The following is a 144,179-nucleotide window of genomic DNA, read 5'->3' as shown; positions in this document are numbered from 1 at the left end:
AAAAAATTAAATATTAAAAACTAAATTTATCATAACCTTTCCTTTTTTAAGTCAACTAATGTATGTAATGTTAAGTTACTTACTTTTATAAGCCTAAAGATTATGAAAAAAAACAAGTACTTTTCATAAACCTAACTTCCACAATAGCCATTCCTAACACTAGAAAATAAAAGGCAACAAAAAGTAAATACCATTCATTACTGTTGGCCCTCGCAACCATAGTTCCCCTCTCTGCCCAGGAGGCAAGGCTTCTCCGGTCAATGGATTAACTATCTTGGCTTCCGTATTTTTAGAAAGGCGACCGACTGTCCCGTACCGAGCTGTCTCCTCGGGCCCTATCACCCTGGCAACTCCTCCTCCTGTCTCTGTCAGCCCATAAGCCTTAAGCACAAACAAAAACGAATCAAAATAAGAATTTAAACCCCTAAACTTGTGCCTGAACTAAACTCAGGGCTGGTATTAACAATCACCTTTAGTGCATCACCAGAGGGTTGGGTATGAATTAATTGATTGTAAACGAAATTAAAAGCACAAGTTTCATGTAACATTTTCGTAGGTCTTATATAATGCAAGATTATGATTGGATAATTACTACATAAAGCATCACCTAATTATGGGGAAATTTACATAAAATCCACCGCTTAAAAGCACAAATTTCAACCAATATTATAAGTCACGTTGCACTGGAAGCTCAAATTTCAACCTTGAAAATGAAGTCACTTGGAGAGACAATCACGAGTGAATGTATAAGAAGGAGGAGTTATATTGCATTTTCTCAAAGAACAAATTCGTTAGATGAAAGGGAAAATTTCATTTTTAATTTCATCTATTTTCACTATTAATTTAATAAAATTATCAAGTGGTTGTTGTTTCCTTACTGTTATGAATGGTGAATGTGCATATGATGTTATTAAGTAGTTGCAGTTTCCTTACTTGAACAAAGCTCCACGGTAGGAAATTTCTCCTTGAACCGCTCAGCAACCTCCTTGCCAAGCGGAGCGCCGCCGCTTCCGAGCATCAGAAGTGAGCTGATGTCATACTTGTTAGTCAAATCTGATTTAGTTAACGCCAGGACGAGCGGCGGCGAAACTGGCATGTACGTTACCTTGTACTTCTCCATCGCTCTCAACATTCCCTCAAATTCAAATCTCTCTGTGAAAATCGTCGTTTCTCCCATCGAAAACGCCCTCGCTAGCATAAAAAACCCGAACACATAGAACAAAGGCACCGTGAAAAACGATACCGGGTGCGGTGGATCTGGACCCTTTTGGGGGTGTCGTATGTGGTAAAACCCGGCGATCAACGCGATTAGATTCCGGTGACTCAGAATCACGCCTTTGACTCGGCCGGTGGTCCCCGAAGAATAAAGGACCGCCGCTGTGTCATGCTAGCTCACCTGGACTCGGTTAATGACGTCAGGATCCACATTTGGTTCGGATAATAACGAAATGAACTCGGACGAGTCGAGGAGGATTGTTCCGTGTTTGAGAGACAGAAGCTTGGTAGAGGTCGTTGAGGTGGCGAAGGCAATAATCGATTTACTGAGTTGAACCTGGTGAGCTATCTCCGAGTCGGAACTGAGTGGATTGGCGGGAGAAATAACGATTCCTAATGACATAAGAGCGAAATAAATCAAAGGGACATGAAGAGAAGGCGGGGAGAGGATCAAAGCGACGTCGTTTCTGGAAAAGAAATAGTTTTTTCGCAGCAGTGAGCGAGGGAGTGGAACTGAGCAGTAAATTCGGAGTACGAAAGGCTGTCGCCTTTAGTAGCATTGATGACGAAGTAGTGTCGCCGCCGGCGGTGGTGGCGGTGGAGGAGCGGAGGAGGGAAAGAGTATATTGTGGGAGGAGAGAGGCTGATAAGGTGGTGGAAGAGGTACTTTCGGTCTGAGACTGTGAAAGGTTCTCGTTTGAGAACAAAAGCCTGTGGCCGGATCAATCGACTGGCAGTGGTTGGTTGATTCCGCCATGGGATATGACAATTATGTTAGCTCTTTCAGCTTTGCCTTTTAAGCATATGTGGTTAGCATGTTTCAGTGCTGACAATAGTCGCATCAAAAGGACGACGATAAGATGATTGGGGTATACAAATTGTTCAAATAAATTTTTTTCTTTTTTTATATTGCTTTTGTCATTTGTTAACATGAAGTAGGGTTTGCTGGGCTAAATTTTATATTGATTAGTGATTACGGTATCCTGTATTTAGGTATTTGATTAACAGTAAGAAAAGAAATTAAAACATATGAATCTGAAATATATAAAGTAATTTTTCTTTCTTTGTTCTCTTTGCTCTTAGTTTATTAAACCACTAAATATAGAAATAACTTAAATTAAAGAAGAAGAAGAAGAAGAGAAGCCAACCAAGAACAGTCTCACAAAATTTTTGTTAACCTGTCTTCGAAATTCTCCTACTTCGATTATAAATGCATCGTCATCATATCTAGACAGCATAGGCCATATATTATTTTCATTTTTTTAATGATGAAATGGTGGGTTTCTAAAGCAATATATGGCACATAGACAAATGGTAGAAATATTAGCCTAAAGATCACAGCAGAAAGAATAAATCTTAGGCCCATGTAATTAAGGCCACATTTTAAACACGAGATCCAGCGAAGAAAAAAATCTTCGAAAATCAAGTCAACTTACCTAAAAACGAAAATTATAGGAAAATATCAAAGAAAGAAAATGAAAAAAAAAGAGAAAGAGATGGTAATTTTATTTTAAAATTTAGATTCTGTCCAGATTAGTCAAAGAGGAAGTTGTAATGTAATATCGAATGGTTCGAATGTTGAAATCTAAATATCCTGATCTCATTTCGGAATATATCATTATGTGGCGAACTAAACGTCTCCGAAAAGTTATTTTTTACATATATGAAGAAGAAGAAAAAAGATAGAAGTTACTTAATAATTGAATTTAGAGATTGTGTTAATTGAAGATTTAATATAAATTTTTTATGCCAACAATTTTTTAGTTGAGTGACAAAAAAATTATATTGTAGATATAAGAGTTTCGGTTTAATCTCAAGCAACCTCAATCTTTTTCACCAATTATAAAAAAATAATATTTTAATTTAATAATTTTAAGGAGTTTGTGATTTTTTTTCGTAAAATGTTTTTAATTATTTATTTTTTAAATTTTAAAAATATAGATATGCGTTGAAGCCAATAGCCAAGCTCTCGGGTTCGGGCACATATAAATGTAGAAATAGTATTTTAAATTTAAAAAGGAGAAATTAGAAGATAATATTGGATCTAAGTAAAAGATACGGGTAAAAGTGAAAATATTGAAAGATAAGGTACCGAGACAAAGAGTAAAGGACACGTCTCGATTTTTTCATATTAAATTTTATTTTATGATTTTTGAATATTATTTGACAATTTATTTTTTATAAATATCTCTAAAATATTTATTTTTATATCGCAAAATAAATAATAAATAAAAATCGAATGAAGGATATAACTCCAAAAAGAAGAGGTAAGTTTGAGTCAGACTCGGTTCATATATCATAGAATAAGATAGGGTCAATGAATTTCGTTATCAATAGTTCAATTAGACCTGTCCATGGGCCGGGCTGGGCAGGGTTCGGACCGGGCCCGAAAAAATTTTTGGCCCAACTATTATGCCCGGGCCCAGCCCAGCCCGAAATATGGGTCTAAAATTTTGCCCAGGCCCGGCCCGAGAAAAAATAATAAGCCCAAGCCCGACCTGGCCCAATTTTTAATAAACACAAAAAATATTTTAAAAATAAAAAATATTTTAAAATTATTTTAAAATTAAAAAATAAAAATAAAAAATATTTATTATATTCGGGCCGGGCCAGCTCGGGCCAAAAAAGTTGAGCCCGAGCCTGACCCATTTTTTAAATGGGCCTCATTTTTTTGCCCAAACCCATATTTCGGGCCTATATTTTTACCCGAACCCTCCCATATTTCGGGCAGGCCGTCGGGCCGGGCCAAGCCGCCCGGCCCATGGACAAGTCTAATTTCAATGCTCTAAAAGGGTAAAAAGAAAATCTACGGTTAGAATTCAATTGCTTCCGCAAGTGGATGGATGATGTTGATGGATGCTTTTAATGTCTGTTACATGTAACCATTGTTTCACATTTGTTGTAAGGAAATCTATTTTACTTGCCCGAAAAGAAAACAAAGGAGATTAAAACTAGATGAAATGCATTCTTTTAGAAAAATATGAAACTCGGCTTCATAATATGAGCCAAGCTTGAGTTGAAATGATCAAAACGGCTGTGTTTGAACATTCAAATACACTCAAATGGCTTATGCACCTAATCCTTTTTAATCAGCACTAAAAATATCAATTTAACTAAAAAACAAATTATGAAAAAGGCACCTCAGATATAAATAAGGAAATTAAGCACATTTTCTACAAACCAAACACGTAAAGTAACTGAGCATAATTCAGGGTTTTTATCTTAAAACAGACTGAAACTATAGAAATATAACTCAATTGAATACCTTGACAAGCTTATTACATAAACATACATGCATATATTATCGATCTCTCTCTACACCCAATGAACTCTCTATATATTATCCGTATTGCAATCTTTAATTGAAGGACCAATCAGTTTACCCTTACAGGTTTCCTTCATGTTGCTGTTGCCATTATCATAATCGATCACACGGAAGTGGTATGAGATCATGCTTCTGGAAATCTAAAGCCTTTATCTCAACCTAAAAGATAAAAAAGAAGAAAGCATCGAGTAGAAACAAGGTAAGAGCTGAGTTTTTTAAGTATACCAGCAGCACAAAGCCATGCATGACCGGAGTATCTAAGATAGTCTTTGTACTATAGGCAAAAGTACAATTTAACATTGCATTATAGAACCAAGTAATTTAATCCCTGTACATCTGGTATTGGCGCAAATGAATTTCTATTAAAGATTAAATTACTCAGTTTTATGCTACTTTTGACTATAGTATAAGGACTGCCTAAATACTTCAATCTGTAAATATCGATATGAATTGATTTAGAAAGGCATTCTTACCGGTAGTAGAAACTGCTTTGATCCAAGTACTGCAGATCCCATAATTCTTCACACTACAAAATTTAAAAGCCATGTACATAAGAATAAGATGGGTGAATTTAATTTTCACTGTTTATGAGGTAAAAGTACCATAGAGGCCCCTGTATTAGGAGTCATATTGCATTTTACCCTCTAATAAAAAATGGGCAAATTAGTCCGAATACGTTAGATCAAAGAGAAAACTGATCCTTTCTAATAAAAATTTAATCCATTTCAACTCTTAAAAACTGGAGTGGCTGATAAAATAACCACATGTACCTCATGCTGATGTACTAGGACTAGTTTTTAACAGTAAAAATGGATGGATTTTTTAACAGAAGAACCAGTTTACTCTTTAACCTAATGTATAATGACTAATTTGCCCTTTTCTTTAGTAGAGAGGGCAAAATGCAATTCGACTCCTAGTACAAGAACCTCCATGGTACTTTTACCATGTTTATGACAAAAAGTAAAAAACATTTTTTAGTAAAAAACACCAATTCTGATATAAATATGGGAATTACATACAGTAAAGGGAGGTCTTTAAATTAATTAGAAGCATAAGACTTACAAATACATATTACATGGGTCAATTTCAGGAAACAGGTTAATATAAAACCGAAAGCCATCGGGGCTTATATCCCTGCATAGCAAACCTGCCAATACACAAGTAAATAATAAATATTTGCAACTTAGACATATTTAAAGAGAAAGCAAAGCAGATTGTACCTTTGATCTCTGCAGTTAGAAGATGCTCCTTGGCCATGGCCGGAGCAATCCCTAATGTCATTGCAGCATCAGTTGGGCTTATACCAGTTAGAAGCGCTTCAGGCTTAGTCACAAGGCTTTTGATTCTAGCAAAAACCTACGGATGAACAGGCAAGTTATGTTTCAGGTTAAAGTTAAAGTAGTGAACAAAATACGCTTCTACCTTTTTCCAGCAAAGTATATCAATCATGCATATATGTGTTTAACTTAAAATCTATTTGCAAATGACAGAATGGCCCAACATCAATATGATAGACCTCTCCCATCCCATCAACTGTGACTCCTACAGATTTCAACCTTACACCTTCAAGTTGAAAGTTTAAACTTCTAATAATTGGCGTGTCTTGTTGGAGACAAACACAGCAGTAATCTATCACCTTTCAGGCTATCATATTTTTACAATAAAGTGATTTAGCATTGTTCAAGTTCCATACAAGATTCTCCCCTTCAGAAAGATTCAAGGAAACTACTACGAAAAAGACAGGTAAGTTCTTTCTTTAGCAAACAGCTTTCAAAAGCATTGAATTCGTTTCAATTAGGGAAAAGAGGGCTAATAGAAAAAAGGAAAGGAAAATTCTTTAATATAAAACTGAAAAAGAATATTATCAAAGACAGAAATTGAAATGGATTACCTCCTCATCACTATGGGACTTGTTTTGGATCACCATAACTCCGCTATCAAACTTCCTAAGCATCACTGGACTGTTAAACAATGCATAATATGATCAAAGAGTTCGAACGCCAAGTATGATTTCTTAATATCATTATGTAAACTTAAGAAAATGATAATAGTATCATACATACACATTAAACTTAAGAAAATGATAATAGTATCATACATACACATCAAATTTCTCCCACAAAGAACACGCTTGCAACATATCATCTGGAGAGATCAATTCTGAGAACAAAAAGAGGTACAAAGAAGCCAGAAGCCAGTTATTTTCATAAAGCTTTCAAAATACTGAAAGTACATGAAACAATGGCATACTCCGGAAATTTAAGCGAATTAGAAAAAAGAAAAGAACGGGTTCTGAGTGGGATGAAATACATTCAGGGACAGAAACATTTAAATTATTTTACACAGAATAAAAACTTCATTAATTTGAATGTCCTCTTTGCTTACAAAAAGCATAAAAAAATCATAATAAAGAAAAATCAATGTTACAGAACTCAAAAGAACAGGCTTTAGCCAGTTCTAGAAAGGAATGTTTAGCATCAACCACAAGATAAGATTGTGAGGTCAAAGAAATCTTCACAATTGAGTTATGCGTGCAACATGAATTTAGAACAACAAAAGGAAGGCTTAATTAAGCAAAGTTGAAAATGCCCGCAGTTATTAAAAATATATTGATGGAGATATGCCACAATCTGGGACTGATGATGAAGAAGAAGAATATGTTAATGGAGATAATACATCTTCTCTTTACCGCAACTTCGAAAGAATTAAACATTGTTGGCCGCTGGAAATCCAAAGTTTCGGTCTGATTTTTTTGGAAAAGATCTAAAAAAAATTTAGCATCCGTGAAATATAAAGAGAACTTCAAACTACTTTCAAGCCTCCATTAAATGTTGTAGCTTTAGATGTTAATTACATAAAGATCTACTACTACAATGTTTTTGAAAGTTTCCTTCTTCCTTTGAAAAAGAAAGGAGAACTACGTTGGCCAAAACACTTATTTTGTAGGTCATAATATTTTCAACAACAAAAATTAGATTAAGAAATTTCAAGTTCACAACGTAACTAAACAAACCTAAATACAATGACCACAAGAGATGAAGTTAGCGTTAAACCAAACCTGTGCCACGAGCACGATTGAAGAGACAATAGGCATCTATAAGGTTGATCATTCCACCTGCTCTCTCCAGTGGAATTCTCACAAAATCTGCCAGCTGAGGTGCCAAGAAATAAAATCAAAACTAGCTCTAAAAAGAAAGTCAAGTAAAAGCCAAAAGCCAATGTACTATACATAGCAAGTCATTTACCAACTCAATAATAAAATTTTGGATGACTAATTTTATATTTTCATTGAAGAATCCCTGGGATATGCAAGCATAAAGCAAAATAAAAAGTAAAATATCTTCTGGGAGTATTTTGTCGTCGAAGTCTTGAATCACAAAACTGTAATCAACTAATCCCGAACTACAAAACCGTCTTACTCTAAGGATTTCTTTAGAGCCAAATAAACCATAAAAGAATTCCTGAATTCTATGAACATTGATTGTATTAACAGAATGATAAACTAAACTCTATTGAGAAAAATTATTAAGCGAATAAATTAAAACTAACAAGGGGGAAAAGAGGAGAGATGAGAACCTGACGGGACAATTGTTGATGGTACAGGGCACCTGCAGACTCTTTAGTGACTGGGGATATTATGCCAACACTCAACAACCAATCTTGCATCTCTTCCTTTGAACCCATATCCTCATCATTTGTTCCACTTGTTTGAGAACTCGTTCCGGACAAAAGCTTTTGTCTCATTTTTTCTGCTAGCATCACCATCTCTTTAGCTTTACTCTGAAAACCCGAAAGCATTCTAAAACTTGAATGATTGGAATGTAAGAAAACAAGCAAAAGAGAGACTACTAACATCATATTCATTAACTACAGCTCCGAACCTATCTTTGCGATAAAACGACAGAACTAAACTAAGCCTAATCAAATCATTTTATACATGGCATTGACACAAAAGTTTAATTTTCTTATATCCTAAATCATGATATGGTCCACTAGCATTCACCAATGTCAATCATAGCAGGGACTAAACCAAGTAGCTGCTATATTCTTCAATGCAATTTGTTAACTACTAGGAAATTAAAAGTATTTATAATACAAAATTTACATAAAAACTAAATCCAAATCGTCAGAATGGAACAAATTATCTGCATTACCATGAGAGCATTTAAGTCCTGAAAAGCATCCTGCAAACTCTTATCAGTACTCTCCCACATTTCTTGCTCCTTCCTTAAAATACCCGCCACCCCAACCATCCTCACCGACCCATCACTCGAGTACAACCCTCCACCGGTTCCTGTGGCTGCCCCTGAACCCGAAGCCGAAGCTGAGCCGGAATCTGAAGTCTCAGTAGCCTCCCAAGATCTCGCCCGCCAACTGTCCCAAAACTTCACCAAAAACCCATCACAGTCCCCCTTCCCTCTAATCACTGCCGTGACTACGACTGATCTCGAGCCCGAACCTGAACTGGAACCAGACTCGGATCCTGGATCGAAGACCCGACCATCGGACGAGACGAGGACTTGGAAGCGGATCCTAGGGGAGTGGAAGACTGACTTTAGAGATTTTTTGGAAGAGAAGATGTGGGAAATGGCAGCAAGAGGGATGGCTGAGGCGGAAGTAGGGGTGGAGGCGGACGAAGAAGGTAGCCAGATGAGGCGGTGGGTGGTGAGGATGAGGAGACCCGATTTTAAGAGGGAGAAGTGACGGTGGTCTTCAGGTTCGAGGTCGACGGCGGAGAGAAGGTGGCATTCGACTTCGTTGCGTAGGAGGACAGGGCGGCCGCTGCTTGTCACCTCCGCCTTGGAGAAAAAGTTGGACATCCCAGCGGCGTTGATCGATTAATTTTGGATACTTTTTTCTACTGATCGAAAATGACTTTTTTTGATCCAAATTCTGTAACATACTTAAATAACTCCCCTAAAACAAGAATAGTACATATCTAGAGGTGATCATGAATCGAGCTCAGAAAAAATTTTAGTCCCATATTTTAGGTCCGGCCTAATATATAGGCCTGAAAATTTGTCCAATCCCGAGCTCGGCTCAGCCTGTTAATTTAAAAGTTATAAAAAAACAAAGCAAAAACAAAAAAGATGAGATTTAAAACCTAAGTTAATTTAAAATTCTTTTATAATTTTTGAACTAGATAACTTGTTTCTGCAATAAAACAAAGCAAAAACAAAAAAGATGAGATTAAATGAAGAAACGAAGCTTGTGATCTCAGCCCTGCAAATTACATGCTGTATAAAACATAAATCAATTCTCATCCAATAATAATTGAATAACACAATTTTGCTCTCAGCTACCCTTAATCCTATGACCCTAACAGAAACTCTACCATGCAAAGGACTATGACCAAGAAGAGACGTCGTTGCAATTGACACCATCACTGCCATTTTCAACCAAAACTATAACTTTTACAAATTCCTCTATTAAAACCCGGTCCTTCTAAATTATTTGCAGAAAAGTCCACACAAATCCAATCAAATGAACACCAAAGGAAAATTAAAGAACCGAAAAGAAAATTCAACTTTCCTCGAATTTGCACCACAATTCACACATCAACATCCAAAAAAAACACCCAAAAATTGAAGTAAAAAAAGATGCAAAAACCAAGTTCTCAAATGATTCTCTTTGACCATAAAAGGGTAAATAATAAAACAATTTGTCTCACAATAAATAAATAAATAATCCAACTTTATCATCAAGCAAACTGCCTCTAAACATACCCTTCAAGTCAAACTAAGCATAACCCAAAAAACCCAAATTCACAAAGTAAAACAGGAAGAACAATTATAGAAAGCAATAAACGCAAAAAAAAAAACCCCAGAAATTAAAAAGTTGAATAAAAATACATAAATGGAAAAAATATGCAATTATTATAATTAAAACAAATCAAAGGAGGAAAGGAATAATGAAGAAGAACCTGGAAACCAAAGAAATGAAGACCCAAAATGTGATAAACTTAGCTTCTTCAATTAAAAATCTGTGAATCCGCCATTTTAATTGTTTCTTGAACTAAATGTCTAATGAGAATTGGTGGAAGTGAAGGTTGATTTTGGAGTTGGGAAAAAAAGGGAGGAGGGCATGGCCTTAGGAATTTTGATCGGTGGAAGAGGGAAATTGAAACAAAAGATAAATGCAGTGTATTTTGAAAATAAAAATTTATATTTATTATATTCGGGCCGGACGGGGCCGGCCCTGAGCTAAAAAAGTTTTGCCCGAGTCCTGGCCCATTTTTAAAACAAGTCTCGTTTTTTGTCCATACTCATATTTCGAGCCTATATTTTTACTTGAACCCTCTTATATTTAGGGCGGGCCGTCGAGCTGGCCGAGCCGCCCAACCCATGATCACCTCTATACATAACTCAACTCCCGGTAAATTTATTTTGTAATTTTGAAATTTAATTAATATTGTGAAAAATAAATTTAAACGTATTCTATTAAAAAGTTTTTTTAAATTATTTTTAATTTTTAAATAATTTTTTTACATATATAAATATAATTCTAATAATGTGCATTTTAAAATTTTTAAAATATTATACGAATAAAGTATAATTTTTTAAAAAGTTTAAAGCCTTAACCTTATTTTAAGATAATTTTTATTTATTTATTATGTTTTAAAAAAGTTAATAATTTTTAAAATATTTTTAATTATGTTATTAAATTTAACCTAGTTATTTTAGGGCTCTCGTTTTTAAACTTATAATTCTTTAAATTGATTTAAAATTCATTTTAATTTTTTGAAACAAATTATACAGTTTTAATAAATTTTAAAATCTAACTTGTGGTGCATTTGATATTAGACCTTTAATTAAATATTGTATTTTTATTTGCAATAGTTTTTATAAATTTTATAATTTTAGACCTTTAATTAAAATTCATTCTAATTTTTTATTTTAAATAATTTTTATAAATTTTATTTTAATTTTGATATTAACGATTATAAGTTTTTTTTAACTAACTGAAAACAATTGTAATTTTTTAAGGTTTAATCCCATTTTAACCCTTATATCATAAGAAATTTTTCACTTTGGCCTTTTTTTACTATTTTTTTCGATCATTCCAGTTACTAAGTTAGCCCTTAATCGTTTCCGTTCAAAAAAACCCAATGTAGCTATTTAAACCAATTAAATCCATACGCGTGAACAATTAATCCAAGTCATTTGCCAATGTGAATTTTAAAATCCAACTTTTCTAGCCAAAGTGAAATTTTAGGTGCTGCACCAACGTTGTTGACGTTGCCGTTCACCACTGTCATTGTATGGCCAAGCTCACAACATCATCTTTCTCCCTTTTCTTATTCTTTATCAACTTATCTCAAATCCCAAGTAAAACCCTAGCCACCTCACTTTGTTCTTACTCTCACCATCATATTCGGGTGTTGAAGCTCCAATCAAAGGTCACATGGGCTCCCTTTTTTTCCTCATTCAATTTGTCAACTTTGTTTTCCCGGAAAACGTTGAAGGTTCATTGAAAGCCTGACACTAAAATTGATACGAGCCAAGGAGGTGACACTCAAGGGGTTGTTTTTCCTAGTGGTCCAATTACTCGAAGCAAGACACGACAATTAAAATTAAAGATGAATGCTTTTGTCCAAGACTTTGTTGCTACAAATTTAATCATGTTCGTGACATTGACAAATACGAGAATGCAATTAACTGGACCAATCTTGGAATAGTAAAAGCCCATAAATTGGTGGATTAATTTTTTATGTATCTTATTATTATTATTATTTACTTAATTCTCATTGGTTGGGACACATCATTTATGAGTTAAGTAATTTTATTGGTTAGGTTATTATTTATTTATTTTCTTAGATAATTTTAAAGAGTTTTATTAGGATTCAATTACCCTTTAAAGAGTTTTTATTAGGATTCAATTACTCTTGAAAGAGTTTTATTAGGATTCAATTACTCTTGTAATTTGCCTATAAATAGGCTTGTTTTCTACACATTGGGGGAATAAAAAAGAGAGTATTTGTTTTCTTCCAAATTTGTGTGAGGCAAATTTTTGAGAGTAGAGTGATTCTTCTCTTGCTATTTAGTTTGGAGTTTGTTACTTTTCGAGGGTATTTCGGAGTTGCAAATATTCAAATTTCTTTCCCGTTCATTGGTGTTTCTAGAGGTTCTTCTTCTAGGGGTTTCGTAGGGAGCCGCTCAATCATTGGCGTTTTTGGTTACAAGTTAACCAAGGGTTCCATAGGGCAAATTTATCCTTTTTATTTATTTATTCATTTATTTATTATTTAACTAATTTTATTTATTCTCGTTTTATTTCTAATTTGTGTTTCTCTTATGTCTAGATCCGGGTTTCCGCATTAGTTGGTATCAGTTCCAGGCCATTCGGTGTTATTTTCGAAGCTAAAATCAAATCTGAAACGAGTCAAAATACCAAAAACACTTTTCATCGGTTTCGTCGATTTTTTTTTAAAAAAAAGTTTGTGTTTATTATCCTCTTATTCTTTAAATAAAAGCAAAAACAGCAAAAAAACAAAAAAAGAGCAAAAAAACGCAAAAAAAGAGAGTAAAAAGCGCAAAAAAAAAGCAAAAAGCAAAAAAGCGCAAAAAAAAAAGTTGCCTACCTTTCATACGTAGGTTTCTTCTTTTCCTATTATTGTTATTATTTTTATTTTATTTTTTCCCAAAATTGAAAATTTTTTTCCCCTTCTTTCTTGACTCAAATATAATTAAAGCTTCAATTTTTGAAAATCTTAACACACCAAACGTTTCCGATTTTTTGTTTTCCTTTAAATTGGGTAGAGTTTTCTTAAGTTTTCTTCTTATTAAAGCTTTTCTTTGACTCTAGAGTTAGGGATCGTTGCAAGTCTACGTTTTTTTTTGTTTCTCTTACGTTTTCTAACACTTTGTTTCTTCTTGTGTTAGCAGATATTAAAGGCACGCACAATTCCTTCATCCGTGTAGCCTCCATTACAAATTGCTTCGTCAAGTTTATTGGCCTCTTAAAGCAATTAGGATCTTCATTGTTTCTTTGAAGTTTGCACCTCCATTATTTGATCTTGATTAGTAACCCTCTCCAAACATATTTACAAGTTTTGAATCATTCAGAGAGTTATTCTTTTGAGAGCTAACGAGTGAGATTATTATTATTTTTTCTTGTTCCTGTTTGTGTGATTTTTTCACAGATACCATGCCGATCACTAGATCCCAAACTAGTAAAAATGAAGAGGATGAGCAAAAAAGAGATAACGATCCTTTGGTCGAGTTGTTACAAAAAGAGATGAAAAAGTTGCAAACTCAAGTCGAACATCGCATGACCCAGATGATACAAGAGCAAAGGGAGTATCTTGATACAAAACTTACAACTCAAGAGAGATACATTGCCGATAATTACAAGAAGTTGAACGAAGCCTTTATAAGTCGATCAAATTCGCGCGATCGAACTTTTAAACGAAGGGAGGACCATGTTTTTAATGATGACTTTGAGTCCGAGTATGTACCTAGAGAAAGGGTGGAACGAAACAATGACACCCCAAACCAAAATTTCCTTCTTTCTCAGGGAAGAACGATCCTGATGCTTACCTTGATTGGGAGGAAAAGATGGAAGCAATCTTTGCTTGTTACAATTACTCTGATGAGAAAAAGTTAACATACGCTGTCGCTGAGTTCATTAATTATGCACTAACATGGTGGAATCAATTATGTAAAAGCAGGATTCTTTATAGAGAGCAACCTGTTACTACTTGGGTTGAAATGAAGCGCATCTTACGAAAACGGTTTGTTCCACCATACTATTATCGAGAACTCCATCAAAGACTCCAACATCTTGTTCAAGGAGATAGATCTGTGGATGACTACTACAAAGAGATGGAGACTATTCAGATTAGAGCCAATCTTGTTGAAGAGGCTGAGGTAACTATGGCTAGATTCCTTGCCAGCCTAAAGCCTGAGATTGCAAATCGAGTTGAGTTACAACACTACATGGATGTTGAAGAGATGCTTCAAACCGCAGTCACCATTGAAAAGCAATTACGAAAGCATGGGACATCGAGGGGTGCTAGTTCAGTTTCTAATCCTGCTTGGAGAGGAAATTGGCAAAAACAAGATGATAGATTGTGGAATGGGAGAGATGCACGGTTCAAGCCAAATGAGCCTAAAACTTACTCCAAAGATAGAGGTATGCCTAATTCATTTAAAGGTTCTACTTCTACTAATCAAGCTCCATCTTCTTCTTCTACTTCTCCTAGTGCCATTAAGCAGCCAAAAGATATTACCTGCTTCAAATGCCAAGGAAGGGGTCACTATGCTCGAGAATGCCCTAATAAAAAGTCATTGGTGATTCGAGAAGATGGCGAGGTTGATTTTGAGTCTGATAACAAAAATGAGATGCCTCCTTTGGAAGATGCTGATGATGTGCATACTCATGATAAGTACGAAGAATACTTGGAGTATGGTGAGAAAGCACTTGTTGCTCGAAGGGCTTTAAATGTCCAGTTTAAAGAGGAAGGGTGTGAACAAAGAGATAACATTTTTCACACGAGATGTTTGATTGGTGGACAGCCTAGTTCATTGATCATCGATAGTGGAAGTTATACCAATGTGGTGAGTTCTTCCCTTGTTAAGAAACTTGGCCTACCTTGTGTGAAGCATCCAAGGCCATACCGCTTGCAATGGCTGAATGATAGTGGGGAGGTAAAAGTATCTAAACAATGCTTAGTTTCATTTTCCATTGGTAGATACTCTGATAAAGTTTTGTGTGATGTTGTTCCAATGCAAGCTGGGCACATATTACTTGGACGGCCATGGCAGTTTGATCGACGAGTAAATCATGATGGGTTCCTTAATCAATATACCTTTGTGTTACTTGGAAAGAAGTTTACTTTGGCTCCACTTCCTCCTCAAGAAGTCTACAATGATCAACTCAAACTTGCTAGTGAGATGGGTAAGGGAAGTGAGGTAAAATCATTGAAAAAGGCTGAGAGTAAAGAGGCCCTTAGTGTTAAAAGCCAACTTAAAGGCCCAACATTGGTGAGTGATTGCACACACAAGTCACGAGATGAGAAAGTGAGTTTATTCGCTAGGTTTCGAGATATCAAATTTGCTCCTTGTACAAAACCAACATTTGTAATTATTAGGTTTAGGGAAAACTTTGTTTTGACTAACCCTAATACACATTTGCCTAGTTGTTTTGTTGATATTTTGCAGGATTTTGAGGATGTATTTCCTTCTAAGAGAAAGAATAAACTTGATGCACGAGGAGATGGACCATTCCAAGTACTCGAGAAAATAAATGACAATGCTTATCGCATTGATCTTCCTGGTGAGTATAGTGTTAGTGCTACTTTCAATGTTTCTGATCTTTCTCCTTTTGAATTTGATGCAGGTTCAGATTCGAGGACGAATCTTCTTGAAGAGGGGGAGAATGATACGAGCCAAGGAGGTAACACTCAAGGGGTTGTTTTTCCTAGTGGTCCAATTACTCGAAGCAAGACACGACAATTAAAATTAAAGATGAATGCTTTTGTCCAAGGCTTTGTTGCTACAAATTTAATTCATCATGTTCGTGACATTGACAAATACGAGAATGCAATTAACTGGACCAATCTTGGAGTAGTAAAAGCCCATAAATTGGTGGATTAATTTTTATGTATCTTATTATTATTATTATTTACTTAATTCTCATTGGTTGGGACACATCATTTATGAGTTAAGTAATTTTATTGGTTAGGTTATTATTTATTTATTTTCTTAGATAATTTTAAAGAGTTTTATTAGGATTCAATTACCCTTTAAAGAGTTTTTATTAAGATTCAATTACTCTTGAAAGAGTTTTATTAGGATTCAATTACTCTTGTAATTTGCCTATAAATAGGCTTGTTTTCTACACATTGGGGGAATAAAAAAGAGAGTATTTGTTTTCTTCCAAATTTGTGTGAGGCAAATTTTTGAGAGTAGAGTGATTCTTCTCTTGCTATTTAGTTTGGAGTTTGTTACTTTTCGAGGGTATTTCGGAGTTGCAAATATTCAAATTTCTTTCCCGTTCATTGGTGTTTCTAGAGGTTCTTCTTCTAGGGGTTTCGTAGGGAGCCACTCAATCATTGGCGTTTTTGGTTACAAGTTAACCAAGGGTTCCATAGGGCAAATCTATCCTTTTTATTTATTTATTCATTTATTTATTATTTAACTAATTTTATTTATTCTCGTTTTATTTCTAATTTGTGTTTCTCTTGTGTCTAGATCCGGGTTTCCGCATCAAAAATCTCTAATTCGTTGTTGTTCGTTGCTCTGGCACCGTTAATGCCACATTTCGGTCACCATAATCTTCATCACCAGCATTTTTCTTGTGCTCTACTTTAAGAATCTTAGACCAGTCCAAGATGTTAACTATAAGTGAAGTTAGAGCAATTTTCGATTTTAATCAAAAAATAAAAAAAGTCGACCCATTCAATAATTTCAATTTCGGTTTAGTCAAGTGAGGTAAATTGATTAGTTTTGACCTTAGTATAATTGGGTAATTCAGTCAGTTTATCGATTTTTGAATCTTAGAACCAATACGATGAAAAATTTATATTAATATTAAATTGTTTAAAATATATTTATATTTATTCACCAACATATATATATTTGTATTTTATAATATATCATAAATATATAACCATATAAGCCCAACCCAATAACTCAATATTAGTTAATTGAAAAATGACAGAAACTGAACTAAAGTCGATTTGATTTAGTCGATTTTCTCAATTAAATCGGTCAGATCAATTTTCTCATTTAAAATTGATTAAATCGATTTAAAAAAACAACTGGATTAACTGGTTAAACCGATTGTTGTCCCCTAAATGGAGTAGCCAATTTTTTGGGGTCTTAAGAACTTCTATCTCTCTCGAAAGTTTCTCAAAAATCTATGTTATTTTCAAATTAGTGATGAACAATACATTGCTAGATGCTCAATATTTCCAAATCTGGATATTCATTACCATCTCTAGAAATGTTTTGACGACATTGTGGGATTGGTTCGAGGAACGTCGACGGGGTGAGCGGCGAAAAGCCGTTCTTGCAACGCCTAAGTTTTCACTCTGGTCGAAAAAAGCAAAAATTGTTAGAGTTAATTGCACCAAACAATGATTCTCATTCTTAATTGTTCCTTAAACTTCAAATCATTCTAATCATATCCCAAAACTATCGAGACCATATCAATTAGGCCATTTCATTACTAAAATTGTTAATTTAAATGTCCAATGATACATCGGATCTTATGTGAAATGATTTAAAGTGAATATTGTAAAAATAGATATTTTAAAAATATTTTTTTGAGCAAAACTTTTACAAAACTTTTTTTATTTTTACTTTTAAAACTACGCAATAACATTCTATTTCTTTAATTTTTTTTTCATTTTAAATTTACCTATAGCGATTTGACTAGTCATTTAATGATTAAATTAACGATTTTAATAGTAAAAGGACCTGATTGATATAGTATTAATAGTATGAGAATGTAATTAGAATATTTTAAAGTTTGAAACCAATTTAAAATGAAGGACATAGTTGGGAATGTCCAATACTATTAACTATTTTTTATGGAAAAGAAGAGAAACGAATAAAGAAAAAAAAAGAGGAAGTGCTTTATTTTCAAGAAAAAGAAAAGGAAATTCCACAAAATCAAACGAATTGGATTAATTATTCACGTGTACGGATTTAATGGTTTAAATGGCCACACTGGATTTCCCCTAACTTGAGTAACATAATGAAAATAGAGGAGGTAAAGTGAAAAAAAAGAAGTAAAATGGTCGAAGTGAGAAAAATTCAATAGTATAGGACTAAAAATAGTATTAAGCCCAAAAAACAAAAATATTGTCATAAACCTGTTTAAGGGTTTTTCTCTGTCACCGTGACTCTCACAAAGTCTCTCAGCTGTACAAGGAGAAAACAATGCCTTGCACGACCACCGTCGACTGCCCTGGCTGTCCTCCACGTCGAGCCTTGACTTTTGATGCGCTTGGACTCATCAAAGGTTTCTCTTTTCTTGATATAATCTTTATCCAACTTCAATAAATTCATTCGAAAGATTGAACACTAATTCTGTCATTAATTGAATAGTAATCGAAGCTCGAGAGAAAGGAGCAGGAGTTGCCAAAGTGGTGGAGAGATGGGGAGATCCTGATGCTTCCAAATGTGTGCTTGCCGCTTCCATGAATGACCGCAAAATCGACCCCGTGAGTTTCTATATTTTTTTTAAAGAACCATAGGTATTGAGAAGATTTTTTTCTTTATGCTGAAATTTTGTTTTTTTCCCCTCTTTTGCCGTTATTAGCTGTTGCAAGAAAAAATGGTGTGGTGAGTAGCCTTTTTCTTCTTCCCTTGTTTGTTGAACACTGGCTTTAGTAGGATTTCTGTTGAATATTTCTTTGTTCAATATCTATGTACTGCAGATTGAGATATTTAATCCCCTTAATGGTGAACTTTACCGTACGGTTTCCGATGTTAGTAATGCTGGTGTTAGGCCAGAAGATGATGCTGCATTTGTTCAGAAGACAGAGAGTGGAGTTAACCCCGAGGTATAATCATATTGTTATTTTTTTGGACATGGGCATGGGGATATAACCCTTAAAGGATCATTCGAATATATGGAAAAACTTAGAAAAATTGATTATATTCATGCTGGATGCATATGAGTCTTGGTAACATAGAAAATTAATAGAATTCCTCCGCTTTCTTCTTTATGTAATTTAGCATGGATAATAGATGGTTCTTGGTGGTTACAATTCCTTTACTGACATAACCATGTTGATCTCTATAAATTGATTATTGTCAGGTCATGCACTTTGCTCACATGTAAAACAAAAGGAAATGCAAGCATAAAAACTGTTGATCTCGCTGATACACAAGGCTCAAGCTGATTCTGGTGCCCCAAAAACATGGAATGTATGTGGCTCGGGTAATATCTTGTTTTCCGAAGTGGATGGGAGTGAAAGCTATGCCTTATTTGGAGGGTGAGCGTGTTTGTGTTGTATGACTCTTTAAATAACCTTTGTACTCAGTTTTATCTGCATTTGCTGATAGGATATTTTCATGCTCAACTGGAATGTTATTAGTTCGGTAAATAAGATTTGAGTCTTTTCTCATTCAGGAAGGGTGTTGAAGTTAACATGTGGGATCTTGAAAACTGTACTAAGATTTGGACTGCAAAGCCTGTGAGCGTTTTCAACCTCTCTGATTTATTAAAAAAAATTATTTTTTAGTATCTTCTCTGTTTTCATTTATTAAAGAAAAGAGTTGGGTTGGATAATTTCCGGAAGTTTTTGATTTGTCCTTAAGACTATTAGATGAAAACGTATTGCTGTACTTAGTATTGTTGTAGATATTATTATTATTTTGAATGCCATTCTCATATATGTCATATATGCAGAAGTTAAACATGTTGCAGCCGATTTGGCAGTGCATGAAGCACAGAGCATAGGTGAAATTGAAACCGAAGATGAAACTGAAAAACGGGCTATGAAAAGGAAGAAGTCATCATCTAAAGAAAATAAAGAGGGCAAAAAGAAAAAGAAGTCATCTAAAGAAAAGGAGGGAATAAAGAAGTTGAAATCCAAGAAAAGACGCAAAAATCAGGAACATGACATTGCTGCAGCTGATGATGCATAGATAAAATTATTTACTTGCACTGAAATGCCGAGGTTTCAGAACTCAAATATATACACCATGATACGGATGGCATGGTCAAGGAGCATGGGGAAGATGGTTTAAAACTTTAGCAAAGGATGTGTTGGTCTATGGCTGTTTTGATAGAAAATATACCAATGATGAAAAAACTGGACCAGACATGCCTGTTCGATCGGGATCCAATAGGTGTGATGTTTCAATTGTATGAATGTAACTGAAAATTTTAAGAACCAGTGACAACTGTTAACTTCATAAAAACTTGGTGTATTGAAATTTTGTTTACTTCTTTTTTTAGGTCTGATTTACTGCCAGTTTCTTTGCAATTTACTAATTAAAAATTTAGAAATGTCACTTAGGGGTCGGAATAAAGGTGGTGTATGGATAAAAAAAATGAAAAATGGAAACAACATAGCTGCTAAGTACTCAAAAGAGATGGACAAAGTTAAAAATTATACATTCTGTGATCTGCTAAATCGATTCAAAGTTTATTAAAAACATGACTTGATGCCCAAATCAACAGTGATCGTAACTCTAAGCTAATTTTACCTTTTTAACAGGTAAAATCAAGATTCAGAACACATTATAGGGTCAATCAAGATGCACTCCAACAATCATTATTGGTTTAGCAGTCAAAATGAATGTTTTAATAGTAAGTTCAGAATACTACAATCTTCACAGATCACAGTAAAACTCACAGACACTTGGAATGGAAAGAAACGAAAAGCAGCTAGCTCCAACTGAAGCTGCTTTACTGCAATGTAGCTTTGTCTTTCTTATCCGACAAATACCTAAACAACATTAGGATGATAGTATCTTAGTTAGATCAAGCGGAAAAACGAGACAACCAAATATGTAACTGAAAGCAACTCCAAATATTGAAAATTTAATTATCCGATCTATGAACTCACCATGCTTTAATAAATTCCTACACCTAACAAGGCAACAACCAAATGTTCTTTATGAAATCAAGAATATAATATCCAAGTTTTTCTTTCCTCGATAATTGCAAATTTACATGTAACAAAGCAGATGCATCCATTCTTATCCCAAGTATTTGATCATTGCAAAATTTTAAGAGAACGTGGTCATGAACATCATTTCATATTGAAATTTAACTTCGACAGTACCAATCTGAATCAATTCTAGTCACTAGGTTACCTGAAAGTACAACTTTTCTATGATTAAGGGGCGAATCCAGAAATCTTTTTAGTGTAGGTCAGAATTGGTCAAAATATAATGTATTAATTTATAATTTAAACAATTTTTAAGGGGCCAACATAGCAATTCTTCCATTTGTTTTTTTTTTGGGGGGTGGGGGGGAGGGGCTGCCTGCCCCCTTTAAATTTGCCCCTGGATTCAGTCATGACATTAAATATTTGTTCAAATTACACATGAGATCTCTATACCAGAACGAGATCGAAAGATTGTAAGCATAAGTCAGCATTAAACAGGGAAAGGGTAATAATGCATAGGTGGAAACAAGGATCGCAAACTAAATCATAATTGCATAGAAATTGGCTCAATGCTATATTGTTCCCACTGGAGTATATCTGTGTCCGACATATACCCATATCTAACACTCACCCTTGAGTCCAATTAACATATGCTAAATATAAACCAGAAAGATCATGCTTACCCTTGAGCTCTTGCCCAACGGGAGAGTTGGTAGAGCTGTACTGTCTCATTTGAAGCATGGCACGCCAACAGTAGATAGTTTCGTGGTTGTACCATCCATGCAAACCTCATGAATAATGCAGAATAGACACACATCGCTGCACACCAGAATAGAGGAGAATAATTAGAAACTGGGGCAGGCAATAAATACCAAAAAAATCCAAAGCTTCTTTGAACTGTATTTTTTTTACCTGATGTCATGTTGCCAGAAATCATTTCTGGGGGCTTATTCATGTCCACCAATCCCTGACATGTTCATAAACAGTGTTCAGATACAAGTGATAAAGCAAAAGTTGTACGTTTCTCAGATCTGGGATGACTTTTTTCTAGGATGAACAGCTGAATATGTTAAAATGCTATCTTAAAATGATGGTAGTTGTACATACAGCGAGAACAAAACCCCAATTTGCAACAGGCCCCCAAAAGTGAGTTGTTTTTGGGCCAACTGGACTGTTTAGGAATGCTCGGAAGGAAGAAGCCATCTGTTACAAATATTGCTGAATGTTGCTCTGCGGTTGTTGAATACAAAATATTATTATAAATCATCAAATTTCAAATACTAAAACAAATTCAGCTACGGAAATAGAAAGCTATATAGATCATCTGAAAGTACTGCCAATGTATAGGTATAGGAGCTAGGCCAAAATTTCAAACTATTCTCGGGCAAAAACCAAAAATCATGCCCAAGTTCTAATTCAAGCAGCGGTCTTTTTCCAGCTTGTTCTAAGCTTTAACTTTGCTTTTTGGACCCTTGGTCTTTTACAATACTTCCCAAATATTCCCCAGCTTTTATTAGGGTTTACAAATCGATTCATTTTGAGGCGTTTATTTGAAAAATCGCCATTTCATTAATAATCACGCTCCAACTTTAAGATTATTTTCCCCCAATCTTTATTATTGCTTTAAAAAGAATGAGATCATATATTTCCTTTTCGCCTAAAAAACTCATTGTATTTCTTTTGCATCATTTTAGGAATTATATCATCCTTTAAATGATATTTCATAATTTCTATTAATTACCTACTCCATTTGATGAATTTATAAATAGTTTTACTTATATGATCCACCTCCAAATTTTTAATTCCATTAGTACAAATTTATAAAAAGATTTTAAATAATCAGAGTAAAAGATTTAACTCGACAGTTAAAAATTAGTGTAATAAAAATTTTAACTCTCAACTTTTATATATTATATCAATTTACAAATAATCTCAATTTGATCTTAATTCCAAAAAATTCAAAAATTATAAAAAAAAAACATAAATATTTTCAAAAAAATATAATAATAGATTTAAATAATATTAAAAAATAAAAACTCATTGTTGACAAAAATGTTCGCTTTCATATGAAAATATAGATTTAAATATTACAAGACCTTGATATTCAACATTTTAAACCTACGTTAAATTAAAAATACATGTATAATATTAGAAAATTTCAATAACCCAAATAATTGACCCAAAAACACCCAATTTAACTGAAAATATATTTTTACAAAATTATAAATAAATAAATAAATAAGACGTTGAAAGAATACAAAGAATTACTTATTCAAAACAGATTTCAAGCTTAAGTTTGAATATTTAAAAAAATGGATAAAAATAAGAATACATATATGGAAGTTAATCAGGTTTACGAGCTACTTTAGTATTCCAAGCAAAATCACCATACAACCAAGAATCTCCATAAACAAACTTTGAGTCTTAAACGCCTCATTGTGAAGGAAACAAAAATGTTCTCATTACAGAGACAACTAAAGAAAAATGTAATAGTTTCCGAGTTAAAATCCACCGCTCAGCAAATTAATTAAGATGAAGCACCCTTCAATTTCCTCAGAGCCAACTGAGTCTCAGGCTGCAAAAACAATCGAATATTATGCAATGCAATGCCTCATTACGCTAATCGAGATTTTCTTGAGATACTACTGATCTTGAGAATGAATATTACTTTGATCTTAATAATATTTAGTCAAAACTCCAAGAGTGTTTCGAAATACGTTGAACTCGTGAATGTCTAAATTACTTTTTACGCATTTAAATATTGTAGAATTAAATTTGGATATTCATCAGTTTAACGAATTAAGAATACGAGTTTTTAACGAATTAAGAATACGAGTTTAAGGCATTATGTATGGTATTTATAGAATTGTTAAACGTAAAAGTTCAAATATACGTTACATTAGTCTTTTGAGTTCAATGCATAAATTTAACCTCTCAACTTGGTTATTATTAGCTAATGAAGTATAATGGCTTATAAATAAGAGTGTCAAAACGTGGTGAGATTATATTATTTTGAAATGTCTCAATTTTTATAGATATACTTTAGTAATTTTGTGGATAATACCATTATCCTATTTATAATTTAAAACTTTTTTGCTAAAGTAATTTACTAAATTCAAATATTTGATCGATTCGAATTCTAACTGTAATAATCGAATATAATGTAGATAATAAATTGATTTAAATTGAAAGCAATTTATATATTCCAAAAAGGATATTGAGTTATTACGATCCCATATCTATGGTGTTTGCGTTGCCCAACTAAGTCTATAGATTGCAATTAGCAAGATGTATTGCTAAATTTATTCAAGCTTTTTTAGTGTAATAAACTTCAATTGCATAACACAGTTTCTTAGAAAGATTAAGCATTGATTCTGTGGTTTGAAGAGTTCTTTATTTACGATAGCACAATTAAGCTTCTATACAAAAAGTTGACAAGTCTATTTCATGATTTGCAATATGAGTCTAATGTATCCATACTTTTAGTTAAAATGAAGAGATTTTTTGTAATATAGTTTATCCGAGATATGGAATGTAGGCTGAAGGAGTTCTCGAAAGCTTTACTCTTTAAAATAAAAATTGATATTGCACATCGCTACTAAATGAGATGGATTCATAAAAATGATATTTCTCTTAAATTTATTGGTTTTTATATGTCAAAGCTTTCCTTTCTCTATTTGAAATAGGTAGACACATGTAAAGTAAAATGTATGTACGTGGATTACAACGCATAAGTGCATCTATGGTTATATTTCAATTAATATTAATAAATCGATACATCTAAGTCCAATACAATCTAACCTTGTTCATTCTTCACCATGCTGTCTAAAGAAAACTTAATATACTAGTGCTTTCCTTCGTCGTTTCCCCTATTAAACTTAATCGATACATCTAAGTCCAATACAATCTAACCTTGTTCATTCTTCACCATGCTGTCTAAAGAAAACTTAATATACTAGTGCTTTCCTTCGTCGTTTCCCCTATTAAACTTCAATTGCATAATAAAGAGTTTTTTAGAATGATGGATGTGAAGTATTAATTTTGTGATTTGAAGAGCCCTTTATTTATGGTAGTATAGGAGTTCCTTGAAAATTATTAATTATGTGTATTTTATGTACGTGTTTTCTATTTGAAAGATTCTTCGAAAATTAAGGATTGCATACATGTTATGCATGTGTTATCCATTTACAAATGCCAAATATGGCTGCACATTATGTGAATGTCCAATGTTAGTTAACAGATGCATCCTAATCTAAAACTTATAAATTCAACTAACTCCATTCATTGTTTTCTGTGTGTATTTCACATGTGCGACACACATGCATAAAGCTTTCTAATTTGGCGAATTAGGCCAATTCCAATTTTGATTTACCAATAACTTGTGTCATAACTTTAATTTGAACTAAAAGTCCCACTCTGGAGACGCAATTCCCCACATTAATAGCAGGTTTGATTCCAGCATTGAATAGATCGCCGAATAAGAATATTTGTCTATCTGTAATGAAAATCACATTAGTAGAAAGATATGCCGAAACGTCTCCTAATTGGGCCTGAACTATTGGTAAAGCAGTCATGTTTCATTCACCTAGCTAAGAACTTGATTTAACGGCTCTTTCTAAAAAGGGTGAATGCAAATAAAAAAATCTTTGGGATAACTTCACATCTTGTTTGTTTTGGTAAGTGCAACTAATTAGGAAGTTTATATTTGTTATTAAATAGGGAATCTGGTGGAAACATAGAAATTTACTGTAAAAGGAAAGAAATCCAAGGTAGTAAAGGAGATATTAATATTTTTAAGGTGAATAATCAATGAGTGCATTTGGAAAGTTGTATTGCATTAAGGCAACGACAATTATATAAGTAGCGGTAATAAGTTTCAGCCATAACCTACATTAAGTTTAAGCAGCATCTTTATTCAATGAGAAAAACCTTATCTCTTTGATTAAGAGATGGAAAGGCAATGGCAAATGGTTCATGTCATTAATCCTTTATTCTAGGATTTAATCTAGTTGTGATGTTCATTAATATCGAATTCTCCATTAGAAAAGCTTTGAATCATCATATTTCGTCTTTCTATCTATTTTGTGGGGATGGTAATTGAGATATTCGAGTTTGAAGAGTGCAAGAGACTTCAATTGTGAGATTGAAGCTGATGGAAAAGTGGTAATAAAGGGATCCTAACAACTCGAGAGAAAATAGTATGCAAGGACTTTGAAATTTTTCTTCACAATTGCTTCAAGCATTCCGTTTTCCAAATAAGTGGTTGGTTCTTGGTTATTGACGGGACCAAGTAGCTTGAATGAGAAGAAGGGTGTCGATGGGCATAGATTTTGTGTGAGCATAAGAAAATTTTCAAAGCCCCTGAATAGTATTTGCTCCCCCATTGTTAGTATCCCCCTTATTACCATTTCTTCATCAACTTTAATCTCACAATTGAAGTCTCTTGCACTAGATAACAAATTTGTTTGGTGGTTGATGATGCGCAAATCCAGCCAAATTTCAGTTGCAGTTTTTCATGCATCTTCTCAAAATGTGATCAATTGAGGATCCGAAACCATGCCTTTATTGACCCTTAATTGGTTCATGTTAAACTTGTTTAGTGTCTTTGACCATATAAAAAATCGAAACCCAGTCCAAATGTAGCATGTTATTATTATATGCTCCCTATTAAAGTTTACAAATTGTGAATTAGTGGAGCAGAATGAAAATTTTCCATTCCTTTCAACCCCCCAAAGTTATGATATGAACACTAATCTTATCGATTTGTTTCATTTTGATGACTAAATTATTAGTTATAGTCAATAGTGTAATAATTTAATTCCGATTAGTCTAGTCTTAGTGGGATCTGACCTTACTTTCTTATCGATATATTTTAATTTGATTTTGGGGGTAAGAAATTTAATTTTGGTAGTACCCATTAATTTTTATTTTTTTATAAATTTCTAAATTTGGGCTTTTTAGGATAAAAATTTTTTTTTTAAAGAAATTATTTATGAGAGTTTAAGGTATTCTCTATTAGCTTTTTTTTTATGATTAGATGTTCTTGAGTTTGATTTTCTTTCTAAGTTTTGTATATATTTATGTTATTTTGAAATTTTAAATGTTATTAGATTTTTTTTCATTTTTATATTCTTAGAATTTTCCAAACTATAAGTATTGAGAATGAGTCAAGTCTAAGGAATAAACATGTATTTAAGCTAAAAAATATGAAAATTTCTCAAAAAGAAAATTTTAGGGATTAGCTATAAAATTTGATTTAAAACTTTTGTCAAAAATGTTGATATAAAGTGTTAAGTCAATTTGTCGTTGCATCATTAATAATAAGAAACAGCTCAAAAGTCAAAATGTAACAAATTAATAACGTTAATCATACCGTAAATTTTTTTTAAAAATGTGGCGACTAAAATATAATTTAAACCAAATATAAATGGCTAAATCTATAATTTATCCAAAAAAATCATTGTGAGTTGATCCAACTAAAATAAACATGGTCAAAATTGAAAAAAAAAAGAATAAAAAAAGTGGATCAGCTATAAAATAGTCAAAATGTTACTTACCTAAACTCATAAATCCATTTGACATACGAGAGAAAGAGAGAGTTTGAACAAAAATATAGAGTCAATAGGCAAAGGTGGAGGTCCTAAGTTTTGAGTACCCAAGTTCGAGATTTATCATGTCGAATTATATGCATAAGTTTTGGAGTCTCATCATGTGTGGGAGTTTTAGTCCAGTTAATCCTAGTTTGTTGGTTTTAGTTTGGATTGTATTAGTTCTTAATCCGTTCGTGTTGTAATAGTTTGATTCTACTTAGTGATTATTCGGACAAGTCCATGTATAATAGTTTGATACTTGTAGTTATTTAGACTTCTATTTATAATTGCAGTATACTTGTTCTTGTATACAATTGCAATAAGAAAACATAATTGTTCTTGTATAGAAAAAGGGAGAGAATAATGTTTAAATACAAATAGTAACAGTGGTAAAACATAAAACTATAAAGATACATGCAATAGATTAGCGTAACGTTAAAGCAGTCCACTCAAAACCATTCATGTCTACTTCTGGAAATGCCAAAGAACCAGAAATACTCCCATCTTCAAAGCCAAAAGCATAAACATTTTTCATAATCCGGAAAAGAAGCGATAAAGTATATACAGTTTCCTTTTCCTTTCTCCATACATCAGTTTACAATGCAGCAACTATGACCATAATAAAAGAAAGCAGTGTTCTCGATGAGGCACCTCACCTTTTTCCATATTTTTCTTCTAAAATTTAACTTGGAAACTTACACTTCTGTAATTTTGCTTGCATTTTTAGTATCCTCACCACAGAAATGTGTCCAAACCACGAAAAGTTCTTCACATAATTCAACCATGTAAATAACTACTGTTCCAAGAGAGGCCGCCAAGGGTAACTCAACTTTGTCCCATTCGTCTTTTTTCACAAGCTTCACTTGAAAAATTGGATCAAAATCTATTTTCACCAATGTTGACCTACATAGCCCATTAATCTTACCTTGCTAGCCAATTACATTTGTGATTCTAGCTTTAGTTAGGACCATCAGTTCTACTTCCTCTTCCTCATAATCATAATTCAAATTTATTGAATTTTCGAATTCATCCAAGTTAGAATTTACCTCTTCCGAAACTGTTACAATTGTCCATTCACTCTCACCAGGCCTACAGTAAATAAAATTGATCCTCTTAGCATGTTCAAAAGAATAATAATGAATAAGTTTGATGATTATTTTAGGTAGTCGAGGTAGGTGGATCTTCTCCATGGTTTGCGGATTAAGCAACAAACAATCCGAACAATCCCAATCAACCTGAAATAAACCGAAAGCACATGTTTCGGTGTGCATTTGACGAACTTTATTAAGTATCCCCTCAGCATTGTGAGGGGTACTGAACATGTTAAAGAATAGTTGATTGTTCAAGTCCTCAAGATCTGTGAGGACAAACGAGGGACATGTGTGAGTTGCCCTCGTGAGGCTCACTCTTCTGCTCGAAGGAATAAAATTCTCACGATTCAGAAACCATCTAAGCTCATATTCCGTATAAACTTCCAATGCAGTTGGCGTAATCCAAGCACAATGTAACATCCGTTTCGTATTATACAAATCTTTTCTAGGTAATGCTACCCCAAGTGAGTGAAATTTATGTGAGGCAAGAGAATAAAACAGCCCATTACCTCCATTGTCGAAGCTCAAAAAATATATAGTATTCCCCATAGCATGAGTTTGCAAGCACATACTACCTGTTCGACTAGCAAAAATCATCTCATCTCCCAAGTTGTGAACATCTTCCCACCTAATATCATAGTCATAATTAAGTCAAAAAATCCTGACATACTCTCCAATATGGCCCATAAGATCGAAATCCGTTCTCCATTGGACTCAACTAATAAGTTCTCTTGGATTGAGTCGCAAGGAAGTTTTAGCTTGTCAATTATCTTCCAACAACGGCTTCCCCTTTTGTTGGGATCGAAGATGCCTAATTTCCCATCTATGCCCAAACAATAGAAAGCACCCTTGTAGAAAACATGATTACCATGAGATGTATAGAACCTTACATTATTTGTCTTGTAACAGATGTTTGTCCATGAACTTTCTCCTCGATGAATGATTGTTACGTCACTTGTTATTGGATAATCATTTAGAATACCGAAAACCAAGCAATTAGTGTTGTTCCAATAGGGTCGGAAGCGTGTAAATTATTGTACTAAAAAATCACACAAAGTTCAATTCCCAGGGAAGAGAGGTGGATCACATGGATCTCTTAAATACCAAGTCTTTCCTTAGACAGAATATCCCTTCTATAGTAATTTAATAGCACAATTAAATACTACTATTATACCCTCAAATATTGAAAGAAAAATAGGACAAGAAAGAACACAAGAGATTTAACGAGGTTCGGTAAATTATACCTACGTCTTCGGGCACTAACACCAGATGATAACTTTACTATCTCCAAAGTATTACAAACAAATAGAATTCCTTAAGAATTCTCAAATGGGAGAAGAGAGAAAACTAAGAGAGAAAGATTGGTTGGGATGAATTGAAATGAGAAATGAGAAGGCCTATTTATAGTTGAGGTTCAAGGACCAAACAATAAATAGCCCATTATCTCAAGGACCAAAAAAAATTATTCCTTGCCACTTTTCCAAAGTTGGTGGTTGTCATTATTGATTGTCTCCCATTAATGTTAATGGCAACCATTATTAATTGTCTTCCATTAATGTTAACAATCTCCACCTTGAAGATTTGATTAGAATAATCACATCTTCACACACTTCCTTCAACTCCCCAAATTCGATAAAGCTATCTTTTGTAGTGCCTACAAATGCGCTCTCGAGCGCCATACACCTGAAGGTGCTCAAATTCTCAAAATGTTAATCAAGTTCAAACAATGATTAAACTTGATTGTTGTTACCACCTTGGTCATCATATCTGCGGGATTATCTGCTGTTGGAATCTTCTGAAGTAGAATTTTTCCTTTTTTCAAAGACTTCCCGCACAAAGTGATATCTTACGTCGATATGTTTGGTTCTTGAATGATAGACTTGATTTTTCGCTAAATGAATAGTGCTCTGACTGTCACAATATAAACTTATGTGACTTTGAACAACTCCTAAGTCTTTCAACAATCCATTAAGTCAAATAGCCTCCTTAACAGCTTCTGTAACTGCCATATATTCTACCTCTGTAGTAGACACAGCTACTGTAGACTGTAAGGTAGACTTCCAACTCACTGGGGCTTTCGCAAGAGTAAACAGATACCCCGTAGTTGAACGACGTTTATCTAAATCACCAGCAAAGTCGAAATCAACATATCCAACTACAAACTGACCAAGTGCTTCATCATGTTCAAAAATTAAACCAACATCTACAGTTTTTCGAAGATACCGTAGAATCCATTTCACAGCTTGCCAATGTCCTTTTCCAGGATCATGCATATACCTGCTCACAACTCCAACAACTTGTGAAATGTCAGGCCGCGTACACACCATCGCATACATCAAACTCCCAATTGCATTAGCATATGGGACTTTTGCCATATATTCTCTTTCTTCTTCAGTTTTCGGAGATAATTGAGCACTAAGTTTCAAATGAGAAGCAAGTGGGGTACTTACATGTTTTGTGTTTTCATTTACACCAAAACATTGTAATACCTTTTTCAGATATTGCTTCTGATTCAAACAAAGCTTGCCTCTCTGTCTATCTCTACTTATCTCCATGCCGAGAATCTTCTTGGCCTCACCTAGATCTTTCATCTCGAACTCTTGATTCAACTGAGCCTTCAGCTTATCTATCTCATTTTGGCTCTTCGAAGCGATTAACATATCATCAACATACAAGAGTAGATAAATGAAAGATCCGTCATGCAGCTTCTGTAAATATACACAATTGTCATATTTGCTTCTTGTGTACTTCTGCCTTCTCATAAAGCTATCAAATCGCTTGTACCACTGCCTCGGGGATTGCTTCAATCCATATAGCGATTTGTTCAGCTTACAAACCCAATTTCTACCACCAGCATCTGTGTATCCTTCGGGCTGAGTCATATAGATCTCCTCTTCTAACTCACCATGCAAGAAAGTCGTCTTAACATCAAGTTGAGCTAGCTCCAAATTCAACTGTGCTACCAAGGCCAACAAAATTCTAATGGAGGAATGCTTCACAACAGGGGAAAATACATCATTGTAGTCAATTTCCTCCTTCTGAGCGTAGCCTTTAGCTACCAATCTTGCCTTGTAGCGAATATCCTTCTTGCTAGGAGATCCATCTTTCTTTGCGAATACCCACTTGCATCTGATTGCCCTTTTACCTTTCGGTAATTGCGCCAACTCCCAAGTATTGTTCTTCATGAGAGACTGCATTTCTTCATCCATGGCGCTTTTCCATTTATCACTTTCTAAGCTTTGCATTGCTTCTTGATAAGTGATAGGAATATCATCAACAACGGGAAGGGCATAGGCCACCATATCAGTAAATCGAGCAGGTTTACGAATTTCTCTCCGTGGCCTTGCAACTGCAACTGGTTCTGGTGTACTTAGTGGTTCTTGGGTCAGAACCTCTTCAACCTCTAATTCCTCCATTGTGGCTGGAGAATTAGACTTATTAACTGGGCAAATCCCCATCTGCTCAAACTCCACCTGTTTTGGAGTACACTCCACCTGCTGTGGAGTATTGCTCGTCTGAATATCTTTATCTGCTACCTTTTTCAATATGGCAGATTCATCAAAGGTAACATCTCTGCTACAGATCATTTTCTTTGTGCTTAAACACCAAAGACGAAATCCCTTCACTCCAGAAGTGATTCCCATAAAGAGAGCTTTCTTTGCCCTCGGATCTAACTTTGACTCCTTCACATGGTAATATGCAGTGGATCCAAACACATGTAAGGAATCATAATCTGTAGCCGGTTTTCCAGACCATACCTCCATAGGAGTTTTTCTTTCTAATGCAGATGATGGCAAATGATTAACAAGATGGCCAGCGTATGTCACAGCCTCAGCCCAAAATTGCTTGCCCAACCCAGCATTGGACAACATACATCGAACTTTCTCCAGCAATGTTCGATTCATACGCTCTGCCAATCCATTCTGCTGTGGTGTATCCCTAACTGAGTGTCGAACAATACCATACTCTTGGCACACATCGAAGAACGGATCACTTTTATATTCCCCTCCATTGTCCGTCCTAAGCCGCTTGATTTTCTTGCCAGTCTGGTTTTCGATCATAGTTTTCCATTTAAGAAAAACTCTAAGCACTTCATCCTTAGTTCTATGGTATACACCCAAAATCTTCTGGAAAAGTCATCAACAAAAGTAACAAAGTAGTGTTTTCCTCCCAATGAAGGTGTCTTGGAAGGCCCTCACACATCTGAGTGAACATATTCCAAAATACCTTTTGTATTATGGATAGTAGTACCGAATTTCACTCTCTTTTGCTTTCCCAGAACACAATGCTCGTAAAATTTTAATTTGCAAGCCTTTGCACCTTTCAACAATCCTTGCTTTGCCAGAATTTGCAAGGATTTTTTGCTGGCATGTCCCAACTTCATATGCCACAACTGTATTGAGTCCAATTCTTTGTTGCCGGAAGCTGCAGCGACTGCTCCAATAACTGTATTACCTTGGTAGTAATACAAGTTATTTTTCCTGATGCCCTTCAATATCACAAGTGCACCAGATGTCACTTTCAAAACCCCATCTCTCATAGTAACAACTGAACCATTGGATTCCAAGGCTCCCAATGAGATGAGATTTTTCTTCAAACTGGGCACGTACCGAACATCAGTCAGAACTCTGGTTGATCCATCTTTATTCTTTAATTGGATTGAACCTATCCCAACAGTTTTACAGGCATTGTCATTGCCCATATAAACAACTCCTCCATTTAGTTCTACTAAATCAGAGAACCACTCCCGGTTAGGGGACATATGATAGGTACAACCCGAATCCAATATCCACTCATCTGAATGGAACGACGATGATGATGCAACCAGTGATAGTTCAGAGTCACTAGTATCATGCTTAGCAACACAAGCATCTACAGCAGCTTTTCCCTTATTCTTCAGCTTTGGACAATTTTTCTTCCAGTGGCCTTTCTCATGACAAAAAGCACATTCATCTTTCCCGAGTCTGGACTTTGACTTTGATCTCCCCTTTTGAGTTTTCTTCCGAGTGTATGAACGACCTCGGACTACTAAAGCTTCTGTATCTCTGATTGAGTTTTTCTGTTTGTCCTTCTTTCTCTGTTCATAACTGTATAAGGCCGCACAGACTTCGCTCAGAGATATATCACTCCTGCCATGAAGTAGAGTAGTTTCTAGGAACTCAAACTCCTCAGGAAGTGACCCCAACAGCATCAAAGCCAAATCTTCATCTTTGAATGTCTCATCCATATTCAGCAAATCAGTGACTAACTGATTAAATTTGGTGATGTGATCATTCATTGTGGTACTTGGGACGTATGTGAAGCGAAACAGTCTTTTCTTCAAGTGGAGCTTATTTTGACTGTTTTTCTTCAAAAAATTTTCTTCAAGTGCCACCCACAACTTATTTGCAGAAGTCTCCTTTGAAAAAGCATACCTCTGCTCTCGAGAAAGGCATGATCGAATTGTGCCACATGCCAACCGATTGATCACCTTCCAATCTTTCTCCTGTACATCATCTGGTTTCTCTTCATCAATGGCAATGTCTAGACCCTGCTGAAAAAGGGCATCTAGAACCTCACTTTGCCACATACCAAAATGGCCCGTGCCATCAAAGATCTCCACGGCCAGTCTTGCATTTGCAATTGTCGGTCTTGTCCACATGGACGATGTTGAAGCTCCTACACCGACCGTTTTCTCCATAATCTTTCAATATACCTAAGGAAATCTTTTCTGATGTGGAAGATCAGTTCAAACTGCAACCACAGAGCATACTACGATTAACCTTCGGCTCTTGATACCACTTGTTGTTCCAATAGGGTCGGAAGCGTGTAAATTATTGTACTAAAAAATCACACAAAGTTCAATTCCCAGGGAAGAGAGGTGGATCACATGGATCTCTTAAATACCAAGTCTTTCCTTAGACAGAATATCCCTTCTATAGTAATTTAATAGCACAATAAAATACTACTATTATACCCTCAAATATTGAAAGAAAAATAGGACAAGAAAGAACACAAGAGATTTAACGAGGTTCGGTAAATTATACCTACGTCCTCGGGCACTAACACCAGATGATAACTTTACTATCTCCAAAGTATTACAAACAAATAGAATTCCTTAAGAATTCTCAAATGGGAGAAGAGAGAAAACTAAGAGAGAAAGATTGGTTGGGATGAACTGAAATGAGAAATGAGAAGGCCTATTTATAGTTGAGGTTCAAGGACCAAACAATAAATAGCCCATTATCTCAAGGACCAAAAAAAATTATCCCTTGCCACTTTTCCAAAGTTGGTGGTTGTCATTATTGATTGTCTCCCATTAATGTTAATGGCAACCATTATTAATTGTCTTCCATTAATGTTAACAATTAGGTGAAGTGGGTGGAGTGGAGAAGCACATTCTGCCATACTCTTCTAAGTTGTGACGTTCTATGCTTGGTAAGTCAATCCTTTGATTGGTGAATGGATGGAAGAAAAAGAGTTGAGTATCTTGACACATGAGCAACCAACCGTAGTTGGAGAAGAAAATTCTTGCATCAATCAATTCATCAGGAATCTGAGCAACATATGTGCCATTGTAAAAAGGGTCATAGAATTTGCACTTGGAATTGTTACCAGAGAAGTGGAAAAGAGACGGATATGGACTTGCAGAAGGATTGGGGACGGATCTCAGTGGAGGTGGAGCTGACCTCCATGAACAACAAACAGCTAGCAAATTGACATAATCTTTACCAAAAAGATGAGAAAGGATGATAGTTAAAACATCATCAGGGAAGTTAGATCATTGTCCCACCTGTTCAGCTGTTAAGAATTTACACTTGGCCATGGAACCCCTAATACCTTCTTCTTTCTAAAAACAAACACCGTAAACCACACAAAAATTCTATTAATTTTCACACTTTATCGATAATAATAAAGAGGGAAAGATGAGAGCAAGAGTCGATTTTTATAGCTACTCCAACTTTTCACACTTTTTCCCGACTTCAATGACTTGTTGGATACCTAGCCAGACACTAACAAGGATGCTTGTTTGAGTTAAAACTTAAAGTTTCTTTTTTACCCAAAAATAAATACTAAATAAAAAGCTTTTACTAATGATTTGACTGAGCCATTTGCGCAGATTTAAAACAATTCCTGATTCTACTTTCACTTTGTGATTCAATGGACTAAACATGGGAACCAAAAGCAAAGAGTTGCGTCACAAGTCTGTTTAGGACTTTCGGTGAATGGAAATTATATAAAGTAATTTTTATCATTTGGTTTTCTTTAAAATTACTTTTGTGAGAGAAACCCAACATAAATTATGTTGGCAACAAAGTATTATTAAAGTATTGTACTTTTAAAATTGAAATTTACCTTATAATAATTAGATTATTTCACCTCGATTGAGTTTTAACTTAATTGATATAGACATGGGACATGGATTTGAGTGTATTGAAGTGCATTATCCTCCTATTTATGGGTTGGAGGGAGGTTATGATTAGTTCTAAATATTGTATCAAAAAAGAGCAAATATGATTAGAATATATAATGATATTATTAAAAAAAGTCGATTTAAGTTAATTTTTATATAGAAATTAAGGTAAATTATATCCATAGTCACTCTAAAATGAGGTTTCTCTTACTTTAATTATTCTATTTTTTTTCAATTTAATTACTTCAAATAAAAAAATTATTTAAATTAATAACTCGTATTAAAACCATCTCATGATTGTTGACGTGAAATATTAGTTGAATAAATATTCACAAGTGATTTCTTTTTGTTAACTTTTCCAAACTCCAATCTTCCTTCCCTCCGATTAAAATCTTCCCTGTTTCTGTTTCTGGTTTTTGTTTTTTTTGTTTTTCTCTTATTCAATGAACAGCATCAATAAACCACCACCACCATCTTTGAATATGAAATAACCTTCGTACCCTTCTTCACTATTTAACAATATGTAACATAAACAATAAAATATAAATTGAAGGGAATATATTTCCGCGCATGCTTCACTATTTACTAAGGATTCTAATTCGGCCCAATTGGCCCTAAACCTAGTGAAGTATTTATGGAAAATTAGGACTACCTTGGTAAATATAGAAAATAATTTTATAATTTGTAATTTAATATTATTTGATTTTTTTTTAATTTTAAAGGATTGTCAATCCTCTAAGAATCTCATTGTAGATAGATTTTAATCTCGATCGTCAATGTAACTCAATCTGTACCGTTAGTTTTAGGGAGCTCAATTATAAATAGAGGCATTCCCACTCATTTGTAATTATCTCGTTCTTTGTATTCTTTTTAAAGTAATAGAATATTCAGAGAGCATTGACTCAAACACTTGGTATGCGTTACTTTCTTGTGGCATTTTATGTTTTTTCATTGTCCTTTCATTTTTAGTTGCTTCCACTTTATTTTCAGTGCATTGGAGAATTTTTAGCAAGAATTTTCATTTTACGAGAATTAGGTTGACTTAAGCGGATTTGAACCCAATAAATTGTTTAAGGCCGCACGGATTGCAAGACTAAATATCTAGCCCCATAACACGTGCACTTTCTTTATGGCCTTTACTAATGTTGTGGTCATAGATTTTTTCCTCAAACAACTGTGGGAAACTTTTACAGAAGCATTCATTGCCTGCAAAATTTATGAAGTATAAAAGTGGGTGTACAATATCGCTAATACCATTGTTACAAAACCAATTAAATAAAGAAGAAATATCAATTCATATAGATTGGAGGAGTTTCATGGAATAAAAATTCAAAATTCAAAAACCAAAAGTTAGAAAACCAAGAAAAAGAACGGTTCAAACAAAAACAATGTGTTAATTTTTTTTTGATAGGAGAGTTTAAAAAGAAAATAAAAGGAGAACCAAACCTTACAATAAATACCACTAAAAATTTGATTTTATAGAAGAGTTTAACAAATACCAATAAGGAATCCTTTTATTTTCGGTGGCCTAAAATAAGAATGAAAACCAATTAAACTCAAAATTCAAGCAAAACAATACTAATATTTAAAAGTCACAAAACCTTTTAAGAGAAATTTTTAGAATTTCTAACACCTCTTTTAGAGGAGATTTCTTCTTTTACTTCTCCTCCTTGTTCTCATTCTGTTTCTATTTCTTTGCTCTTTTTTTTTTTGCATTTCTTTAGCTAGATTTCCATTCTTTTTTTCACGTTTCCTCTGCTTCTTCTGAGCCTCCTCTTTTCTTATCAATTCAGCGACCCGATTCTTTTCCATCATACACATATCTACCCTTTAATTCCATTATCTTATTTATATTTTAAAACTATTTGTTAAAGTAACTTACTAAATTCGAATACTTAGTGGATTCATATTTTTAATAGTAATAATCGAATTTAATGTAAATAATAAATTAATTTAAATTTAAAGCAGTTTATATATTCCAAAAAGTACACTGAGCCGTTATGATCCTATATCTATGGTGTTTGCTCTACCAAGCTAAGTCCATAGATAGCAATTAGCAAGATATATTCCTAAATTTATTCAAGCTTCTAGTTTCAATGTTCATTCTAATAAACTTTAAATGCATAATAAAGTTTCTTAGAAAGATGAAGCGTTAATTTTGTAGTTTGAAGAGTTCTTTATTTACGGTAACACAATTAAACTTTTATATAGAAAGCTGACAAGTTTATTTCTTAATTTCCAATATGGATCTAATGTATACATATTTTTAGTTAAAATGAAAAGGCTTCTTTTAATATAGTTTATGTGAGATATGAAATGTAGGTTGAAGGACTTCTCAAAAGTTGTATTTTTTGAAGTAAAAATTGATATTGCAAATCACTAATAAATTAGAAGGATTCCCACAAAATGATATTTCTCTTAAATTTATAGGTAATTATGTGTCCGAGCATGCCTCTCTCTCTAAAATAGGTAGACTCATGTGTGAAATAAAAAATATGTACAACGCATAAGTGCATCTATGGTTACATTATCTTTGAATTAGCATTAATAAATCGATACATCTAAATCATACAATCTAACCTTGTTCATTCTTCACCATGTTGTCTAAAGAAAACTTAATATGCTAGTGCTTTCCTTCATCAGTTCCCCAATTAAACTTCAAATGCATAAAGAGTTTCTTAGAATGATGGATGTGAAGCATTGATTGTGTGGTTTGAAGAGTTCTTTATTTATGGTAGCATAAGAGTTCCTTGAAAATTATTAATTATGTGTATGTTATGTACGTGTTTTCTTTTTGAAAGATTCTTTGAAAATTAAGAATCACGTGCATATGCTATGCATGCGTTATCCATTTGCAATGCCATGTATGGCTGCACATTATGTGAATGTCTAATGTTAGCTAATAGATGCATCCTATTCCAAAACTTACAAATTCAACTAACTCCATTCATTGTTTTATGCGTGTATTACACACATGTGACGCACATGCGCAAAGGCGTCTAATTCAGCGAATTGGGCCAATTCCAATTCTGATTTAACAGTAACTTGTTTCATAGCTTTAATTTGATATGTGAGTCCCATTCTGGAGACGAGAATCCTCACATTAATAGTAAGTTTGATTCCAGCATTGAATAGATCGACGGATAAGTATATTTGTCCATCTGTAATAGAAATTACATTAGTAAGAATATATGCCAAAACGTCTCCCGATTGGGTCTCAACTATTGGTAAAGAAGCCATACTTCTTTCACCTAGTTGAGAACTTGATTTAGCGTCTCTTTCTAAAAAGTATGAATGCAAATAAAAAACATCTCCTAGATAAGCTTCACATCTTGTTTGTTTTGGTAAGTGCAACTAATTAGCTTTTATTACTTGAAGTTTATATATGTTTTTAAATAGGGAATCTAGTGGAAATTATAGAAATTGAGATATTCAAGTTTAAAGCGTGCAGGAAACTTCAATTGTGAAATTGAAGCCGATGGAAAAGTGGTAATAAGGGGATACCAACAACTAGTGAGAAAATAGCGGACTTTGAAATTTTTCTTCACAATGGCTTCAAGCATTCTGTTTGCCAAATAAGTGGTCACGTCTTGGTTATTGACCAGATCAGGTAGCTGGGATGAGATGAAGGGTGTCGGTGAGCATAGATTTTGTGTGAGCTTAACAAAAATTTTAAAGTCCTTGCATACTATTTTCTCACTAGTTGTTAATATCCCCCTTATTACCACTTTTCCATCAACTTCAATCTCATAATTGAAGTCTGTTGCACTCTTTCAACTTAAACATCTCAATTTTCATCCTGGCAAAATAGATAGATAACAAATTTGATTGGTGGTTGATGATGCATAGATCCAACGTATTTCAGTAGCAGTCTTGCATGCAACTTCTCAAAATGTGATCAATTGAGGATTTGAAACCATGCCTTTCTTTAACCTTAATTGGTTCGTATTAAACTTGTTATATAAAAACTCGAAACCCAGTCCAAATGTAGCATGCTATTATTTTATGCTCCCTATCAAAGTTTACAAGTTGTGAATTAATAGAGTAGAATGAAAATTTTTCCATTCCTTTCAAGTCTCCCCAAAGTACCTCTACCTTCAATTTCACCGATTGGTATACCGACTAACCTAATTTTAACTATCTTCTAATCTACAAAAACAATATTGATTTAATAACAACCACCTTTTAAAAAAAACGACATAATGATGTATTTTTCCCTCCAACTTTCCAAAATAAAGTTATTTTAGTTCTTTATTTAATTTTTATTTTTTTAGCCCTTAAACTTTCTTTGTCAAATTACCTCAAAATAGATGGAATAGTTAACATATTTTAACTTTACTGATGTGACATCCATGTGGCAGTCCATGTGCGTTAACAATTAATTAATTTTTTAAATTAAAAATATTTTTAAAAATATTTTTTTATAATTTTTATACTTTTTAAATAAATTTTTTATTTTTTTAATTTAATTTTTTAAAAAAATTTTAAATTTTAATTAATTGTTGACGTGGAGATCACTAGATTAAATGAGGCTTATTCGACTCACTTGAACTGGCCTAATTTGTGGAACATCTTGGTGGCCTAATGAAGCACTTATGGAAAATTAGGGCTACCTTGGTAAATATGGAAAGTAAATCTTAAAATATTTGTAATCTAATAATATTTGATTTTTTTTTAATTTTAAAGGATTGAGCCAATTCCTTAAGAATCTCAATTGTAGATAGACTTTAATCTCAATCGTCAATGTAACTCAATCTATACCGTTGATTTTGAGTAGTTCAACTATAAATAAAAGTATTCTCCCTCATTTGTAATTATCTCATTCTTGGCAAGCTTTAATTTCTTTTGGCATTTTATGTTCTTTCGTTGCTATTTCGTTTTTTGAGTTGCTTCCACTTTATTTTCAGTGCCTTGGAGAATTTTTAGCAAGAATTCTCACTTTGCGAGAGATAGGTTGCCTTGGAGAACATTTTCATCATCTGGAAAAGAAGCGATAAAGCATATACAGTTTCCTTTTCATTATCGATATTAAATTTTAATTTTTATGATAGTAAAAATATAATTTCACCATTTGAATAACTAATATCTTTATAATTTTTAAAGGATTAAATCAAAATTTTATCATTTATAGGGAGGAAAGTGCAATTTTACCTTTACTAATTTAAAATTTTAAAAACTTTAAAGGGCCTAAGTGAAATTTTTTTCATTTTAGGGGGGTCTGGCCCCTGCTAGCCCCCTAATTATGCCCCTGCTTTTCCTTTCTCCATACATTAGCTTTCAACACAACAACTATGATTATAACAATAGAAAGCAATATTCTCACCTAGGCATCCCACCTTCTCCCATATTTTTCTTGTCAAATTTAACTTGAAAACTTTCACTTATGTAATTTTGCTTGCATTTTTAGTATTCTCACCACGTAAATTTATTCGAACCACGAAAAGTGTCACATTATTCAATCATGTAAACTTATTATCTATTGTTCCAAGAGATGATGCCAAGGGTAACTCAACTTTGTCCTATACGCCTCTTTTCACAAGCTTCACTTGAAAAATTGGATCAAAATATATTTTCACCAATGTTGACCTACATAGCTCATAAATCTTACCTTGGTAGCCAATTACAATTGTGATTCTAGCTTTAGTTAGGACCATCAGTTCTAATTCCTCTTTCTCATCATCATAATCCAAATTTATTGAATTTTCTGATTCATCCATGCTAGAATTCACCTCCTCCGGTACTGTTACAATTGCCCATTCACTCTCACCAGGCCTACAGTAAATAAAATTTATCCTCCTAGAATGTTCAAAAGAATATTAATAATAGCAAGACAATGCAATTAGGATCTTTAGGAGACGATGAGATTGCACATATATTGAATATTTTAAGTAGTCAAGACAGGTGAATCTTCTCCATGGTTTGTGTATTAAGCAACAAACAATCTAAATAGTCTAATGTATAAGGGTTAATTTGTCCATTTTTTCAATAAAAGGGTTAAGATGCAATTTAAGATATAGTACATGGGGTTTTTTGGTATTATCACCTTTATTTTAATAGGTTAAGAATTAAAATATTGGAGCCATTTATGAAATACAGCTTCATATTATTTATAAAACATTATAAAAATATGTAAATTTAAATATGATAAAAAAACAATCGTAAAGAAAAAGTTAAAATGTACTATAAGTTTTTATATTCTTCGTAAAATTGGACTTTAGTCTTTGTACATTTTTTAAGAATTTAGTCATTTTACTTTTCAAGTTTCAAAATTCAAGTCTAACTATTAAAATAATCTAGTTAAATTTAGGTTCATTACAATGTCGTTTCTTAAGTTACATAACTGCCAAGTGATCATTTTTATTTCAAAATGTCAAATCAACAAATTTAACAACAAAAGTTAACAATGTTAATAGTTGGACTTGAATTTTGAAATTTAAAAAGTGAAGGAACTAAATGCCTGAAAATAAATGTATATGGACTAAATTTCAAATATGTAAAAAAATCTAAATAATTTTGACATATTTTAACTGTAATAACCAATTTTAAGCCCAGGCCCGAATAAATAAACATAAAAAAATAAAACAATAAAGCCCAAATTAGACCAAATAAACCCACTCAAAATTACATTACCCAAATACCCTTGGCCCAATACACTAGGCCCAAACCCTAGCCCGATTTGGAAGAACAGCTCGATCTGAAACCCTTCAGCAGCCGCCTCTGTCGTAGCAGCCTCACCCACGCACAGCAACTCCGCGAACGTAGCAGCCTCACCCATGCACAGCAACTCCGCGAACGTTGCAGCAAGTCGCCCTCGCACCACGCACGTCCTTCCTGCAAACAAACCACAAACCACATAGCACAACAAGCAAGATATAGGATTTATTATTATTATTTATTATTATGATTATTTTCAGTATAAAAGCCGATGGTAAACCGATTGTAAGGTTACGAATATTGTATCAAAAAAACACCATTGAAAATACAAAAACAGATAATCGAATAGAATTTGAAGGTGATTTGTTTTTTTTCCCCCTCTTCGAGTTTTCTTTTTTCTTCATTTTTTATCTCTATTTCATATTTTTTAAAATAATAATAATAAAAAGAAAAGAGCGACTTACCTGGTTTCGAGCACCGTTCGCGGTGGTGGCTCCACGGTGGGCATGACGGCGGCGGCAGCTAAAAATTGAAGCCCTAGTAAAGAAAGCTAGGGTTAATTTTTTTTTCTTTTTTGTTTGTAAAAAATGGCAGAAAATGAATTTTTTTTTAAAAAAAGTTGATTTTATAATAGGTACAAAACGACGCCATTTAGGGCCTGTTTCAGTGGCCTCAAAACGGCGCCGTATAAGGCCATACCCGTGTGCCGACCCGATCCGGTCTTAGGATTCGCGTGTTTCTTAATGGATGGGCTAATTTCGATTTTAGCCCTTCCGCTTTTCTATTGCTTTATAATCAAGTTCTTTTTATTTTTTATGTTAATTTTGCCCTAAAATTTTGTTCTGATTTCATTCGAGTCCCGTACAAAGCGCTGCGTTTTGGAGAGCAGAGATATTTTCCCTTTTAGTCCCTTCTTATTATTCGCGCATTCATTTTGGTCCCTTTCTTTTTATTTTGCAGATTTGCCCCCAAATTTCTGTTTTAAGTTCAAATTAGTCATTTTTGTCATTGTTGCTATTAAATTAATTAATTTCAATAGTACTATCATTATTATTATTATTATTATTATTATTATTATTATTATATATTATTAATATATTTGTTATATTTTCACTTTCTTTCTTATATATTCATTTTATTTATAATGTTTTTTAAAAAAAGGTTATCCATTATATGCCTCTAGTTTTTTTTTAATTTACATAGAAATATCTTTGTATAATATTTTATATACATATACATATACATTTTTTATCAAATTATTTTTATTTTACGCATATACATACGTAATATACTATAACTTTTTTTTAAAACTTATTTCTATATATATAGATACTTCATTCCTTCTGAATATCCTAGTTTATTTTTACTTACCTTAGCTTTTTATACATATTTATATATATTATTTATATTGGTCTTTTTTATTTTATACATATTACTTATTAGATTAACATATGTACATTATTTTATGTGTTTGGATTTTCTTTTTACAATATTTACTTTAAGATTCATTTAGATATTATCATTTTATGTAGTGTTCACTCTTAAACTCAATGTATAATTTATTTCAAACTCTCATGTGTATGTGTCGTTTTACACTTGGTATTTCCTTTAAGATTGGGTTTTTTTTTAAATATTAGCCTTCAAATATTGGTGTTAATATTTACATGAGATATGGGATTATTGCTCATATATGTATTGTGTTGTATATTTGTATTTATTGATTATTTGGCATGTATTAGTATATACTTTTAGCTTACAAATTATTGCTTTGTGTTATACACTATTGTTTCATTCGCATTTTGTTTAAAAGGTTGCACTTGATTTAAACATCGAAATCTTTTTATCCATAAGTTTTCAAAATATTCGGTATTTGGGATCTTCGAGAGGATTGAGCCCTAACGTATTGGGTTCCAATTTTCCTCGTTGAACCTAAATAATCGAGAATATTCTTTATTTAAAACACATAAATAAAAAATCATTTTCAGGAATTCAACATGTTTGTGTCCTAACGCATTGGGTATGACATATTGTTTTCTCGAGATGAAGATTTTCCTAAAAAATAAAGGCAATATTCAATGTTTGGGATTCTGAGAAATTATACCCTAATGTATTGGGTCTCAATTTCTTCGTCTGACTTAAACAATTGAATATCATTTTAAATTTCATCGCTTGAGTTTTTCTGGACAAGCTCATTCTTGAGGATATGAAATATCATGCCCTAACGCATTGGGTGTGACATTTTCTTTTCCCTAAATGAGAGGGTTTTAACATGTAATTTGATTTATACAAGTTTTTAAATACAAGGAACATATTTTAAAATCTTTTCAAACTTTTGAAACTAAGACATTAAACAATCGATTCGGTACCAATTTTAGGCGTTACGAGGGTGCTAACCCTTCCTCGTGCGTAACCGACTCCCGAACCTATTTTCTCAAAATTCGTAGCCCTAAAATCATTTTCAAGGTGAACCGATCACACCTCAATAAAAGATTGGTGGCGACTCCAATTTTAGTTTTTAAGTCGACAACTAAACTTTTTTGTTTTATCAAAAAAAAATGGTTTCGACATTAACCTAAAGAAAATTATAAACAATTATTTCTAATTAGGATTTGTGGCAATGTGGCGGCAGGATCTCTTTTCTCTTCTATATCCTTCTAATTTTATTTTTAATATATACCCTTCTAATAAGGCTTTAATAAATTCCAATCCTTAAATTTTATAATTTTTAACAGATGATTTTATAATTTTATATTAACGTATATTATAGTTAAATAATTTTGAACAGTTTAAAGGGATATTGATCTGCCACAAATCGACGTGGCAAATTAGGCTTTTCTGACACACTCAAAGAACTTTTTCTCGAGCAAATTAAAATTTTAATATTTTTGGGTAATAAGCGAAAACATCTCCTTTTTGTCTCATTTTTTACCCAAATTGGCCGATAGCGCCATTGGGATGTAACATCCCAATTTTGGGCCTTGTCAGACAGTAGTTTCGGGACCACAAATCCGATGAGGAAAAATTTATTTTTCTTATATTTTTATGGTCTACGTTTTCACGGAATGGTTCTGTGAAAATTTCGTTTGAAAATTTTGACATTTGGGCACTCAATTTAGCCAAAAGGACTAAATTGTAAAGTGCAAAAGTTGAGTTCTACATGTTAGAGGTGTCCAATTGTTATGAAAATTTAAATTGGAGGTCCTTATATGGCAATTAGACCATTGGTTAGTTGGTATACAAAAATAGACATGAGACAAGTGAAATAGGAAATTTTTTAAGTTAGGGGCAATTTGGTAATCTAGTAATAAAAAGAATTAAAAAGGGAAAAAGACGGAAAAATATACTCATCTTCTCCATGGTGAACGAAATCAGCAAGGGGGAAGCCATATTTAGAGTTTTCAAGCTTCCAAGCTCTATAATAAGTGATCCCAAACCCCGTTTTTAATGTTCTTTACGTTTTTGAAATCCCGGTAGCTTAATTTAGCTTATTCTAGCAATAATTTAACCTAGAGTTTATATTTGGAAAAATACCGATAGGTGAAAAGTGTTTATTTTGATGTTTTATGATAGAATATGAAGCTATAAATTATGTTAAACAACTTTTGCTAGCCGATTTTAAGCGAAAACGAGTAAGTTGACATAATCGGTAAAAATCCCTAATGTACATAAGTAAGTGTTAGAGTGAGAATTTGATGTTTTCATAGAAGAGAAAAATGTTCAGCATGTCATAAAACATAAGAATATGAGATGAAGATTAATTTCCGAGCCTTAGGGCAAAAATGTAATTATGTAAAAGTTTAGGGGCAAAATTGTAATTTTTACAAAGTTAGAGTCGAGGGCTGTTTTGATAAATGTGAGTATTAAATAATTTAAATTTGCTATTTTAGATCAAGAAGAACGAAACTCGAGGTTAGACAAAGGAAAGAGTAAAGTTGAAGACTAAGTTAGTGAATTGGGCTATATTTGGTACCGAGGTAAGTTTACGGTAAATAAATACAATATTTCAATAATTATTATTAATGCTACTATTTTCCAGCAACTATGAATTTATTCCATGAATTTATTTGATGTTGATTCAAGTATAAAATGATAAAGAATTAATATTAAAAAGTCCCGTTGATACATAGGGAAAGTACTGGATACAAATGTCATGACATTTGGGTAAAGAGGTCCCATGTAAGACCATGTCTGGGACACGGCGTTGGCACCGAGATGGGAGCTCTCATGTAAGACCATAACTGGAACATGGCATTGGCATCGTGTAAGACCATGTCTGGGACATGGCATTGGCACCGAGACGAGAGGTCCCCCGTAAGATCATGTCTGGGACATGGCATGGGCACCGACATGAGAACATCCCATGTAAGACCATGTCTGGGACATGGCTTTGACATGTTATTATCAGAAGAAACCCGAGTATCCTTATTATTCCAGTGTAGCTCAACGGGCTTGTAAACGAATCATGTTCATGAAAGTTCAGTTTAAAGCATAAATGGCAAGTTCAGGTAAGTTATAAGAGTTAAGAATTTATTATATTATCAAATGATACTCAACATTTCAATAAAGGAAGAGTAAGTTATGATCACGAGTTAACTAAGTAAACAAGCAAGAGAATGAGAATGAGATTAATCAAAGAGTAAATTAGAGACCTTGACATTCAAGTATAATCATTTGTGTTAAATGTTGTTATTTATTTGCTAGTAAACTTACTAAGCTTAATGCTTACTTGTTTTATTTTTCTTTCTCTTATAGTATTGCAAAGCTGCTTCCGGGATCCTAAAGAAGTCGGAGATCGTCTACACTATCAAGAACAACTACTCGGTATTTTATGATGAAACACGTTTGAGTTATGGCATGTATAGGGATTTAGTTATTTTGCATGTTTGTAATTATGATTTTGCTAAAGAAAGATGTGTAAGTATTTGATGATGAATGGTTATTAAAATGGTTAAATATGAAGGTGTTTGTTGTTATAAAAGCCTAGGTGACAAGTTATGCATGGAAATTGTGAAAGGGTAAAATTTTGCAAAGAAACAGAATTCAGGTAGCACAGTGACGTGACTTTGAAAAATCACCTAGGATGGTATAAAATTAATTATAGAATTTATGATATATATAATGGAAGCTTGTTGAGTTTATTTTCATGGAAAAATAACGGTTGAGCAAAAAGAGTTTTATATTTTGAGATATGTGAATTTTAGTGAGACAGGGTCAGAACTGTTTTTGGAGTACCTTGTTCCGAGTTTAGAAAATCATTAAAAATTGTACAAAAATATTTATGAGTTTTAATTCATATTTATATAATCCTTATTGAGTCTATTTTCTGCAGGAACAAGTGGAAACACCATATGAAAATCCTACAATGATAAAACTTATTTTTAGTAACAAGAGGTCAGAACAGTCGAATGGTGAAACAGGGGAGACTTTAACTAATAAACTGTACTAATTGGCTGAACCAAAAATTCTAAAAATTTTATGGAAAATAGATATATGAGTCTAGTTTCAGGGAAAATTTACGGAGTTAAATTTTGAGTTTCATAGCTCGATTTATAATTAATTTAGTAACTGCTGTACGATTGGACAGATTGTTGTAAATAGTGAAATTAATTTTTAAAACAAGTTTTTATGCTTCGAATTAGTAAGATAAGCTAAGTAATGCCTTGTGCTTGACTCCAGCAACGGTCTCGGGTAAGGGGTGTTACATGGGAGGCCTAACATGTGTTTAAATGTTGTAAGGACATGTTGGAGGTTAAAAACGAGCGAGAACGGCATCTAGGGCAAGGGTATCATGATATCAACCCCTGAAATCGTGATACCTCTGACAGTGTAGAAGACCAATGAGTTCCTTCAGTGGTATTGCAATATCCTCTTTGGGTATCGCGATATCCACCTCCCAAGGAAGACCCCAAGTTCAACACTACTCGAGATATCACGATATCCTCCTCTGAGTATCGCGATATCGCCTTTGTCAAAGGGACAAACTTGGACAAAAAGGGAAATCTTTGTCTACCCGGCTCACCAATCACACAAGACTCGTGTAGGGGCAATTTTGGCATCCAAAAGTCATCAAAACACCCTTCAAACCAGCCAAAAATTGTTGAGGAGGAGAGAGACACATTTTAGCTCAGTTTTAGGTTTAATTTTCTCTAGGTTTTCTTTAATTTTTCTGCACTTTTCTAGGGTTTTCTCTTCTTCTACCTTAGATTAGACTTTATTTTCTGCATTTACTTCTTTTTTTTTCTATGTTAGTTAAGTTAGTTAACATTGTAGCTAAGGTTTATTTGCATTTCTAGTCTCTGTGTTTTATGTTCCAGACTCTTTAAGTTTTAGTTTAATGTATTTTAGTTTATTTTACTTTAAATCTGTTAAAGTTTATTCCTTTTATGTTTCTTGCTCTAGATTCTCTAGTTAAATACTATTTAAGTTTTCTTGCATAAAAATCTCAACTTTCATATTTTTCTTAGACTTTACTTTCATGGTTGTCTCATTTTCCATTGTTATGTTTATTTTCTTCACTTTGAGCATGAGTAGCTAAACCTTTAAAGAGGTTGGTTGATGGAGATGTGGGTAAACTAAAATCTTTGGAAAATGGACTACATCGTACCAAATTGGCCTAATTTGAATAGAACTAAGAACTTAGGTAGTGACGCCCCTAAGGAAATATCAAGATAAAGTAAGACCGAGAGGTAATCTTGTCATGTACTTGTTCGTTAGTCCCAGATTAACCGACGAGATCAAGAGATAAACCGAACCTAATTCGTCTAAGTCGGTAAAATTGAGATCGAGAGATAAAATGGAGTCACTTAGTAATTTACGTGATTTATGTCAGGAACCCGAGATTTGGTGAACCACATAGATGTCAACAACCCCCATTAGTGATTTGCTGGATAGTCCCTTTAGTTTACATTTTTTGCAATATAGTCCTTAGGATAGAATATTTAATTTTCTTGTAAAATCTTCTTTTATGAATTGTCGTACTATAAAATCGTGTTAGTAGCCACCTAGACTCTATTGTGTATGTTAATTAAAGCTCAATCGCCTCTTCCTTTGGGTTCGATCCTTAGAATACTTCGGTGTTTCATTGTAACACTATAAATATTACAACTAACACTGTACACTTGCAATGAAACCGAACTTTAAAAATAGTTTTATAAATTCAGTGTTTTAATGCGCACGCGCACAGCCGGCCAGATATAAGTTAAAACAAATTAATAATATGAAGGAGCAAAATTAAAATTTAAAAAGCAAGTGCAAATTTTAAAATATTGATTTAAAATGCAATTCCTTATTCATAATTAACTCATGTATTTAATTATTAGTTATGTAATTATTTAATTATGGAGGATTATTTTGTTATTTTAAAAATCAGAAACCCTTTTACAAAAAATTTGGAAACACAGAAAGCTTCTTTTGTAAATTATTCATTCTTAATATAATATATAATGTGGAAAATTTACCTTTTCCACAATTTTCATATTGATTTTTTTTAAAAAAGAAGGCATTATGACTTACTTAGCCCTTTAACTTTACAAAAAAAAATCATTTTAGCCCTACATTTAATCTTTCACATCTTTTAATCATTGAATTTGCGTGGTTGGACAAACCATCTCAAAATAAAGGGAATAAATAATGTCTATTAACTTTGCTCATATAGTATTTATTTCAGCAGTCCACTTTTAATTAATTGAATAAAAAGTAATATTAATTTAAAAAAATTATAATAATAAGAAAACTAATTTTATGGTGGGTTTATAATTATAAAAGAGATGCCAAAGCTTGACAAACTTCAAGTTATTGAACCCATAAGAAGATTGATCTCAAATTTGGTAGCAATGTTATTAATGTTAGTGCCAGCTCTCAAAGTTATTATTTTTAAGTAAGATTTGAAAGTGATGAAACCAATCAAATTGAAAACAATATAAGGTCAAAAAAAAAATCAAATTACAATCAAATAAAAAGATCATAAGCCCTATATTAGGTCTTAGTTTTCATACATTAGAGTTATTAAACAAAATCAAATGATATTTTGCGAAAAGAATGATATTGAAGAAGCAAAGATAAAACATAATAGTTAGGGTCCTAGTGTTTGTTTTAGTAAAATGGGTAGAGTCAACGGGAAAACATGTGTTAGTTCGTAAGTCATTTTACTCTTCACTATCATGTTGATAGAAACACGTTCATCCTACCTCTCTCTTATTTACATTCTTAGGCTTCTCATTTGCTTGAATCTTTTTATTTCCGGTTGCAGTACAATACTCATATTTACAGAAAATCACAAAAACCTTTTCAGAGAAATTATTAAAACTTTTAACAGATTTTTTCTTGTTTTTGTTCTTGTTCTCATTTTGTTTCTGTTTCTTTCTTCTTCTTCTTCTTCTTTTCATTTCTTTAGCCAATTTTCTATTCTTTTCATCATGTTTCCTCTGCTCCTTCTAAGCCTCTCGATTCTTTTCCCTCATACACATATCAAACTATGCACTATAGCCACACCGTGTCTCATCTCATCCAAAGTACTAAAATGTTGATTGCAATCATGGCATAAGAAGTCGCCATTACCATCTCCCTTGGGTTTCCGAACTTTTTTAGTTTACTTGAGTGGCGCCATTTGCAACTGTTCTTTTCTTTCTCGAGAAATGTTAATTTTCCCGCAAAGAAATGATAGGGTACAAAAAAATGATAGAGAGAAATTGTAAAAAAAATGATAAAGAAAAATTGTTTGGTGTGCAGGTAAGGTGTTGGATAAAATGACAGGGAAAAGAGGAAGAATGACAGAAAAAGAGAAGCAGAGAATAATTTAGAGAAAAGAGGTATTTTTCCTGATAGTTCATTCATAATCCTTCAATACATTGAAATACTAAATTTATGGTACATTTCATAGCAAAACTGCATAATCGAATTTAGCCCTTCTCTTACTTGTTGAATCATGCAAGTCATCAACTCATAAACTACTAAATGGCTTGAACAGCTACATTATTTCAGTTTCAAGCTTCAACATCATTTCAGCTTCCAACTTTAATTTGTTTACCTTTTAGATTTGATTCCTCAATCTTCAGCTCCCTTCCACGAAATTTTCTCATTCTACCTTTTAATTCCATGACAATAAAATACCCTTTGATATATCCCTTCTACCCTTTAATTGCAAGAACTTTGCACAATTTCACCCAATAAATTTGTGTTCAGTTCTTTACAAGCAGGTCCTAAAGATCATTCTGAATAGATATAAGGTTGTTTTTCCTAGAATCACTGGCCCAGAAAATGCGGGTTTTATTTCTGGAAGTAATATCACTAACAATATCATAATCACCCAAGAAGTTATTCATCCATGAGAGCAAACACAAAAGATGGATGGCCATCAAGATAGATTTGGATAAGCTATTATGCCTCTTAATTCCATGACAATAAAGTACCCTCTAATATATCCCTTTTACCCTTTAATTGCACAAACTTTGCACAATTTCGCCCAATAAACTTGTGTTCAGTTCTTTACATGCAAGTCATAAATACCATTCCGAACAAATATAAGGTTGTTTTTCCTAGAATCATTGACCTAGAATAGGTGGGTTTTTTTGCTGGAAGGAACATCACTAACAATATCATAGTCGTCCAAGAAGTTATTTATTCCATGAGAAGCAAACACAAAATATGGATGGTTATTAAGATAGATTTGGAGAAGGCCTATGATAGGGTGAGATGGAATTTATAGATGCCTCCCTTCAGGCGGCAAGCATTCCAGATTTCCTTCGAAAAGTTATTATGTTGGCCATCACGAGTTCAACTATAGAGATTCTATGGAATGGAGTGCCTACTCAGAAGTTCAATCTAGTTAAGGGCATCAAGCATGGGTGTCCTTTGTCACATTACCTATTTGTGATTTGCTTGGAATACAGAGCATTTTTTCATCCATTAAATCAAGTCAATGGTCTCAAATTTGGTAGCTATGTTATTAATTTTAGTGCCATCAAAAAAGCTCTCAAAGTCATTATTTTTAAGTAAGATTTGAAAGTGATGCATAATTAATATTATCAAACCAATGAAATTGAAAATAATATATAGTTAATTTATCCAATGAAAAATAATATAAGCGTAAAAAATCTCAAATTACAATCAAATAAAAAGATCACAAACCCCATATTAGGTCTTAGTTTCCATGCATTAGAGTTAATAACAAGAATCAAATAATGTATTGTGGAAAGAATGATATTGAAGAAGCAAATATGAAACATAACAGTTAGGGTGTCTTTGATACATTTGGAAAATGTATTCATAATTTCCTGGTGTTTGTTTTAGTAAAATGGGTTGAGTCAACAGGAAAACATGCGTCAGTTGGTAAGTCATTTTACTTTTCACTATCATGTTGATAGAAACACATTCATAAAAAATAAAATAAAATAAAATAAAAATAACAATCACAATCACAATCACCATCCCACCTCTCTCTCATTGACATTCTCAAGCATTGTGGAGATTCTTAAGCTTCTTATTTGCCTGGATCTTCTTATTTCTGGTTAGAACATTTTCAAATATTTATAGTATCCCAATAACTATAAATGAATGGGTGTAATTAATCAAAAGATAAATCTTTTGGTCATTGGTCAAAAGTTATATCATTTGATTTTTTTAAAAAGAATTATAATTATTCAAAAAATATTATTTGAATAGTTACAAAATTAAATGAATAATTATTATTTATTTATTCATAAAGACATCTATTGAAAGATGTATCTATGAAGAGACAAGAAGATTCCTATAAATAGGAATGGGTTTTCATTTGGAAATATATCAACAAATTCTAATATTATTTCTTCTCTTCCTTCATTTTCTAATATTATTAGATTATTCTATAAAGTATTACTGCAGAAATCCTTTGTAGAAATTGAGTTTTTGTTATACATTACTCAGTGCATAGTGGACTGGTCTCATCAGTGCAAAACGCAAATAGTCATTGGCTTCATTATATCCTCGAGGTTAATTTGCTTGGAACTCATTTGCACACTGAAGATAAGTGGGGGCGAATATAACCTTAAAGATAGTGCCTTGATACACGCCTTGGAGCCTTATCCTATTTCTTCTTTTCTTTTCGAGTTCTGATCGTGTGTTCGAGATTTTTCCTTACCGGAGTTTTGTACTAACAATTTTAAGGTTATATTACATGATGACTACCACAACACATGAAAGTGGAACTCTAAGGGAGTTGGCTTCCAACTTTGTTAAACTTGATCGGTTTGATGGTGGCAATTTTTGACGATGGCAGAAAAAGATGCACTTCTTATTATCAACTTTGAAGATTGCTTATGTTTTGGATACTCCAAGACCTGAAGAGAATGAAAACGAATCTGTTGATGCAACCCGAGAAAGACAAAAATGGGACAATGCTGACTACATGTGCATGGGCCATATATTGAATGGTTTATCTGATGGTTTGTTCGACACCTACCAAAACGAGGTCACTGCTAAAGAATTATGGGACAAATTGGAGGCAACATACATGACCGAAGATGTTACAAGTAAGAAATTTCTTGTCAGTCGTTTTAATAATTATCAAATGGTTGATGGTCGTTCTATTATGGAACAATTTCGTGATATTGAAAAGATGCTGAATCAATTTAAGCAATATGATATGAAAATGGATGAAATGATTGTGGTATCCTCCATAATATACAAACTTCCTCTATTTTGGAAAGACTTTAAAAGAAGTCTAAAACATAAGAAAGAGGAAATATCTCTTAAGGCTTTGGCAAATCATCTTCGTATTGAAGAAGAGTATAGAAAACAAGATCAGAACCTAAATTCTGAAAATGCCAAAGTACATGTTACGGAGGAAGTACAGACTACTAAACCATTCAAGAGAAAGTTCAAACAGACTGATAGAGCACCTAAGTTCAAAAAGAAACAAAAGGGCACATGCTATCATTGTGGAAAGCTGAGACATTTCAAGAATGAATGTCGATTTTTAAAAAAGAAATCATCTTCTAAGGCTGATAATAACGAAAAGTTCGTTGCAATGATATCTGAAATTAATATGGCACAAGATGATAATACATGGTGGATTGATACAGGAGCAACCAAACATGTGTGCAAAGACAAAAGCATGTTCACAAAGTTCACACAATGTGAAAATGACAATGTCTTGTACATGGGAAATTCTTCCACCGCAGCAATTAAAGGCAAAGGGTCTGTTGAAATACAATTCACTTCTAGAAAGGTTTTAACCTTAAATGATGTATATTATGTACCAGAAGTAAGGAAGAATTTAGTGTCTGGAAGTCTGTTGAATAAGTTTGGTTTCAAACTTGTTTTTGAGGCAGATAAGTTTATTTTGTCTAAGGGAGGAATTTTTGTGGGGAAAGGGTATATGTATGAGAGCATGTTTAAACTCAATATTATTAATAAGAATAAAAATACTATTTCTGCTTATATGGTTGAATCTTTTTGTTTGTGGCATTATAGATTAGGTCATTTGAATTATAGAAAATTGAATGACATGTATAAATTAGATTTAATTCCTGTTTTTAATAATAATATTGAAAAATGCAATACCTGTATGTTGACTAAAATTACAAGAAATCATTTCCCTAAGATTAAAAGGAAAACAAAATTGCTTGATTTGATACATAGTGATTTATGTGACTTGCATAATACTCCTACATTAGGTGGAAAGAAATATTTTGTTACTTTTATTGATGATTGTTCTAGATATTGTTATGTATATTTATTGCATTCAAAAGATGAAGCGCTTGATAAATTTAAAGTTTATAAATCTGAAGTTGAACTTCAATGTGAATCATTTATCAAGTGCTTAAGATTGGATAGAGGTGGAGAATACTATAATCCAAGTTATTTTGAACTCACTGGAATTGTCCATCAAGTTTCAGCCCCTTACACACCACAACAAAATGGTGTAGCTGAAAGAAAAAATAGAGTCTTGACTGAAATGGTAAATTCAATGTTATCATATTCAGGTATTGGACAAGGTTTTTGGGGAGAAACTGTTCTAACAGCTTGTCATATATTGAATAGAGTTCCTAATAAGGAAACTAAAATAACCCCCTATGAACAATGGAAGACAAGGAAACCAAACCTTAATTATTTGAAGGTTTGGGGTTGTAGAGCTATTGTAAAAGTTCCAACACCTAAACGTAAAAAGTTAGGTGAAAGAGGAATTGAATGCATATTTATAGGTTATGCACATAATAGCAAGGCATATAGGTTCATGGTAATTGAACCAAATGATTCAATTTCAATTAATACTGTTATTGAATCAAGAGATGCTATTTTTGATGAAAATAGATTTAATTCTATATCAAGACAATTACAACCACAATAATTGATTCATTCTTCACATAAGAATGAGATTCCATTGAAACAAATTGATAATAATGATGAATCTTGTCAAGAATTAAGAAGAAGTGAGAGGATTAAAAAGGTCAAAGATTTTGGACCAGATTTCATTATGTTTCTTGTAGAAGGAAAAGGTGAAAGTATATGCAATAAGATACCTTATTGTTATAATACCGAATCTGATCCTATTACATTTGAAGAGGCAGTGAAATCTCAAGACTCTACTTTTTGGAAAGAAGCAATAAATGATGAGATGGATTCAATAATGGGAAATCAAACTTGGATCTTAGTTGATCTTCCACCAGGTTCCAAACCAATAGGTTGTAAATGGATCTTCAAAAAGAAAATGAAGGTCGATGGAACCATTGATAAATTTAAAGCAAGGTTGGTAGCAAAAAGTTTTACACAAAGACAATGTATTGATTACTTTGATACCTATGCTCCAGTAGCAAGAATTACTACAATTTGACTATTAATATCACTTACCTCTATATATAATTTGGTTGTTCACCAAATGGATGTTAAAACTGTATTTTTAAATGGTGAATTGGAAGAGGAAGTGTACATGGAGCAACCGGAAGGATTTGTTGTTCCAGGACAAGAGCATAAGGTATGTAAGCTTGTTAAATCTTTATATGGGCTTAAACAAGCACCAAAACAATGGCACCAAAAGTTTGACAAGGTTGTTTTAGCTAATGGCTATAAAATAAATGAATCCAATAAGTGCATATATAGCAAATTTGATAAGCATATATAGCAAATTTGATAATGGAAAGGGTGTCATAATTTGCTTATATGTAGATGACATGCTCATTTTTTGCACGGATTTGGAACAAATAGAAAACACAAAGAAATTCTTGTCAAACAACTTTGCTATGAAGGATATGGGTGTAGCAGATGTTATTCTTGGGATTAAAATAACCCGAGATGAAAGCACTATAGCTTTATCACAATCACATTACATTGAAAATATGCTTAAAAAGTTTGATCTTTTCAACTGTATACCAGCATCTACACCCATGGATCCTCAATTAAAATTAGTATCTAATGCTGGTAGGAAAATTGATCAATTGAAATATGCAAGTCTAATTGGTTGTCTTATGTATATAATGACTTGTACAAGACCAGATATTGCATATGCTGTTGGAAAATTGAGTAGGTACACAAGTAATCCAAGTAGTTTGCATTGGCAAGCTTTGAATAGAGTACTTAGGTACTTAAAGAAAACTATTAACTATGGATTGTGTTATAATGGATATCCTCCAGTTTTAGAAGGGTATTCGGATGCTAGTTGGATTACAAGTTTGGAAGATCATGCATCTACTAGTGGATGGATCTTCATTCTTGGTGGAGGAGTCATTTCTTGGGGTTCCAAGAAACAAACATGTATTACTGATTCCACCATGGCAGCAGAATTTATTGCAGTAGTCGCTGCATCTAAAGAAGCAGAATGGTTAAGAAATTTGCTTTATGATGTACCTTTATGGCCTAAGCCAATTTCACCTATTTCTATCCGTTGTGATAGTGAGGCTACTCTAGCAAAGGCATATAGCCAAGTATATAATGGAAAGTCTAGACACATTGGATTAAGACATAGTTATGTCCGACAATTAATCTCTGATGGAGTGATCACTATTAATTATGTGAGGTCAAGTGAAAATTTGGCAGATCCTTTGACAAAAAGTCTTGCTAGAGATGCAGTAAAAAGGACCTCAAAAGGGATGGGACTCTAACCCATTAATTAAAGTCACCCATGATGGAAACTCGACTCAACGCTTGGTATAACGTCAAGTCTTGAGTTCAATGAGATAAAGTACATCATTAGTATGTGACTGTTAGCACTATAAATAAATTCATCCTAAGATTAAAGTGCTAGGTACCCGTAATGATAAGGGAAGAATGAGTAATATACTCTTAATGGACCCATAACATAAATATGTTAGAGTGTTATAATTATGAGAACACTTTTGATGGGATCTACCTATGTGAGTGGAAGTGTGGCCGCTTCTAGGAGCTTAAAGGCTTGGCTCTGACAGCACTCATGAAAAGAGGACATAGACACATGGCCATAATAGTGTCCCTAGATACTATGCATTGACTGATGTTGAAATCATTGTGTGAGATGTGTTCAGTTAATCAAATGGAATAGTTGGTTCAAAGCTTAGTCTACCATGCAATTTCAATTAACTTTAACATGTTTTTCACTAAGTGAAGGTTCAATCGTAAGACACCTTTATTTATGCAAATTGATTTCCAAGAATATCAAAATCTAAATATTTTGAAAATGGGGGGAGATTGTTGGAACATTTTCAAATATTTATAGTATCCCAATAACTATAAATGAATGGGTGTAATTAATCAAAAGATAAATCTTTTGGTCATTGGTCAAAAGTTATATCATTTGATTTTTTTAAAAAGAATTATAATTATTCAAAAAATATTATTTGAATAGTTACAAAATTAAATGAATAATTATTATTATTTATTTATTCATAAAGACACCTATTGAAAGATGTCTCTATGAAGAGACAAGAAAATTCCTATAAATAGGAATGGGTTTTCATTTGGAAATATATCAACAAATTCTAATATTATTTCTTCTCTTCCTTCATTTTCTAATATTATTAGATTATTCTATAAAGTATTACTGCAGAAATCCTTTGTAGAAATTGAGTTTTTGTTATACATTACTCAGTGCATAGTGGACTATTCTCGTCAGTGCAAAACGTAAATAGTCATTGGCTTCATTGTATCCTCGAGGTTAATTTGCTTGGAACTCATTTGCACACTGAAAATAAGTGGGGGCGAATATAACCTTAAAGATAGTGTCTTGATACACGCCTTGGAGCCTTGTCCTATTTCTTCTTTTCTTTTCGAGTTCTGATCGTGTGTTCGAGATTTTTCCTTACCGGAGTTTTGTACTAACAATAAGAATGAAAACTAGTACAATACTAATATTTACAGAAAATCACAAAAACCTTTTAAGAGAAATTATTAAAACTTTTAATACATTTTTTAGAGGCAGATTTCTTCTTTTGCTTCTCCTCCTTGTTTTTGTTCTTGTTCTCACTTTGTTTCTATCTCTGTTTCTGTTTTTTTCTTTCTTTCTTTCTTCTTCTTCTTCTTCTTTGCATTTCTTTAGCCAAGTTTCTATTCTTTTTGTCATGCTTCCTCTGCTCCTTCTGAGCCTCCTCTTTCTTTTTCAACTCAGCAACTCAGTTCTTTTTCATCATACACATATCAAACTATGCACCACAACCACACCGTGTCTTATCTCATCCAAAGTACTAAAATATTGATTGCAATCATGGCATAAGAAGTCGCCATTACCATCTCCTTTGGGTTTCAATACCTGTTTAGTTTCCTAGGGTGGTGCCATTTGCAATTGTTCATTTCTTTCTTGAGAAATGTTAAAATTTCCCAAAGAAATGATAGAGAGAAATTGTTTGTTGTGCAAGTAAGGTGTTGGATGAAATGACGAGGGAAAAAAGAAATAATGACAGAAAAAGAGAAGCAGAGAATAATTTAGAGAAAAGAGATATTTTTCCTAATATTTTATTCATAATCCTTCAATACATTCTAGTACTATATTGCTGGTACATTTTATAAGAAAATTGCATAACTGAATTTAGCCCTTTTCTTGCTTGCTGAGTCATGCTAGTCATCATCTCAGAAATGGATAAGTGGGTTGAACAGCTACATTATTTCAGCTTCAAGCTTCAACATCATTTCAACTTCTAGCTTCAATTTGTTTACCTTTTAGCTTTGATTCCTCAATCTTCAGCTCCCTTCCACGAATTTTTCTCATTCTACCTTTTAATTCTATAACAATAAAGTACCCTTTGATATATCCCTTCTACCCTTTAATTGCACGAACTTTGCACAATTTCGCCCAATAAACTTGTGTTCTGTTCTTTACAAGCAAGTCATAAAGATCATTCCGAACTGATTTAAGGTTGTTTTTCCTAGAATCAATTGCCCTGAACAGGCGAGTTTTATTGCTGAAAGGAACATTATTGACAATATCATAGTCACCCAATAAGTTATTCATTCCATGAGAAGCAAACACAAAAGATGGATGGCCATCAAGATAGATTTAGAGAAGGCCTATGATAGGGCGATATGAGAATTTATAGATGTCTCCCTTCATGCAGCAAACATTCCAAATTTCCTTCGAAAAGTTATTATGTCAGCCATCACTGATTAAGGTAGGAAAGACTCTCACTACTGATTAAGATGTTCTTGTTGTTGTATTGCAACACCTTATCCCTTCTTAATGAAAGTTAATGCTTGAACATAAAAGTAATTTACCTATTTTTTAACATTAAACTAAGCAATTTGCAACTTAAATGATTAAAAATAATCTAGCCTTATTACGTATAAAATTTTTAAAAAAAATCTCAAAAACATTAAAAAGAATGAAATTTAAAATATTATATTTAAATGATATTAAATTATGATGCACTCACGCTGTGAGTAAAAACTTTTTATGTATAAAATATTTATAAAAAAAATTAAAATCAAATATGGCTTTAATTGAAATGGTAATAGTAATGCTTTCATATTTATGGGTTACTCATGCTTAAATCCCACCACGTGTAGTAAGTTTTTTAAATTTATTTAATATAAAAAAATAGAAATACTCTCATAATCATACCGCCAATTGCTCCATTGCAAAACATCAAAATTCTTTTATTATAGAATAGCTGAAAAAATAAAAAAGTAAACTACACTAATAGTCACTTAAGTATCAATTTCTTTTTTGGTTACCCAACTATCAAAAGTTATAAAATGATCATCTAATTGTTCAGTTTTTTTCTTTTTTGGCTACAAGCCATTAAATGGCTAACGGGAAGATAACATAACAACTTTTAAAGTTGGTATAATAACAAATTTATCTTCAACGTTTACACATTGTGTTAATTTAATCTCTTTTTTTTTTAACCCTCAATGTTTACATTGCCTAATTTTACCCTACTTTTTTACATGAAAATATAATCCAATAAATGTTTTTAAAAAATTATGTTTATAATTAAACTAGAAAATCCCTAAATACATTCCTTATACTTCAAATGACTAAAACCTTAATATCAATTAACTCATTTTTGTTACCTCGAGCTAGCTGCCATTGATGAAGCAAATCAAAACTTAAAGTGTTATTGAAGTTGTTAGACTTGAATTTAGGTTGATTCGACAAAGTGAATACTTTATTATTCAAGGAATTGAATTGACTATTTTTCCAAATTTAGCTCGTTAAATGATTCAAGCATGAATCTTATATGAAATCTTATCTAATTACTTAATATGTAAACATTGAGATTTTTTTTTTCTTTTAGAACTAAAACTGAGTTGACATAATATTAAGAGTTAAAATTATTATCATGTCAATTTGAAATGCAATCATTTCGTTTTTCCATTTTGATAATAAAAGAAAATTAAACAATTAAGTCACGATTTTGTACTTTTATAGTTGGATAATAAAAAGAACTTACCGCCACTACAATTTACCCAAAATAAAAATGGTGGAGCCACACAAGGCAAGCCATGAAATATTTGTTGTTGAACCATCAAAGAGAAAATAAACAGTGGTCACCATGGGTACAACTCACTCACATTTAAGGGGCCTTTTGTCTTTTTTGTTTGCCCCTATAAAAACTCCTCTGCACACCTCCATTATTTCTCGTAAAATTTGCTAAAGATGACTTCCACAAATAATGAGTATATGATTACACCGATAAAAGTTTCCAAGTATTACAAATTAATGATAACAATAAGCATAATGATCTTTACCAACTATGAAATGATATTTAACTTACACCATAGTATACTAATCCAATTTAACCCGAAACAATACTACAACTAACTTGATCCAAACTCATCTTAAATGGTCCAGTTTCTACCTCTAAGCTGCTGTAGTTGACTTTGGGCTCCTTTAGCAGTTAACATATCGGTTTGTATAAGTACAGCATGGATCTCTAACAAGAAATTTGTTCTTTGTCTGTCCAACACTGTAAGAGAAAAGAACAAGACATCTAATGATTCAAGCATTACTAATGTTAACTTCTATGTCAAAATAAAATCATTGTATCTAACCATCTATCTATGGGAATTGAGCAACTAAAATTCAGTTTATTTGTATATGTTCATCTGAATTAAAAGGTAACATAAACTTACAGATGTGTTCACCAGAAACTAAAACTTTCTGGCGATTCAGAGTTCTCCTCCGGTGGAGATTCATATTCATCTGAATTTTCTTTAATGTAGGAATCCTTATGATTTTCACTTTCTTGCGATTCGGAGCTCTCATCAGGTGGAGATTCATATGCGTCTGAGTTTCCATAAACATAGGAATCCCCTGAAACTTCTGATTTTTCATAGACAGGGCTTTCTTCAGCTTGAACAAATTGAAGCAAGTAATGCACTCCATTAACCACATCATAAACCATCAGTCCGATCCTACCACCAACCCAACTCCCCAAATGACTTCCCACCAGATAACCAACTCTCCCGAGGCTTTGCTCACCGATAAAACCACCACCATAGGCACCAAATAATGTGCCTGTACCCCTTAGAAATCCTTCAGCAATAGTACCACCATAGTATAAAGCTTCAAAAAAGTCCCAACCAGAGGAAATGATTGGACCTATAATGCGCTTGGCTTGTCGTGTGGCCAACTTTGCCGCTTTTTTCCCTTCTATTTGTGCGCGTTTTGCAGCCTCTTTAGCAGCCATGCCTTGAGACACTGCATCCTCAATCGCTTTCTCAATTGCAAGATTCCTTGCTTTCTCAACATGAACAGATCTAATGTTATAGAAATAAAGCTTCACACCCTCCTTCACTGCACAAGCTACGGAACCAGAGCCCATATCAAAGCAATTTAACAAAGTAAATTGCCCACTTTGGGATGATGCCTCCTCTCCAACCAGGTGCCTACATTTTTCAGCTACAAGAATAAATAAAATAAAATTTTAAGTCATAAACATATGCCACAAAATGAGCAAAAAAATGCATTTAAAAGCATGGAAAGGCAGATAATGACATAATCTCGGTATAAACCTAAAAAGAATACATAAAACCCTAATAAGAAATAGGATTATTACCCAGTTTAGAGAACTACCAAATTAGTCCTAAGAGTTAACGAACAGAAGAAAGAATACCATAACTAGAATCCCACAAAGTCAAGAACGAATCATAAAATAAAGATCAAAGTTTTAATATCAACAAACAAATATAATCAATTGAACCGATAAAAGTTCTAATTTTCTAGTACACTATATAAGGCAATAATTTCACGAATATAGGAAGGACTTCAAGCATAAAAGAAAAAAAGAAACGTGAGTGCAAAACGAGGACGTTTTTGGGTTGTTTTCTTACCTGTATAACTGAGAACGATGACTCCGACGATGAAGCCCAGAAGCTGAACTCTTTTCCTCTGGAAATCCATTGGAAAAAATAGGGAAAATATTTGGCCTAACCCTAAAAAATTTAAATCCTAATTTGGGGTTTAAGCAGAGAGGGTGAAATGAGATCAGAGTTCAGATTCAGAGAGATTATTCTTTGGAGTAAGGCTTAAGGAAGAGGGAGGGAATCTATCGTCGCACACCTGCATTGAAAACTGTGAATGTTTAGAAATAATTTGACTAAGAATTTTTAGAAAACCCGTCATTAATCATGTGCTAAATAACCCCCAAATTTTGGTCCATCTTTTGACCCACTAGAACAATCAATTTGAAGGTTCTTTTTTTTCTTTTTGATTGAAAATATAAAGCTTTTTTTTTATATACAAAATTACAAATATTTTAAATATTTTTTATTGTTTTAAAAATTGTTATGTGTTGCTTTATTTTTAAATATTTTATTATGGGTTAGTATTTTGTATATTAACAATATACATTTTTATTCCATAAAAAAACTTTAAACAAATTATATGTATCTTTTTTATTATTTATTATAACCCTATAATACACTTGTTAACTTTTGAACCTACTTGTTACTATACCCTATATAACACTTGTTAACCCTTTAACTTTACTTGTGGTACTCCCTATCGGTGTACCAAATATTTTCTCCTAATTTATTCCAAACAAATCAAAATTTTCAATAAAAAATTATTTATATCAAAGACTTTTTTTTATGAGATTTTATATTAAATATTTAATACATAATCTATAGCTATCGATAATCTATTCTATAATCTATATATATAAAAATGCATGAGTTTGAAAAAAAATTTTAAATTGACGAGACTATCTTTTTTGTTCTGCATAAAATAAAATTATTTTTTTACCCGTGCAATATACAAGTTAGTATCAATTAAAATATTTTAATTTTTTAATTTTTTTAAAATTAAGTAGTATTGAGAAAAATATTTTTTATCATTTTGTAAAAGATATTTTTATTTTAAAAGTATTTAATTTTTAAATTACACACCGTAAATATATTGTAAAAACATTGTATTCTAATACTATATATTATAAAATTTTTAAAATACTTTATGAATAGTGTATAAATTTTTTTAAAAATATTCTAAGGAAAAAAATCATTTTTTTAGGAATTCTTTAAAAATAATTTAACTCTATTGTTCAAAAATTATAAATTTTTTATTATGTTACTAACCAAATTCTTAAGATCTTAAATTCTATTGTTAAATTTTAACTAAATTTAAAAAATTCAATTAATTAGAAGTACCCAAAATACTCCTATTTTTTTAGGGCTCCCATTTTTTATCTAATTATTCTCTAAGATAATTTAATTGAAAATTAAACAATTTTAATTTTTTTAAATATTTTTAAATTTTAATATTAACGTTATAATTTTTTTAAAACATATTTTAATTAACTAATTTAATGGTTATTGAAAATAAAATTATTATTTTTAAACAATCTCATTATAGGTTCTGATCATATTTATTCTTTTTGACACAATACCTAAAATTACCCAAAACCCCTCTTGGACCCATAAATAGAAGGATATAATGATTCAGCGCACTCGAACTCATGTCCTTCTACATTGACAACAAAATCTATACCAATTGAGCTAAGACTCAATCAACAAAATAAAACTAATTTTAACTATATTATTTAATAACTTAAATACGTTTTTATCATATTATAAACATGTTACAATCAATTTAAAACAAAATTTAAACAATATTTATAAAGTGTTTTAAATATGATATTTTTATCATATAAAATTATTTTTTTTACGCTTTTTAAAAGCTTGTGTTCTTGTTCTAAAAGTTAAGCGGATTTTAAAATGAATTTTATTTTAATCGAATTTTAATTTCAATATTAATCTTTAATTGCTATAAAATTTTAAATAATTTTTTTATTTCTAATTAAAATAATTTTAATGTTTAAACTATATTTTATTTTTTCCTTTTAATGTAATAAATTATTATTTAACTTATGAGTTTAATTTTTTTAGTTAAAAAATCAGGTTATTTTTTAAAATAATTGTATAGTATTAAAATATGGTTTAAATTTTGAGGCCTACATTAGTTTAATAAATAAATATGTTGACATGTCAAGTAAATACACTACCCACTTGTTATCATTTTAAATATGTCACTTAGGATTATTTTTAAAAACTTTGTAATATTATATATATATATAAAAGATATAAGGAACTAGTTGTGATAATTATAAATTATCATTATTAGTTAAAAAATTTGAGGTAAACAAAAAGTTGTGCTAAATTTATTTTAAAAAATGTTGCACTCATTTTATGTAAAATAGAGTTATTATTTGAATAGAATTCTAAACATATTAATTATCGCTTAATTAATAATAGAGTTAATTATGTTAATTTTCACTTTAAAATGTTTTAATTATTATTTGAAGATTTTATATTATAATATTTGAATCAATACGTTAATATATTTTAATTATATTTAATAATTTAAATAAAAATATTATTTTATACTAATTGGTACAATTTAAAGCACAATATTAAAAAAATTAAATATTAAACGCATAAAATCACATAGGCTAGAGAAATTTTTAATTGACTAATACAATTTTTGTTGTTTATTATATTATTGATTTTTCCATTATAAATATTATTTATTGTTATACAGTTATAAATAAGAGTTTTAATTTTACTAAAATAATTGGTCAATTTTTACTTGATAAGAAAAGTTATCGTTGTAACAACCCGATTTCTAGTGGTATCAGGAAAAAGAAAAGTTATCGTTGTAACAACTCGATTTCTAGTGGTATCAGGAAAGGTGGTTTTGGAACTCTATTTCCATAAACCGAGTCCATAAATATTAAATATAAATATTTACAGATTTGGTATAAAAATTTATTAGAGTTTGGTCCTTCAATTTTTCCTATTAATCGCTTAATTAAGGTATAGAGACTAAATTGTAAAAGTCTTATTGTTATAAATTTTTAAATAGTTAAAGATTCCAAATGGTAAAAACACCATTTTATTTTATGAGATAGTGGAAAATGATGTTGTCATCCACTAATTTTAGTTAATTATTGTTAAGGTTTATTTAATTAAGGTTAATTATTTTTAATTAAAGTATATAAGACAAAATAAAGAAAAAAAAATATGGCATCTTTTCTTCATCTTCTTCATTCTTGCCCAAATTTGAAAGGAAGAAAACCCTTTTGAGTTTCAAAACATTCGGCCATTGATTGGTAAGAAATTTTAAGTCTTTTTCTTTTAAGTTTTATGTGTTTAAGGTCATAGGAGCTTGATTTAGCTAGCTTGTGGACCAATTTGTAAAAAAAAATTTGAAAGCCTTCATTGTTTATTTCTTGAAGGTTTTGGTGTTAAATTGATAGATTTTCTGCTTAGATGTGAAAAATGACTAGATTGTAATGTTTAATTGTTAGTTTTGTACAAAATGATCAAAGTGAATAAATTACAAAATTGATGTGAAATTTTAGTAATAATAGATAGTAGAGAGTCCCTAAGGATGTGATTGAGATCGGTTTTCAAACCGAAGCTCAAATTTGAAAGATATAATTATTTCAATTTCAGGGACTAAATTGAATATTAAAACTTTAGGGACATTTGAAAAATAAAATTATATAGGTTCATTCATCTTATGGCATAATATGAAAATGTTTAGTATTGATGAATTTTCTAAAATAATTGATTAGATTGAGAATTGGATAAAATCTAAGATAAATAAGGAAAAGCCAAAATTATCGAATAGTCCTTGAAGATTTAGTTTGCTTGTTGTTTTGACCAGGTAAGTTCATATGGTATTTGTTTATATAAGTTATTGTGTATTTGATTTGTAATTATATATGTGTTTAATTGTGAATTGATGAAAAGATGATAATTAGACTAAATTGTAAAATGATGATTATAAGTGGAAAAAAAGCCCGTGTGAACTTGGTAAAAGTTAGGATACGATTGAGATGCCAATAGGGTTTTCTGCACGCTTGTACGAGATTGGTTACAAATGTTATCGAGATCCAACATTTTTGTGGACTCGAAGATACATGTGACATAGGTTTAGCTTAGACCGGTAACCTGATGTCGTTTTAAAGGTTTAGCTCGAATGGGTGACCTAACCTGTATATTTTCAACTTGGACAAGCAATTTGATGGGTTGTTATAAAGTTTTAACCTAAACTGGTAACCTAACACAATTATATATTTAGCTCGGACGAGCAACTGGTGTACCGGAGATACCTATATATCCGAGCCTGTTTAACAGAGTTCATCAGGCGAAATAGTTTACAAGAATTGAAAATTTTAAATGAGATATAATGTTCTTGATATTCACTCGAAAAATGTTAAATTTGAGCTTGAATGAGGTATTGAAATTTTAACCTTGGTATGTATACAATTGTATTATTTCATGATTGATTAAGCTTTGAACTTTATTAAGCAAAATGACATGAAGTGGTATGATATGTGATTGTGGTATCATATGTTTTAATTAAAATTTAATACTCACCTTATTGATGTGCGATTTGTCATGTCTAATCAAATTATGTCAAGCTTAAAAGCTTATTGTATCTAATTGAATGATAAGGTACATTTTTGTTTTATGCCTATGAACTTCTAAGCATTTTATATGCTTACCTAATTATTTCCCCTTTTCCTTGTAGACGTTACCTTGCGAAATACGTCAAACCAAATTATTTCGAAGCTCTCACTATCCTATCATCGATTTGGTAGCTTTTTAATCACTTTGAGTTTTGGGATTGTGACATGTATATAGAGATTAGAAGTTAAGAAAGTGGCCACTATCTTAATCATTTGGTATGCTTGATAATTGTGTCAAATATTGAGTTGTTGAAAAGTTGGTATGTACCAAATGGTGTATGAACTAGCTATTGTTCGATGTGGTTTAGTTGATGATTTTAAAATTGAATATGTCATTAGATATGCTAGAAGTTGAGTATTGAAGAAATCTAAGTTGAACGAATAGATGTGCATATATGCTTAAGTGATTGGAATGGAAATGAAATGGCATGATTCTATATGACTTGGTTCAGGTAAATATTGATAATTGAATGGTTTGGTTGGTTTATTTAGAATGGTATTTTTATGAAAAGTAGGGAAATGAATAATTGGTAATAGATTGAACCTATGTTGAAATGGTTGAATGAAAATAGTTAAATGATTTGTTTTCACATGTTTTCATTCAATTGAAATTGGTAATTGTTGAACACGTTGATAGATATGTTTAGAAGCTTTAAAGTAGTTACCAAATGGTTTAATTTTTACCAAAAACAGAGTCCACGTCTCAACGAGCAACTTACCTCGTCGTAACGTTGACCAGCAGGAGTCACATTGCGATGCCAAATGGTCTGAGGTCACAATGTGACATACTGTTTTGGCGACGTAACGACGTGGAGGAAATGGCGTCACGACATCGGCCCTAAACTTTTAAAACTTTGCAATTTGGCAACCTCAAGTGGCCTTATTTTTTTGTCCAAGCTCATTTTTCGTACCTATATTTTTGTCCAAATCCTCCTACTTTTCGAACGAACCTTCAGGTCTGGGCGGGTAACCAAATCCATAATCAGGTCTAGTTTTAATACACTAGACAAAAATTTGGCTAAAAAAAGTTATTTTGTGGAACAAAAATTTGAAATTTTACATCTACAAATAAAATATTACAAAGATTTATATGGTCTACAAGCCACAATTTTGAGACGGCTATCAAAGAAGATGAGATTAAAAGAAAATTGAAATCCTTCAAAGATAATTATGAGATGGGCAGATGAAGTGAAGAAGAGACCAGATGATTATGTTACGATAATGTTAAATAAATATTTATTTTTGTATAAAATTAAAATATTATAAAAAAACTTATTTAGTCCAAATATAAAAATCATTTTTAAAATTAATCTTAAGATAATTGTTAAAAAAAGTTAATTTTAACTTGTTTACATGTAAATATATTTTGTTATAAGTTCAACATTTCAAAGTATAATAAATCTAATTACATTATTACAAAATCATAATCTAATATGACTGCAAATCTACTTCAATAGTGAATTTTTTTTTACTTTAATAGATTTTTATGGAAATTTTATATTTATCATAACCATTTTATTTAATTAACATAATAAACAACAATATAAATTAATTTAATTGATTATATGTTTCAATCATTATATTGTATATAAAAATTAACTGAAATTCTTTTGTATTTATATATACACATACTACTAGTTTTTTTTAACTATTTAAGTAAAAGTCTACTACTTTTTAGCACGTTTTCAGTTTGCTAATTTGGCACGTCTTTTCTCTTAAGTTTCTAGGGTTTTGTTTTTTTGCAAGGTTTTGCTTTTCAAAGGGGTTTTGTTGCACGAATATATGGGGAAAGATCTGGCGAATTTGAATATCTCTGAAGAGGAAGAAGATCTGCTTCGAGGGCAAGGCAATGTGGATGTGGTGGAGGAGGACTTTCAATTTTTCTTGGTAGGGAAAGTGCGGTGAGCTTTCTATCATTATGTAATAGTCTTGCAAATTTATGGCATCCGTTGAGAGGGTTAATTATCTCGGATATTTGTGATAAGAGGTTTTTGTTCAGGTTTTATTGTGAGGTGGATCTAGAGAGGGTCTATGATGGTATGCTGTGGAATTTCAATAGACATTGTTAATTATTCATAAGATGGAGCAAGGGGAGGGTCCATTACAAGTAACTTTGGTTTATTTGGTATTTTGGGTTCAGCTCCATTAGGGTTCATGTCAGAAGGTATGGCGCGTCAGTTTGGTAACTTTATTGGCTCTTTTTTGGAGTATAATGCCTTTTATATTGTGAGGGAAGTTAGTAGGTTTATGAGAATTCGGGTGAATATAGATGTTCGGCTACCGTTGAAGCAAAAGAAAAGAATCTTTTTGGCTCAGGATCGTTTGATTTACGCCTTTTTTCAATATGAAAAAATCACGTTGTTTTGTTTTTTGTGTGGTAAATTAGGGCATGGGGAGGGTTTCTGCCTAATTTGGATCACGTTAGGTACACAAGTAGTGGAATTCAGATAGTATATCTCTCTAAGGGCGGTGCTAAGGAAAGGGGCAACAGTAGTTAGTAGGTAGTTGAAGGAGGAGAATTCCAGGGAGAATTTTAAAGGGGATTTCGAGGGGAAGGGCAATATGGCTGAGGCAGAAGAAGATAATCCTAATGTTGGCAACACTGATCAGGAAGAGCACAATGGTAGTTCTAGCCAATTTAGTCATATGATCGGCCATTCTGTTTTGTGCTCTCGATACATACTTGATACACACTTTACACATCCTACATAGAAGGCCATAAATTAACCGTAGTTCCACCATTTTTCTATTTGCTTCTTTGTCAGCCAAGAGTGTTTCAACTAGCAGCGCATTATCACACTTGAGTTCCATTTGTCTGAAACCTTTCTCCCATACTAAGTGTAGACCTTCCAATACAAACCTAGCCTCGTCAATAATTCGATTTTTGACATTTTACTTTAACATTGTTTACATTTTAATCATTTTATTTAATATATGATTAACATAATAACCAACAATTCAAATTAACAACTAAAACTTCCTTTACATAATTCTTAAATTTATGCAAAACTATTCCTATAATTTTTTTTCATAAACGTCATTGACATTACTTTCCATGCATAAAGTTATTTTTCAACATTTTCTTATTAAAATTTACTTAATTTCTGTATTTACTTATTACCTAATCATCATGCAAAGCACAAAAATAAAGAAATCCAACAAAAACAAAATAACTAAATTTGGAAATACAAATGCTTTATAAAATAAAAATAAAAAGCCGAAGATTGAAATTTTTTTGGAATAAAAATATAATAAGAACAAGAAAAAAATCAATCACGAGTTAAAAATAGAAAAGAAAAAATGAGTGTAAAAATTTGTTCTTCTCCAACCAGTTGCGGGAAACTGGAATTAAGTTCTTGCGAGCCACAGTTGAGACAAATAGAAGAGAAGAAAAATTGACGGGTCTTTTATAAAAATATTACAAAAAAATAAAAAAATATCAAAATAATATTAATTTTTTATTTACCAAAATAATACAAAAAAAAAACATGATAGCCTGGTGGAGGGCCTGCCACAGGTGGCACAGGACTGAAATGTAATGATCTAAAGTATTCAAGGACCTGATATGAAATTTACCATTTTGAGGAAAGAAAGTGAAATGGTGCTGCCTGACAGTGTGGCGGCACTAAACTTGAAAAGTAGCTAATTGCCTTCTAAGCCCTCCTTATTTATTATTTTCTTTTTATTCCCCTTCAACTCACTTTTTTATTTAATAAACAAACCCTCAACCTATTTTTGTAGTTAAATAAGCTCTTAATCTATGATTTTTACTCATAAAAGTCCTTTATTTTATTATTAAAGTAAATATATTTTACCTAAAGTAAAGCTATTTAAAAAAATATAAACTAATTCGCATTTTATGTTTATGTGAATTTGATGAGAATAGTTTATTAAATAAAAAATTTTAAATTTTTACTCTAATAATATTTTTATAATTTATGTTTATGTATATTTTACTCTAATAATATTTTATTTATATTTCATGGACCAAATTAATTATTAATAATTTAAGTTAACATACCATCTTAATAGAAGATAACAAATGAGTAATTAAAATGTAAGAATTCAATAATATTAATAATCATTATGTAAATTTTAAAAATTGCATGAAAAAAACATAATTTCACCTAGAATTCAAGGAGAACGGGTATACTTAACCAAAAAGAATATTATTAGAGTAAAATATACATAAACATAAATTATAAAAATATTATTAGATAAAAAATTTAATTTTTTTATTTAATAAACTATTCTCATCAAATTCACATAAACATAAAATGCGAATTAGTTTATACTTTTTTAAATAGCTTTACTTTAGGTAAACTATATTTACTTTAATAATAAAATAAAGGACTTTTATGAGTAAAAATCATAGATTAAGAGCTTATTTAACTACAAAAATAGGTTGAGGGCTTGTTTATTAAATAAAAAATGAATTGAAGGGGAATAAAAATAAAATAATAAATAAGGAGGGCTTAGAAGGCAATTAGACACTTTTCAAGTTTATGCCTCAATATGTTGGGAATTTGAATGGTTGATTACAATTTTTAATTTTAATTATATTAAGTATTTGTCATTTAAATATATTTTTATTGAAAAATTGTAATAAATTAGCAAAAGATATGATAATTTAAGATCACACATCCCTTTAAATAATATCATTTCAAAATAAAATAAAAACAATTTATTCTTTTTTTTATCTTTAAGTAATTACTGTTACAAATTATATAAATAATTTAAAATTAAATTGTCATGGATTGAAAACATAAATATAAAAAAAATCTCTAAATTGAGTTGTAATAACAAACTATGCACCACATTAAATAAATTGAAATAAATTATTAAAAAATCATGAAAAAGATAAAATAAACTTACTATAAATAAATATGTTAATATATACAAATATTAACACACAAAAAAAAGTTCCAATAGATTTATCAAAACATCTATAACATAATAAACATATTAAAAACATTATATGTTTATTTAACATTATTTATGATTGAAAATCATTTTTAACCCAAAACACTCTTAATGGACGGGAAATAATGGTATGAAACAGTGAAGTCATGTTATTTGTATCTTTTTTTATTAATCAACATTTTTATTTTGAATTTTAGTATTTTTTATCTTGAAAAAAAATAAAAAAATAATTCTGAAATTCAAGATGAAATTGCTGGTGTGGTATTAAACTATTGAAAATGAATTATATTCTTGTTTCATATGATCCTTTCTCTGGATGAGAAATGATTGTACGAAACAGAAATGTCACGTCATCTATTTTTTTTTTAATAGTTTAATGTCATATCAATAGTTTCATCTTAAAAGAAATCAAAATAAAATAAAATTCTTAAAATTTAAAATAAAATTAATGATGTAAGTTAAACTATTGAAAAAAATATATCCTATTCCATATAATACTCTCTCAAAGGACATCATAAAATAGTTGCAACTTGCAACTAAATTGAATTTCTAAAACGTAACTACTAAAACTCCTAGCCAAACAAGCAGAAACTTTTCTACGTGTCATGCAAAACTTCTTCCAATAGTTTTACGCCACGTCAATCCAATGACACTGAAGAATGACATGTCTGCAAATCATTGGTTCACGTCATATTTAGCCAATACCAGCACCTCAAAAACAATTTAATTCAACCAATATATAGAGGAACCCACAATCAGTCTCACCCTCGGTCTGCAGCTCTACTTATTTTTTTTCTCTTAGATGAGTACAACCATGGCGAATCACAAACGGTTCCCTAATTTCGTATCTCTTATTCTCCTCTCTCTCGTCGCCACCGCTTCTGCTGAAGTTTTCTTCGAAGAACGCTTCGAAGGTAAACTATTTTCTTTACTCATTTCTCTCGGTTTTCGAGTACTAAAATTTTGTCCGTCGTATCTCAACCTTTAGATCGGCTTGTTTTTTGTCATTTGGATCTGTTTTTTTAAGATGTTTTAGCTTTCAATTTGATCTAATTTGTACGAATCGGGAATTTATATGTTTTCTTTTGGCAGTCGGATTGTTTTCATTTGTTTCTTTACTCAAATACTTACTTACGTTTAGAAGTGCAACTAATTCGAGTAGATCAACTGATGATCTGATTTCCTAATTCAGTTCTAGATAAAATTAGTGTTAGAAATGTAGTTTAATTGCGATAAAAATGACAGTGAATGTTACGGTCACTGACGTTTCAGTTTGATCTGCAACTGTAGAGGATGATAGAAATAATGGTAATTAATATATTATTTTTTGTTGTTTTGTTATTCATTTTATTCCTTCAGTTTATAGTAATTGGCTAATTACGAGTCAAATATGTCTTTTAAATACGGGGATGAAAACGTTAACTTGACAAAAATAAGTGATGAAAACGTAAATTTTAGAAATGTGAGAGGGAAATAACTAAAAGTTATCCTTTTTAGCTGCAAGGATAGAAACCATAGCAGAGCAGAAATTGTATCTATTTACAGATTGTGTACTCTTAACTTGACAAAAATAAGTGATGAAAACGTTAACTTTAGAAATGTGAGAGGGAAATAACTAAAAGTTATCCTTTTTAGCTGCAAGGATAGAAACCATAGCAGAGCAGAAATTGTATCTATTTACAGATTGTGTACTCTTTCTAACATTCCTTAGATTCTGTACTCTTTCTAACATTCCTTAGATTCCGTACTCTTTCTAACAAATGAGTGAGAACTTATGAAAAGGAAGCTACTTTTGCTTTAATTGAACTTTTTTTAGTTTTCATTGTCTCCGAAATGCTTAATTGTACTTCTCTTCGCTGATTTTGCTTTTCTATTGTCGTGAAACTTTAGATGGATGGGAAAGTCGTTGGGTAAAATCTGACTGGAAGAAAGATGAGAACATGGCTGGGGAATGGAATTACACTTCTGGAAAATGGAATGGAGATCTTAATGACAAAGGTAACCTTCTGGAATTACTCATAACTTGGTATAGATAAAGGCTATGTTTCAAGTTAGTTACCTATGGCTCTGCGTTTTGCACAGGTATTCAAACTAGTGAAGACTACAGGTTTTATGCTATTTCAGCTGAGTTCCCAGAAGTTAACAACAAGGGAAAGACTCTAGTCTTCCAATTTTCTGTGAAGCACGAGCAGAAGCTTGACTGTGGTGGTGGCTACATGAAGTTGCTCAGTGGTGATGTTGACCAGAAGAAATTTGGCGGTGACACCCCGTACAGGTTGGCGCATGCCCTTTGATCCAACCTATTCACATTTCTAATAGATATTTATTGTGGGTCGGACCTCCAACTCATCAAATATTGGGCGCTCCCACTCTGTGAACCTGTTGCCTCTTTAGGCACTTGGATTTTCAGCAAAGTCGCTCTTTGAACTCACTCAAGCTTTCGGTAGAGTTGGGAGACAAAACCTCTACTTGCGATAAAACTAGATGTGTTGGTGTTTGACCCTCAACAATATTATTGTTCAATTTACTTATTTTTTTGTTGTGTTGATTGGTTCCAGCATCATGTTTGGCCCTGATATTTGCGGCTACAGCACCAAGAAAGTACATGCCATTCTTACATACAATGGGACAAATCACTTGATCAAAAAGGAAGTTCCTTGCGAGACTGACCAACTCACTCATGTTTATACATTCATTCTCCGTCCAGATGCTACCTACAGCATCCTTATTGATAATGTTGAGAAACAAACTGGTAGCCTATACACTGATTGGGATCTCCTCCCACCAAAGAAGATCAAGGATCCTGAGGCCAAGAAGGTAATTGGTCGCACCCTATAACAATTGATATATTTTTTGGTTTACTTTTTTCTCATATGAATTATGAATACACAACTTAAGTACTTTGCACGATGGGCAGCCTGAAGATTGGGATGACAAGGAATACATCCCTGATCCTGAAGACAAAAAGCCAGAGGTAATAACATTCTCTTATCCTACATTGCATATACTGCGCCTAAAGATGCACGAGCGCGCTAACTTCTAGTTTTTTTACATACGATAGGGTTATGATGACATTCCAAAAGAGATTCCTGATCCCGATGCTAAGAAGGTAGTCATTTATTACTTTTTGGATTATTTTATCATGAAATAGTATGCCTTGTTTGAGCTAAAGAGTATTGATTAAAATCATTTACCCAGCCTGAAGATTGGGATGATGAAGAAGATGGTGAATGGACACCCTCAACAATTCCCAACCCGGAGTACAAGGGCCAATGGAAGCCAAAGGTTTGTGATATCCTTACCTAATTGCTGCATTTATCATGATTTTTTAGTTAGTAACTTGGAACTCTTTTTCCTCATTTTGCAGAAAATCAAGAACCCCAACTACAAGGGCAAGTGGAAGGCACCAATGATTGACAACCCAGGTTTTTTGCTAGCTCATTTCTGTTGTGCCTTTTTTTACTTTTATATGAACAACAAGAAGTTTTATCTTAATTCATGTAATTCTGTGCTTTTCTATGACCCTCAGATTTCAAGGATGATCCAGATCTCTATGTTTTCCCCACCTTGAAGTATGTCGGTATTGAATTGTGGCAGGTACTCTTTAGCCTAAATCCTAGCCCGTTATCTTTCTGGACCATTTTAGAGCTCTATAACGAGACAAATGTCTGTGTTTTTTCAGGTGAAATCTGGAACAATGTTTGATAACATCTTAGTTGCTGATGATGTAGTGTATGCCAAGAAACTAGCTGAAGAAACATGGGGCAAGCAGAAGGATGTATGTGCATCTTTGTTTTTTTTTTCTCTTTCTTATAGCTCTGTTTGTCATATTTGACTGACGTTACTGGCTATTTTTGCAGGCTGAAAAGGCATCATTTGAGGAGGCGGAGAAAAAGAGAGAGGAGGAGGTATTTTCATGACTAGAAGCCATCTTATTTCTGTCTTATTTCTAGTTCAATTGCATTTCCTTTCTAACTAATGAAAACATTGATGTTCAGGAATCAAAGGATGACCCAGTTGATTCCGATGTAAGCATGAAACATGCCTTCTTAAAAATGTGATCCGTCTGTTCATCATTGTTCTGGTTTTGATTATGTTTCGTGTGTTTTTCCAGGCTGAGGATGAAGATGATGCCGATGATACTGAAGGGCACGAGTCTGATTCCGATACCAAATCAGACGATGAGGACAAGGAAGATGCACATGTAAGTAGTTATTTTGATGTCATGACTTCACTAATCAGTTTTATTATGTTTAATTGATCTATGAATGTGCTCTGTGTATGCAGGATGAGCTCTAAGCACTGCAATGTCTCGCTGACAAATCGGTTTGGAGATAAAAACGCCTAAATTTTTTCCTACCCTTTATTTAAAAAAGAGTTCTAGTTTTAGGAGTTTCCTGTTAGAGGAAAAAGGAATTGAATGCTTCAGGCAAAAGAACTTTCACTGATGCTTTCTTAATATGATTTTAACTGTCAGAACAAAGGCATGCTCTTTTTCTTTTTTATGATGACTAGATATTTTTACTATTCAAGTTCCCCGGTTTATCAATTGCAAGTTCCGAAAGATTGTTTGACGGTCATACCATTGCATAATTAGTGAACTTGCACAATAATGGTGTAAACTAAAATGTGATCACAACACATTCACCAATCCTATAACAGGTGATTTTAGATAATTAATAAATTTGGATTTTAAAATAGATTATATATTGGATTTCAATTTTGAATTTTACAAATTGCAGATATTCAATCTTTGCCTTTTTTAATAAATCAGTTGTAATTTCTGATTATTAATATTAATTTTTTGGATCGAAAGAAATACAACTTCACTGAAAAAAATTCTAAAAAGAAAAGGTGATACAATAGCATCTAGAAATTAATATACATAATTAAATTCGAACATTAATCGAGTTTACAGAAGCTCTTTTAATGACCCAAGCACGAATTAGGATCAAATTGTAAGGTTTTGAAAATTTGAGCTCAATGTTGTGATGTCACTATCTCCACATCGTGACGTCACCAGACAGTTTGTCACATTACAACATCGAACCACACGACGTTGCGACATCACAAATTGTTGGCCGACATTGTGACGAGGGATATACCACATCGTGACAAGGATCCTATTTTTGGTAAATTTTGGTCATTTTGATACCTATTTCGTGTCAAACCAAACCAATAACCTATTTGGTGCATACTTAAGCCTGTACAAAAACAACCCAAAACATATACCAAGACATCCATTTAAACATTCTCAAAATCAACCAACCCAATATACCACAAATTGACACCATTTCTTAACAAAACATACCAATTTCATCCATTGAAGCTCAAATTATGCCAACATGCCTATAAGCGATTCAATATCATCTAATTCTATACCATGACATATTCAACTTATACAATCATGCCATTTCAACAATCAACCAACATTACCACATCAATTCACCAAGTTATAAGTCAGTTAAGTGTCACATGTATAAGCTCTTACCATACCAACTTACATACATATAAACATTAACTTCCTCAAATTCAACCATTAACCACTCATCACATATGTTTCAACCATGTCAAACAAATATACTAATCAAGATATTCATTCAACTAGGCATCACAATTGGCAATTCATGCATCTTTAAATCACATGTAAAATCAACAAGTAGCTCACATATAGATTTATATCAAATTCATTACTACAAACACATCACAAGTCTTGTACACGTCAAGACACCTATATGCATGTCACAATTCTAAACTTAAAACTATCAAAAACTACCAATTCAATAGGTGGGATAATGTGAACTCCGTACGATTCGCTTGACACGTTCCGTAAGTTGGCCATCTACAGAGAAAGGGAAACAATGAAGTAAGCATTACAACTACTTAATAAGTTCACAAGTATTTAAACAACAAATTACATCTGAATTTTAGCTTGGTTTGTTATGTAAAACTATATGTAAAACGATTATTATTTCAATTTTAATGTACCGGATTTTCTCTATCAATTCTTTATCTATCATAAATTCTCCTCTAGTTTATAACATATACATGTCATGTATTAATGGAAATAATTAACATATACATGTCATGTATTAATGGAAATAATTAACACTATCATTTGAGAAAGGAAAAAAAACTTAATTACACTTTTTTTTAAATGGACTAATCTGTCAAAATTTAAAATTGACAAATACTTAAGGGTATTTATGAGTGTTTTGTTTTATTTTATTTTGAATAATTATTTTGTTTTATTTTAAAATAGTCCTGTTCATCGGTCAGGCTACCCACCCAGACTCGAAAATTCGCCCAAAATCTGAGTAGGTTTGAGCAAAAACATTATGTCCGAAAAATGGATTTGGGCAATCAATTTAGGCCCGCTTAAAATATGGATCGGGCTTGGGTTTAAAAATTCAAGGCCCAAGTCGATCATTTTTGGATTTATAATATTTTATGTTATGTTATAATATTTTTATGTATTATGCAATTTATAACACAAAAAATAAATCTATACCAAGTATATAATACTAATCTAATGTAAACATTAGAAAAATGTTAAGATGACTAATAAAAAATTTTAATAAATAAAAAAATATTAAATTATTAAAGATTAAATTAAAATAATATAAATATTTTTAAAAAAATTAAAAAATAAAATGAGTGGGGTCTGAAACGAGCTTAGATTAGCCTTTTATAAATATGACTGAGTTTGAGCAAAATTTTAAATCTATATTTCGGGTCAAGCCTTAAGTAAGTATAAAATATGTTAATATAATGTTTAGACTCGACCTATGAATAAACTTATTTTTTTTAATAAGGAACAAGTATATTTTAAAATCAATATATATCGCTGATAAAACATTGAAATTGATGCCTATTTAACATTTGCGTTTGTAAACGGATACTACTACACGAGCAAAATAACTGCAAATAAATTGAAATTCTAGAACATTACTCCTTAAACTTCTAGCCAAACAAGCAGAAACTTTCCTACATGTCATGCCGAACTTTTTTTCCAATAGTTGTATGCCACGTCAACCTAATAATGAATGACATGTCCACCAATCATTGGCCCACGTCAGATTTAGCAAATACCTCATTTTTAACGGGACCGCAAAAGGCAGTGAATTCAACGAACATGTAGAGGAACCCAGAATCGGCCTCGCCCTCGGTCCGCAGCTCTACTTATTCTCTTTTCTCGGTGATGAGTACAACCATGGCGAGTCACAAACGGTTCCCTAATTTCGTCTCTCTTATTCTCCTCTCTCTCGTCGCCATCGCCTCTGCTGAAGTTTTCTTCGAAGAACGCTTCGAAGGTAATCTTTTTTCTTTGCTCATTTCTCGGTTTTCGATTACCTTTAGATCGACTTGCTTTTTGTCATTTGTATATGTTATTTTAGATGTTTTAGCTTCCAATTTGATCTAATTTGTACGGATAAAAGATTTATATGTTTTATGTTGCCAATCTGGTTGTTTTTATTTGTTTCCTTCCTCAATACTTAGTTTAGAAATGCAATTAATTCGAGTAGATCAGCAGATGATCTGACTTCCTAATACAGTTCTAATTTTTTTTTCAGAATAAAATTAGCTTTAGAAATGTAGTTTAATTGCGATAAGAAATGACAGTGAATGTTACGGTCACTAATGTTTCAGTTTGATCTGTAAGACTGTAACTGTAGAGGATGATAGAAAGAAATGGTGATTAATATATTGTTCTGCGTTTATTTATTATTTATTTTATTCCTTCATTTTATTAGTAATTGTGAGTCAAGTATTTGTTTATGTAAGACAGCGATAAGGGATGAAAACTTTTTAACTTTGAGAAATGTGAGAGGGAAAAAATCCGCTGCATGGATAGATATCAGAGCAGACCAGAAATTGTACATGTTTAGCGTACTATTTCTTGTTGCATTCCTTAGATTCTGTACTCTTTTTAACAAATGAGTGAGAACTTATTTCAAGGAAGCTATTTTTGCTTTAATTGTACTTTTTTTAGGTTTCATTTATTCCAAAAAGCTTAATTGTACTTCTTTTGGCCGATTTTGCTTTTTTATTGTCCTGAAACTTTAGATGGATGGGAAAGTCGTTGGGTAAAATCTGACTGGAAGAAAGATGAGAACATGGCTGGGGAATGGAATTACACTTCTGGAAAATGGAATGGAGATCCTAATGACAAAGGTAACCTTCTGGAATTACTCATAACTTGGTATAGATAAAGGCTATGTTTCAAGTTAGTTACCTATGGCTCTGCATTTTGCACAGGTATTCAAACTAGTGAAGACTACAGGTTTTATGCTATTTCTGCTGAGTTCCCAGAAGTTAACAACAAGGGCAAGACTCTAGTCTTCCAATTTTCTGTGAAGCACGAGCAGAAGCTTGACTGTGGTGGTGGCTACATGAAGTTGCTCAGTGCTGATGTTGACCAGAAGAAATTTGGCGGTGACACCCCGTATAGGTTGGCGCATGCCCTTTGATCCAACCTATTCACATTTCTAATAGATATTTATTGTGGGCCGGACCTCCAACACATCAAATATTGGGCGCTCCCACTCTGTGAACCTGTTGCCTCTTTAGGCACTTGGATTTTCAGCAAAATCACTCTTTGAACTCACTCGAGCTTTCAGTATAGTCGGGGACAATACTGGATGTGTTGGGGTCTGACCCTCAACAATATTATTGTTCAATTTACTTATGTTTTTTGTTATGTTGATTGGTTGCAGCATCATGTTTGGACCTGATATCTGTGGCTACAGCACCAAGAAAGTACATGCCATTCTTTCGTACAATGGGACAAATCACTTGATCAAAAAGGAAGTTCCTTGTGAGACTGATCAACTCACTCATGTTTATACATTCATTCTCCGTCCAGATGCTACCTACAGCATCCTTATCGATAATGTTGAGAAACAAACTGGTAGCTTATACACTGATTGGGATATTCTCCCACCAAAGAAGATCAAGGATCCTGAGGCCAAGAAGGTAATTGGTCGCACCCTATCCCAATTGATATATTTTCTGGTATACTTTTTTCTCATATGAATTATGAATACGCAACTTAAGTACTTTGCACGATGGGCAGCCTGAAGATTGGGATGACAAGGAATACATCCCTGACCCTGAAGACAAAAAGCCAGAGGTAATAACATTCTCTTATCCTACATTGTATATACTGCGCCTAAAGATGCATGAGCAAGCTAACTTCTAGTTTTTTACATACGATAGGGTTATGATGACATTCCAAAAGAGATTCCTGATCCTGATGCTAAGAAGGTAGTCATTTATTACTTTTTGGATTATTTTATCATGAAATAGTATGCCTTGTTTGAACTAAAGAGTATCAATTAAAATCGTTTACTCAGCCTGAAGATTGGGATGAAGAAGAAGATGGTGAATGGACACCCTCAACAATTCCCAACCCCGAGTACAAGGGCCCTTGGAAGCCAAAGGTTTGTGATATCCTTACCTAATTGCTGCATTTATCATGATTTTTTAGTTAGTAACTTGGATATTTTTCCTCATTTTGCAGAAAATCAAGAACCCCAACTACAAGGGCAAGTGGAAGGCACCAATGATTGACAACCCAGGTTTTTTGCTAGCTTATTTCTGTTGTGCCTTTTTTTACTTTTATATGAACAACAAGAAGTTTTATCTTAATTCATGTAATTCTTTGCTTTTCTATGACCCTCAGATTTCAAGGATGATCCAGATCTCTATGTTTTCCCCAACTTGAAGTATGTCGGTATTGAATTGTGGCAGGTACTCTTTAGTCTAAATCCTAGCCCGTTATCTTTCTGGACCATTTTAGAGCTCTATAACAAGACAAATGTCTGTCTTTTGTCAGGTGAAATCTGGAACAATGTTAGATAACATCTTAGTTGCCGATGATGTAGAGTATGCCAAGAAACTAGCTGAAGAAACATGGGGCAAGCAGAAGGATGTATGTGCATCTTTGTTTTTTTTGTTCTTATAGCTCTGTTTGTCATATTTGACTGACGTTATTGGCTATTTTTGCAGGCTGAAAAGGCAGCATTTGAGGAGGCAGAGAAAAAGAGAGAGGAGGAGGTATTTTCATGACTAGAAGCCATCTTATTTCTGTCTTATTTCTAGTTCGATTGCATTTCCTTTCTAACTAATGAAAACATTGATGTTCAGGAATCAAAGGATGCCCCAGTTGATTCCGATGTAAGCATGGAACATGCCTTCTTAAAAACGTGATCCCTCTGTTCATCATTGTTCTGGTTTTGATTTTGTTTCGTGTGTTTTTCCAGGCTGAGGACGAAGATGGTGCTGATGATACTGAAGGGCATGAGTCTGATTCCAATACCAAATCAGACGATGAGGACAAGGAAGATGCACATGTAAGTAGTTATTTTGATGTCATGACTTCACTAATCAGTTTTATTATGTTTAATTGATCTATGAATGTGCTCTGTGTATGCAGGATGAGCTCTAAGCACTGCAATATTTCGCTGACAATTCGGTTTGGAGATAAAAACGCCAAAATCTTCCCTACCCTTAATAAAAAAAGTTTCTAGTCTTAGGAGTTTCCTGTTGGAATTGAATGCTACAGGCAAAAGAACTTTCACTGATGCTTTCTTAGTACGAGTTTAACTGTCTGAACAAAGGCACACTCTTTTCCTTTTTTATGATCACTAGATTTTTTTTTTTACTATTAAGTTCCCAGCGCTGTCAATTGCAAATTCCGAAAGGTAATCAAATCAAATATGAAAAAGGTAAACTACACGGGATATTAAGTTCACTTTTTGGTGAGTTAGCTTTGAAAAGATATAAAATAGTCTTTAAATTATTTGATTCTTCTTTGTTTAATTTATTAGTTTAATATATATTTTAAAATTATTAATAAATTTCATGTGACGATTTGAGTTATTTGTACGGTAGATCAGTATTCATCAAATAGTACAAAAACATATATTAGATTTAAATTAATTTGATTGTCAGTTTTGAATATTAAAGAAAAAAATTATTTGAATTTTGATTAATAAATTCGGGACATTCTAAATTGTTTCTTAAAAAAATTGGACTATAAAATAGAAAAAAATTTAATTGGTGTACGTGGTGTGAGTGTAGAAAGTAATAAAGTAAAGGTTTTAATAGTCTAATTATGTCAAATCATTTAGTATATTTTTTAACTTTTTAAAATTGAGTAATCAAATCATAATATTACTAATAATTTTATGACTTTGGATGTAATTTACTCATATAAAAAAAGTAAGAAAGTTTTTACTTAAAACGGAAATAAGTAATTTTATTATGGAACTTAATCTTACATTCAGGAATCTTACCTATAAAAAAAATATCGTGATAAATTAGTAAAGTGTGTTTAAATATAATCTTACATTCCGTTAACTAAACACTTAAATTGTACATTTCAATCAAATGAATCAAACAAAATAATATAACAAACCGTTTATAATCTTACTTTCCCGTGATTTTGTTATAAAAGAGAATCAAGCCCCTTGCTAATAGTTTGCTCAGCGGACGAGCATTCGATCGAATCGAGTAAAAATTTTTTGATTTAATCAAGTTCACGAGTCCTATTTTTTCAAATAGAGTCAAGTAAAATCAAATTCGAGTTGCTGAACCGAGTGAAATTGTTCAAGTTAAATTAAAAATTAAACATGTCAAATAAAAATATTGTTACAGTATAATTAAATCATTATTAGAATACATCAATTTGAAACTACATATATTTGAAAATTTTTTCAAAGAAAAAGGAAAGATACTTGAGTATGATAAATTTGAATCATTAATTAGGTTCCAAATTTATTATTTTAGAAATTTTTTAAAATATTAATTATATATATATTTAGAATTTTTTTAAAATTTTTTATAACTATAAATATTGAAATTTTGATAAATATTTTGAATTTTAAAAGTTATTTTGAATTTTTTTTTGTAATTTTTATTGAGAGAGACCCATTTGTTATTTTCTAAGTTGATAGACACTAAAATGATATTTACACCAATATATTATTCGAATTATTCAAATTGTAAAATTTAATTCAACTCGAACTCGAAACTCGACTCGAGTTGACTTAAAAATTTTAAATAACTCGAATCGAATCTTCTGAACACTAATTTACTGCATCTTACCCAAATTTAGGGATCCAATGGAGTCTTATTTTCAGGTTTTTTACAAAAATATTATAAAAAAATTAAAATTACCAAAATATTATCCTTTTTTATTTACCAAAATATTATTTTTTTAATTACCAAAATATACCAAAACAAACAAAAAAAAGCTGAAAAAGCCTGCAAAAGGCTGCAAAAGGCTGCACCGAACGAGGGTCAGGCCAATGGCATTAGCGGCACCAAAGGTGGCAAAGCCATTGGAGGCACCAATGCCTTATTTAGGCAGCCGACCGGTGCTGGGGGAGGGGGAGAAGGAGAGGGAAAGAAAGAAAGAAAGAAAGGAAGGAAGGAGAGGAAAGAAAGAAAAAGAAGGAAAGAAAAGGAAAGGAGAAAAAAAAAAGAAAGAAGAAGAAGAGGAAAGGAGAAGAAAAAAGAAAGAAAAAGAAGGAAAGAAAAGGAAAGGAGAAGAGAAAAAAAAAGAAGAAGAAGAGGGAAGCAAGGAAAAGAAGGTAATTTTTTTTATAAATTTAATTTTTTTGTAATATTTGTATGTTAAAAATTTATGTTATGTACATTATACGTATTTTAATATTTTATTTAGCATATATATTTTGATGTTATGTACATTATACGTATTTTTGTTATGATATGTACATTGTATGTTGATTAGGGATTTTTTTTATGAATTTTACTTAGGAAGTTGAAATTAGTTATTTTAGGAAAATAACATTAAAAGTAAAATGATAAAGAAATATGTTTAAGAAAACATTAAATATGAAAAGAAAAAACGGGAATTCTATATTCACCGAAAATAATAAAATGCAAAAAAATTGTATATGTAATAAATCTCAAACATAATGCATTGAAATAATGTAAAATGAAAAAAATTAAAAATGACAATATTTTTTAAACTAATAAAATGCGGATAAAAAAATACGAACAAATGGCCAAAGTAAGAGTGTATTAGTAAATTTTAAAAAAAATCAGAAATAATCAATACAAATAATTGAAACAAAATGTACTGAAATAATATACGAAAATAATATATTTTTATTCAAAGTAATAAAAATGGGGAAAATAATAATACGAGCAAAGGGCAGGGAAAAAGGTTTTTTTTTTGGTTTTTAGCAAAATATTACAAAAAAATAAAAAAAATACCGAAATATTATAAACTTTTTTTATTTACCAAAAAATACGAACAAATGGCGGAAGTAAGAGTGTAGTAATATAACTTTTTTTTAAATTAAGAAATAATTAATAAAAAATATTTCAAAAAAATGTACTGAAATAATATAAAATAATAAAATACGAAAATAATATATTTTTATTGAAAGTAATAAAAATCGAGAAAATAATACGAGCAAATGGCAGGGGTAAGGGTTATTTTCTTACACAAAATTAATTTAAATAACACACAAATTTAATAAATTTCAAACATTATGCACTGAAATAATGTAAAATTATAAAATTAGAAATTATGATATTTTTAAAGGAATAAAATGCGGAGAAAAAAATACGAATAAATGACTATTTTTTTACTAACTTTTTTTCAACTTGCAGGCATCGCAATGGCTCGATTGATTGGAAACGATGAACACATATCTGCTGCGGCTAATAACGCGGTATGATTTATTATTTGTTAATCACGAGTTCTATTTATTTAAAAAGGATATACGCAGTATATACAAATAAATTATGTTATCGTAATAATTTTTCTGTAATTTAACACTATCAGGACTCGTTCCGAGTATTAAGGGGTCGTGTGAGTGTTTTAAAGAAAGCTCCAGATGTACGATTAATGCCGTACTTGGAGCTAGCCGGATTTGGGTCAGTAGCATTGATTTGGTCCTCTGACTTGCGCTTTGACATATTATCTGCGCTAGTGGAGCGGTGGCGCCCGGAGACCCACACTTTTCATTTTCCGTGCGGGGAGTGCACGGTGACCTTGGAGGATGTTGCATTGCAGCTTGGGCTTCCAATTGACGGGAGTCTTGTAACGGGAGTATCTGCATTTACGGATCCGGCTGCACTTTATTATCAGCTCCTAGGAGACTCGTCAGAGGACGGTGAGTCGTATTTTTTCGGCATAAAATTAAATGGCTGAAAGCCAAAATTGGACAATTATCAGTGAATGCCAGTGAATGTGAGTTGATGTGCGCTGCTCGAGCGTACATCATGCATATGATAGGGGTAGTACTCATGCCTGATGCAAACGGCGACAGTGTGCATTTGATGTACTTGCCCCTGCTAGCTGATTTGTCCACTGCTAGGTCGTATAGCTGGGGTTTCGCTGTTCTAGCAATGCTGTACCGGGAGCTTTGTCGGGCGACAAAGTCGAAAGTCCACGACATCGGCGGATGCCTCATACTGCTGCAGTCCTGGGCGCTTTATCGGCTTCCGTTTTTGGCATCCGTTAGTCACCAACCGTATGTGTATCCACTGCCACTCAGGTGATAAAATATAAATTGTCATTATTTTGTAGTCATAATATATTGACTAACGTTACCAACCCTAAACCCTATATTATTTTTTGTAGGTGGACTGTTCGTCCAGGCATCGGGAAGTCGTATGATGTCTCGATATACCGCATGATGATTGAACAGCATGCCCGGGAAGGGGTAAGCTGCTGTTCTAATATTCATGACATCTATTCTATTTCTATATCTTACTCACACGTTATGGCTGTAACTCGTTACAATGTTATCATGCAGTTTATATGGATGCCATACCGTAGGCCGGAAATCACAAACGTTGTACCCTCGTCCTCATACCTTGAATCCCACATATGGTGCACTAACGTACCAATTATCAATTTCAACGTAGTCGAGTGGTATCACAGAGATAGGGTGCTACGACAGTTTGGCTGCATCCAACCTATCCCGGATCCGCCGTGCCAGCTGGGGGAAGTTCACGGCATGAGTAAAAGAGGAAAATTTCAATTGGATTGGGGAATTAAGCATCGGAAATTTGTGGCACTGTGGAACCATCGATCGCGCCGAATACCTCAGATGGTTGTGGCTACCGACCTGCAACCATCATTAGAATATATACGATGGTACTATAGTTGCGGGAAGCCATATTTACTTGGAGGCCAGTGGACTATAATCCCCCCGCACGTGCAGCAACTTGGGGGATCAGATGCAGCGGGCCTGATGGATCCGGATCCGATGGCGATGTACGCTCCGCAACCAGCAGAGCTCGAGTAGGAGCCCCAACCAGATCCCGAACAATCCACAGATTCACATGGCTATCGTCCGGATTTGGCGGGCGAATTCGCCTGCGACTTTGAACTGTTCGGATCCCACCCGCCACAGTACGGTATGCCCGGCCCGTCCAACCCGTATCCACAGCATCATGGCACTTATTTCGGATCAAGTTCGTCGGCGGCGAATGATGATTTTTCTTCTATGTTTGCCACACCCCCACCTGCGCCGAATAATGATATTGGTCGTCGCCCAGAACGTGATCGTCGACCTCCAAATAGGTATACCCCTAGGACAACAGCATCAAACCATCAATTTTAGGGGTTTAATGCACTTTTTGTATAAATTTAATTTTTCTAATTTAATATTTGCTTACTTCTGAAATTTTTTGTATAAATTTAATTATTCTATTTTTTCATTATATTAAAGTTGAATCCAATTATAAATGCCTCTACTGTCGATATTAAAGTTGAATTCCAAAAGCGCACATGGTATTTTATAACTTAATTTGGATACAATTTGGATACAATTTAAGCATAAGCATAAGCCAAATAATGAAAATTATATTAAATGAATTATACTTTTTATAACAATATACATAAAAATTTGTCAGCATTAGGTCAATTCCGACCCGATCCGGACGACTATCCAATATTAAAGTTTCGGTTAGGGCATTTATTCCGACTATGACCACTTAATCTGCATATTCCATAACGTTTTCCGTCAGATTTCTCCCTAATGTCCATCTCATTACGGATTCTGCTTGACTGCAGACGACCCCTTGGATTCCTCTGTAGCCCTTTGTTTAGGAGAAGCTCGAAAGTCATCGGCGGCACCTCCCACGTAGATAGGTCAGACAGGATAGGGAACTTATTCTTCCAGACACGCAATGTGCGCTCCAGCGTGTACACATCATCGACATATTGTTCAGCATCAAGGTTCACTTTAGCATACGCTGCCACGACATGCGCGCAGGGATAATAATGTGTTTCGAACCTCCTGTACTCGCACCGTCTGTTTCGGAGATCAACTCCGTAGGACCTAGTTGGTATACCAGGTCGACGACTGATGGTCTCAGTAACTCGAAACATTTCCTGTCGTCGTGAATATATTTCCACGTTCATTGACCTTGCCAACCGACGGTTTGTGACCATTGTATCCCTGGCATGTTCGAAAAACACGTGTCTCGCCTCCATCTGGTCAACTTGCTGCTGACCCATCCTTGGCATCAAAGTAGCCAGCCTGTAGAAAGTAGCAGAAAATACCGATGCAATCTAAAGATGACGTGTTTTTAACAAGACAGCGTTGACCCCCTCGACTAAGTTTGTGGTCTTATGGCCATAACGAAAGCCCACGTCAAAACTTTGAGCCCACTGCCACGGCTCCATTGTGCCCAACCATTGTCGGAAAGATGTGTTTGTCTGCCCCTCCATGTCACTCTCAAGTCGGATCATTCTTTACCGGAAAATATGTGGCTCTAACTCATACGCTGCATACGTATTAAGGAAAAATAAGTCGATAACATCAAACATTACAACTTATATTGAAAATATAAGGTTATCATATACCCATTGTTACGACTTGTCTCTTCCACTCTGCATTCTTATAATCTTTGTGGAAGTTAGCCGCAATGTGACGGATACAGTAAATGGATCTCCACGGCACACCGGAACGCCTAATAGCTGCAATTAAACCCTTCCCTCTATCGGAGATGATGCAAATGTTATCGTTCCTAATAACATACCTCTGCAGATTTGTGAGGAAGAATTCCCAAGACTCCATGTTCTCTTTATCTACGATAGCAAATGCTATCGGGAGTACGTTCTGTTACCATCTTGAGCAACTGCAATAAGTAGGATCTGTGTATATTTTCCATACAGCCAGGTCTCATCCACCTACACAAGTGGCTTGCAGTGGGGAAATGCCCGCACACATAGATCGAACGTCCAGAACATCCGATGGAAAATCCTTTTTGCCGGCTGTAACTGGTCATCCGGGTCGTAATATGGCCTTGTCTGCAACTCAATCACAGTCCTCGGTACGTACTCCCGCATAACAGCTATCCAACCTTGAAGCTCGTTATACGACGAATCGTAATCCCCATACAGTTGCTCAATCGCCATCTGTTTAGCTATCCATGCCTTCCGATATGAGACTCGATACTGGAATCATGCTTGCATTTCGGCAACCAGTGTCGAAACTTTAATGGTCGGCATGTCCTTAACCATTGGTATGATATATGTACAGATAGTTTTCGAATCAAGTTTTCCATGATCTTCTGTCATACGTGTTGATGTGCATGTATGAGGACTAACAAATTTTCGTATCTCCCACATCTGGGAACTTCTAATGAATGCAGCTCGTACCCGCCAATTGCAGCCTTCCGCTGCCTTCCAACACTCCCCAACATATATTGTCAGAGTAGACACAAAGACTTTATAATCCACCAATATCTTCATGCTGTACCATTTAATGGCATATATGCACTATTCTTTACACCTGAATCTCTGGTCTATGAATAACTCCTCATCATCGATGTTACGGCCAGCCCGTGAGAATGAACTATTTCAGGGTACTCCGAAAACTCAGCTACATGCGCTGCGTCGGGGTCTATGAGCGACATGTGTGGCCCAGGATTATTGTGTACCAAAATATGCCGCATCTGCTCCCCGACCGAAGAAGCGTTAATGCCTTCATCGTTGTTGACATCTTCATCATTAATATCATCAGGTACATCGTCCACATCGGGATCACCGTCACTATCGACCTCTTCATCCCAATGATCGCCAGCACCTTCTTCTTCACCACCAACCATATCAACATCGGGTGTAAAATTCAGGTCGATACGCATCCCACCCATAGTCGATTCACTATCAACGTATGATATTGGAGCCACCATCCACGATTCTTTAGCTCCGTGTCCTTCATCAGATGCATTGACATCTTCATTTTGCTCCATACCGACTAACTCAGCAAATAAGTGAATCGGTGCATTCTTCTCACTCCCTTTCTCACAGTACAGATCGACCATTGTCTCCACGTCTTCGTCGTCTACAAGTTCCATTTCGACGAATTTGACCGGATTTGTCGAAACTGGAAACTTGTAGAAACTTTTTGATATCCTTTTCCCACAACATCTAAGAATTTTTGCATTAATCCTTTCCTTCATTTCATCGAACGATACATTTCTATTAAATTTCATTGCTACTTGTTGCCGACATTCAAATACATATCCAACACTTGTTGTCAAGATGACTCCATCGAAATAAACGCATACAAGAAACTTAGCATTCATCTTCAATATTTAATCTGTCAAAAAATAAACAAAATCTCATCAAAATTCTCGAACGGTAAATAAATTACTTAAAAAAAATTTAATGTTTCAATATGCAGTTTTGTACATGAAAACAGTTTAACCACTAATCCTAATAACTAACAAAATAATAATATTAATAATTTTATACTCAAAATAATACACACTAAAATTAATAATTAAGGTTTTACTAAAAATAGAATAATAATGCTAGTTTTTTACTAACTAGTTTATTTTGGTAAATAAAAATAATAACTAACCATAATAATAATATTAGTTTTTTACTAACAATAATACTACTAAGTTACATCTTAATACATTAATAACATCTTAATACTAACAACAACAACAACAACAACAACAACAACAACAATAATAATACTAACTAAAACTATCAATTTGAGTTTTATTAATCTTAATAACTAAACTAAAACAAAAAATATTACAAAATATACAAAACAATAACAACAATATAATCAATTATTTTTAAAAAAATACCTTCTTTTTCTTTCTTTTTCTTTTCTTTTCCACAGCACCTCTTCTTCTTCTTTTTTTCTTCTGATTTTTCTCCCTTCAGCTGGACAGAACTCGTATTTATAATACGAGTAGTGCCGCCAATCAGTATGGCACCATTGGTGCCGCTAATGGTATTGGCACCATTGGTGCTGCCAATGGCATTGGCCTGACCCAGTTTTTTCAACTTTTTCCAGCTTTTTGCAGGTTTTTTTGTTTTTTTTTTATTTTTTGGTATATTTTCGTAAATAAAAAAAAGTAATATTTTCGTAAATAAAAAAAAGTTATAATATTTTGATAAATTTTTATTTTTTTATAATATTTTTTTGTAAAAAACCCCTTATTTTCCCACGGTTAAACGTTGAGTTTGGCGGTCATACCATTGCTTAATTAGTGAACCTGCACAACAAACCTGTAAACTAAAAATATAGTAATATTCGGATTTGATTAGGATAGATAATAAATGTGGATTTTAAAATAGATTTTCATATTCAATTTTTCAGAAATTACAGATATCTTGCCTTGTGTTTTTGTTGTTGTTTTTTTTTTAAAATAATAAAAACCAGCTGTGATTCCTGATTACTAAAATTATTAATTAAGATTTATACTTAAGGTAGAACAAAATATTAGGTCGTAAGCTGAACCAACTTCAACACTGACTATAATCAAATTCCCGTGAAGATGCAATCAATCATTCTGACATGAAAACCAATAAGACGTATCATAGAAAGTCATGAAAATGGGTGGTGGATGAAGTAAGTAATATGTTGTACAGACGACTGTAAATTTGATAGATTCTATTCTCTGTGAGAATGCAGGTGGGTGGTATAGATCAACAGTTTTCATCTGACTACTGCATTTATGATATCATTATAGCAATGCTCAGAATTTTTAATTGCAGTTCCTTAACAGTTATATTTCCAGGATGGACATAACCTTAGTGCTTTCATTACAAATGTTTATTTTCCCGTTACAAATATATATATATGGTAAGGAGAGGTGTAATGAAGTTGCAGAGGAGTGAGTTTTGTGGGTGGGAAGACAAAAGCTGCAGCAGTTTTTTCTCCCACGTTCCTGCCCAGTGATGGTAATTCATGTGAACTATCATTATTGTTATTATTATTAGTATTCCGTTGTTAGAAGCTGACAAAAATGGTTTCCCCCTCCATTGCTATTGCCCACTTGATTTTTTAATAAGCTGTTGACTTTCAGCCTCCCCTTCTTATTCCTTTTTTAACTTAAAATTCCATTTACTTGGTTCCCTTAGGGTGTAGTTCAGCTTCAGCCTAGTCGCGTTTGACTCAAAATTCAGAGCTCGATACTCGACTCGAATTTAATTGAACATCTATTTTTAAGCTCAAGTTTAAATTGAGATATAATCGAGTTACTCAAGCTCAAGTTAGATTAAGCTCGTTTACTAATTTTGTACTCGAGCTCAATTCAATAATTAAGCTTAATGGTAATAATATATTAAGGGCAATAATGTAATTTAATAATATAAAATATGAAAAACTCGATAAGGCTCGCGAGCCGTTCGAGTCAAGTATTACTAAGCTTGAATTCGGCTCGACCGATAGCTCAATCCGATAATTACCAAATCGAGTTTGAATTTTTTTTAATTAAACTCGAGTAGCTTACGAGCACCAATGTCTCATTTACACCCATAGTTCCCCTCTTGATCACTTCTTAAGTTATTGGGTTAATTGCATAATGTATCATTATAGTATCGTATCAACTATCAACTTAGTCTTTAATTTGAGTATTAAATACCCACTTGGATATGGCGTATTAAACAAAATATTTTATTGACTCTATATGTTTTTTTAACATGTCAATTTTAATTAATCTATACAATAAGTATACACGTATTTACAATTTGATTCATATATTTTAAATACATTACACGTCAAGTTTAAATTGACATTTAATGTCCAAATTAACGGTTAGGTTGATAGAAGAATTTGATTAAAGCAATATTGGCAGGGGTGAGCATTCGATCTAGTCCAGTCGAATCGAGTAAAAAAACTTCGAGTTAGTCGAGTTGACGAATCCTATTTTAGTAACGGAACTCAATTTGAAATTATTTCGAATCGAGTCAAAAAATTGAGTCGAGTTAACAAATCCTATTATTTATACTCAATGTTGTGTTTACATGGACGGATTATTTAACTAATAGACGAAGTATAAGATGATTTAACTACATAAGTAAGGTTGATAGGTAAACATATATCAAAACGACGTAGTTTTGCCTTTTAACTTAATGGTTTTGACTTTTAACTTTAGAAAAGGTAAACATTTATTAAAATGACGTACTTTTGCCTTTTATTATTCGGATTTTGGATAACTCAAATTATGTAATTCATATTTGAGTTAAACCGAAAAACTTGATTAACTCGATTAACTCGAACTATTTAATTTAAAATTTGAATTTTTTATCGAGTTTTTTGAATTGAATCGGATTTTGATCACCCCTAAATATTGGTACTTTGAGGATTCAACTAGAGTATTGTTTTGAAATTTATGGATCAATTCAAAATTTGATCAATAGTTAGGGAAGTTTGGAGAAATTAACCCAAAATTATTTATGAAAGTAGCTAAGTGAAAGACTAAAAAGACAATGCAGCTAGCTGGGGGAGAGCTTGATTGATGTGAGTTTGCCACTATTTGCACTACCAGGCTACAAATGAAATGCCTCCACACATTGCTACACTTCTCATCCCTTAATAATCTTGATTTCAAATTCAATAATAGCTTGGGTTGTGCTCTTAAATTTACAGGTTAACAACCAAAGTTTATCTACAAACCAATGTTGGATATTGAGAAAAAGGTTCATACAAAGAAAGCAGGCTTAGAATTAATTGCTGACACTATCCAAATCAAGTCATTGTTTGTGTCATTATCTACCAACCACAAGACCCCACTCAACCCTTTCGAACCATAAATTTTCATTTTCATTTTGAGATTATTAATCAAGGAGTTTTTTTAACTTTTAGGGATTTACAAATACAATCCCTAAAATCCCAGTGTATGGTGGAGGCAAAACATGGAGATCAAGGCTGATGTCAAATTCATATCTTCTGAAAATCCCAACAAACCCATACATGTAGTTGAATCGAGAATTAGTTATAATTTTATAATTTCTATAAATTTTTAATAATTTATTTAAATGGAGTGATGAGATGTGGTAGGTTTATCATCCCAACTTCCAATTATTTACACAAAAGGATATGAATGATGGGAAGTAGTGTTCCAAAATGATTGGTTTTTCAACATTTGTCAGAATATTTTTAATAAGTTTTTAGAATCAATTTAATAAATGTCTTCTAATAATAAACAACATAAAAGAATGTCCAAAGTTAAGCTGATAAACCTGAAAAGAACAAAGAAAAAACAATACAATTTCTTTAATATCCTAGTCCCAGGGTCCCTAGTTAACTTGATATAGTTTTTACCTGGAGGAAACAGGATTCAAAGCTTTAGCTAAGCCATTCATGGCACTATAACCTTTAGAACTAAATCCCAAGCACCCAAGTAGGCCTTGTCTGTAAGGCAAAAAAGTCTTCTTCCTCATTTCTTCAGCTTGTGTTTTATATGCAGTATAGTGCAAGTCATGTGGTGATGGTGGAACCCTCTTTTTACCTATCCCATTCACAGCCTTGGTCTTGCTTGGCCTTTTGTTCTTTGATTCATGAACCACACCATTGATTTTGTTGCTCCCTGGTTTCTTTTCCTTTGCTGGTGAAAATGAAATTGTTGACCACAGCTTACTGTTGTTGTTGTTGTTGTTTGTTCCTTCACTTTTGCTCCTTAGAAAATCTTTCAAGAAAACCCATCTCCTTGTGATTCTCCCAGCTGATGAACAACTTGTTCCATTATTGGTGTCAGCTTTGTTGCCTGAATCTTTGTCCAAGCACATGGTTTGGTCATCACCGAAAGCAGCATGTCTGAATGGGGACATGGATCTTGTTCTTCTTCTTAGGGACTTATCCCTCAGCCTCAGATCTCTGCCCCTTATTTTGTTATCTGCATCTTCAGTTTCATCGTCATCGTCATCATCTTCATGTCCAAGATCCAGCAATGGAGCTAATACCTGAGGCCTTTCCAAATGGGTGGATAATTTCATGGGTCTGATCTTTCCGTTCAAGAAAAGCTCATCAGCTGAGCTCATGGATCCTGTTTGACCCGACCCTGTAGGTCCGAACCTTGCAGAGAACTCGAAATCAGGAGAAGAGGGTTGTGTTGATGATGACACCCTTGAAGAAGCAACAACTGATGATGTCATTGCGAAGTGCATGGGGCTAGCTGGTGCACTGTAAAAGAACCCACTATTGATGAACCCTGGTCCAGGTCCAGGCGCCCGTCCAGGGCTTGAAGGAGCACTGGCATAGGGTGTGGAGCTGGTGCTTTCATAGCATTCAGGGAAAACTTGGGGCTCATGGTGGGGAACTAAAGTTTGGCCATTTTGGGTTTGGAACTCCATGTTTTTAGAAGGTTTTTGCGGTGATATGGTGGAAAAAAGAAGGGAGGAAAATTTGTGGAAATGTTCGTAAATAGAATAAGACAGAAATGAGAAAGTGAATGTCTTATGAGATTTTGTTCATCAACGGGAGTGCTTTATAAATATGATATACTAATAACAATTTGTTTGTAATTTAGTAAATGCATTGGTAATTAAATCACAATGAATGGGTTGATATATTACTATAAGAAACAATAATAATAATAATAAATGGAAGGGAGAGACATTGATTGAGTCCTGCAACTTTCAAAATTATTTGAAATTCAATTTCACCCAGAATTTAAAACTCAATGTCTGCCCATCTCATTTAATAATACCATGCTTGAAGGTGTGAATAGAAGTGTCCAATCTCATTTGATTGAGTCCTATAGGTGTTTCTTTGTTGGGCACAAAATAAAGATGTATCACTTTAGTAAGGGTGATTGACTGTCTCCTTTTAAAACCTCTCTTAAACATCTACTAATTTAACTTCTTTTTTTTAACATATTTTCACCCTTTAAATAAACTTGCTGATTTCCTTCTTGGAACGCAGTGAAAGATGAATAGTGAAGGATAATGGATGGGTTAATATATAAGATTAAACCCTAAATTTGTTCATTCTTAAACTAACAAAGTCCATACTTTTTTTCTGGAAGGAACAATAATATTAAGGCATAGGTGCACCCTAGAATAACGAAATTATCACCTTCCTTATACTCTTTATAAATTTGAAATTTAATCTTTATACTTTTATTTTCAACAATTTAATCCTTTATATTTTTCAAATTGCAAAATTCAGTTTCAATTATTAACTTTTTTTTTGTTAAATTTGTTGGTGTGATATTTTAAAATTAAAAAAAAAAATACTCACTTGGTAGCCATGGAATTAAAAAGGATATTCTAATGAACCTAAATAACATAATTTTAACAATATTAACAATTGAACTTGAATTTTTTAATTTGAAAAGCAAAGGGACTAAATTCTTAGAAATAAAAGTACAGGGGTTAAATTCTAAATTTTTGAAGAGTATAGGGACTTATGGAACATTTAACCTTCACATATTTATGTTATATTTGTATTTTTTTTATTCTTATAATATTTAAAACTAGTATGGTTTCAGCCCACGCTTTGTGTTAGGTTCATTATCTATTTGTGTCAAATTATAGAGTAAACAATTTGAATGTTCAAATATGCTCTATGCCCCTATATGCTTTCTACATTTGAAATTTAGTCTCTCTACTTTTATTTTTTAAAAATATAGTCCTCTACCTTTTGAATTTAAAAATTCAGGTCCAGTTCTTACCACCATTAAAATTCTTTTATTAAATTCTCTTATGAGACATTTTGAAATTTTAAAAAAAAATTATAGTCATATAACAACAAAAATAATGTTGAAATTATTTATTAGGATTTTTCTCCTAAAACCACTCATTCGAAGTCGTCAAGATGAAATAATTTTTTTCTGTTGAAATAGTTTTTATTGTGAAAAATTGATGCCATTATTTTTATTGAAATATTTAAAAATATTAACTATTTGGACTTATTAATGGCACTATAAAAATAGAGGGACCAAATAATGTCGAAAATTAAAGTATATAAATTAAATCTTCTTATACATCAATGATAACCAACCCGAGTCCTAGATAAGACCCAGGTCAACTGCCCATGACCTAAATAGGTCCCACCAAACAATTGAGTGCAAGGCGAACCACGAGAGGACAGCAAGGGAGTTCGCTGATCTAGCTCGCGGATCCAGATCGCACAAATCGAGTAAGGATCGCGGCCCCAATCCGCATATACCAAAGGTGCTCGTTGAAGGCCCAAGGTGCTCGGCGACCTAGAGTGAAACACATATCCAGTAGGCCTAAAGCCCGCTCAGAATGTTAATTAACAACCAAACATCAAAATTTCTGAACAAATTTTCAATATATTTATATAATTGCTCCGTAAATATATAATAAAAATATTTATGATCTCAGTTTATAGAAATGAGGTCTCGATACCTTACTTTCTAAAACCACTTGATTTTAGGATCTTACCACGCAAACCTAATTATTCTTTCATTTAACATAAATCATTAAATCAAATTTTATCATTACACCATATATTACTCGTAAATATTAAATAATAATATTTATGGACTCATATGTTAGATTTGTGACCCCGAAATCACTGTTCCCGATACTACTAAAAAACGGACTATTACAATAACCACGAAATGTTTTAATCAAAAAATTAACGTTATTACCTATTTGGACTAATTAATCACATTATAAAAATATAAGACCAAATTAAATATTAAATTTAGACATATTAGATGAATTAAAATTGATATTTAACATTTTTGTAAAATGTAAAAAATAGAAAAATTGGTTGATGTGCCCATCTTACCTTCTTTTTATATATGCGTATAGAAAGAGAAGCCACCACCATTAATGGCTTCAATTGTACCCTTTTGGATCCATCTTAGTTCAAGTTTATCATATTAAAGTATCTTTTTTTTTCTTTGAAAAATATTTCAAATTTATGTGCTCTAACATGGAATTAGTTATACTGTAAAAATATTTTATTTCGACATGTTTAATTTTTTTAATTTAACTCAAACAATTTCACTCGATTCGATTCGATTCGATTCGATTCGATTCGATTCGATTCGATTCGACTTGACTTGAATTTAATTTCACTTGACTTGATTCGAAAAAATTTCAAATTGAGTTAGGATGATAAAATAGGACTCGTCAACTTAATTAACTCGAATTTTTTTCATTCGATTCGATGAAATGCTCACCTCTACCACTGGATATGCCCAAGATAGTGTCTAATGGGACGGCGAAGCAGTTTGGTACGATGAATTGTGTGACAGTGGCGGTGGAAAGTGACAACTTTGTGGCTGCCAACATTGCCTTTGTGATAATGTTTCCATTTATTACAACTTTTCTCGTATTAATTTATAGTACTATAAATGACTTGAGCTTTATATTATTAGGTTTGTTATTGAATCTTGGGAAAGTTTCTTGGTCCTTTCATGGCTTGTTTTTGTTACAAAATTCAGCTAAGGTACCGAATGGTACAAAAATCTTGGTATAGACAATCGCCATGAGCATTTCAGGGGACAACGCAACCTTCTATAACTGCAAGTTCATAGGGTTTCAAGATGCATTGTGCGACGATAGGGGCATGCATTTCTTCAAAGACTCCTACATTGAAGGTGTTGATTTCATTTTCGGAAATGGCAAATCCATTTATTTGGTAATTTTTTTTCCTTTTCTTGGTTATATTATGGTTTAGGTCCCTCTATTATCCTCAAATCAGGGATTTAGTCCTTGTACTATCTTAAAGGATATCCATTTATTACAGCAATGATGTATGTTTTTTTTTATGCAGAACACCACGATTCATTCGATTGGAAAATATTTGGCGTGATCACAATACAAGTGAGGGAAAGAGTGGAGGATGACAGCGGGTTTACATTCCTTTATTGCAACATTACAAGTTCAAGCAACAATACAATGTACCTTTGTCGTGCATGGAAGCCAAGACCTAGAGTCGTATTTGCTTTCACAAATTTTGATGGATAAAAGCAAATATGACTTTAAGTCTTAACTTCCATGCACGTATATATAAAAGTTTTATTGATATCAAATACTAAGCCATATCTATACACTTATATATAAAAGTAAGGTGACACTTATATATAAAAAGAAGGTAGCACGTGACACATCAACACATATATAAAAGTTTTATTGATATTAAATATTAAGCCATATCTACACATATATAAAAGTTTCATTGATATCAAATACTAAGCCATATCTATACACTTATATATAAAAAAAAGGTAGCACGTGACACATCAACCATTTTTCCTTTTTTTTTTGTATTTTACAAAAAGGTTAAATATAAGTTTCAATACCTCTAATATGCCTAAATTTAATAATTAATTTATTATTTTAATTTTAATTTGGTCTTATATTTTTATAATGTTATTAATTAGTCCAAATAGGTAATAACGTTAATTTTTTGATTAAAACATTTCTTGGTTATATATAATTTTTTACCCAAAAGTATTAGAGGTTGACACATGGCTCCGCATTTCTTTTAGGTTTATGTCACTTTTTTATATTATAAGATAATTCTCAAATTTTAATTTTGACCTCTAATCTATGTTGAAACTTAAGATTTAATTTATATATTTTAATTTTCAACATTATTTGGTCCCTCTACTTTTATAGTGCCATTAATTAGTCTAAGTTAATATTTTTAAATATTCAATCAAAATAATGGCATCAATTTTTCATATGAAAACTATTTCAACAAAAAAAAATCATCTTAATGAATTCAAATGAGTGTTTTTAGGGGAAAAAATCCTAATCAATATTTTCAACATTATTTTTTATTGTTATAAGAGTTTCAAACATTTTGTTTTTCAAATTTCAAAATGTCATGCCGAAGAATTTAATAGAAGAATTTTAATGGCGATAAGAACTGGACTTGAATTTTTAAATTCAAAAGGTAGAGCACTATATTCTTGAAAATTAAAAGTAGAGAGTCTAAATTCCAAATGTAGAAAGTATATAGGGACATAGAACATATTTTAACATTCGATTTTTTTGCTGTATAATTTGACACAAATAGATAATAAACCTAACACAAAGTGTGGGCCGAAAGCGTACTAGTTTTAAATATTATTAGGATAAAAAAATACAAATATAACATAAATATGTGAAGGTTAAATGTTCCATAAGTCCCTATACTCTTCAAAAAGTTGGAATTTAATCCCTATACTTTTATTTTTAAGAATTTAGTCCCATTGCTTTTCAAATTTAAAAATTCAAGTTTAATTGCCAATACTGTTAAATTATTTTATTAAATTTAGGTTCATTAGAATATCATTTTTTAGTTCCATGGCTAGCAAGTAAGTATTTTTTTTAATTTTAAAATATCACACCGACAAATTTTTGTAATATGAAAAGTAAAAGAATTAAATTTTTGAAAATAAAAATATAGAGAGTAAATTTCAAATTTATAAAGAATATTGGGACTTATTACATATTTTAACCATATGTGAATAGCCATAAAAAGGGAGCTATAATTTAATCTAAGTATTAAAGGAATTAAAATAAAACAAGAAAAAACTTTTTTCTTCCTCCTTCTCGTCTCTTCACCAAAACTATAGAAAATAATAGTTTAGAGGTAAAAATTAAAATTTGACAATTGTCTTATAATGTAAAAAAAAACGACTTAAAAGAAATGTGGAGCCTTGTGTCAAACTCTAAACCTCTTAGGGTAAAAAATTATATATAACCACAAGATGTTTTAATCAAAATTAAGGTTATTACCTATTTGGACTAATTAATAACATATAAAAATGTAAGATCAAATTAAAATTAAAACAATAAATTAAATATTAAATTTAGACATATTAGAGGGATTAAAACTGACATTAAACCTTTTTTGTAAAATGCAAAAAGAAAAGAAAAAAATGGTTGATGTGCCACGTGTTACGTTAGTTTATATTGAAGTGTATAGATACGACTTAGTATTTGATAGGCTTAATGATAAATTTGGCAACTAACGTTTGCATAATTTGTCAAAATGACTCTAATTATATTTTTGAGTTATTCGAATCAACTCGAATTTTTTTTTCAAATTTCGAGTTCGAATCGAGTTGAGTTTTCGAATTCGAATATCAAACTATAATATTTTACATTTTTACCCCAATCTCCCAAACCTTTTTACTTTTCCCTCAAAACTTTTACTCCTTCCCACTTTCTCCCCAAAACTTTTACTCCCCTCCCCTCCCCTCCCCTCCCAACCCCCCAATCTACCCAAAATCCATTTCCCACCAAAATTTTACTCTCCCATTTACTTTTTCTCAATTTTACCCCCCAAAACCTTCAAAACCTTTTATTTTCCCCCAAAATTTTTACTCCCTCCCACTTTTCCCCTAAAACTTTTATTCCCTTCCCATCCCACCTCTCATCTACCTCAAACCCTCCCCCCTCCAATTTTTTTTAATATTTTCCTTTCAAAATTTTACTCCCCCTATTTAATTTCCCTCAAACTTTTATTCCCCAAAACTTTTTATTTCCCCCAAAAACTTTTATTTCTCACCCTTTACTCTCAAATAAAAAATCAAAATTATCCAAAAAAAACCACTAAACATAAATAGTAATAATTTTATTTATATCTACTATTTATATTATTAAATTAAATTTCACATTTTATATTATTTATATTATTGAATTGTTTAGTCATATTGAATATTTATATTAAAATTGAATTATTAATTATGCCATAAAATATTCGTGTTAAAATTTTATATTGGTATTAATTTCATATTTTATTTTTAAAATAAATTTTATTAAAAAAATCATATTTTTACATTTAATGTATTTTTTAATTCCAAAATACATAGTGACAATAATCTGAAAATAATTGTAACAACTAAGCAAGCAAAGAAGCTAACCAGTATATAAAAAATTAATAAATAAATTATGAGGTGATGAAAGTTAATAAAAAATTTGATTAAGGTGGACAAATTTTATTACGATGGGTGACAGTAGTTATAAGGACCTAAAATTATTTTTTAAAATTTAACTTGAACAAATATATCCGATTCGATTCAATTCGAATTCCATCTCACTCGACTCGATTCGAGAAAACTTCAAACAAAGTTAGAATGATAAAATGAGATTCGAAAACTCGATTAACTCGAAAATTTTCGATTCGATCGAATGCTCACCCTTATGTGGAATAGTTTTAATGAGATGTAATTTATTACTTAAATAACCCTATAAGACAATTACATGTGAAAAATAATGAAATAAATAAATAATACATGAAATTAAAAAATAACTCTTAATTTAAAGAAAATAAATGTAATTATCTAAAAAAAATTAACTCAATAGAAAAACCTCTCCGTAAACAAACATATGAAAGATTAAAACCTTGAATTTATTCATTAAACCTCTTAGTAAACAAACATATGAAAATACAATTAGGAATATTTTGACAAAACATGCCAACGATAGTGGCCAAAGCTTATTTGACATTAGTGAAACTTTTAGAAGTGTATAGAAACGGAAGCCACCATTGTTAAATTGATAACTAAGTCTATTTTCATTTAATTTCTGGGGATCGCACCTCAACATGGCTCTGTTTGAATCCAAAATCGAGCCTTAGTAAGGGAAGAGAAGGAAAACTAGAGGAGCTTCTTCCTCTCAAAAAATGACTTTAGATGCCATATCTGCAAGCCAGCCACAGACAAGCAAAGAAGCAGTGAAAAGAAACTGAAAGTAGCCATTTTTGAATTTGTTTCTTTGTTTAGCTCCTGCATTTCTTCCTCCCTGTAAAACATACAAGTTGAATAAGAAAACATGGAATCCAAGCCTATGATCATGTTATCCAGATCCTAAACTATCTTCGTCCTCAACTAGGGTAGTCATGAATTCACAGCTATAATAACAGCAATGATTGTTTCATACCTCTCACGAAGATAGAACATCTCTTCATGAATGGCTGCGACTGCGTCATACAGTTTCTTCAACTCAATTTCCATTGTCTAGCATCAAATGAAACCAATAAGTCATTAGCGGTGTCTAAGACGTATTTGACATTCATTCTCAAATAAATGATCTTTAGAAATGCAGAAACTCAAGAAAATGAAAAACAATATTAGATAATGAGAAGAGTTAGGAAAGACATACTTCAACCTGGCCTTTCTTAGCAATCTTGGACCAATCCTTAGCAGCAACACCACTTTTCCAATCGAAATCAATGGTCATCTTGATAGGAGGTTTGTGTTTATTTGCCCAAAAACAAGTGGTGTAATCCCCACTCTCTGTCGCTAAAAATCCAAATGTACCTGAATCCACTTGATCTCCTAGGTGATAATTGTTCCCCTTTGATGAACTCACCTATTTCATCATTTATTTAATTTCCCAAACACAGAAACATTTAACATAAAAATCATCAAAATTGTTTACAACATACCCTGACTACCAGTTTATGAGAATCAGGAAAAGGTTGACCTTCACTTGGATTCACAATGCTGTATTTCCCAACCGTCATTGCATTTGCCTTTATGTCTTCTGCAATGCATTTGGTTTTCCCAGATTCCAGCTCAAATCTCATCGATTCCCCTATCTCTGTTTCCACCACTAATCCTATCATTATCACAATGAAACCCAGATTTAATCCACACATTCTTGTCTTAGATTAACCAAAACCAATAATCCCTGTTTTTTTTCCGTTTTGGGTTCTAATATGAAACTTCCCAAACTTGGGATGAGATCTATTTTAGGGGCTGAATCATAGGATGTCAGTTCTTTAACTGATACGAAGTTGGTAATTTTGTATCATTTTTAAAGTCCACCACGACATTTTAGATGTTTTTTTTTTCATTTAAATTTGTTACCAAGACTTCTCCAATCAAACATTACCATTTTACATAATCTATACTATAAACATACAAAAAACACAAATTCCATTCCAATAATAATAATATGCTCATGCACAACTCCAAAACAACAGCAGCAACAAAACCAAGGGTTTGAAATACAAACTCAGTCTTTTTACATACATAATATGTATGTATTTCATATCTCAAAGCCTTGTTTATTGCTGGTGTTTTACAAATGTTATCAATCAGAAAAGCTTGGTAATGAAGAGAGTGTTTAAGTTGAAGCATTTATAGAGGTGGAGAAATGGCGAATGGCTGGAATGAATAGTAAGGGACCATATATATTACAACATTATGAGTAATTTTACCAGGATTGTGACTGACATTTTGCTTTCAGAATTATTTGGAAATTCAAATTTCACCCAGAATTTAAAACTCAATGTCTGCCCATCTCATTTAATAATACCATGCTTTTAGGTGTGAATAGGAGTATCCATGTTTCCTTTTTCTTATTTGAACCTATAGGATTTCATAATACTGGCCACAAAATAAATACCATACAAATTATGAATACTTAGTAGGCATTTTTGTAAGGGTGGATTAATAAGTCTGTTTTTTCTTCTTCTTTTTTTGCTGTAAAAAATAAGTTAAACTAAGAAAAGAAAACAAAGCCTAAATCAGCTTCTTTACTCGACAAATGTTCCTAAGTTTTGCTCGGTTTCGTCATTTAAAGGTATAGACGGATCCCACACATGAGAATTGGTGTGCTGTCTTGCCCAACAAACAAATATCTTGGTGGTCTCTATTAAACTCCATGTCAAACCTTGAAAAACGAATAGATTTCTGTTCTTCCATATACGCCATGCTACTAACCCAAAAAGGGTAGGCCTGTGAATTTTAACCCGTGGCAGCCACTCAAGGTGTTTTAAATTTTCCTCAACCCATTCAGTAATATTTCTTGAAAAGAATTGAGATTGCCAGTTAAAAGGACAATGTTCAACCGAACTTCTCTAGCTGTTGGGTAGTCTTTGAGTGTGTGTAAGATGTCTTTTGTGCTGTGTTGACAAACCGGGCAGGATGTGGTATGGCTGAGTCCTCTCTATCTGTTCTTTCTAAATTTGTGAGCAACCGTTGTTTACAAACTAACCATAGGAAGAACCGAATACTGTGAGGACCTTGATATTTCCAAATTTCCTTCCATCTATCATCTCGAGAATTCCATGAATGTTTTGTTAACACTTGATATGCATTCTTGATCAAGAATTTCCCAGTAGAGGCAGACATCCATCTGATTTTATCGGGCCCTGCTAAGTGGTGTGAAGGAGGTATGTCAATAATTTCTTATATTATTTTTTCAGCTAGGTTTTCTCCAAATACTTTTAGGTTCCAGACCCCTTCTTTTGTTATCATGCCTTTAAGCATGCAATCATTTATTGTTCTATTTGGATTTTGAACGTGTCTGAACAACAACCCAACTGTAGGAATCTAGTTGTCTTTCCAATAACAGATTTCCGCTCCAGATCCAACTGACCAACATAGATTTTCTTTTAATAGGAGCCAAATCTTCCCAATTGCTTTCTATAGTGCAGAATAGCTTCTTTGTTCTATACTATTTGGTAGGGTTTCTTTCATTCCATACTTTAATTATAGCACGCACATCTATAAGGCATTTTGGTTGGTAATGAGATTGATACCTAGTTTTAATAAGAAAGATTTATTTTGGTCTTGTAGCCTCTGTAGACCGAGTCCACCGCAGACACGAGGTTGACATATTGTCACCCAATCAACAAGTGTCAACTTTCTACCTCTCGTGTTGGACCCCTAAATGAATTATCTTGCTAGGCGTTCAATTTCATTAACACACCCCTTTTGGAATTTTCATGGACTGCATGAAATAATTAGGAATGGTTAATAGGACCTATTGTACAAGGGTAAATCGACCTGCCATGGATAACTACTTTGCGTCCCAATTGCATAATTTTGTTCGTACCTTTTCAACCAAAAATTGCACCGTAGGTTTGGAGATTCTTTTGTGGTGCAAAGGGATTCCTAATTGTAACACCCCTAACCCGTAACTGTCGCCGGAATAGGTTAAGAGGCATTACTGGACTTTCAACTCAGTTCAGATCAGTAATTCATCAAACATTTAACAAATATCATCTTATACACATTTGACCATTTTAACAACTAAGCCAAATCTCATGGCTTAAGAACATCAAAACACATAACTATACAATAAGCTAAAGTAACCAAAAACATATTCCCATAAACTAGCCTATACATGCCATATTTACACAACTTCCATGAGTTCAAAAGTATCGAGAAGTCGACTGGATAGTGTGATGCTTATCTCCAACGTCGTCCGAATTGAGCTAGCTAACAAACCTCTATAAAACACGAAGAAATAAATTGAGTAAGCATTAAAGCTTAGCAAGTTGATATGTAAATAGTAAGCAATCTGTTAACATGTTTTTACCAATCCTCACAACATTAACTCAAGATAATACAATCAAAATTTCACATAGTTCCACTATTTACTCATGTTCAAGTCAAGCAGTCTACTCGAGTCATAGTCACTAAAATATTTATATCTTGCGCTACGGAACTCCAAATTAAGATCTGCTTGATTTTTCTGAAACTAAACTCACATATCTTCTTACCATAAAATTTTTAGAATTTTTGGTTTAGCCAATAAGTACAGTTAATTCTTCAAAGTCGTCTCTATTCTGCTGTCTGACAGTTCCGACCCTTCTTTTCTAAAAATTAATTATCTCTTAATACGGGATTCAGATGATATTCTCATTTGTTTCTATTGAAAATAGACTCATTAAGAATTTTAATCATGTAAATTCTAACCCATAATTATTTTTATAAAATTTTTGATGATTTTCCAAAGTTAGAATAGGGGATTCTGAAATCATTCTGACCTTATCTCACAAAAATTCAAAATACGAGATTTTTTTGCTTACACCATTTCTTCTATGTGAAACTAGACTCAATAAGCTTTAATTTCATGCTTTATTCAACCTCTAATGCGATTCCCACAATTGTTAGTGATTTTTCAAAATTATACAACTACTGTTGTCTAAAACTGTTTTATTGCAAATTTTACTCTTTCATGATTTCTTTCATACATTTCATATAATTTCGCTCCCAATTCCATACGTCCTTATAACACATATCATATTTCGTCTCATTCTCAATCATATAATAGGTAACAGTATAATGCATGTTGAACCTAATGAAACATCAAAGGATACTCGAGTGACACACACTATGTGCCTTAATCGGTAATCCGTCAATTCATTATCATTTTCACTCTTTCGAGCCTTGATCGGTAAGCTCATTCCGAGCTGAAGAATGATAAGCTCTATCGAGCTGAAACAATAAGCTCATAAGAGCTGATATATCGGTAAGCTCATACAAGCTGTGGTGAGTCCGTAACAAATACAGGAGCTCGACCAAAACGGTAACCCTAGTGAAATGTCACTCGTATCCTACGATTTTCTATAGCTCAAACAGGGCTCGGTATTACTCAATACACTTCAAATTAAGCAATTCAATATCATTTATTTTAACCATTCAATTCACATATATATATACATATTCATTTCATACAATTGCACATAAATGAAAGTTTGATTCTAATTATACGAACTTACCTCGTCACTTGCTCGTATACAGAGATCTACTAATCCGATACTTTTTCTTTTCCTCGATCTAACTCTTTATTTGATCTTTTCAGATCTATATAAATGAATTTAATATCAATTTAACACATATCATATTCAATTCAATCCAACTTACATCTTAGGCAAAAGTACCATTTTGTCCCTATTCTTTTAATTAATTCCAATTTCGTCCCTAAGCTCGGAAAATAAAATTCATGCAATTTAATCCTTATTCCAATCCTAGCCGAATTTTTCATTTAACATTTACAGCCCATGTAATTTATAAAATTCAAAAATTTCCTTGAATTTTACACCTTTACAATTTAATCCCTAAATCACATTTTCATCAAAATTCCTTTAACAAAAGTTGTTTATCTATCAACAACCTTTCTTTTTCTACCATAAAACTTCACAATTCATCTATATTCATCCATGGAAAAATTTTAATACCTCAATAACTTTGCAAATAAATCCTCAAGATAGCTAGATTAGGTAATTACGATCTTGAAAATATAAAAATTACTAAAACGGGACTTGAATACCTACCCAATTAAGCCAAGTAAGCTTGCTTGAACTCTTTTCTCTTAGCTAGAGTTTTCATAAAAACAAATTTGGGAAAGATGATGAAAAAGATGATATTTTCATCATTTAATCAATTATCATCTTTTAAAATCTTTTATTTCCAATTTCATCATTTTCTTTAATTAAATTTCCATGGATGAATCATCATCCTTATCTACTAACTTCTCTTAATGGCCTATTTACCATATAAGGACCTCAAACTTTGAATTCCATAGCTATTTGATACATATAGCTACTAGAACTCAACTTTTGCATTTTATGCAATTTGGTCCTTTTATCAATTAAACATGTAATCGGTAAAATTTTCTTAACAAAATTTTCATACGACATTTTTAACATAATGCAGACCATAAAATAATATTAAAATAATATTCTCTTTGGACTCTTATTTGTGGTCTCAAAACCACTATTCCAATTTCACTGAAAACGGATTGTTACACTAAGTATTTGCCTAATTCTTGTACTTTCTGGTACCCCAAGATTCTACATATTCTATCACTTAAGTCGTCTGCTACGCATTTTGAAAAAAATATATTGGTTTTCCTTGTATTGACACAGTGTCCTGAGAAATTACATAACTGTTCAAGGATATTCTTTAGTAGTATGCCATGCTTGATATCTACTTTTGAAAAAAATCACCAAATCATCTACAAAGAATAGGTGTGACAAAATTGGTCCATTCTTGGATAACTTAATAGGGAGTCAGTCTCTTGAGGCTATGGAAGTTTGGAAGCTATGCCCTAACCATTCCATGCATAATATGAATAAGTAAGGTGATAAAGGGCAACATTGCCTTATTCCTCTTGTAGGTTTGAATTTTTCAGTGGGGACTCCATTCCATAAGACTTGCATGGTGGCCGTTGTAATGGCTGACATAATTACTTTTTGAAGGTAATTTGGTATTCTGGCATCTTGAAGAGATTTGTCAATGAAGTCCTATCGGACTTTATCATGAGCTTTTTCTAAATCAATTTTGATCGACATCCATTTCTTATTTTTTCCACGCATCGAATAAATGACCTCTTAGGCTATGATGACATTGTCTGAGATGTTTCTTTCGGCGATGAATCCTGCTTGTTCTTGTGAGATGATTTTAGAGAAAACTCTTTTAAATTTATTGGCTATTACTTTCATGACTAATTTTTAAAGGACGTTACAAAGGCTTATTGGTCTGAATTGAGATATTTCTTCGGTTTGAGCAATCTTTGGGATTAGGACAAGTAGAGTATTGTTGAGTTCTTGGTCGATGGGACGTCCGTTGAACACCTTTTTGACCCAATCACATACTGCTCCTCTTATATTGTTCCACTGGTTTTGAAAGAAAAAAGCATGATATCCATCGCTTCTGGGTGCCATGTCAAAGAGTGCTGATTTGATTTCTTCATTCATGACCTCTTTTCCAAGAAAAACAGAGTCATTATGCTCTAGAGGAGGAAATTGACTTGGAGGAAGCTCTCCCACTCTGCTTGGCATTTCACCATATAAATTTTGGAAGTAAGTAACAGCTTCTTTTGGTATGACGTCTAGGTCATATAGCCAATCTTTGTTTGAGTTGTGGAGTGCAGTAATGTTATTAATTTTCCTTCTATACATTTGGTTATGAAAAAATTTTGTATTTCTATCTCTTAGTTTGAGCCAATCGCATTTGGATTTTTACTTCCACAGTAATTCTTCATGGTCAAGAACATTCTTCAGTTCCTCTCTAATACTCAGTTCTTTCTGGGTTAGGGAGTTCGAATATGATTTTTCAAGTTTCATTTGTACTGAACTTAAAGCTTTCATTAGTTTTTGTTTGTGACTCCCAATGTGTCCGTAGACATTTTTGTTCTAGTTTTTGATACAAGTAGTGAGTTAATCTAAAGTATTGTACATGTCTCCCCTGTAATGCCAATAGATCTTGACTATGTTGGAAAATTCTTGATGTTGTGCCCATCCAGCAAGAAACCTGAATGGCCTTCCTTTAGAGAGTTTGAATTCCAGATTAGTGTTAACAAACAACGGCCTATGATTTGACTTGATTCGAGTAAAATGTGTTGCTAAACAATGTGGAAAAGATTGGCACCAAGCTGCATTGCCTATTGCTCAATCCAATCTTTCAAAGACTCCTCCTTGTTGCCAAGTAAAAAAGGGCCCTCGAAATCCTAGATCCTGTAGATTTTTGGATTCAACGAATTCTCCAAAGTGTGGGCATCTTTTTTCTATGACGCTACCACACTTTTTGTCTTCTTCAGGGAGAATAGCGTTGAAATCTCCTATTGCCATCCAAGGGGTATTATCGGACGAAGGAGTTGTTTTTAAACCTTCTCATAAACTTTTCCTTTTTGTACTGTTGGGGCTCCCATAGACGATAGCAATTAGAATAGGTTGCAGTAGCCCCCTCATTGTATGTTTTAACAAGAATAAATTGGGGGTGATTTTGGATTATTTCAAGTTTGATTGTTTCTCTCCAACCGATCCAAATTCCACCGAAAAAACCTCTTGCTTCAACTTGATGAGAATGTAGAAAGCCTAATTTAGCGATTATTTCATCCACCTTACTTCCACTTACTTTAGGTTCTAAAAGACCTATAATGTCTGGTCTAAATTCAATATTATATTCTCTAAATATGTGAGTAAATTTAATACTAGCATATCATTGATAGTTCCAAACGAAAAGAGATAAATTGAGTTTAGAATTCATCATAAAATATAAAGAGAATAATACCAGACTTATTGTTGTTGCTGTGTATCGTCCTTACTTCCTTCACGTCTGATTCCTTCCTCATTTGTTTGGTTGAGCAAACCTTGCTTGACCTATTTTTGTAGTGATTCAACCATTGTAGTAATTGATTCGGTCAATGGGACTTTAGGAGTTGTAACTTTGAAGGGGCTCCCTTTATCACGAATAATTCTTTTGAGTAACCAAATCTGGAGTAGCAGAAGTAGTGGGACCGCGTGATGTGTCACGAGAGAGAACTTCAGGACGTAATAACTCATTTGGTCTACTTGAAAGCACAGAAGATGGGAACGAAGACTGCACAACAGGAACATGCATGGAAACACACTCATTCGACATATTAGAATACAAAGATTTTGCAAGATATAAAAATCGATTTTCATAAAAAAAACAACATGCCAAGAAATAACAATTTTACCATCCGGCGTAAGACATTGATATCCTTTATGTTGAGAACTATATCCCAAAAAACGTGCATGGTTGAGATAGAAATTCCAACTTATGATGTTGAAAAGGATGGAAATAAGGGAAGCAACTGCACTCAAATACTCGCAGATGATCATAAGAAGGATCATTGTCATAAAGTACCATGTATGGATATTTATCCTTTAAGACTGAGGTGGGTAGTTTGTTTATTTAATGCACTGTACAAGCAAAGGCGTATCCCTAGAATTTCAATGGCAGATTTGCTTGAGCAAAAAGCATAAAACTGACCTCAATAATATGTCGATGTTTTTGTTCATTTGCTTGAGCAAAAAGCATAAAACTGACCTCAACAATATGTCGATGTTTCCGTTCTGCTACTCTATTTTGTTCAGATGTATGCGGACACGAAACCTGATGAACAATACCATGTTGAGCAAGCACAGATGTGAACGTGAGATACTCATCACCCAATAATTTTGAAACTGCTTAATATCCTTCCTAAATTGAGTTTTGACCATCTTCTAAAACTGAGTAAAACACTCAATGGCTCGAGATTTTTTCTGAATGAAAAACAGCCAAGTGAAATGACTAAACATATCAACAAATGATACATAGTACCAATTATTACCACATCCAACAGAAGCAAGCCACCATAAGTCTGATACAACCAATTCAAACGAGCAAGTATATTCAGTAGTAAAATTAGAAAACAATAATTTGTAGGATTTGCCTTTCCGACAAGCAGTGCATATAGAACCAAGGGATTTTTTATGAGAAACAATATGACATTTATTTAAAATGGACTGAACGATTCGAGGCAGAGGGATTGTAACAGCCCGATTCTAGGCCTAGTCAGAACAGTAGTTTCGGGACCACAAATCCGACGAGGGAAAATATTATTGTCATTATATTTTTATGGTCTATAATTTCATTCAAAATTTCGTTCAAAAATTTCGATGTTTGGGCACTCAATTTAGTCAAAAGGACTAAATTGTAAAAAGTGCAAAAGTTGAGTTCTACATGTTAGAAGTGTCCAATTGTTATGAAATTATAAATTGGGGGTCCGTATATGGTAATTATACCATTAGTTAATTGATGGACAAAAATAGACATAAGAAATGGGTGAAATAGATTTTTTTAATGGGGGCATTTTAGTCCTTTAGTAATAAAAAGAATTAAAAAGGGAAAAAGATGGCAAAATGTGCTCATCTTCTTCATGGTGAACGAAATCAGCAAGGGGGAAGCCATAGTTAGGGTTTTTAAGCTTCCAAGCTCAATAGTAAGTGATTCCAAGCCTCGTTTTTAATGTTCTTTACGTTTTTGGAGTCCCGGTAGCTTAATTTAGCTTATTCTAGCTCATATTTGGAAAAATATCCATAGGTGAAATGTGTTTATTTTTCTGTTTTATGGTAGAATATGAAGCTAGAAATTATGTTAAACAACTTTTGCTAAGCGATTTTAAGCGAAAACGGGTAAATTGACATAATCGATAAAAATAATTAATGTTCAAAAGTGTGTGTTAGAGTGAGAATTTGATGTTTTCATAGAAGGTAAAAATGTTCAGCATGTCATAAAACATAAGTGAAATTTAATTTCCGAGCTTGGGGACAAAAATGTAAATATGCAAAAGTTTGGGGGAAAATTGAAATTTTTCAAAAAGTTGAGGGGAGGACTATTTTAATAAATGTGAACATTTAATGAGTTAAATTTGCTATTATAGATCAAGAAAGATGAGAAGATAATCTCAAATGGGAAAAAGAGAAGGTCGTGGAGTAAATTACAAAATTACAATATTTTGCACCGAGATAAGTAAACATGTGAATTAATGCATTATTTTGATATTATTCAATATATGTTGAGATTTAATTGAACATAGAATAAATACTTGGTATAGATACTAAAAATGTGGTTAAGTTGGGAAAGGTGGTAAAGTGTTGAAAAACACGGTTTTCTGTTGAACACTCGGAATAAGCCGGAGTACATTGAATATAAAGGGGGTTGCTAAGTGCTGATTTCCCGAATCATTGGTGGTTGCTAACTGCTGATTCCACCGTATTTTAAATGTGAAGGGGGTTGCTAAGTGCTGATTCCCCCAAGGGGTTGCTAAGTGCTGATTCCCCGACTCATTGGTGGTTGCTAAGTGCTAATCCCACCGTATCTTAAATGTGAAAGGGGTTGCTAAGTGCTGATTCCCCGAATCACTAGTGGTTGCTAAGTGCTGAATCCACCGATAACAGACAACATTCCGAGTGTTCAACAGGGGAAAATTGGAAAGGTGAATATATATAAGGTGGACGAGAATATGTGAGGGATATTGGGTTTAATACTTAATCAACCCATGTGTGAGGTAGAAGGAAACATCAAACCTACAAAAGAGAAAATTTAAATACAAAACTGTTGTGAACAACAACAGTTGGGAAACTTTGAAAAATCACTATAAATGGTGGAAAATGAATTAAAAGTTTAATAATATATGAAATTTAAGCTAAATGAGTCTATTTTCATATGAAATAAAAATGGGAATCAAAAGAGTTGTATATTTGGGGATATTTGAATTTTATTGAGACAGGGTTGAACTGATCTCGAAATCCCCTATTCCAACTTTGGAAAATCACCAAAAATTGTAAAAAAATAATTATGGCTTAGAATTTACATGCTTGGATTCCTTAATGAGTCTATTTTTAATATAAAGAAACAAGAACATTGTTTGAATTTTTTACATGGAGATAAGTAAATTTTAGTAAGGAGAGGTCAGAATTGTCAGGAAGTGAAATAGGGGAAGGTTTAAAGAATAAACTGTACTAATTGGCTAAACCAAAAATTCTGAAAATTTTATGGTGGAAAGGTATATGAGTCTAGTTTTGGAAAAAATTTACGAAGGTTAATTTGGAGCCCTGTAGCTCCAGATAAAAATAAATTGGCGACTGTGATGCAGAAAAACAGCTTGCTGGAAATTGAGCAAACAATGAAATTTATGTGTGATAAAAATTATGTCACTATGTAATCTTGTGAAAAATTTATTTACTTGTCATATGTTTACTTACTAAGCTATATTCTTACTCGTTTGTATTTTCCCCTGATTATAGTGACATCAGCCAGTTCGGAACTTGGACGAATTCAGGAAATCATCCACACTATCATCAACTTTTTGGGTATTTTGGCAATCAACACTTTTGAAACATGGCATGTATAGATGACTTTATGTAATGTGGTATAAATATGTATATATAGTATTGTTCGGTTTAATAGGTTGGTGTTTATTAATGGATAAATTGTGTATACACATATATATCTGCAATTGGTTGAAATGTTGAAATCGTTTGAAATTGTGTTTTGAAAACTTGCAGGGGGTTTTATGTAAAAATAAGCAGAAATGCTGCCGAAATTTTTTTATAAAAAAAATTAGTAATACCTCATACTCTATTCCGTCAAGGAATATGGGTAAGGGGTGTTACAGGGATGACCAAGCCGACGATGCTATAGTTCAAAAACCACACACCCCACAGAGCTTGACTTAACTCCAATATTATGAATGGAAGGATACACTGATTGTAGATAGCAACCACAATGCAAGAAACTTATCCTGTTGATGAAACAAAGAAGCATCAAGATTTAACACCATATGTCCATCTTGAGTTGGCATAAAACGAGGTGGAAACGAAAGAGATCCATCAACAAAATCAGTAAGTTCATATCCTTCTAGAATTAGCCAAATGTATTGCTGCCATTGTATAAAATTGCCTTCATCTAGTTTAACCGTATCATGCTTAGGAAAACACTGCATTAAACGAGTCTTACCAACTCAAGCGAGTCGAAGGAGTCGGATCACGCACAGGTGGAGGAGTGGCATTGGTGGTAGAGACATAATTCACGGACTGAGCCATGAGAATGCAACAAGAAGATGTGACCAAGATCTTAGGCAAAAGATACCATGAAAGTGAATATGAAAGCGATTATGAAAGTTACACTGGTAAAACGAATATTTTTACACACTGAATCTTTAGTGTATTATCCATAATTTTGATTATTGTTGATACATGTAATTATACTAAGGTATAGGACCTCAACTAATATTAACTGAACATTAACAACCTACTAACAAATTGAATTGCCTAACTGACTTGTAGCTTCTTTGATATACTCTAACAGGGCCCCTATATTATCCTCAAATCATGGATTTAGTCCTTGTACTATCTTAAAGGATATCCATTTATTACTGCAATGATGTATGTTTTTTTTATGTAGAACGCCATGGTTCAGTCGGTCAGAAAATATTTGGTGTGATCACAACACAAGTGAGGGAAATAGTGGAAGATGACAGCAGGTTTACATTCCTTTACTGTAACATTACAGGTTCAGGCAACAATACAATGTACATTTCTCATGCATGGAAGCCAAGACTTAGAGTCATATTTGCTTTTACAAATTTTGATGGATGAAAGCAAATATGACTTTAAGTCTCAGCTTCCATACACGTATATATAAAAGTTTTATTGATGTCAAATACTAAGCCATATCTACACATACACACACATATATAAAAGTTTCATTGATATCCAATACTAAGCCATATCTATACACTTATATATAAAAGTAAGGTGACACTTATATATAGAAAGAATGTAACACATGACACATCAACCATTTTCCCTTTTTTTTTTTTGCATTTTACAAAAAGGTTAAATATCAGTTTTAATCCCTCTAATATGTCTAAATTTAATATTTAATTTATTATTTAAATTGTAATTTGGTCTTATATTTTATGATGTTATTAATTAGTCCAAATAGGTAATAAATTTAATTTTTCGATTAAAACATTTCGTGATTATATATAATTTTTTACCCCAAAAGTCTAAAAGTTTAACACATGGCTCTACATTTCTTTTAAGTTTGTGTCGCTTTTTTTACATTATAAGACAATTGTCAGATTTTAATTTTAGCCTCTAATCTATGTTGAAACTTGAGATTTGTTGAATAATTTTGTCTCGTATCTCGTCAATAGAAGCATTCAGGTAATTATACTATTGCACCTCGTAACCTGATCCCATTGTTTTGTCTTGACTCCATCGTTCCTAGGACTGACATTCCGTGTTGGCTCCAGGCCTGTTAGACACATGTTTCGCCTTGGGTCACCTGCAGTGTATACGATCCTCTCTGTTCTTGGAACTAACATTCTGAGCGGGCTTTAAGCCCACTGGACACGTGTTTCACTCTGGGTCACCTGCATAACATATGATCTCCATTCTGTAAGTACCTTGGGCCTTTAGCGAGCACATTGGGCTTTTAGCGGACTGGACTGTGATCCTCACCCGATTTGTGCGAGCTGGATCTGCGAGCTAGATCAACAAACTCCCATGTTGTCCCCTCGTGGTTCGTTTCGCACTCAATCATTTGGTGGGACATATTTGGGTCACGTGTAGCTAACTCGGGTATTATCTAAGAATCGGGTATTAGTCGAGAAGTCCCCCTTATTGGGGTTAAGAAGTATTATAAAGTGGCACTCCTTAGGACCATTATTTCGAATTTATTATAGATTGTGGATACATGTTGGACGTTTGAATCTGATGTGTGCTTCGCCACGTGTTCGGACGGATCATGCTCCCATGTATCTAACCATTGGAACTTCTCGGCTATTTGAACCATCAAGACACGGGGAAATTTTCCTTTAAAAGAGGGGTTTTTCGGAGCTCTTATATTTACACTTACTCACTTTTAAAATCAGAATCAACTAAAGATCTTTCTCAAGGTAAAATTTTTTTCTTTGCCTTTTTCTTTTCTTTCCTTCATCGAATATGCCTAGAATGAGAGGAGCTGGCGGCCGATTATTGCCCCTTTGTCCACTGCGAGATCGTGTTTCTAAGACCTCTGTCGAGGCTAAAGTTTTTCCCTATACTATAAAGTATAAAGAAATGAGATGGAGTTTGCGTGCGCGAGTGATCGAGATTCCTCATTTCGCATCTGAGTTTTCTATTCTCGAGGGGGAGCATAGCCTTAGCGACACAAGCGACGATGGTTTCCTGCTTCCCCTTCACGTCTTGGAGGTTGGGTTTTATCTATAAAAGTAGAGAGACCAAATAATGTTGAAAATTAAATTATATAAATTAAATCTCAAGTTTCAACATAGTTTAGAGGTCAAAATTAAAATTTGACAATTGTCTTATAATATAAAAAAAGTGACACAAACCTAAAAGAAATGCAGAGCCATGTGTCAAACTCTAAGCCTTTTGGGGTAAAAAATTATATATAACCATAAAATGTTTTAATCGAAAAATAAATGTTATTACTTGTTTGGACTAATTAATAACATTATAAAAATATAATATCAAATTAAAATAAAAATAATAAATTAAATATAAAATTTTGACATATTAGAAGGACTAAAACTGGCATTTAACCTTTTTGTAAAATGCAAAAAAAAAAAGAGGAAAAATGGTTAATGTGCCACGTATTACCTTCATTTTATATTTAAGTGTATAGATATGACTTAGTATTTGATATTAGTGAAACTTTTATATATGTGTATAGAAAGGGAAGCGACCATCGTTAATGGATTCAAGTGCACCCTTTAGACTCCATCCTAGTTCAAGTTTATCATACTAAAGTATTTTTTTTTGCTTTGAATTTTTTTTAAATATATATGATTTCAAATTTATGTGCTCTAACATGGAATTAGTTATACTGTAACAAAATTTAAATTTCACATGTTTAAGTTTTTAATTTAACTCGAAAAATTTCACTCGATTTCGACTCGACTTAAATCAATTTCTCTTGACTTGATTCGAAAAAAAATTTCAAATCGAATTAGGATGATAAAACAAGACTTGTCAACTTGATTAAGTAGAAATTTTTCACTCAATTCGATCAAACGCTCACCTCTACCCTCGGATATGCCCAAGATAGTGTTTAATGGGACGACGAAGTAGTTTGGTATGGTGAATAGTGTGACAGTGGTGGTGGAAAGCGACTACTTCATGGCTACCAACATTGCCTTTATGGTAACTAACGTTTCCATTTATTATAAGTTTTCTCGTATTAATTTATAATACTATAAATGAATTGAGTGTTATATTATTAGGTTTGTTATTGAATCTTGGGAGGGTTTCATGGTCCTTTCATGGCTTGTTTTTGTTACAGAATTCAGCTGAGATGTCAGATGGTATAAAAATCTTGGCATAGACAATCGCCATGAGAATATCAGGGGACAACACAACCTTCTATAACTGCAAGTTCATAGGGTTTCAAGATACATTGTGTGATGATAGATCGTGATTTGAATCTACCGGAGGATAATCGAGGAAAAGACAAAATTGTGAAATAGTCCTTGATGTTTTGTTTGTTTGTTGTTTTTGTCAGGTAAGTTCATATGGAACTTACTATGTTAATTCTTTTAATGTTTGTAATGTTTTATTTTGCTTGTTATTTGAGTTGATGTGAATATAATGATATTCGACATTGAAGGGACTAAATTGTAAAGTATTGTATATGTGACATTTATAAACATATATGAAGTATTGAACGAATACAAAATGTTTTATGATGGATGATATGTACATGACGACACTGCAGTGATTTAAATGTTACGAATACAGTATTAATGCCCGTGTGAAATTAGTAAACAATTAGGTTACGATTGACATTCCAATAGGGTTATTCGCGTGCTTGTATGAGTTCAGCACTTCGGTGCTCTCTCCTTAGCACTTTAGTGCTCTTTGGTGTCTCATCAATTTGGCATCCAATCAACACACCAATTTGATACCCAGTACCTTATCGGAATGCCTGAAGTAAATAGATTGCGTCCAATGCTCATCGATATAACCGAAATTATTTACTATTTATTATTAATTATACATTGTATTAAAATATAAATCTAACACTAATAAAATGTAATAAATACGATTTAAAAAAATATATAACATATAATAATATTAAAAACCAAATATGGTTATTTACTTTACCAAACTTTAAAATATTTGTTCACATTTATATTTCTAAAACCACATTGGTAATATTTTAGTAATATATATTTTTAAATCAGATTACTATAGTTATTCTTTTAAAAAAATTTCAAAGTATGAAAATTAAATTTCTAACTTTATTACATTATTTATTTAAATATTTAAATAATAAAATTTTAATTTAATTTATGTTTTATAAATTTTATATATATTCATAATAAAAAAATATTAATTTTTAATAAAATATTTATATGAATATTTAAATTTTTTTAAAATAATACAGTACATAATAATATTAAAAACTATGAAAAACTTGAATCCAATTCATTTATATATATTTTAATAATAATGGAATTATAATTATTTAAGTATTATGATTTTTAATATTATTTTTTGATATTCGATAATTTTACTATTATTTAATTTTAATGATATTTACATAATTGTGAAATATTATATCAAAGACAATAAAATATTAAAGTAATGATTCTTTTTAGATAAAATTTTGACTTAATGACAAGTTATTTTATCTAATAACTTAATATTTTTTGTCGGTTGTTACCCACTTTTTTTATTACTTTTAAAATGTTATTTTATTGTCTCAACTATTCTTTAGAATTAATGGATTTTTATTATAAATTAGACTAATTCTCATTTAATTAGCAAATATATATTTTAAAAATCATAAAATATATTTTTTAATAAATTTTAAAAATAAACACGTAAAATCATATGCACTGCACGTGACAGATAAATTAGTATAAATAAATATAACACTTATTACACTCTCAAAAAAGGTCCAAGATATTATATCAAATAATTTCTTTAAAACTTTTAATAGGACTCAAAAGAGTCCAATCTCCCGATGAGAATTCTACAGTGTAGTGTAGTGCTTACACCGCACAACAGCTTTGCCATCCAAACACATTTTAGAATTGCGACCAGATAGATTTTTATAGTAACCACATTGCATCGACATTAAACGAGCATCTAAAGGAGCTTTTAGTCTATGACGGTTTCGTTGTCATTGTGACATCTTTGATAGTGCTGCTTTTCCACTTTTTCCCCCTGGGTTTTGTTTGTGCCCCTTGGCAAGCTAAGGTTCTAAGGAGCAGTGTTGGTAGCTCTGATGTTTGGGTTTGAGTTTCAATTGGCATGAGTGGTTGAAAGCTATTTTTTGGATCATGACTTCTCTCATTGCTCAAACTTGCGCTGACTTCTACTTAGGTTCAAAACATTATGGGTTGGGCTTATGAATGGACTTGCTTTCGTTTGATTTGGGTCTTTACTTTTGGGCCCTATCCGACTGTGTAGCATTTTTACCAATTACTGGGAAATGGTAGGATTGTAATTATGTCCCAATCCACGACCATTTTTTAGAAATCGATTTCCGCTACAATCTTATATAAACCCTCTCTCCCTCCTCTCTTCTTAAAATCGATCAAAAATCTAAACCAAACCTTCAGAAAGATTTTTCTGTTCCTCTGGGATATTCAGTGAAGAAGGAAAATAGTGTTTTGTATTCCGATTCTCTTTTAAATTATAGTTTTGTTCCAGAAAATCGGAGAAGATGTCATTGAGACCAAACTCGAGGACGGAGGTTCGAAGGAACAGGTACAAGGTGGCGGTGGACGCTGAGGAAGGAAGGCGGAGGAGGGAGGATAACATGGTGGAGATTAGGAAGAATCGCCGTGAAGAGAGTTTGCAGAAGAAGCGACGTGAAGGGCTTCAAGCGCAGCCAATGCCTGCTTCTCTTCACTCCTCTGCCGTTGAGAAAAAGGTCGATTTTCAATTGTTCTATTTTTCTCGTTTCTTTTTCAGTATTCATAAATTGCTTTAAGTTGTTGAAGCTTGCTTATTCAGAGATTTTTCGGTTTTTAATTAATCTTATCGGATTAGGATTATGGTAGGTTTTTAAAATTTAGAGAATTTTGCATATATTAGGTTTCGATTGTGTTGATGAGGTCATATATATATATATAGATGCTTTTTGGTGTATTTTCGTTGATTTGATTGGGAACTCTGTTGTTGTTTAAACGTTTTGGTAGACAGTAACATGAGTTGTCGAATAAGCAATTCATTTTATTTTTTTCTCGTATTAAGCTTAAAGATTATGTAGCTAGTTATCTTATATTCTACAACAAATATTCGGGGTTGGTTTTTGAATTCTCAAATTAGTGCTTCTTAATTTGTTTTTAATTAATTAGAGTTGTAAAAAGGGGTTTCCTCTTTCAATTTATTTCAAAGCAAAATGTTTTTAGTAATTGGCAGCATGTTCCATGAAATTTGCTTTTGTCATGGTTTACCCTATTACAGTTAATTGCATTGGATTGTTCTGATCCTGTTCAACTGCAGTTGGAAAATTTGCCAGCCATGGTTGCTGGTGTCTGGGCTGACGATAGTAATATGCAGCTTGAGGCAACCTCACAGTTTAGGAAGTTGCTTTCAATTGGTTAGAATTTAATCACGTAATAATTTTGTTTGGTAGTGATAAAAATTCTGAACTAATAATATCTTTTGTTATTTATCCCAGAACGCAGCCCACCTATTGACCAAGTGATACAAGCAGGAGTTGTTCCTCGCTTCATTGAATTCCTTGCGAGGGATGATTTCCCACAGCTTCAGGTTGGATTTCTTGTTAACTTCAACATTATTTTATGACTTCAAATTTCTAGATGTAAGATTCTTACTGATTTCATATTTCTTAGTTTGAGGCAGCTTGGGCCCTAACTAATATTGCTTCTGGGACATCTGAGAACACAAAGGTGGTAATTGATCATGGGGCTGTTCCTATATTTGTGAAATTGCTTGCTTCACCAAGTGATGATGTTCGTGAGCAGGTAAGTATATGGAACGCATTTAGCATAGTTTTGATCGACAGAATTAAGAAGTGTGCACAATGAACTTTACTAGGCAAAAGCTAGAATGAAATATTATATACAATCTTATTCTCTTTTCACTCTGAATGTTCAGGCTGTCTGGGCACTGGGAAATGTTGCTGGAGATTCTCCTAGATGTCGTGACCTGGTTCTTAGTCATGGTGCTTTGCTTCCTTTGTTGGCACAGTTAAATGAGCATGTTAAACTTTCTATGCTGAGGAATGCAACATGGACTCTCTCAAACTTTTGTCGGGGAAAGCCCCAGCCTCCCTTTGATCTGGTTTGACCCTCTTTCCCTCCTTTTCTTGGGGAATTGTTGTGGGTTTAACAAGGATTCCCAAGTCTGTTGATGTGATATTGACTTACAATGCCAAATCATTGTCCTTTGGCGGCCTTTGAAATCTGAGATAGTGGATTGCATGTTGGATCATGAAAATTATGCTTTGCAATAGATTGCTAAGTGTACTAGGAATTGAGGTGTTGCACATCTCTAATATCAAGTATTAGTTTTGAACCACAAATACGTATGCAACCAGTCTTGGGTTTGAATTATCTATCTTATTGCTTTTCCTTTATTAATTGTTCAGGTTAAACCTGCACTTCCTGCATTGACACACCTTATTCATTCGAATGATGAAGAAGTCTTAACTGATGCATGTTGGGCGCTCTCATATCTTTCTGATGGTACAAATGACAAAATCCAAGCTGTTATAGAAGCAGGTGTTTGTGGGCGTCTGGTGGAGCTCTTGATGTGAGTTAGATTTTTGCTGCTGATTGAGTCTCATTCTTTTTGTCTGTGATTAAATTTTATTTTGTTTGCTTCTAAATCTAAAATTCTTGGTTTTCACAGGCACCCATCTCCTTCAGTGCTAATACCTGCTCTTCGCACAGTTGGAAATATTGTCACAGGAGATGATGGTCAAACCCAGGTATCAACCACTTTCTAGGTTGTCTTTTAAAGATCTTTCTAGGAATATAAGTCTCCTGCCATTTAGTCAAGATTTTTTGAATTTAGTTGCTAAAGGTAATCTTTTTGCTTATATGGTATAACCATTTTGTCTTTTCTCATTTCTGGGAAAATCTTTTTGGCACACAGTGTATTATCAATCATCAAGTGTTGCCATGCCTTCTAAACCTCTTGACAAATAATTTCAAAAAGAGCATCAAGAAGGAAGCTTGTTGGACAATCTCAAATATCACAGCTGGAAATAAGGAGCAGATACAGGTAAAATTTGGAACTGTATCACTTTCTTGTTGCCTTTATATTTATCTTGTTTTATCGCTTTTGGATCTGTGGTTTTGTCTGTAGTATTTATGACAAGAAATGGTGTGTAATGATATGGATTTTACAGGCTGTAATTGAAGCTAATATTATATCTCCACTGGTTCATCTGCTTCAAAATGCTGAATTTGATATCAAGAAAGAAGCGGCATGGGCCATCTCAAATGCCACATCTGGTGGTACTCATGATCAGATCAAGTATGAAAACTATTATCATCTTAGTTGTTTGGAATAATTTCTTGGTAAAGAATTAAATGATAAACTAGTTCTCATTTGGGCATGTCATGTGTTTCAGATTCCTTGTTAGTCAAGGTTGTATAAAGCCATTGTGTGATCTTCTTAACTGCCCTGATCCAAGGATTGTAACAGTCTGTTTAGAAGGGCTTGAAAACATTTTGAAGGTAGGAGAAGCTGATAAGAACCTGGGCACTACCGGAGGAGTGAATCTCTATGCACAAATGATTGATGATGCTGAGGGTCTGGAGAAGATCGAGAATTTACAGTCCCACGATAACACTGAGATTTATGAAAAGGCTGTGAAAGTTCTCGAGACATATTGGTTGGAGGAGGAGGATGAGACAATGCCGCCAGGTGATGCCTCTCAAACAGGGTTTCATTTTGGCGGGGGTGAGCTTCCTGTTCCTTCAGGGGGATTCAATTTCAGCTAGAGGTATGTAGTGCTGCTGTTTGCATGCATTTGTTTTTGTGTTGGTGCACTAGTGGGAGCGTGTTATGTCGTTTGAGATGGGACTGCATATCTGACTACCATTTGTATGCTTTTGAGCTATAAAAGCTGTTAGTCTTCCAGGATTTATCTGGTCCAGTATTGAAGTCCTTATGGAGATGATGGGACAATAGTTTTGGGGAGGGGGTGTTCCAGTTGAGGCATCTAGTCTTTGGGTTGTGTCCACAGTCGGGTATGGTCGAAGGTACAGTGTGAATGGTAGTGGGCTGGCGTAGGTTAACAGCACAGCCAGGTTCATATTATGCATGAAGTGGGAATGGAGACAGAATAGAGCTTGGACAGTAAATTGAGGAACCCAGACTGAGTCTATATTTAATGGTCGTAAAACAAATATATTGTGTCTTTGCAATTTGCAAAAGCTTGGTTTGATGATTTTGGCATATGCCCAGAGCAGTTATGATTCACAGGGGAATATGCTTTTGTAACTATGTAAATCCGAACGACTCCAGTTAGATTGTTTTATATGTTGCTTTGAAGTGGAAATAGACATATATAATTGTTGGTTTGATATTTCTTTTCATTTTAGCTTTATTGAAAGAAAATGTTATTTTCCGGAACGGCTCCAATCAAGCTTGATATGGGTTGTGAGAAGTGGAATTTACTTTTAAATATGAGCTTGCTTTTAGGCTAAAATTAAGTCGGTTTATTTAACTAGTTTTAAATGAAAGTTTGTTTATTTTGGGTGTCACAAATAATTGCATAAAAGTGTAGTATTAGGTACTGACATTATTAGTTGGTATGCCCTCTAATTATAAATGATTTTTAGGTGTTATGTCCATAATTATAAAGAAGTTCGTAAGTAAGTCGATGTTTCAACTACATTTCATTTAAAAGATTTTATTAATTACAAAAATAAAAAAGAGTTCCACCTTATATTGAAATTTAAATTATTATTATTTATCAAGTTTTAAACTACTCAAGGCAAACATGCTCTATGGTTGGAATTCATTTCAATTATCCTTTATTTAAATTTAAGCTTTCTGACTTGTACTCAAGTTGTACAATAATTTCAATTCATTTCCCAGAAACTGTACAGCACCATTTTTTTTTTTTTTTGCTAAAGAACATTTCCACTTAACCTAAAACTTAAAAGGTAAAATAATATTTCTGAATTACATAATTTATTAACTAAATTTTAAAATTATTTCTATTTTCTAGAATTTATTGAAATAATTATATTAATTATTGTAGTTAACCACAAAAAATGGTAAATCATATTTATAAAAACAAAACAAAAACTCCCAAGTACTAAAAATAAATTTAACCATGGAGTTACCTCTCAGTCTCACTCCCCTCCATGTTGCCACGTGGATTGCGCCATCCTAAAAAAATTTGGCGGGTGTTTTTTCATTTTGATCAATATAGGAGGCGGCGCTTTGGTATACTAAGGGTGTTATCGTCTTTTCATAACACTCTATCTAGGGTTTTTGTGTCTATCCCTGTCGGTTCTCTTATCTCTCCGTCTCTCTTTTCATTTTTTGAATATGTTTTTTCCTTACTCGTTTTCATAACAAAAGCTTTTCTCTGTTCTTCGGTTTTGATCTGTGAAAGCCGAAAAGCTCTTTCCTTTCTATGTTTTATTTCCCTCTCTTATTTACATTTCTTTTAGTTACAAATTGGTACTTCTTTGTTCTTCAACCTCCAATATTCATTTTATTCCCCCCCTTTTGCTGTCCTGTTTAATGTAAGATCTGTTGGAAGAATTGGTTCATGGGTGTTATGGATCTTAGAGAACAGGTTGGTCAACAAAATCAACTTCAATTCAAACCTTTCTTTCTTTCTTTTCGTTTTAAACACTGATTTGACTGCTGTTTATGATTCAGGAATCATTGAATGAAGATACAATGAGTGAGACCATGAAGAAGTTTTGTACTGACTGCAAGACCACAAAGACCCCTCTTTGGAGAGGTGGCCCTTCTGGCCCCAAGGTATTTCATCATTTCAACTCTGGTTTTATTTATTGTCTTCTTTTAATATCATTTATTAGCTTTACTATAAACCCTTCACCTGTAAAGTTTTCATCTTTTTTTTTTCCCATACATGATTTTCTTTGGTCAATAATCAATTTATTAGGTCATTGTTGATTAATGGGGCTATGTATGTTTCCTTTTTGGTAATTTCAGTCATTGTGCAATGCATGTGGGATAAAATATAGGAAGAGAAGAAGAGCAATGTTGGGTTTAAACGAAGTATCAGAAAAGAAGAAAGTGAAATGGCATTTATCATCATCATCGTCATCATCATCATCCAGCACCGTCACAACAAGCTCTGCTTCTATTGCTACAACAAATGATGAGTCTGTTGATGACACGAAACCTAGTGGTAGATTTAGTGGGTTAGGTGAGGCTGTTAAGATCAGATTACTTGCTTTGAGTAGTGAAGTTTTGTTGCAAAGATCATCATCATTAACATGGGTAGTGAAGAAGCAAAGGTGTCAAAGGAGAAGGAAGGTAGGAGAGGATGAAGAACTTGCTGCTTTTTCTTTGATGGCCATGTCCTATGGCTTAGTTTTTGCTTGACAACTAGAGAAACACAGAATTAATCAACAGCGAAATTCGATTGAAAAATCAATGTATTTATGATGAAATGAGAGTGGTTTACTTTATTTAATTGCCCTACTGTCTCAAGTGAATATTTTTCTGTTGTCATGATTCAGACATTGTCCTTTGAGGATAGGATCAGCTTAACTATATATATGATTAAGTGAAGTAATAACGCAAATGTGTTATGCCTCTGTTTCTATAAATATAAACTACTTGTGTTAGAACTTTTTCCACGAACATGTATCGCAGCTAACACAAGGCACGTCCCTCTTTGTTTGGTTGCCGGGAAATGGAAAGAAAACTGAGAGAAGGGTTGTGTTATTATTATGGTTACCTTCATTTCATGGTTTGAAAATGAAGAGAGAAAGCAAAAGAAAGCACAATTCAAAATGGGAAAAACCTTGGGATTTAAACTTTATTTTGGAAATTCTTAGTGATACTTAAAAATTCATAATTAAGCTATTGTTTTGGTTCTTTTAACATTTATTTTCAATGATTAAAATTTCGATTCTGACTTAAATAACACGAATTCAAATTTTGTACATGTTATTACTTGAAGATTATTTTATTCATAATTGTATCAACTGGCAGTTGATCATCTTTGTAGCTCTAGAATGTTTTGGTTTATGCTCTTACCTATTATTTGGATATGCCAAGAAAGATGTGTAATCTAATGAAGCTACTACGAAATATTTACTCATGGGTGGGGTAAACTCTTCTATTCAAGTTCATGGTTTCTATTGACTATATGATTCATCCAGGGGAGAGGAGAGATTGAATTGAAATTTTGTCAAATACCTTTTCATCCAATACTTTAACATTTAGTTTATCATATATTAACCATTATTCAAAATCATCCAAATTAAACTTACATGCTTAATAGATGAAAAGTAAAAAATAATACAAATTAGAAATAATAAATATATGAAAAATAAAACAAAATTCACTAAAATATTCCTACTCAATCCATCGAAAAAAAATGTTGGATTAAACAATAACTGAACCCATAAGTTTTTATAATCTGATTAAGGTAGTGGGAGTATTTTTAATTTTTAATTTTACAAAATTAGAAAAATTAAAACGTAAAAAGGCAAAAGAAAATAAGAGTAATATAAAAGGCAAAGACTTGATAGATGAAATTTCCTCTTTCAACGAAATTCACTCTCGAAGAGGGACAACAACAGGCAGCTCTTCTTCCTTTTCTGCGTCTCATCATCAAACCCCAAACTCTTAACTAGCCTCTTCCTCCTCCTCTTTACTTTAATTTCATTTTGCTTTCACAAATCTAAGACCAGAGCTCCAAAAGATTGAATTTTTAACCCCTCAAATTAAAATCCTTCCTTTTTCGCGTTTTCGGTTGAAAATTTGTATAAAAAAGAGGGTGATTTAGAAACAATGGATGCTGATTCATGGAGTGCTCGTCTTTCTTCAGCTTCTAAGAGATATCAATCGGCTCTTCAATTACGATCTGGTAAGCTTTGGAAGTTCCATCGGTCTTTTTTTCTTGGGGGGGGGTTGTGTGGTGGAAAATGAAGGAAAAGGAAGTAGCTTGACTTAATCGATTAGGAGAAGCATCTTTTTTGCCTTTATTTTTTTAGAAAATGGTTTAATTGTGTGGAATTGGGTTGAAAGTGCAGATATGCTTATGGGGTTTGAAGAAATTGATGGAGAAGATGAAATAAGAGAGGAGTTTCGATGCCCTTTTTGTTCAGAGTATTTCGACATCGTTGGCTTGTGTTGTCACATTGATGATGAGCATCCAGTGGAGGCTAAAAATGGGGTAACGCATTCCCCCCCCCATTAATTTCTTAATACCCTTTTTGTTTTTATGTATATTGGATGGAGTTTTGGCGTGATCGTTCTCTTTGTAACTAATGTTTGTTTAAAGTAGCATAGCTCACTTAACCGAGTTGATATTTGAATCCGTATAGCCTGTTAAAAGGAACTAAAAAGTGTTTTGCCAAGTTTCAAATTTATAAGCTTTATGGACTTAAGTTACAAATCAGCTGTTATTTTACTTAATTGAGTCTCGTGATAGTTAGACTATATATGTTCATTATGAGATTTAAAATTTAGATGAACTAGTTTTGGACTATGAACTCAAGTTTAGCTAACCGGAAAAATTAACTCAAGTACGGAAAAATGGAGTTTTATAGTTATTGTTTATAGATTGTCTTGTCACGAGCTGTGTGAGTTTCTTTTATTCTAATGAGGAAAGGGTTTTATTGAATCTAATCTCCTTTCTTTATGGTTGTTTTCGTTTGCAGGTTTGTCCAGTCTGTGCAATGAGGGTGGGCGTTGATATGGTTGCGCATATAACCCTACAACATGGAAATATATTTAAGATATCCTTGTCTATTGAGTTATTTTTTTGTCTTTCTAGTTTCCTCTTTAAATTGTATAGAATAAGTTCTTTCTTTTCACGCACCACATGCACCTTGAAAATCATTATTGCTTTTTGCTAAATTTGTATAATGTTTCTCCTTTTTAGCTACAAGTTTTATCATCTTTGCTCCTTTTGATTGCTGGGACCATTTTAAAAACATTTAAGTTAGTATGCAAGATGACTTGCTCCTCTACTTCATTAATGTAGTAGTAGTAGTAGCATTACTAGCTTTGTTCGTGGAGCTTCGTCATATCCCCATCACATCAGTCTACGGACTTATATATTTTCATTTCCTTAACGGTTGGTTACATGCAGCGCAAGAGGAAATCACGTAAAGGTGGATCTCATTCCACGCTTTCTCTTCTGAGGAAAGAGCTGCGAGAAGGAAATCTACAGTCCTTCTTCGGGGGTTCTTCTTGTACAGTGTCTTCCAATTCAGCACCTGATCCGTTGTTGTCTTCATTTATTTTACCCATGGTTGATGACTTTGTTAGTGTCCAGCCTAACTTTTCTCGTGAAACAAGAACAACTAAGAAAAGTTCGGACGTGAATAAGTCAGAAAGGTAAGTTTCACTGTCTTTTAGAATCTGATCGTTCCTTTTGCCCCCATGTTGCTTGAGGCAGGTGTTTTATATGTGCATGGTCTTTTATCTGTTTGTTACTGGAAATCCTAGACAAACTACCTAATCTTACGATGGCCTCCTTGTGTGGTATGAACATCTCTTAAAGTTCTACCTTTAAGTTCTGTTTCTCAATGAGAAGCCATCTTTCAAGGCATAGTTTGAAAAGATGCAGCTTATTCAACTTGCCACTCTTATTAACATGATACAACTTTATTTTATGCATGTACAAATGCCTACATTCGTTATTGGAACAAGATGTTCTGGATCGTATCATGTATTTTGTTAAAAAAAAACTAACCTGGGTCACATATACGCTGCTGGTCCGGACTAGTGACTTCTGCAGCCCTATATCTTTAATCAAGGACACCATTGGCTTAATCTTCTGACATGTTGTTCTCACTTCAAAAGTTTCGCAATTTGGTATATGCAGAAAAATTGTTAGTGTAAGCTTGTAGTTCTACTATAGTGTTAATTATCCAGTTCCCTTAATGTACAAATGAATACATAGTATTTACGAATTAGACTTGGGTCATGAGACGGAGATGAGACTTGATGTTGTTCTTTGAGAAAGGGGATGAGATCTGTTCTGGTCATCCCAGTTTTTGTTTATTTATTTAGGTACTTCACATCAAGCTTTTAGTATTAAAGCCTTATTCAAATATTCAAAGGAAATTGATGATTTGTATTGCACGTTAGTTCTTGGGTGAACTACTACATGGGAATTTCTTGTCTGTCCTACCTGTGGATGATGTTTATGCTTTTATCAGCTTTCTCGTTCTGATAATTGGTTTTGGTGACAGAAATGTGAAGTCGTCTCCCCTTTCGGTAAAGGATCAGGAAGAGAAGGCAAAAAGATGCGAGTTTGTTCAAGGGCTGCTGTTGTCCACAATGCCTGATGAAATTTTATAAAACAGCGTTCTCGGGTTCAAATCGGTTGCTGCAATGGAATCGTGAACCTGAATCCCATGGGGAAATTGGGTTGACGATGAAGAGCCCCCCGGCAAGCAAACTTGCAAATCTACAGTTCATTACTGTGTTTGTAGTGAAAATGTTGAAATAAGGTTGGTAGGAATGAATGTAATTTTTTGCATATGTGGACTCTTTTAGTTGTTGTTAGACCTGATCATGGTTCCCACTTAATCTTTTAATCTCAGGTAATATGGTATGACGATATTTTTAAAAAAATGTTGTTTTCAACATGGAATATGGCTGAAACTCGATTATACTCGGCATAGGATGATGCATGTATATTAGTGGTATTTTACTTTGGTGGACTATTTTTTAGGTACATGTCTGAATGACAAGTTCAATTAGTTAACTTGGTGTCTGAAAATAACTCCCATGCCTTTGGTCCCAAGTGCTAGGATTGACAAAATTCTATCCATTTAGTAGGTTTTCTTCTTGATATATTTCAAATGTTGATGTATATAAATACAAGTTTCTAATGGTGGTATATATATAAAAAGAAGTGGGCCATTATTTGATTTTTCTTTTAATTAGATGAAAGATGGGTTGAAAGAAATTTCTTCTAGCCCACAATGTTCCATATCAATCCTAAATAGGTTTCGATACTTAAAAACATTGGCATTGAGGATCTTTCTAAATATATTCAAGAATTTAAAAGTGACAATAAAGCTTAACTCTTAGGTCAGACTTTGTAACATTAAACACTCGTCCCAATCAAAAATTGATTTCACCACATTACATTCTTCAATATTAGCTCGAAAGAACATATGAGAGAAGGGGATACTTTAATGTCATGGATGAAAGAGTGCTCCTCCTCCAGTTATAGTAGATCACACGACAACACATTGTGGGACAAAATGAAAATATATGGAGACAATAGATTTCCTTATCTTAATCATCTTCTAAGCATGATAAACTCAAATGGACCTTCATTTACTTGAATATGGAAATTAATAGTGGAGATGCAAGATTGGATTTTTGGAATCCACCATTACATCCATTACATCCATTAAAATTTTAGCTTTTGATTTTTAGAAAAATATTTTTCAAGAAAATTTCCTTTTTATCCCTTATTATTTTACAATTTATCTTTCCAAAAAGCACATTTTAACATAATGGTAAATATTATCAAAATTTTCAAAAATAATTTTTAGAAACACATTTTTCATAGCATTTTTCATTCTCAATATTTAACTTTATTATTATTATTATTTTAAACTAATCTAACTCACCAATACTCCGATCCAATGGTTAGCTAATGGCATGTCCCGTGGAGCTTTGGACATGATATTTTGTGATTTAGGTTATAGGTTGACTTGATTATTTATTTATTAATTAAAAATATTTTAATTTCTTTTTCTAAAAATATAAATAAAAGTATATTTTTCCATTCTAAAATTAAATAAATAAATTAATAAGTTTTTAAAAGTCGAAAATGAATCAAAACATTAGCTACTATCGATTTGCTTCTCTCCTAATTCAATAATTTAGTAACGCTTTGATTTGACTCCTTTTTTGAAGCTGATAACATATATCTATTTGAATCTTTGAAACTTAAAATCTTAAATACTTATCGAATTTTTTATCACTCGACTCAATATGTATAGATTGAAGAGTGATATTAAATGTAGAAATTTAAATCTCAACACTTGTAACTTTTTTCCTTATCTCGAGACTTGACTTATTACAAAAATCCTTTTTAAGTTTCTTCAATCAATGTTATGAATAAACAAATTGTTAATTTCTGTTTCAATTTAAATCTCATCATTTCCAATTGATTATTGAACTGGACTCACTAATGGCAGTTTAATTTGTTAATGTTCTGTTTGATTAGTCTCATTCGTCTCTTGATCCAGTCTGTGCAGTGAGGGTGGGAACATGGAAATATATTTAAGACATCCTTCTATTGAGTTATTTTTTTGTCTTTCTAATTTCTTCTTTAAATTGTATAGAATAAGTTCTTTCTTTTCACGCACCACATGCACCTTGAAAATCATTACTGCATTTTACTAAATTTGCGTAATGTTTCCTCCTTTTTACCTGCAAGTTTTATCATCTTTGCTCCTTTTGACTGCTGGGACCATTAAATTAGTATGCAAGATGACTTGCTCCTCTACTTCATTAATGTAGTAGTAGTAGTAGTAGCATTACTAGCTTTGTTCGTGGAGCTTCCTCATATCCCCATCACATCAGTCTACGGACTTATATATTTTCATTTCCTTAACGGTTGGTTACATGCAGCGCAAGAGGAAATCACGTAAAGCTGGATCTCATTCCACGCTCTCTCTTCTGAGGAAAGAGCTGCGAGAAGGAAATCTACAGTCCTTCGGGGGTTCTTCTTGTACAGTGTCTTCCAATTCAGCACGTGATCCGTTGTTGTCTTCATTTATTTTACCCATGGTTGATGACTTTGTTAGTGTCCAGCCTAACTTTTCTCGTGAACAAGAACAACTAAGAAAAGTACGGACGTGAATAAGTCAGAAAGGTAAGTTTCACTGTCTTTTAGAATCTGATCGTTCCTTTTGCCCCCATGTTGCTTGAGGCAGGTGTTTTGAATGTGCATGGTCTTTTATCTGTTTGTTACTGGAAATCCTAGGCAAACTACCGAATCTTACCATAGCCTCCTTGTGTGGTATGAACATCTCTCAAAGTTCTACCTTTAAGCTCTGTTTCTCAATGAGAAGCCATCTTTCAAGACCTAGTTTGAAAAGATGCAGCTTATTCAACTTATCACTCTTATTAACATGATACAACTTTATTTTATGCATGTAAAAATGCCCAGATCCATTATTGGAACAAGATGTTCTGGATCGTATCATGTATTTTGTTAAAGAAAAACTAACCTGGGTGACATATACGCTGCTGGTCCAGATTAGTGACTTCTGCGGCCCTATATCTTTAATCAAGGACACCATTGGCTTTATCTTCTGACATGTTGTTCTCACTTCAAAAGTTTCGCAATTTGGTATATGCAGCAAAATTGTTAGTGTAAACTATGTAGTTCTACGATAGTGTTAATTGTCCAGTTCCCTTAGTGTACAAATGAATACATAGTATTTACGAATTAGACTTGGTCATGATAGGGAGATGAGACTTGATGTCATTCTTTGAGAAAGAGGATGGGATCTGTTCTGGTCATCCCAGTTTTTGTTTATTTATTTAGGTACTTCACATCGAGCTTTTAGTATTAAAGCCTTATTCAAATATTCAAAGGAAATTGATGGTTTGTATTGCACGTTAGTTCTCGGGTGAATTACTACATGGGAATTTCTTGTCTGTCCTACCTGTGGATGATGTTTATGCTTTTATCAGCTTTCTCGTTCTGATAATTGGTTTTGATGACAGAAATGTGAAGTCGTCTCCCCTTTCGGTAAAGGATCAGGAAGAGAAGGCAAAAAGATGCGAGTTTGTTCAAGGGCTGCTGTTGTCCACAATACGCCTGATGAAATTTTATAAAACAGCATTCTCGGGTTCAAATCGGTTGCTGCAATGCAATCGTGAACCTGAATCCCACGGGGAAATTGGGTTGACGATGAAGAGCCCACGGCAAGCAAACTTGCAAATCTACGGTTCATTACTGTGTTTGTAGTGAAAATGTTGAAATAAGGTTGGTAGGAATGAATGTAATTTTATGTTGCATATGTGGATTCTTTTAGTTGATGTTAGACCTGATCATGGTTTCCACTTCATCTTTTAATCTCAGGTCATACAATATGATAATTTTTTTTTTTTAAATGTTGTTTTCAACATGGAATATGGCTGAAACTCGCTTATACTCCGCATATGATGATGCATGTATATTAGTGGTATTTTACTTTGGTGGACTATTTTTTTAGGTACATGTCTGAATGACAAGTTCAATTGGTTAACTTGGTGTCTGAAAATAACTCCCATGCCTTTGGTTCCAAGTGCTAGGATTGACAAATGGTGATGTATATAAATATAAAATATATATATAATGTGGAATTATTTGATTTTTTTTTCTTTTAATTAGATAAACGAAGGTAAATAAAGATAGGTTGAAAGAATTTTCTTCTAACCCACAGATGTTCCATATAAATCCTAAATAGGTTCCTGGATGCTTAGAAACATGGCATATTTCAGGATCTTTCTAAATATATTGATGAACTTAAGAGTGACAATAAGGGCTAACTACTAGTTAGACTTCGTAACATTAAACATTCGTTCCAAACAAAACTTGATTTCACCACACTACATGCTTCAATATTAGCTCAAAAGAACAAATGAGAGACGGGGATACTATTCTTACTAACTTTAATGCCATGGATCAAAGAGTGCTCCTCCGGTTGTAGTAGATCACAAGATAACACATTGTGAGACAAAATGAAAATATAAGGAGAAAATGGATTTCTTTGTTTTCACCCTCTTCTGAATTTACTTAAATTTAGAAACTAATAATGGAAATACAAGATTGAATTTTTGCAATCTACCAATCAAGAAAACTCATCTTTTTTAAAATATAATCCACAAAATGTCAAATAATTTTATCGAAAGCTTTGTTCATATCCAATTTGAGGACTCCACGAATACCTTGTCCTTCTTTTTTCTATTAGTAGAAATAAGTTCGGCTCACACCATTGATTGTCACGAAACTTCTTTCTCTTGATGAGTGAGGAGAGACAAAATCTCTCAAGAATAATCTGTAAAAGTTTACAAAAATTTTAAAAATAATCTTATAAATGATATTACCAAAGTTAATTTGTCTAAAATGTTGCACTGATTAAGGAGGAAATTTCTTTGACACCAAGGTAATGAGAGTTTTGTTGATTTCTTGTAACATACAACCTTTTTGAAGGAAGTCCTTCACCATCACTATGACATGCTTGTTCATAAACTCCCAATTTTCCGGGAAAAAAAAGAGTTGCAGATTTGCCATCAGCCTAGGTGCTTTTAAATGCCCCAGCATGAAGCAGCTTCCTAGATCTCATCTTTTTAAAAATTTTAATATATATAAATATTTCACTACTAAAAGTTTAATTTTAATTTTTTAATTCCTAATCTCTTTGATATATTAACTAAAATAAATTTATTGAGGACTGTTGTCTTTCTTCTATTTATTTAAGTATGTCTCGACTCCAAATAAATTACTAAAAGCGATTGACTAAAATATCATTTTGAAGTTTAAAATTAGGAAAGATATCCTATTTTTACATGAAATTTTATTATTTTATTTAAACTTAAATGAATAAATATCTCAAAATATACTTGAAAATTAATAGAATTTAGAATTTAAAGCTCTTCTTATGAGTTTATTTAATTTTCAATAGTTTTATAATTATAAAACATGTAGCAATTAATAATTTGCCTCTTGTATGGAAGCCTAAATATGGAGAAGATAAAAATCATAATTTTTGTACATTTTTTCAATAATATTGACTTCTCGAAAAATATTGTTTTACACTTCACAGGCTCTTAAGGTTTTAATAAATAAAACCATTCCAAACAAATTGCAAACAAATTTTTTCTACTCCAACAAACAGGAATCCCAAACTTTTTATTTTTTAAATTTAAAGATGATACATTGTAACTTATCCACAATAAGACATCATTTTCGTTTCCTAGAGCTCCCACACTCATCGTATATAATGAATTTCATCAAACAATAATAGCGAAAGCAAAGCAAAGGGAATTGCTTCATTTCCAATAAAGGTGTCTCCTTATTAATTTTGGTTAGTTTGGAGTCATATAGTTTTTATACTAACGACTAAATAATGTTAGCCATATAATATCTTCATTAAAAAAACAACAACAAAGATGTCGAGAAAAGTGATAAATGTCGGGGTTTCAATCATTCTTGTGGTAGGAGTTGTCATTGGCATTGTGTTTACTGTTCATCAAACTCGTAGTGATAATGAAACATTATCTCCACAAATGAATGTAGTGTCTAACTTTTGCTCATTTACTCATTATCCGGAATCTTGCTAGAAGACTCTTAGCTATGTCAATAGTACTGTTCCTAAACAGTTCATTGTGAAGGTTATCTTGGCAGCTAAGGAAGCAGTCAAGAAGTTCTTCAACTATTCTGACTCCCTATAGTTCAAGTTAAGAGCAACAACCTCACAAAGATGTTCTTAGATGATTGTAAGGATATGATGAACTATGTTGTTGATTCACTTCAAGCATCATACTCTAATATGGATGGTAGTGAATCAACAACATTAATGATCATATAAATGATCTTAGAACTTGGCTGAGCATTGTTATATCATATCATCAATCATGCTTGGATGGTTTTGAAGACAATAATTGTAACGACCTGGTTTCTAGTGGTGTCGGAAAAGGCAGTTTTGGGACCCCGTTTCCAAAAATTGAGTTCGTAAATATCTAATAAAGACATTTACGAAGTTAGTGTATTATTGAATTGGAATTTGGACAGTCAATTGAAACAAAGTTATGGTTAATTAAGGCCTAGGGACTAAATTGTAAAGTCTAACCGCTATGAATTTTTAATTAGTAAATGACTTGAGGATTTAAATTTCAATTAACCAAAGTTTTAAAACATCAATTATGCCATGTTAAATCCTATGTTAGTGGACGACATTCTTAATTAGTTATTAACTTAGGTTAATTAAGAATTATTTAGTAAAAATATGATTAATTAAATTAAATTATAAACTAATCCTTATATATATATATGTATGTTTGGCGGGAAGAAAGAGAATTCCATCTTCCCCAACCGAATTTGAGAAATAAAGAAGAGCTTGAGGCCATAGTCAAGGGTTTTGAGCTTTTTGGCTTTAATTTCAAGTAAGTCCCTAGCCATTTTTCTTTATTTTTTTATGGAAATTGAATCATGAGAGCTTGGTCTAACTAACCCATGTACTAATTTGAAAAGCTGTTAAAGTTTTAGAAAGTGGCCATGATAGAGAATTGAATGATTTTGGTATCAAATTGTTAGAAATTAAGCTTAGTACGTGAAAAGGACTAAACTGCGAAGCTTAATTGTTAGTTTTGTACATTAGGGACCAAATTGATAAAATGAAAAAATGTCATGAATAATTGATAGGGATAGAAAATAGAGGGCCCCTAATGGGCTTTGGTGAAATCAGATTTTAATCCAATGCTTTAAATTGAAAGTTATGCTTGTCCCGATTTTAGGGACTAAATTGAATATTTGTAAAATTTTTGAAAATCGCTATTTGATTTTGTTTCTATTGGAATTTGATAATAAGATGTGTTTTATGATTATTCATAGTTAACAACAATATCGAACCGTCGAGAGGGAAAGGAAAAGTGAAAATCATCGACGAGTGACGCGCGAAAATCTTGATTTGTACATCTATAATTTGGTCCTATTTTAGTCTCGGGTTAACAAAAGAGATTTCGTAAGTTCTTATAAGACCCGTAAATGATTATATATCATTTTATACACTTTTTCTAGTTACAGCTTCAATGTTTAATTGTTTGTAATTTGATCGTAGTAGCTACGGCATCGAATGGGGCATATTGTAACTCAGATCTAGCGAATGGGTCGGGTATCAAGGTGTTACAATAAAAACATCAAAGAAAGCATGCAAAAGGGTATTGTCTGTGCTAGTGAACTCACAGGTAATGCCTTGATAATAGCAACAAAGTTTTCAGACATTCTTTCCAAATTCGACATCCAGTTAAATATTACTAACTCCTGTAGACTTCTTTTCGTTGAAAAGAACGAATATCCCTCATGGTTTTCAGCTAAAGACCACCATCTCTTAGCTAGGATTGATAATAGCAACTTGAAACCAAATGTTGTTGTGGCTGAGGATGGTAATGGCCAACTGAAGACCGTTGGTGTTGTCACAGTCCGATTTCGACCCTAATCGGATATAGTGGTTTTGGGACCACGAATTTGGGTCTAAAAAATATTTTAATATTATTTTATATGTTTATTATGTGTTAATTTACATGTGTGAAAGTTTCGTGAATTAATTTTATTGTTTGTGTGCTTAATTTAATAAAAGGACTTAATCGCGTAAAATGTGAAATTGACTAATTAATGTGTAAAGTGCTAACTTGCGAATGTCTTTATAATGTGAAGTCCTTAATAGGAAATTAGGCCATTAATCAAGATAGTGGACGGCATTATGCTTATAATTTATAGTTTTTATATTATGTATAAAGGTTATAATAATATATTATATTATAAAGTTAATATATTAAAAGACAAACAAATTAAAAGCCACATTTTCATCTTATTTTGACCGGAACTAGAGAAAAGAAAAAGAAAGAAACCTAAGCTAGTTTCGGCCATCTTTTGAAGCTTAATTCAAGGTTAGTTTTTGTTCGGTTTTTGATGATTTTTACGTTTTTGAGATCGTTGCTTTGAATACTTCAAAACCCATGTCTTAATTTTGTGAATTGTTGATGATTTTGAAATGTGTCATTGATGAATACTTGAGATTTGTGATAGTTGATGATGAAAAATGAAAGATATGTGAAAGATTAACATGTTTTGTCTTTGAATTTTTGGTGAAATTGAGTAATTAGGGCTAAATTGTGAAAATAACTTTTTTAGGGACTAAAATTTGAAATAAATAAAATGTGTTGACTTGTATGAACACTAGGAACATTCGGCCCTAGTATGGTGTGATTAAATTTTGTGTATTTTGTGTTTTGTGCAAAAAAACTAAATTGTAAAAAGTGTAAAATGTTAGGGGTAAAATGGTAATTTGCCTATTTATGTATTTTTGGATTTAATTGAATGATTTGATGAATAAAAAGGCTAAATTTGAATATGTTTAGGTCAAGAAACGAAGAAAACGGAATTGGATTGGGAAAAAACGAAAGTAGTCAAATAGTCGAACGTGTCCGTCAATATCCAAGGTAAGTCAATTAGCAAATAAATGTTATCTAAATTAAATATATGCTTATTATATTTATTTTACATATGATAAGCTGAAACTTAATATATTCAAATTGAATGAAACTTTAAATTTTATTATTGATACCCGAATACAAGAATTTACTTTGGTAAGTTGATATTAATGATGCAAATTACATGTATGTTAGCTAAAGTTTGTTTAAAGTTCAATAATATAGAACTAATAGTGGATAATATATGTATATAGATGTATAAGTTCTTGAATTTAGTTAAAAGTATGTATGTTATATTTATATATATAAAGTTCGGATATATATATGTATATACATGAATAAATTCTTGAATTTAGTTAAAAGTATGTATGTTATATTTATATATATAAAGTTCGGATATATATATGTATATACATGAATAAATTCTTGAATTTAGTTAAAATTATGTATGTTATATTTATATATATAAAGTTCAGATATATATACATGAATAAATTCTTGAATTTAGTTAAAAGTATGTATGTTATATTTATATATATAAAGTTCGGATATATGTGTATATACATGAATAAGTTTTGAATTTAGTTAATGTTGAATGTTATATATGTTTACAAGAGGTTCGAATAGGTATGTATATATGAGTATAAATTCTTGGATTTTATTAAAAGTATGGATGTTACATATATATATGTGTAATATATTTGTATATGTTTGGATCGAATAAGCATGTATATATATATGTATAATTGCTTATATTGAGTATAAGTATGAAATTATATATTTATATGTTAAATTTGAAAATGTATGTGATTAAAAGTATAAGTACTTGTTTCGAATGTAAGTATAAAATTATATATGTATATATGTAAGATTCGAATATGTATATATGTACAAGTATAAGTTTTTGTATTGAAATGGGGTATGAAATTAATAGGTATATGTGAGATTCGAATGTTAAATGTACATAGTATGCTATAAGTTAAATAGTATGATATTAGTAGTAGTATCTAAAGTATGAAGTTATATATAAATGTGTTTGGTTGGATCATTGAGATATTAATGTTGGATTTGGTGATTGAACTTTATATATATCCATGTGGTTCAAGAATATAAGTTATAAATTTTGGGTTGAATTTTTATGTATGGATTTTATATACATATATAGTTTGAATATGAGTTACAACTTATGTGAAATGAGATTTCAGGCTTAGTGTCTAGAAGGCTTATCGCCAGTGAGATAATTCAGATTTTATGTCTAGCAGGCTTGATGCCGGTGAAACATTTCGGACTATAAGTCTAGCAGGCTAAAAGCCGGTGTACTGAATCAGGTTTTAAAACCTAGCAGGCTAAGTGCCGGTGATCTGAACCAGGTTATAAGCCTAGCAGGCTAAGTGCCGGTGATCTGAATCAGGCTATAAGCCTAACAGGCTAAGTGCCGGTGATCTGAATCAGGTTATAAGCCTAGCAGGCTAAGTGTCGGTGATCTGAATCAGGCTTTAAGCCTAACAGGCTAAGTGCCGGTGAATCTATTTAAATTAAGTGATTATTTGCATTGAGTATATATATGATTTTGGTTATATGTAATGGATAAATATATGAATATTTGTTTCTATATATTTGATGAGCATATAAACGTTCAGATCTTTGTGTTTAGTGAGTAAGTACGTATATTGGTTGTTATGAAATTGTTGGATATATATATGCATGCATTCGGCATATGTGGATTATAAGTATATATGTGCATTCGGCACATGTAATTGATAAGTATAAATATATGCTTTTGGCATATGTATTTGAATAATTATATATATAAATGCATTTGATGAAATGCAAGCGATAAGCACACTAGCAATCAGTACATGCAGTTAGTGAGTATGTTTATAACTTGGTTATATGCATATAATGAATATACATATGTTCATTTATACGTATTAATTAAATATACATTCTTTTAGATATCAACAAAATGGCTTAAGATAGCAATGTTTGAATAGTAATTATATTTGGTATTTGTGATCTCATAAATTTACTTAATGAATTATATGATTCTTTTATATCTATTATAGATATGCTAAAGACTTATTAAGCGATAAAAGTTTACTTTGTTAGTTTACGTCCATTTGTTTTATAGATAAAAACAAAATTGTAGGCTCGGGGATCGTCAGCAAAGATCATCACTCTATCTATTGTCTCGGTATTGAAATGTTTAAATTTTAACTTATGGCATGTATAGGCTAGATAATGTTTTGGAAGTCGTACTTTGATGTACTGTATATATAATTAATAGCCATACGAAAATGGCTTATTTTCTTATGGTTTAACGGGATTGAAATGTTATGTTTTGTTTTAAAAGGTTAAAGTAGAATTTATAATTATACTTGCTTAAAATTTGACTAAGCTTAAAATATTTCAATTTATATATATAAACAATGCTTATATTTTGATTTGGAAATAGTAGATTTAAACCTGTATTCAAACGAATTGTATATAAATGTTAAATTCTTGAATTCTACTGAACGTCTGTATTGAGTTGTGTTTTGTCTAGTAATGCCTCGTAATAACCCTAATTCGATGACGGATACGGGTTAGGGGTGTTACAGGTGTAGCCTTAGTTGATGCTTTCAAGAACTCCTATATCTAATATGTGATTTATATCAAGGGAGGAATCTATGATGAGTACATCACCGTAGGCAAACAATATACCAACACCATCATGTATGGTGATGGCCTAAGAAAAACTATTGGCACTGGTCGCAAGGGTGTCAAAAATGGTGGTGGAATTACCAATCGGCAAAATGTCACATTCAAATAAGTTTCTAAGAACTCTTAACCGTTATTATTTTTGGCCAATTAGGATGATAATTTTATTAATAGAAAAGGCCCTCTATATCAACCAATAACAAGGGTAACACATAATTATGGAGCAACCCATATATAGTTTCATACCCTTTGTAGGAGACAACTTAGGCTAGTTAATCCATCATAATTATTACCCATGATAATTTTTTGTAATAAAATAATTTCATAATTTTAATGGTGTAGTTACTATTGGGAATGGTTCATTGCCAAATCTAGGGGATTTTAGTGTCACGGGGCTAGACCTTTCGTCTCACAATCCGTGCGGCCTTAGGCGATCCGTTCGTCCAAACTCGCCCAATTCAGCCTTAACTCAAGTGAGGATTCTTTTAGAACTCCTCCAAGGCACCAATTGAAGAGCGGAAGTGATTTATGCCAAAAGAAGAACAACAAAGAACAACAGAAATAACGCTCGCAAAGTGTTTGAGTAAATGCTATCTATTTCTCTTATTCACAAAGAATAATGAAACAATGAATGGAGTGAGTACAACTGAGGGGGAGGCTCTCTATTTATAGTTGAGCTCCCCCAAAACCGACGGTCAAGATACATTTACATCGACAGATGAGATTAACCATATCCCTTAATTTTAG

At 32.6% G+C, this 144,179-nt stretch overlaps 12 protein-coding genes, 1 long non-coding RNA gene and 2 pseudogenes across 16 annotated transcripts; 8 read left to right on the top strand and 7 right to left on the bottom strand.

Moving 5' to 3' along the window:
- Positions 1-2,196, bottom strand: part of LOC107889805 (4-coumarate--CoA ligase-like 9) — a 6,181-nt pseudogene extending 3,985 nt beyond the window's left edge.
- Positions 2,197-4,340: 2,144 nt separating this feature from the next.
- LOC107888336 (vacuolar protein sorting-associated protein 36) lies at positions 4,341-10,678 on the bottom strand. Of its 2 annotated transcripts, none has more exons than XM_041109282.1 (10): positions 10,464-10,678; positions 8,695-9,585; positions 8,117-8,320; positions 7,599-7,692; positions 6,643-6,700; positions 6,432-6,501; positions 5,761-5,896; positions 5,603-5,687; positions 5,014-5,066; positions 4,341-4,699 (listed from the first exon to the last, which is right to left on the bottom strand). In XM_041109282.1, the coding sequence occupies exons 2-10, from the start codon at positions 9,358-9,360 to the stop codon at positions 4,695-4,697; spliced, it is 1,371 nt and encodes a 456-aa protein (XP_040965216.1). In that variant the 5' UTR covers positions 9,361-9,585; positions 10,464-10,678; the 3' UTR covers positions 4,341-4,694. The 2 variants fall into 2 exon arrangements, with proteins under 2 accessions (XP_040965216.1, XP_040965217.1); XM_041109283.1 differs by having other exon boundaries at positions 8,695-9,694; positions 10,464-10,676.
- Positions 10,679-18,353: 7,675 nt separating this feature from the next.
- LOC107888334 (uncharacterized) lies at positions 18,354-20,449 on the top strand. 2 transcript variants are annotated; one of them, XR_001681345.2, is made up of 7 exons: positions 18,488-18,511; positions 18,598-18,713; positions 18,812-18,834; positions 18,930-19,055; positions 19,313-19,490; positions 19,628-19,691; positions 19,907-20,449. XR_001681345.2 is itself a non-coding variant. In XM_016812406.2 (5 exons), exons 1-4 carry the CDS (start codon positions 18,430-18,432, stop codon positions 19,334-19,336), a joined length of 348 nt encoding a protein of 115 aa, XP_016667895.1. In that variant the 5' UTR covers positions 18,354-18,429; the 3' UTR covers positions 19,337-19,490; positions 19,907-20,449. The 2 variants fall into 2 exon arrangements, 1 of the variants encoding a protein (XP_016667895.1); XM_016812406.2 differs by lacking the exons at positions 18,812-18,834; positions 19,628-19,691 and having other exon boundaries at positions 18,354-18,511.
- Positions 20,450-20,596: 147 nt separating this feature from the next.
- LOC107888335 (mitochondrial pyruvate carrier 1) lies at positions 20,597-22,616 on the bottom strand. Its single transcript, XM_016812407.2, has 4 exons — positions 22,224-22,616; positions 22,029-22,083; positions 21,800-21,935; positions 20,597-20,951 (listed from the first exon to the last, which is right to left on the bottom strand). The coding sequence occupies exons 1-4, from the start codon at positions 22,317-22,319 to the stop codon at positions 20,912-20,914; spliced, it is 327 nt and encodes a 108-aa protein (XP_016667896.1). The 5' UTR covers positions 22,320-22,616; the 3' UTR covers positions 20,597-20,911.
- Positions 22,617-42,656: 20,040 nt separating this feature from the next.
- LOC107890163 (uncharacterized) lies at positions 42,657-43,446 on the bottom strand. The gene is made up of 2 exons (XR_001681867.2): positions 43,309-43,446; positions 42,657-43,021 (listed from the first exon to the last, which is right to left on the bottom strand). It is a non-coding gene; the product is annotated as an uncharacterized lncRNA (long non-coding RNA).
- Positions 43,447-61,885: 18,439 nt separating this feature from the next.
- On the bottom strand, positions 61,886-63,949 carry LOC107888333 (uncharacterized). The gene is made up of 3 exons (XM_016812403.2): positions 63,557-63,949; positions 62,357-63,125; positions 61,886-62,190 (listed from the first exon to the last, which is right to left on the bottom strand). The coding sequence occupies exons 1-2, from the start codon at positions 63,624-63,626 to the stop codon at positions 62,365-62,367; spliced, it is 831 nt and encodes a 276-aa protein (XP_016667892.1). The 5' UTR covers positions 63,627-63,949; the 3' UTR covers positions 61,886-62,190; positions 62,357-62,364.
- A 9,900-nt stretch (positions 63,950-73,849) lies between these two features.
- LOC107888331 (calreticulin) lies at positions 73,850-77,649 on the top strand. Its single transcript, XM_016812401.2, has 14 exons — positions 73,850-74,036; positions 75,013-75,120; positions 75,205-75,397; positions 75,681-75,939; positions 76,040-76,096; positions 76,184-76,231; positions 76,321-76,407; positions 76,490-76,547; positions 76,652-76,719; positions 76,805-76,900; positions 76,983-77,030; positions 77,121-77,150; positions 77,237-77,326; positions 77,410-77,649. Exons 1-14 carry the CDS (start codon positions 73,925-73,927, stop codon positions 77,419-77,421), a joined length of 1,266 nt encoding a protein of 421 aa, XP_016667890.2. The 5' UTR covers positions 73,850-73,924; the 3' UTR covers positions 77,422-77,649.
- Positions 77,650-80,006: 2,357 nt separating this feature from the next.
- Positions 80,007-83,788, top strand: LOC107888332 (calreticulin). Its single transcript, XM_016812402.2, has 14 exons — positions 80,007-80,435; positions 81,190-81,297; positions 81,382-81,574; positions 81,840-82,098; positions 82,199-82,255; positions 82,342-82,389; positions 82,479-82,565; positions 82,646-82,703; positions 82,808-82,875; positions 82,961-83,056; positions 83,134-83,181; positions 83,272-83,301; positions 83,388-83,477; positions 83,561-83,788. The coding sequence occupies exons 1-14, from the start codon at positions 80,324-80,326 to the stop codon at positions 83,570-83,572; spliced, it is 1,266 nt and encodes a 421-aa protein (XP_016667891.1). The 5' UTR covers positions 80,007-80,323; the 3' UTR covers positions 83,573-83,788.
- A 2,992-nt stretch (positions 83,789-86,780) lies between these two features.
- LOC107889804 (serine/threonine-protein phosphatase 7 long form homolog) lies at positions 86,781-88,418 on the top strand. Its single transcript, XM_016814365.1, has 5 exons — positions 86,781-86,834; positions 86,948-87,278; positions 87,341-87,638; positions 87,749-87,830; positions 87,924-88,418. Exons 1-5 carry the CDS (start codon positions 86,781-86,783, stop codon positions 88,416-88,418), a joined length of 1,260 nt encoding a protein of 419 aa, XP_016669854.1.
- A 7,095-nt stretch (positions 88,419-95,513) lies between these two features.
- On the bottom strand, positions 95,514-96,930 carry LOC107888329 (uncharacterized). The gene has a single exon (XM_016812400.2). It carries the CDS (start codon positions 96,719-96,721, stop codon positions 95,690-95,692), a length of 1,032 nt encoding a protein of 343 aa, XP_016667889.1. The 5' UTR covers positions 96,722-96,930; the 3' UTR covers positions 95,514-95,689.
- A 6,746-nt stretch (positions 96,931-103,676) lies between these two features.
- Positions 103,677-105,045, bottom strand: LOC107890162 (transmembrane emp24 domain-containing protein p24delta9). The gene is made up of 4 exons (XM_016814662.2): positions 104,736-105,045; positions 104,450-104,659; positions 104,228-104,304; positions 103,677-104,089 (listed from the first exon to the last, which is right to left on the bottom strand). Exons 1-4 carry the CDS (start codon positions 104,946-104,948, stop codon positions 103,945-103,947), a joined length of 645 nt encoding a protein of 214 aa, XP_016670151.1. The 5' UTR covers positions 104,949-105,045; the 3' UTR covers positions 103,677-103,944.
- Positions 105,046-121,921: 16,876 nt separating this feature from the next.
- On the top strand, positions 121,922-125,908 carry LOC107888328 (importin subunit alpha). Of its 2 annotated transcripts, none has more exons than XM_016812399.2 (10): positions 121,922-122,274; positions 122,850-122,946; positions 123,028-123,119; positions 123,203-123,334; positions 123,468-123,653; positions 123,961-124,124; positions 124,224-124,302; positions 124,470-124,598; positions 124,726-124,853; positions 124,951-125,908. In XM_016812399.2, exons 1-10 carry the CDS (start codon positions 122,065-122,067, stop codon positions 125,321-125,323), a joined length of 1,590 nt encoding a protein of 529 aa, XP_016667888.1. In that variant the 5' UTR covers positions 121,922-122,064; the 3' UTR covers positions 125,324-125,908. The 2 variants fall into 2 exon arrangements, with proteins under 2 accessions (XP_016667888.1, XP_016667887.1); XM_016812398.2 differs by having other exon boundaries at positions 122,811-122,946.
- Positions 125,909-126,807: 899 nt separating this feature from the next.
- LOC107888327 (GATA transcription factor 15) lies at positions 126,808-128,169 on the top strand. The gene is made up of 3 exons (XM_016812397.2): positions 126,808-127,137; positions 127,224-127,328; positions 127,524-128,169. The coding sequence occupies exons 1-3, from the start codon at positions 127,111-127,113 to the stop codon at positions 127,917-127,919; spliced, it is 528 nt and encodes a 175-aa protein (XP_016667886.1). The 5' UTR covers positions 126,808-127,110; the 3' UTR covers positions 127,920-128,169.
- Positions 128,170-129,338: 1,169 nt separating this feature from the next.
- LOC107888326 (protein DEHYDRATION-INDUCED 19 homolog 3-like) lies at positions 129,339-131,861 on the top strand. The gene is made up of 5 exons (NM_001326745.1): positions 129,339-129,414; positions 129,581-129,723; positions 130,211-130,288; positions 130,639-130,892; positions 131,753-131,861. Exons 1-5 carry the CDS (start codon positions 129,339-129,341, stop codon positions 131,859-131,861), a joined length of 660 nt encoding a protein of 219 aa, NP_001313674.1.
- A 2,198-nt stretch (positions 131,862-134,059) lies between these two features.
- Positions 134,060-135,787, top strand: LOC107890160 (protein DEHYDRATION-INDUCED 19 homolog 3-like; annotated as a pseudogene).
- Positions 135,788-144,179: the final 8,392 nt, after the last annotated feature.

This window comes from Gossypium hirsutum, chromosome D13, assembly GCF_007990345.1.
Source record: "Gossypium hirsutum isolate 1008001.06 chromosome D13, Gossypium_hirsutum_v2.1, whole genome shotgun sequence".
NCBI lineage: Eukaryota > Viridiplantae > Streptophyta > Magnoliopsida > Malvales > Malvaceae > Gossypium > Gossypium hirsutum.
This window is presented reverse-complemented; position numbering and strand designations above follow the sequence as displayed.

Bases quoted from the DNA above. Each gene is read 5' to 3' on its own strand.
- LOC107888328 (XM_016812398.2), top strand. From the start codon at position 122,065: ATGTCATTGAGACCAAACTCGAGGACGGAGGTTCGAAGGAACAGGTAC. The intron at 123,120-123,202 runs GTTGGATTTCTT...CATATTTCTTAG, and splicing joins ATGATTTCCCACAGCTTCAG to TTTGAGGCAGCTTGGGCCCT. The intron at 124,599-124,725 runs GTAAAATTTGGA...TGGATTTTACAG, and splicing joins GAAATAAGGAGCAGATACAG to GCTGTAATTGAAGCTAATAT.
- LOC107888326 (NM_001326745.1), top strand. From the start codon at position 129,339: ATGGATGCTGATTCATGGAGTGCTCGTCTTTCTTCAGCTTCTAAGAGA. The intron at 129,724-130,210 runs GTAACGCATTCC...TTTCGTTTGCAG, and splicing joins CAGTGGAGGCTAAAAATGGG to GTTTGTCCAGTCTGTGCAAT. The intron at 130,893-131,752 runs GTAAGTTTCACT...TTTTGGTGACAG, and splicing joins GACGTGAATAAGTCAGAAAG to AAATGTGAAGTCGTCTCCCC.
- LOC107888335 (XM_016812407.2), bottom strand. From the start codon at position 22,319: ATGGCTTCTTCCTTCCGAGCATTCCTAAACAGTCCAGTTGGCCCAAAA. The intron at 21,936-22,028 runs GTAAAAAAAATA...TCTGGTGTGCAG, and splicing joins TTCTGGCAACATGACATCAG to CGATGTGTGTCTATTCTGCA. The intron at 20,952-21,799 runs GTAAGCATGATC...AATGTTGTTTAG, and splicing joins CGTTGGGCAAGAGCTCAAGG to GTATTTGTCGGATAAGAAAG.
- LOC107888332 (XM_016812402.2), top strand. From the start codon at position 80,324: ATGAGTACAACCATGGCGAGTCACAAACGGTTCCCTAATTTCGTCTCT. The intron at 81,298-81,381 runs GTAACCTTCTGG...CATTTTGCACAG, and splicing joins TGGAGATCCTAATGACAAAG to GTATTCAAACTAGTGAAGAC. The intron at 82,256-82,341 runs GTAATAACATTC...TACATACGATAG, and splicing joins CTGAAGACAAAAAGCCAGAG to GGTTATGATGACATTCCAAA.
- LOC107888336 (XM_041109282.1), bottom strand. From the start codon at position 9,360: ATGTCCAACTTTTTCTCCAAGGCGGAGGTGACAAGCAGCGGCCGCCCT. The intron at 7,693-8,116 runs GTTCTCATCTCT...TTGGCACCTCAG, and splicing joins ATCAACAATTGTCCCGTCAG to CTGGCAGATTTTGTGAGAAT. The intron at 6,701-7,598 runs GTTTGGTTTAAC...TTTTGTTCTCAG, and splicing joins CAATCGTGCTCGTGGCACAG to AATTGATCTCTCCAGATGAT.
- LOC107888333 (XM_016812403.2), bottom strand. From the start codon at position 63,626: ATGGATTTCCAGAGGAAAAGAGTTCAGCTTCTGGGCTTCATCGTCGGA. The intron at 63,126-63,556 runs GTAAGAAAACAA...TTATTCTTGTAG, and splicing joins CATCGTTCTCAGTTATACAG to CTGAAAAATGTAGGCACCTG.
- LOC107888327 (XM_016812397.2), top strand. From the start codon at position 127,111: ATGGGTGTTATGGATCTTAGAGAACAG. The intron at 127,138-127,223 runs GTTGGTCAACAA...TTTATGATTCAG, and splicing joins TTATGGATCTTAGAGAACAG to GAATCATTGAATGAAGATAC. The intron at 127,329-127,523 runs GTATTTCATCAT...TGGTAATTTCAG, and splicing joins GTGGCCCTTCTGGCCCCAAG to TCATTGTGCAATGCATGTGG.
- LOC107888334 (XM_016812406.2), top strand. From the start codon at position 18,430: ATGCCTTGCACGACCACCGTCGACTGCCCTGGCTGTCCTCCACGTCGA. The intron at 18,512-18,597 runs GTTTCTCTTTTC...TTAATTGAATAG, and splicing joins TGCGCTTGGACTCATCAAAG to TAATCGAAGCTCGAGAGAAA. The intron at 18,714-18,929 runs GTGAGTTTCTAT...TATGTACTGCAG, and splicing joins ATGACCGCAAAATCGACCCC to ATTGAGATATTTAATCCCCT.
- LOC107889804 (XM_016814365.1), top strand. From the start codon at position 86,781: ATGGCTCGATTGATTGGAAACGATGAACACATATCTGCTGCGGCTAAT. The intron at 87,279-87,340 runs GTGAGTCGTATT...GACAATTATCAG, and splicing joins AGGAGACTCGTCAGAGGACG to TGAATGCCAGTGAATGTGAG. The intron at 87,831-87,923 runs GTAAGCTGCTGT...GTTATCATGCAG, and splicing joins AACAGCATGCCCGGGAAGGG to TTTATATGGATGCCATACCG.
- LOC107890162 (XM_016814662.2), bottom strand. From the start codon at position 104,948: ATGTGTGGATTAAATCTGGGTTTCATTGTGATAATGATAGGATTAGTG. The intron at 104,660-104,735 runs GTATGTTGTAAA...ATGATGAAATAG, and splicing joins CTCATAAACTGGTAGTCAGG to GTGAGTTCATCAAAGGGGAA. The intron at 104,305-104,449 runs GTATGTCTTTCC...ATTTGATGCTAG, and splicing joins CTAAGAAAGGCCAGGTTGAA to ACAATGGAAATTGAGTTGAA.
- LOC107888331 (XM_016812401.2), top strand. From the start codon at position 73,925: ATGAGTACAACCATGGCGAATCACAAACGGTTCCCTAATTTCGTATCT. The intron at 74,037-75,012 runs GTAAACTATTTT...GTGAAACTTTAG, and splicing joins CTTCGAAGAACGCTTCGAAG to ATGGATGGGAAAGTCGTTGG. The intron at 75,398-75,680 runs GTTGGCGCATGC...GATTGGTTCCAG, and splicing joins GGCGGTGACACCCCGTACAG to CATCATGTTTGGCCCTGATA.
- LOC107888329 (XM_016812400.2), bottom strand. From the start codon at position 96,721: ATGGAGTTCCAAACCCAAAATGGCCAAACTTTAGTTCCCCACCATGAG.